Raw genomic sequence first — 142,074 nt, 5'->3', positions numbered from 1 at the left:
AAGCTTCTTTTAAAAAAATATATACGTTTTATTAATTTTTAACATACACCTTAATATTTGATAAAGAACAAGCTGTCTGGGTTAAGTGTTTAAAAAGCAATCAATAGCAATCAATTTCTATAATTCTACAGTCCATATGATAGCTTTACTTGATTTCCCCTTCTTCCAATAATATTCTCTTTTTGCCAATTTTAAAATGATACGGTTCTTATTTAAATGAATGACAACTAAATATAAACATTTTTCTTATGTTTCCGCAAATAATAACCACATCAGTATAAAGCTTCTTTTCACTGATCATCTTGAGTGCCTCATCATAAATCCTGTTTGCATTCTTATTTAAATTTGTTTTCCCCACAATAAATGTGATGGCTTGTATGAGGGGGGAAAAAAGACTTAAATACTTAAGTGGAACTAACTTTGACAAAATCTCAACCAGTAAGAATGTTTTGAATATTGGGGGGGGGGGGGAAAGAACTGAAGAAGCTTCTTGAATGAGAAACAAAATGTCTTCACGGGAAAACAAAGAAAATCCAATTCTCTCTTGGAAAAAGCACCTCTGGGAGATCCAAGTTTTTGGAGAGCATGATATTGGAGAAGGCTACAGTAGAGTTTTTTGCCCTCACTTTCATTAAACAAAGTTTTTTTTTCAAACTTGGCAACTTTAAACCCCATTACAGTAACTTCTTTTTTTTCTGATCTGTATCCCCATGATATCATCATCTCATTCCCCATTCAGAAGTGATGGAAGTCACCCTTAAGTGTAGTGAAGTAGCGCTTCTACCCCCTATTCTGTTTGCAGCCAAAAGCAGGTTCAAGGTTTGGAAATTCAGTTAGGACCTAAGAAAAGAGACAAGACTTCAACGGTACATCTGCAGCGGCCATCTTGACTTTTGTGAATTACACACACACACACACACACTAAAGAATACTTCTGCTTCATTTGTAAACATAACTTCATTATATCCTGTGGGGAAAGCTGCCATTAATGATTTTTTCTAATGGGGAGCACATCAGTCAAGAAACTATTTCTTGGTGGAGCAGTGGGCTAATGCCTCCCTAAGTAACACCAGCTGCCTGCAATTAGTGCAGGTTCGAGTCCCACCAGGCTCAAGGTTGACTCAGCCTTCCATCCTTCCGAGGTAGGTAAAATGAGGACCCAGATTGTTGGGGACAATTAAGCTGATTTGGAATAATGCCGCTTGGGGGTGTGTGAAAGCCCTAATAAGCAGGCATATACATAGAATGAAGGCTACCGCTAAGCTTGTAAGCCGCCCTGAGTCTTCGGAGAAGGGCGGGATATAAATGGAATAAAAATAAATAATAAATAAATAAATAAATAAATAAATTTTGTCCACGTTGCAAAAATCTTATTATGGATTTCGTTTTCTATTTTCTTTTCTCCCTTACATTTTAGGCTACTGTGGCTTTAAGAGGAAATGTCACTTCTCGTTTCCCCTTGTTCTCTACTCATGACCGTTGTGAGTTTTAGGAAAGGACAAGTCTCCCTCCCTATTTTCTCCCATTTTATTTCTCTACCCTTGAATTTTTCTTCCCGCTTTTCCACTGTTATTCCAATGAAGCTCAGCATTACAGGAACATTCCCCCACCATTGAAGAGATCAATCTCTCCAGTGGATTCAGTTAAAAATGATCCTCTGATCACAAGTATACAGAATTCTTCCTGTTTACTCTCCTCGAAACTTTTGTTAAATGCCTCAGTCTCGACAAGTTTGACCTAGTGGTTAAGGTGCTGGCCTAGAAACCAGGAGACGGCGAGTTCTAGTTCTGCTTTAGGCATGAAAGTCAGCTGGGTGATTTTGGGCCAATCACCAGGAGACAGTGAGTTCTAGTTCTGCCTTAGGTATGAAAACCGGCTGGGTGTCTTTAGGCCAATCACCAGGAGACTATGAGTTCTAGTCCCGCCTCAGGCATGAAAGACTAGCTGGGCGACTTTGGGCCAATCACTCTCTCTCAGCCCAACCCGCCTCACAAGGTTGTTGTTATGGATAAAATAGGAGGAGGAAGGAATGTTATGTATGTTCACCTCAATGATTTACTTATAAGAGCCTTGGTGGAGCAGTGGGCTAATGCCTCCTTAAGTAACACCAGCTGCCTGCAATTAGTGCAGGTTCGCATCCCACCAGGCTCAAGGTTGACTCAGCCTTCCATCCTTCCGAGGTCGGTAAAATGAGGACCCAGATTGTTGGGGGCAATTAAGCTGACTTTGTAATAATGCCACGTGGGGTGGGGGGGGCGAAAGCCCTAATAAGCAGGCATATACATAGAATGAAGGCTATTGCTAAGCATATTTGTTTTGTGCTTAGATTGTAAGCCGCCCTGAGTCTTCGGAGAAGGGCGGGATATAAATGGGATTAAAATAAAATTTAAAAAAAATAGAATACAGGCAGAATAAAAAAAATCTCATACATTTTCAGTATGACAATAGTTGTGTCTAACACTCTCCTTAATAACTGCTAATCACTTAATGTGTTGGTCAATAAATCACAGTGTTCAATAGCAATTTATCATACCTTGGAAAGACCACACTTGGAAAATTGCATCCAGTAACGGTCGCCACAATATAAAAAAGATGTTGAGACTCCAGAAAGAGTACAGAGAAGAGCAAAAGAGAAGATTAGGGGCCTGGAGGCTGAAACATATGCAGAATGGTTGCAGGATTTGGGGTATATCTAGTTTGATGAAAAGAAGGACAAAGGGTGACATGACAGCAGTCTTCCAATATCTCAGGGGCTGCCACAAAGAAGAGTGGGCTCAATGTGTTCTCCAAAGCACCGGATGGAAACTAATCAAGGAGAGAGGCAACCTAGGAGAAATTTCCTGACAGTCAGAACAATTAACCAGTGAAACGACTTGCCTCCAAAAGTTGTAGTCCTGCATTTGAGATTTTTGAGAAGTCAACCATTTCTTTCAAATAGGTTTCCTGCTTGAACAGGAGGTTGAACTAAAAGGCCTCCAAGGTCCCTTCCACCTCTGTTACTCTGTTATTCATTGGAATGATACTTCCTTCATTGCATCTATATTTCCTCTCCTTGGTTTGTGTGTTTTAACATTCAGTGTACAAGAACATTATTAAAAGCACAAGAGATGTGTAAGAACCTTATATGAAGACAGGAAAGAAAGCATAATGAAGGGAAGCAAGGGATGCCTGTGTTATAAGAAAGGTAAAGGTTCCTCCGCACATGCGTGCTAGTCGTTTCCAACTCTAGGGGCCGGTGCTCATCTCCGTTTCAAAGCCGAAGAGCCAGCGCTTGTCCGAGGACGTCTCCGTGGTCATGTGGCCGGCATGACTAGACGCCAAAGGCGCACGGAGCACTGTTACCTTCCCACCGTAGTGGTCCCTATTTTCCTACTTGCATTTTTACATGCTTTCGAACTGCTAGGTTGGCAGAAGCTGGGATGAGTAACAGGCGCTCACTCTGCTACACGGCACTCGGGATTCGACCCACCAAACTGCCGACCTTCTGATTGACAAGCTCAGCGTCCTAACCCAATGAGCCACCGCGAGCCTTACCTGTGTTATACTTCTCCCAATTCTGGAATTTCAAATAAAGTATCACTGCAAACCTTACAAATTTCCTCAACAAGCCTACACCCAACAAGCCTACATTCATGAACCCTATTACTCCGGGGTGGATGACAGAGGCAAAGGAGAAATGGCAAAAAAAAATACTTTTGTAGGTGAATGGGAGAAAGAAAAGGAGAAAGGAGAAATTTCCCGAAAGTTAGAACAACTTGCCTCCAGATGTTGTGGATGATCTCACAGTGAAGGCTTTCAAGAAGAGACTGGTCAGCCATTTGTCTGAAATGATATATAGGGTCTCCTGCTTGAGCAAAGGGTTGGACTAGAAGACCTCTAAGTGCCTTCCAGCTCTGTTATTCTGAACTAAAATGGGTACCACCTCCTGTAGCAGTAGCTTAACAAACAAAAAATGATTAAAGGGATTATTTTTCCAGGTTAGAAATCACATAAGAGGGAAAAAACATGGTTTTTAATTTATGGCTTGGGAAACATAGTGTGTTTGAATGAACAATTGATTCATTTGTGGGCTGGTAAGGTTCTAACTTCATCCAGAGCGGTTGGGTTCCAGGTCCAAGTTTTGGCAAATGTAGGCAATTTGTTAAAACATGGTTGTGTTAACAGTGGTTGGCACCTTGTGTGCCTTTCGTTTTGTGCTAAGAATAGAAGAAATGGCTGCTGTTTTTCACTGTACAGGAAGTGAAGCAGGATTAGCCCCTCTTTCGGTAACACTGAGTAATTGTTCGAAAGACTCATCTGTCAGTTTAAGAAAAGAAATAGCTGACAGCTTCGGTCTCTGGATGAATCCATCTTCCTATATGCAAGTGAAACTAGAAATGGGGGACTCACCTCTCCTTTTCACCCATAGCTCTTGTGGTGCAAAACTCACCTGAAACTAATCGGATCTGAGCAGGATCTACCTCCTGGCTCCAGAGTAACATGGTGGATCACTAAGCCAGAAAGATTTTGAAAGAGGAATGAATGAGGTTGAAGGCTAAGGTTACCCATGTCTCTTTATTATTGGTTATCTCATTCAGAAATCGTGGGCGCTCCATCACTGGAGATTTTTAAGAAGAGACTAGTCCAGGGGTAGGCAACCTTGGCTCTTTTATGACTCGTGGACTTCAACTCCCAGAATTCCTGAGCCAGCCATGCTGAGGGGAAAGAGACAGGTTTCCAAGCTGAGCCATGCTGGCTCAGGAATTCTGGGAGTTGAAGTCCACGAGTCATAAATGAGCCAAGGTTGCCTACCCCTGGCCTAGGCCTAGGCCACTTTATGACTCATGGACTTCAACTCCCAGAATTCCTGAGCCAGCCATGCTGAGGGGAAAGAGAGAGGTTTCCAAGCTGAGCCATGCTGGCTCAGGAATTCTGGGAGTTGAAGTCCATGAGTCATAAAGGAGCCAAGGTTGCCTACCCCTGGCCTAGGCCTAGGCCACTTTATGACTCGTGGACTTCAACTCCCAGAATTCCTGAGCCAGCCATGCTGAGGGGAAAGAGAGAGGTTTCCAAGCTGAGCCATGCTGGCTCAGGAATTCTGGGAGTTGAAGTCCACGAGTCATAAAGGAGCCAAGGTTGCCTTCTCCTGGACTAGACAGTCACTTGTCTGAAATGGTATAGGTTCTTCTGCTTGAGGAGGGGGCTAGACTAGAAGACCTCCAAGGTCTCTTCCAGCTCTGTTCTATTCTATTATTCTGTTCATCTGTGTCAGCAAGTTCCTTCTGCAAGTAAAGTCTCCCTGAGTCCAGATCTACCTCTTTGTGACTCAATCAATCAGAATAGACTAGATCTGGAACTTGGGAGGTGAATCAGAATCAGAAAAGAACTGGAAGGGACCTTGGAGGTCTTCTAGTCCAACCTCCTGCTCAAGTAGGAGACTCTATATTATTTCAGAAAAATGACAGTCCAGTCTCTTCTTTAAAATCTCCAGTGATGGAGCACCCACAATTTCTGGTGGCAAGCTGTTCCACTGGTTAATTGTTCTCACTGTTAGGAAGTTTCTCCTTAAATTCCAGGTTGCTTCTCTCCTTGACTAGTTTCCATCCGTTGCTTCTTGTCCTGCCCTCTGGTGCTTTGGAGAATAGGTTGACCCCCCTCCTCTTTGTGGCAGCCTCTCAAATACTGGAATACTGCTATCATGCCCCTCTCCAGTCCTTCTTTTCTCTAGAGTAGGAGGTAAAGGTAAAGTTTCCCCCACACATGCGTGCTAGTCGTTTCCGACTCTAGGGGCCGGTGCTCATCTCCGTTTCAAAGCCGAAGAGCCAGCGCTTGTCCGAGGACGTCTCCGTGGTCATGTGGCCAGCATGACTAGACGCCAAAGGCGCACGGAAGGCTGTTACCTTCCCACCGTAGTGGTCCCTATTTTCCTACTTGCATTTTTACGTGCTTTCGAACTGCTAGGTTGGCAGAAGCTGGGACACGTAACAGGCACTCACTCTGCTACGCGGCACTCGGGATTCGACCCGCCAAACTGCCGACCTTCTGATCGACAAGCTCAGCGTCCTAACCCACTGAGCCACCGCATGCATCCCTAGAGTAGGAAGTTTCTCCTTAATTGCTAGTCTTAATTAATAGACTAAGAAGTCTAGGGAGTTTCTCCTTGATTCCAGGTTGCTTCTCTCCTTGATTAGATTCCGTCCCTTGTTTTTTGTCCTGCCCTCTGGTTCAGATACTTTCCTGAAAATCATTCACAAATAGTTTGGCCCTACCATCCTCAGCTTCCTAGGCTACATCACAACACAGGGATTTCATAGTGGTCTCCCACTAAGTACTAACCATCTCCAAGCTGTTTCCCCCCCCCCCCCAAGGTCAACCAAGGTTAGCTTGATGCCATCTCCAAACCTAGCATACAAAAATTAATCGGTTCATTTCTATATTCAGACCTTGATGGGGTAAAGTTAGACTAAATGGACAACCATGTGTCAGAAATGGTATGGGGTCTCCAGATTGACCAGGGGGTTGGACTAGAAGACCTCCAAGGTCCCTTCCAAATCTGTTATTCCTCCTCCTCCTCCTTAAGAAGAGATTGCACAACCATTTGTCTGAAATGGTATAGGCTTACCCCTGCTTGAGAAGGGGGTTGGACTAGATGACCTCCAAGGTCCCTTCCAGCTCTATTCTGGTTCTGGTTCTGATTCACCTCCAAGGTCCCTTCCAGATCTAGTCTACTCTGATTGATTGAGTCCCCAGAGATTGAAACTATCAGCTACTTTTTTTCTCTCTTAAACTGATAACTGAGTCTTTCTAACAGTTACTCGGAGTTACCAAAAGATATAAATCATAAAAATCAGAATATAAAAAAGATGTTGAGACTGTAGAAAGAGTGCAGAGAAGAGCAACAAAGAAGATTAGGGGGCTGGAGGCTAAAATATATGAAGATCGGTTGCAGGAACTGGGCATGTTTAGTTTAATGAAAAGAAGGACTTGGGGTGGGGACACAATAGCAGTGTTCCAACATCTAGGGGACTGCCACAAAGAAAAGGGTCAACCTATTCTCCAAAGCATTTGAAGGCAGGACAAGAAACCACGGATGGAAACTAATCAAGGAGAGAAGCAACCTAGAACTAAGGAGAAATTTCCTGACAGCGATAACAATTCACCAGTGGAATGCCTTGCCTCCAGAAGTTGTGAATGTTCCAACACTGGAGCTTTTTAAGAAGAGACTGGGCAGCCATTTGTCTGAAATGGTATAGGGTTTCCTGCCTGAGCAGGGGGTTGGACTAGATGACCTCCAAGGTCCCTTCCAACTCTGTTACTCTATCCTTTTATTCTGATTTCTCTCCCTTTCAGTTTTTCAGACATTTTTTCCACTTAAAACCTGGGGAAGCTCAGGCAATTGTGACTACACACAAAGTATTTATTCATTGTTACCTCAAAACTGTCAATGGTTTTCAGAGAACCTTCTCAATTTGTCAATAAAGTGGGGTCTGTTTTGAAATAAGCAGTATAAATTAATGATTTTTATGCACGTTCTGCCAACTGATGGTTTCCAGCTTTTTTTTTCTTCAATTTACCACAGGTTGGGCTTCATCCATTTTTTTTTAAAAAAAAAACACCACACCCTTCACTTCAAGGTTGAGTGACATCTGGCTACACAAGAATGGCAAACAGGATGTTTTAACCCCACAGCTGCAGATGATGTTACAAAATGAAGAAGTGAAAAACAAGCATGATAAAAACACAGGGCCCCTAATTTAGAGAAGTGGTCGGTCCAAAAAAATATATATATTATTTGAACAAAGAATCAGAATGAGAGCCAGGGTTTATCTTGGGTTGAGGTGTATTCCATGAAAAACATGTTTTGAAAACACACCGTGTTTTGACCTCAGTAAGAAGCTAGGTCAGGGGAAGGCAACTAGGCTCTTTTATGACTCATGGACTTCAACTCCCAGAATTCCTGAGCCAGCCATGCTGAGGAGAAATGGAGAGGATTCCAAGCTGAGCCATGCTGGCTCAGGAATTCTGGGAGTTGAAGTCCATGAGTCATAAAAGAGCCAAGGTTGCCTACCCCTGATCTAGGTGGACATTTTTCCCCGAGCGTTTGACTCCTCTTCAAATAATCCTTGGGGATTTCCATTTTTAAAGCACATCCATATATCTTTGCAAAAATCCCTGAGCAAACTGAGTTTAAAGCAAGCAACCTCACCATACAGGACGTCTCCTGAAGTTTATCCTTCGGATGATGGACCCAGCCCTAAGACAATGAAAGCACTTATTTATTTATTAAAGTTGTTTTTGAGGTTTATCATATATACACTGTTGACTGATAAACTCCTTTGTCAGAATAATAGGCTTGCTTGAGTTCAGTAGGGATTCAACCTCTTCTCCAAAGCGCCTGAAGGCAGGAGAAGAAGCAATGGATGGAAACTAATCAAGGAGAGAAGCAACCTAGAACTAAGAAGAGATTTCCTGAACAGTGAGAACAATTAATCAGAGGAACGGCTTGCCTCCAGAACTTGTGGGTGCTCCATCACTGGAAGTTTTAAAGAAGAGATCAGACAACCATTTGTCTGAAATGGTATAAGGTCTCCTGCTTGAGCAGGGGGTTGGACTAGATGACCTCCAAGGTCCCTTCCAACTCTGTTATTCTCTTATTCCTTTTTTTGAAGTTTTTTATTGTTATTTTTTAATCTCTACATACATATGTTAGTTTTTCAAACAACATGCGAACTGGGTTCATAACACACTAATACATAGTCAGGTCCTACTCTTTGTTTCTCTCTTCTAACCATTTATAAAATAAATTCCAACTTTGATAATATTCTGATTCTTCTTTATCTTTTAGTCTCATAGTCAATCTATCCATCTCTGTGCATTCCAATATCTTCTTTATTACCTCTTCTTCTGACGGTATTTGTTCATTTTTCCAGCATTGCGCATAGCTTATTCTTGCTGCAGTTACAATATGTAAAACCATGTATATATTTTGTTTGTTAATCTTTTCTGGTACTACACCTAATAAAAAAATTCAGGATTAAATGCTACATGTTCTCCTAATATTTTTTCTAGCCAAGCGTGTATTTTTTCCCCCAATAAGCCTTTACCTTATCACATGTCCACCAATTATGATAGTATGTACCTAAGTTATGTTTACATTTCCAACATTTGCCGGATACATTTTTAAACATTTTTTGCTAATCTAGCTGGAGGTAAATGCCATCTATAAAACATTTTAATCTTATTCTATTATTCCTAACTCTATAACTGGGATCATGGAATTCACCTTAAGGTTAACTAGGGAATTTAATAGAATTCATACAAAGGGTGAGCATCTTGATCTCTCCTTCAAGCTCTCGGAGGAAATTTGGGATTGGTCTTTAGAAGAAGGGAAAATCAGATCAACTGTCAATCAGAATAAGCAAGTACCATGCATGGACTTTTTATGCATATCCATATTTTAGAAAAGAATAAGGAACCTCTCGGATATCACCCTCCGTGTCTCCTTTGAGGTTTATTGTGCTCAAGGGTTTCCTGCAGAGACACTTTTGGAGAACATAGAGATTTCAGCCATGAATATTTGGTTTGGGAAGAATGGTTTTTAGATAAGATAAAAAATATAAGATGGGACTAAAAAGTTCCATCTAGCCCAGGGGTCTTCAAACTTGGCCCTTTCATGATTTGTGGACTTCAACTCCCAGAATTCCTCAGCAAGGCACGCTGGCTGAGGAATTCTGGGAATTGAAGTCCACAAGTCATAAAAGGGCTGAGTTTGAAGACCCCTGATCTAGCCTATGAATAAATTTTAGATTGTTATTATTACTAGTACCGGTAGTTTATTATAGTGGAATTTTTATTAATTTTAATTATATGGTATTATTATTATTTTTAGTATTAGTATTGTTTAATAACTTGGATATTAATTTGTTTATGTTTTTATTATTATTATGTCTACTTTTATTTTGTTTGTATTTATGTTAAAGGGGAGTTAAAGCGCATTATGAACTTGGTTATCTATATGGTTGGTTAATGTTAGTTAGATTATGATTATTATATGTGTAACCCTGTACTCAGCTCTGGGAAGTGGGGGAGGGAGAGGGGGGTGGTTTGGGGTGGGTTGGTTTTGGGGATTATATTGCAACTTTTATAAAACTTTTTAATAAAAAAAAGAGGGTGGATTTGATCTAGCGCAGGATGAGGTGGTGGAAAGGGTGCTATTTTAGGCTGATGACACATTTCTTTTTAATTCTCAGCTCCCTGGGGTGAGGGGTGGGGGTGGGGAAAGAACTCACCCTGGGATTTCCACCAGGCAGAAATAATTAGCTCGATGGATTATCAAAAATTAATCTCTTTGCTGTGTAGTCTGAAGTCTACCCACCTCAACCCATGCTATTACAGTGATATCCTCCATGTTGATGAATAAAGGCACACTGTAGTGGAAGGTAGTCTGGATTCCCCAGGAGGTAGGGGCTCATTTCAAGAGGGCAAAGAGGAGGCAAAGCTTGTAAAGTTTGTTGGCAGGAAGACGGTTAAAACAGCTCCTCCCAAGTTATTCTCAGAGTAGGTCTAAAGTTAGGCAAGTAGAATCAGAGGGCTGGAAGGGACCATGGAGGTCTTCTAGTCCAAACTCCTGCCCATGACAGGAATCCTTATACCATCCTGGACAAATAGTTGTCCAATCTTTTCTTGAAAACTTCCAGCAATGGAGATGATGAGGATGAGGATGAGGATGAGGATGAGGAGGAGGAGCAGGAGGAGGAGGAGGAGGAGGAGGAGAAGGAGGAGGAGGAGGAGGAGGAGGAGGAGGAGGAGGAGGAGGAGAAGAAGAAGAAGAAGAAGAAGAAGAAGAAGAAGAAGAAGAAGAAGAAGAAGAAGAAGAAGAAGAAGAAGAAGAAGAAGAAGAAGAAGAAGTTGGAAGGGACCTTGGAGGTCATCTAGTCCAATCCCCTGCTCAGGCAGGAACCCTATACCATTTCAGACAAATGGCTGTCCAGTGTCTTCTTAAAGACTTCCAGTGTTCGAGCATTCACAGCTTCTGGAGGCAGGTTGTTCCACTGATTAATTGTTCTAACGGTCAGGAAATTCCCCCTTAGTTCTTGGTTGCTTCTCTCCTTGATTAGTTTCCATCTGTTGCTTCTTGTCCTGCCCTCAAGTGCTTTGGAGAATAGCTTGACTCCCTCTTCTTTGTGGCAGCCCTTGAGATATTGGAACAGTGCTATCATGTCACCCCTAGTCCTTCTTTTCATTAAACGACATACCCAATTCCAGCAACCGTTCTTTATATGTTTTACCCTCCAGTCCCTTTATCATTTTTATTGCTCTTCTCTGCACTCTTTCTAGAGTCTCAACATCTTTTTTACATCATGGGGACCAAACCTGGATGCGATATTCCAAGTGTGGCCTTACCAAGGCATTGCAAAGTGGAATTAACACTTCACGTGATCTTGATTCTGTCCCTCTGTTAATGCAGAGGGATAGAATCAAGATAGAATCAAGAGTTGCTTTAGTCTGGCAAGGTTTCTGCCTTCTAGGTGAAGATCAATACAGGAAACTACTCGGATGTAATTCCACATGTCGTTTTTGGTTCGTGGGATCTGACACCTAGCAGGAAAACCTTGTGAAGTTGATTGAGCTGAGAGAGAAGTCCCCAGTGACCTTCTATAATTAAAGATGGATTTGAACCAGGCCTCCCTTCTCATCCAAACCCTTCGCCACTGTAAGACACTATAATAGCTCTCTCCTAAAAGAGAATGTGTGTCAATCTATTGAAGGGGGCTACAATTCCTTTGGGCTTCTAGCAAATATTTGTTTCTTTCAGAAGTTCAGCTTTTGTTGAGTGCCTCCATGGCCCGGTTCTCCCAAAGGTGTTTTTCTTTTTCAAGAGGCAGCTGGACTCTCTTCATTTCTCCTTGAAGACATTTGCTTTTCACCCAAGAAGATTCCTCAGTTCAGTCAGAACTGAAGAAGCTTCTTGGATGGGAAGCAAAGCATATTTGAGGAAAAACAAAAAAAGGCCAGTTGCCTCTTGAAAAAACACCTCTGGGACAACCATGACTGGAATGATTGAGAACCTTCATAGACATGGAGACATGTTGAATGAAGAGAAGGACGAGGGGGGACATGACAGCAGTGTTCCAATATCTCAGGGGCTGCCCCAAAGAAGAGGGAGTCAAGCTATTCTCCAAAGCACCTGAAGGCAGGACAAGAAGCAATGGATGGAAACTAGTCAAGGAGAGAAGCAACCTGGAACTGAGGAGAAACTTCCAGACAGTGAGAACAATTAATCAGTAGAACAACCTGCCGTCAGAAGCTGTGAATGCTCCAACACTGGAACTTTTCAAGAAGAGACTGAACAGCCATTTTTCTGAAATGGTATAGGGCAGGGGTCTGCAACCTTGACAACTTTTAAGACTTGTGGACTTCAGCTCCCAGAATTCCTCAGCCAGCATAGCATAGGAATTCTGGGAGCTGAAGTCCACAAAACTGTCAAGGTTGCAGACCCCTGGTATAGGCTTTCCTGCCTGAGCAGGGGGTTGGACTGGATGATCTCCAAGGTCCCTTCCAACTTTATTATTGTTGTTGTTCTTATGGCCTTTCTGAAGAGCTTAGAGGAATGTGGGAATTTTATCAGGGACAGACCAGCCTTTCTCTCAATCTCCATCTTCTCTTCTCTAGATTCAGACTCAGCATGTGACAAGAGGGTGACAGGACATCGTGATAAGGTTCAGTAGGAACAAAAGAGGAAGGTGACCCAGGCGTTGCTCACAACTGGAAAAGATGTAGGAGGAAGAAGAAATGGCGTCTTTAGAAAAACACCTTGTTTTTCTGATAGCTATTCTCAGCACTTCTCAGTTTCAAGCCTTGATGACCTGAAGCTATAATTAAGCTAAGTGTGAAACTGCAAAGGCAGAGCAGAGTTCAGAGTTTGGGAATGGTCCAACTTGGGCAGGGTTTCGCAGATGATTTGCATGGCAAGGGCATCCATGCACGACAGAGCAAGTCGTGCTCAAAGCCGCAAGGAATTCTGGGTACTATGCTCAACTGAGTTAGAGATAGTCCCCATGATAGGGCTAAGGAAAAAAATAACATTCATAAGCATTCACTAACATGGAGGAAAGTGTGCTATATTGATCCAAACCCGGAGATATTGAGGTGGAGGGTGCTACATAAAGATCCAAATCTGTTCTGTTCTGTTCTGTTCCGTTCTGTTCCATTCAGTTCCATTCCATTCCATTCTATTCTATTCTAAATCCTCAGTTCCAAGATCGATTTATTTTCAGAGCAGCTACCGTCACAATCAGGAAGGTATGTTTTGGTTAAATATCCCGTTACTAATTCCATCATCAATATTTCAAGGGCTAACATCACAACAGGAGGAGATGTCACACTAAACAGGGAGGGGGGTCAACCTATTCTCCAAAGCACCTGAAGGCAGGACAAGAAGCAACGGATGAAAACTAATCAAGGAGAGAAGCAACCTGGAACTAAGGAGAAATTCTCTGACAGTGGGCACAATTAATCAATGGAACTTCAGAAGCTGTGGGTGCTCCAACACTGGAGATTTTAAGAAGAGATTGGACAACAATTGGTCTGAAATGGTATAGGGTCTCCTGCTTGACCAGGGGGTTGGACTAGAAGACACCCCCCCCAAGGTCCTTCCCAGCTCTGTTATTCTGTTAAACATAAGCAAGGATGAACCAATCAAATCCAAAATACTTGAACTTATTTCTTTCTAATGAGACGAATAAACCATCAATTAATTATGGTCCAAGACATTAGAATTCTAAACACTGGACCCATCTTCAAAAGCTAATCAGGGCCAGGAAGGGTTAGTCACTGAATGAGGTGCACCAAGACATTCCAGGACTGTGAATTAGAGTGCAAACATCTCCATGAAGTAGGTAATGGAAAAATCATGTCTATACTATGGGTAGAAAAACATAGATGGACCCATGATGATACCATTCCACCCTGATGGAGCCTTTCCTAAAGTCAAGTGTAGAAAAATCAGGAGTGGTCCACATGTAGAAGGACTTGTTGTTGTTGTTGTTGTTGTTAGCTGCGAAGTCGTGTCCGACCCATCGTGACCCTATGGACAACGTTCCTCCAGGCCTTCCTGTCCTCTACCATCTTCTGGAGTCCATTTAAGCTCACACCTACTGCTTCAGTGACTCCATCCAGCCACCTCATTCTCTGTCGTCCCCTTCTTCTCTTGCCCTCAATCTTTCCCAGCATTAGGCTCTTCTCCATTCAGTCCTTCCTTCTCATTAGGTGGCCAAAGTATTTGAGTTTCAGCTTCAGGATCTGGCCTTCTAAAGAGCAGTCAGAGTTGATCTCCTCTAGGACTGACCGGTTTGATCGCCTTGCAGTCCAGGACTGCAAGGACTACTATTTCCATAATCTCTCATGATGCTATCTGAGATGGATGAGAATTTTAAAGAACAGTATGTAAGGGATTATAAATTCCCAGTGTCAAAAGCCTCCTTCCATACTATCTTCTAGAACAGTGTTTCTCAATCTTGGCCACTCTAGGATTTGTTGGGGGAATCTTGGGAATCGAAGTCCACACAACTTAAAGTGGTCCAGGTTGAGAAACACTGCTCCTAGAACACGTGTTGATGTGCTTCATCTATCTTACCAGTCTTGAGGATGAGACATTGCTTATCCTTGTTTCCTCCATTTTCCAATAATAATTCCAAGCCACATCAATCTTGGCCAAAATCTTACTTTGGCCTATGTCAGAGGTAGGCAACCTCGGCTCTTTTATGACTCGTGGACTTCAGCTCCCAGAATTCCTGAGCCAGCATGGCTCAGCTTGGAATCCTCTCCATTTCTCCTCAGCATGGCTGGCTCAGGAATTCTGGAAGTCCACGAGTCATAAAAGAGCCAAGGTTGCCTACCCCTGGCCTATGTACTGGAGACGTACCACACTTAAAACCTTAAAATTAAAAATCCTGAGCGTATGAATCATTTTTTCCCACATTGAAGTTGACACTTTAACCAAGACTGGTGACCAGCTACGTCAACCGAACCTCAAACGGTTTGCTGGGTTTGCAGAAAAACAGAGCTGGTAGCTTCCAATGGATAGTACCTTGGCTACAAGTTCTTGTTTAGCGGAATCCTGAATAACTTCTGTTTTAAGTTCATGTGACACAAGAAGCCCCAAAACATGATTAAAGAGCCACACACAAGGGTTAAAGTAACACCAAAAAAAAATCTTGAACTGCAATGTTCAGTTAGCATGTCAATGTGATCACTGCCTGTTGTGCACAAAGACAACAATCCTATTCATATTTTTTGGGGTGCAACCTCCATCCTGCCACATTCAACATGGGGAGCTCTCACTCAGCTCTGGCAAAAACAACTGCATGGACCTCTCTTTTTAGCCACCAGGAGCCGAGATTGATGTGAGGGACCACGATGACACCAACAACAATGGTTCCACCAAGTTTAGCTTTATGTCAGGGTTTCCGTATTTGAGCTGCAAAAATCTAGCCAGGCACCCGATGTCAGGAAAGGAAGAAAATAGATCTGAAGCGTTTCTGACGTCCAAATTAATCCATCTGGGCCTTTGTAAACATGGAGCAAGTTTTAGCTGACAACATGTACAGGTGTTTTGTTTTGTTTGAATTCTAAAAATGCTCCTGTCTCAATTGTGCCTTCTAAACTTCACACAAAGTTTTTCTCTTCACACACTTCACTGTTTGTCCCTGGGCATTTACTTCAGTGTTGAAAAGGGGGAACAGAAAGAGAAATGGGACAGAAATGGGGGAGTAGAGATAGGGAGGGAGGGAGGGAGGGAGGGAGTGGGAGATAGGGACAGAGAAAGCGAGAGAGGAGGGAGGGAGAAGGAGAGGGAGGGAGAGGGAGAGAGGGAGAGAGGGAGGGAAAAGAAAAGGGAGAGAGAGGGATGGGAAGAGAGAGAGAGGAGAGAGAGAAAAGGAAAAGGGGAGAGGAAGGAAGACAGAAGGAGAGAGGGAGAGGGAGAGAGGGACAAAGGAGGAGAGGGAGGAGGGAGGGAGAAGGGGAGAGAGTGGAAGAGAGAGGGAGAGGGAGAAAAGGGGAGAGAGGAAGGGGAGACAGAGAGAAGAGAGAGAGAGAAGGAGAGAGGAAGGGAGAGAAAGGGAGGGGGAGATAGGGAGGGGGAAAGAGGGATGAGGAGAGGGACCTTCGCTCATTCCGCCGGGACCTGAAGACCTGGCTCTTCGAGCTTTCTGGCCTGGACTGAGAGTATTAACTGGGGTTTTAATTGTATTTTAATTGTAATTGGGGTTTTTAGTTCAAGGTTAGTGTAATCATTTTAATTGTTTTTTAATTTTTGTAACTTCTTGTATTGTTTTTTTTTTAAAAAAAAACCTTGTGAACCGCCCTGAGTCCTACGGGAGAAGGGCGGTATATAAGCCTAATAAAATAAAAATAAAAAAAATAAATAAGAGAGAGGAAGAGAAGGGAGAGAAAGGGAGAGACAAGACCAAAAAGAGAGAAATGACATTAAGGTAGAAAAGAATATGAATGAAAAACAATTTTGACTAAATATTTTACCACTCTTTCAATTTTACAAGGCCAGGAACTTGTATATGTGAAAATCTGGATTGTTGTTTTTTTATTTGTTCGTTTGTTTGTTTGACTCCCAGAGACTCTGGGCAATCCACAGATAAAAACTCACAGAATAATAAAATGATTAAAAACAAAAAAAAATCAAAGGAAGGTACAAAGAGGGCAAATAGCCAAAGCAAAACCAACCTCGCTCCGAAGGCTGATTTTAATTTCTGGACTGAAATTAATTTTAAATTCGGGATTGAATCCACAGAATGATCTGGATGAATATAAGGAAGTGAGCAGACCGAATAACAACAACGTAGTTTCTCAAGAAGGGTGCAATATCCCTCCTTCTCCAGAGGGTTTATTTGTCTTAAATTTGTGAGCCGCGGTTGTTTTGTTGTCCTTTGAGTTTTTGAAGTGTAAGGAGAAATCTGAGGCAATATTCTGTCCACCTAGTGGAGAAAATAAACCTGATGTCAATAAATATAAAAGCACTGCAGTTATGAGAGGGGGGGAGGAGAGAGAGTCAAAGAGAGAGATGATGGAAAAGAAAAAAAGAAACTGTGACCATCCTAGACCGAGCTAAGTGCAAAAATGCCAGAGAATTCCCTGGAGCCTGGCACTCTGCCAGATTAGCCATCAACAGACACATAGGCATAAACAATATCTATACAGTCTATGCAAAAAAAGACAATCAACAAGCCAAAAGGGGAACAAAAAGATCTGAACACCTCCCCACCCAGCAATCAGCACCCAGATGAGCATGGATTAACTCCAAGATTAACATCAGACCAACAATCGAATAAACAATGCCCCAATTAAGGATCTTCCAAACAAGGCAACAGTAAATACCCCAGCCAAAAAACCCACCAAGACATTCTCACAAACATTGATAGGGCAACCCACTAGAATATAAACTAAACCCGACTCCCTTCCAGCACTGATGATATAACCTAGTTGGGTCATGAAAGGTCTTCAAGAAAACAAGCATGCTCAAAAAGCCCCAAGGACCCCAGACATGATGGTAGGTAGATAGGTAGGTAAGTAGATGATAGATAGATAGATAGATAGATAGATAGATAGATAGATAGATAGATAGATAGATAATGTATAACAACAGATTAAGAATAAGAATAAGAATAAGAATAAGAATAAGAATAAGAATAAGAATAAGAATAAGAATAAGAATAAGAATAAGAATAAGAATAAGAATAAGAATAAGAATAAGAATAAGAATAAGAATAAGAATAAGAATAAGAATAGGAAGAGGAAGAAGGAGGAGGAGGAGGAGGAGGAGGAGGAGGAGGAGGAGAAGGAGAAGGAGAAGGAGAAGAAGAAGAAGAAGAAGAAGAAGAAGAAGAAGAAGAAGAAGAAGAAGAAGAAGAAGAAGAAGAAGAAGAAGAAGAAGAAGAAGAAGAAGAAGAAGAAGAAGAAGAAGTTGGAAGGGACCTTGGAGGTCATCTAGTCCAACCCCCTGCTCAGGCAGGAAACCCTATACCATTTCAGACAAATGGCTGGCCAGTCTCTTCTTAAAAACTTCCAGTGTTGGAGCATTCACCACTTCTGGAGGCAGGTTGTTCCACTGGTTAGTTGTTCTAACTGATGGATAAATGTTAGGAAAAAGGAGATAGAAAGAAGAAGAAGAAGAGATAGATAGATAGATAGATAGATAGATAGATAGATAGATAGATAGATAGATAGATAGATAGATAGACAGACAGACAGACAGACAGACAGACAGACAGACAGACAGATGATGTACGTAGACACATTATATATAACAACAGATAAATGATGGATAAACGATAGAAAAATGGAGAGAGGAGGAAGAGGAGGAGGAAGAGGAGGAGGAGGAGGAGGAAGAGGAAGAAAGATGATCAACAGATAGACAGACAGACAAGAGAAGGTGGGGAAGAGACAGATCTAGGCAATTTTCCACTTTCCATACTGCCACTGACATTCAGTTTACAGATGTTAAATGTACAGTGTCTAATAATCTGAACCATTTTCAATTGAAACACATGAGAAGAAAAGTCTTTAGACAGATTAAAAACGCAGAGCCATGTCACATGTTCCAAGATGTCCCTTCCCTTCCTTGCCCTCTGCAGGTCAACCAAGAGAGCACAGCAGCAAATTTATTCAGCCTGGATACAGTAGAGCGGGAAGCCTCAACTTACAACAGCTCACTTAGTGACCATTTAAAGTTACAACAGCACTGAAAAAGTGACTTGTGACCATTTTTCACACTTACGACCGTTGCAGCATTCCCCACGATCACATGATCAAAATTCAACCACTTGGCAACTGACTCGCGTTTACGACGGTTGCAGTGTCCCCCGGGGTCACGCGAAGCCCTTTTGCGACCTTCTGTCAAGCAAAGTCAATGGGGGAAAGCCAGACTCACTTAACAACGGTGTTACCAGCTTAACAGCTGCAGTGATTCACTTAACAACTGTAGCAAGAAAGGTCGTAAAACGGGGCAAAAGCCACTTCACAAATGTCTCGCTTAGCAAAGGAAATTTGGGGCTCCACTGTGGTCGTAGGTTGAGGACTGCCCGTAATAATACCCATAAAAAGGGAAGTAAAGAAGATAGTAAAGAAGATAAATAATAATACTGCAGCCACGTGACATGGGTAAATATACATAGACAGCACTGTGAAAATTAAGTGTTTAGCAGAGTGATGGCATAAAGGCATGCAATGCCTTATAATGCTGTTGATGACATCCCTTGAAAGACCAGTAAACCAAGGAGTGAAATGAACCTTTATCGTCAAAGTACAACTATGTGTACGTTGAGATTAGCTGAGCCTCCCTTTGTGCTCCCACCCGCCAACACACAGTGACAACAAACCCTCCATCTTACTACACCATGTGAGCCAACTGCACCACACACCGGCCTCCCAAGTCAATTCTGCATAAAGTTCACAAAAGTTATTTCTCATTCAAAAGCCTAACAGCCCAGGGATAAAAGCTGTTTTTCAGCCTGTTGGTGCGGCTGGCTATACTCCTATATCTCCTACCCGATGAGTAGGAGAGTAAAGAGATACCGTCCAGGGTGTGAGTCATCCCTGAGGATTTTCCTCATTCTTCCAAGGCAGCGAGCCCTGGCGAGGTCATCCAGTGGTGTCAGGGGACAGCCCACAATGTCTTGTGCTGTACTCACCACCCTCTGTAATGCTTTCCTATCCGCAGCTGTCAGACCAGCATACCAAACCACAATACCGTACGAGAGGACGCTCTCTATAGTAGACCGGTAAAAGAGGATGATTAGCTGTTGTTCTACCCTGTTCTTCTGCAAGACCCTGAGAAAGTGAAGCCTCTGTTGGGCCTTTCTGGCCACCTGGGTTGTATTAACTTTCCAGGTCAGATCTTCACAGAGGTAGACTCCCAGAAATTCAAAGGAGGAAATTTAAAGGAGTTGGCACCATCCAATCAGACCCCAATCTATGAGGTTCTCAAATGTATTCAGTTGTTGGCTTACTTTAGCCAAGATCCTGACCGATGTTCTTCTGCTCTTATTAGAGGAATATTCAGATTCAAAGTCAACAACCCTGGTACTAAATCTCCTTAAAAGAACCATGTCTTTTCCTTGGCCACAACGGTACACAAGCATTTCTCATACTTGGTCACTTGAACACGTGTGGACTTCAACTCCCAGAATTCCCCTCACCAGCCGGGCTGGCTGGGGAATTCTGGAAGTTGAAACCCACACATTAAGGTACACCATAGGAAACAAAGTCCGTACAAGATAAGAAATGGTCGATAACAGAGTAGCAGAATTGGGAGGGACCTTGGGGGGGGGGTCTTCTCATCCAACCCCATGCTCAAGCAGGAAACCCCGTACCAAATGGTTGTCTAATCTCTTCTAAAAAAAACTCCAGTGTTGGAACACCCACAACATCTGGAGGCAGGTCGTTCCACTAATTAATTGTTCTCCTACTGTTAGGAAGTTTCTCCTTAATTCCAGGTTGCTTCTCTCCTTGATTACTTTCCATCCATCATTTCTTGTCCTGCCTTCTGGTGCTTTGGACAATAGCTTGACCCCCTCTTCTTTGTGGCAGCCCCTCAAATACTGGAATGCTGCTATCATGTCACCCCTAGTCCTCCTTTTCATTAGACATACCCAATTCTGAGCCCATTTGTATTCATGCATGACACATGCTTATTTACATTTGATTTCTAATTTCCAACTGACCTCAGGCAAGCCAGACAAAAGGCCAGATGTGGCTCTGGGTCCATAAAATGCCCAGGAGGCCAAAATAGGAGCAGTATAAAGTAATATAAAGTATAAGGTAAATGTAAAGATTCCCCCGCACATGCGTGCTAGTCGTTTCCTACTCTAGGGGCCGGTACTCATCTCCGTTTCAAAGCCGAAGAGCCAGCACTTGTCCGAGGACGTCTCTGTGGTCATGTGGCCGGCATGACTAGACGCCAAAGGCGCACGGAACACTGTTTCCTTCCCACCGGAGTGGTCCCCATTTTTCTACTTGCATTTTTACGTGCTTTCGAACTGCTAGGTTGGCAGAAGCTGGGACGAGTAACAGGCGCTCACTCTGTTACGCGGCACTTGGGATTCGACCCGCCAAACTGCCGACCTTCTGATCGACAAGCTCAGTGTCCTAACCCACTGAGCCACCGCGTCCCTAATATAAAGCATAAAGTAGTATAAAGTCAGCTTTATATGCCACCTGCAGGTGAAAGAAAGAAAGAAAGAAAAGAAAAAAAAGAAAAAAGTGTCTTCTTTTTAAAGAAGAGAATAGACAGTCACTTTTCTGAGATGGTAGAGATTCTCCTGCTTGAGTGGGGGGGGCTGGACTGGATGACCTCCAAGGTCCCTTTCTGTTGTATTCTATTTTAAAACAAGAACTAGGTAGGGGGGGAAAAACCCAGCAACTTGAGGGATAATCAAACATGTGCTGCAAGAGTGTTTTCCCACCATATCAGAAGCATCTTGCCTACTTATATCTGAACCTTCCACACAGGGGGTTGGACTAGAAGATCTTCAAGGTCCCTTCCAACTCTGATATTCTCTCATCCTTATGGAATGAAAAAATTGAACCCAAATTGAAATAGTCCCTCCAGATCAAGCTGTGTTTCTGCCACCTGCAGGATAAGAAAGTAAGACTTCAGTCCACTTGAAATTTGGGGGAAGATCTGGAAATCAACCCTTAATCATTCTAGAGATGGACAGAGGCCTTTAGACGCTGGGGTTCAACCTGGTGCTCAGGTTGGGAATCTTTGTCTGATTGTTCTCTAGACTCACTTCCATCACATTCAACGAAGAGGAAGCCAACATTTCTCTTAGGATTCCACCGAAACTGATTTATTTTGGAGAGTTGAGAAGTAGAAAAACTCAACATTCCTTCTTTCTGTCGCACCTTTTCTGAGCATTGCTGGGTTCCAGTTTTTCCACGCAAACTCAAGAGTTAGGAGCGCTTGCCTTTCTCCGATAATAATTTACCCTTCCCCCATTCTGAATTGGTAACATCGTTCCTGATCCTCTGCTCCCACCATGTGGTCATTGTGGATATTGCTTTTTAAAAAAAATCAGAATAAATAGGATAGAATAGAGCTGGAAGGGACCTCGGAGGTAGAATAGAATAGAATAGAATAGAATAGAATAGAATAGAATAGAATAGAATAGAATAGAATAGAATAGAATAGAATAGAATAGAATAGAATAGAATAGAATAGAATAGAATAGAATAGCTGGAAGGGACCTTGGAGGTCTTCTAGTCCAGCCCCCTGCTCAAGCAGGAGAACCTATACCATCTCAGACAGGTGAATGTCTAATCTCTTTTTTAAACCTCCAGTGATGGAGCACCCACGATTTCTGGTAGCAAGCTGTTCCACTGGTTGATTGTCCTCACTGTCAGGAAGTTTCTCCTTAATTCCAGGTTGCTTCTCACTTTGATCGGTTTCCAACCATTGTTTCTCGTCCTTCCCTCTGGTGCTTTGGTGAACATCCTGGCCCCCTTTGCCTTGTGGCAGCCCCTCAGATACTGGAACACTGCTATTATGTCTCCCCTATTTCTTCTTTTCTTTAGACTAGCCTTCTGGTCATCTTTTTTAAAAGCTGGGGTTGAACTTTATTTTTTTATTATTCTTGGCTTCATTGGTGATGTGTGTGTTTGCCTTCAAGTCAACGTTGACGCCTGGGAATTGCCTGGAGAAGCCACTGAAGCTTTCTTTGCCTCTTTCTTAGGGCTGAGAGAGAGGGAAAGGGCCAAGGTCACCTTTGTGCCTAAAGATAGGTCTAGAACAAATAGTGTCCCGGTTTCTAGATTGGTGCCTTAACCACTTCACCAAATTGGCTCTCATGCACCGGTGATATGGCCATCATAAGTGGGCTTAAAAAAAAATCCAGAAGACCTCTAGATCAGGGGTGTCAAACTGCCGGCCCGCGGGCTGGATGCATCACCAGGAAACCACGCCCATCGCATTGCCGGCAAGGGTGAAAGAGCTCCCATACTTTTCGCGACGTCATATGATGTCGCGAGTTTGACATGTCTGCTCTAGATGGTTGCAAAGGGACACCGAAGCTGTCTTTGCTGGCATCTTGTGGCCACCTGGATTTGTGCAGCTCAGATATGTGAAGCATTATCAAGGCTGGAGAGATGTTGTCTAAAGATGGGCTTCCGCATGAGTCTGAAAGCTCAGAAAACAAAAGACGAAACCTCTGGGACACATATATTAACCTTCATTCAATATCAGGGATCAGGAAGTAAGCCAGCAATCCAATTTTATATCATTTTGACTCTCTAAGCCCTGAACTGAGTATAGCAGTGAAAGGAAAGGGAAGTATGTTACAACTTCCAGATTTATTTTTTTAAAAGCAATTTCACGTGGAATTACTGTGTGGACTCTATGCACAATAGAAATGGAACTAAATGTCTTCCAAAGGTCTTCCCTATCATCTTCTGGAGATCAAGCTTATGGACCTCCAGAAATCAAGAATGTTAGCATCTGTGTTGATACAGTCACTAAAAACTTCTCCCTTTCTGCTTGGTTTAATTTATCTTCTTTGATTCTTTCCTGGTCATCTTCTGCCATCGTGTGGACATTGTCAACCCAGCAGGCATGTAAACACAAAACTCAAGCCTTCTTTTTTTTAAAAAAAAAAAACTTTTTAAAATTCATTTGTCGCTTTCACAAGATGTGTTATTACAATCAGCATATCCTGTATGATCAAAACTGTAGCATGCTTGTTATTGTCTAGACTATCTTTGCAGTCAGGGACTGATTATAAACCAAGCTGAAATAGTCTGCGCAACAGTTAACTTCAGTTTTAAGTGACAGAATCTTAATTTTACATACTCTTCATTTTAAGTTCTTTTCAACTTTCCCAATCCTTTGCTGCCCTCATGTGGGTATTTTTCTTAATGCAGCTTCTTAAAATCTTGTACTCCAACAGATGGAAGTTTTCTGATAATTGTTATCGTCTTATAAATCTTGTCCGTGGGGATTCTCAGTCATCCAGGTCTTGGTTGTCCCAAAGGAGCTTTTTCAGGAGGCAACTGGACTTTCTTGGTTTTCTTTGAAGACGTTTCGCTTCTCATCCAAGAAGCTTCTTCAGCTCATCCAAGAAGCTTCTTCAAAGCTAAAAAAAAAAACCTTCTTGGAAGTCGTTGGAATGTACCAACTCTTGCCACCACGACTGCAGGGGTTTCCCCACCCAAAAGAAATTTCTCCAGTTTGGTGTCTCCAGTGAGGGAGTACACCCATAACCTCTGGAGGCAAGCTGTTCCACTGAATTATTGTTCTCACTATCAGGAAATTTCTCCCTAATTCTCCTTTCTTCTTAGACTAGAATGATTTTTATATAAAAGAGGGGAAAACATGTCTCAAAGCTTGAGGGGGGAAAAATACAACAGCTCCCACTCATATTATTCTCCACCTTCCCCCAAAAATAACTCCACGGTGTTATGTATGCAGGCACCTGCATAGCAACAGCCACCAGGGGGCGTTGGCCTGGACGGTTTCGGTGGGAAACCCAGTTTCGGCGGGAAACCTAGAGCCAACCCTGAGTAAGCCGCCCTGAGTCTTCGGAGAAGGGCGGGATATAAATGGAATTAAATAAATAAATAAATAAACCCCATTGGCTGTCCGCTTACCTGGCTAGGTATTTAAGGAGGCCAGGTAGCCCTCATTCCCCAGTTCACTACCCCCCTTCAATAAAGAGCTGAACTCACACCCCGGCTGGCGTCTCTTCCTTGCGTCGGACCCACTACACTATACACGGGTCACAAGTAAAGGCTCTATCTACAGTTTTTCGTTCTGTGCATGTGCAAAGGAAAATGATTACACCACCATTTTTTAACCCCAGGTTTATTTCATATATGTTGTGTGACACAATATGGTTAAGTTAAAGCCATAGCTTTGCAATGTTTTTTTTTTGAAAGCTATAACCTATCACCCATGATGAAGCAGAAGACTGATGCTGGAATAGGTAAAACTTGAGAAGAAAGGTTTGAGAAATAAAATCCAGCCACCTTCAAAAGCAAAAAACTGGTCAGATCTTCTCAGAGGAAGTGGAATCGGAACAGTCCTCTTCATTGTCTTCAAACTTCCAGGTTGTCTGCATCGGTTGTGCGAAGATTGTTCTATTACACGGGTTGACGTGCACGTTCATGGAAGTGAGCAGGAGGTAGCGCGGACTTGACTTCATGTGCAATGCGTCGATGGAGAAATGGAGGGAATATTCGTCAATGCACTTCCCCTTAATATTGTGGCGTATGGAGATTTCCTTCGTGGGCATGCTTTCTGAAGGAGATGTTTCATCTGGAGGATAAATGGAAAGCGGCGGAGAATCTCAGTTGTGTTTGTGCCATGGTGCCAAAGAGGAGAATTAAGTTCTAACAAACAGTGAAATGGAGCTGACTCTTCCTAAATTCCATAGGGGCAGAGTTAAATTTAGTAAAAGGAACTAACAAGATGAATGGAGAAGAGAAGAGAATATTGATAGCTCTAGGGTTGAACTTGTGATGTGCTGGGTGCTGTCTGAGCTTGGTAGTTTTCTTGCAGATGTTTCATGACCCAACTAGGGAACATCATCAGTCCCAGAAGGGACTGGGGTTTGTGGGGAGGAAGAGGAGGGGGAGGGGAAGGAGGATGACTGTAGGGTCCTTGGTGGTCTCTGAGCGTGGTGGTTTTCTTGCAGATGTTTCATGACCCAACTAGGGAACATCATCAGTGCTAAAAGGGAGTAAGAAGAGGAGGACTATGGACTCACTGATGGTCTCCTTGATGTTTGTGGGGAGGAGGAGGAGGAGAAGGAGAAGGAGAAGGAGGAGAAGGTGAAGGTGAAGGAGAAGGAGAAAGAGAAGGAGGAGAAGGAGAAGGAGAAGGAGAAGGAGAAGGAGAAGGAGAAGGAGAAGGAGAAGGAGAAGGAGAAGGAGAAGGAGAAGGAGAAGGAGAAGGAGAAGGAGAAGGAGAAGGAGAAGGAGAAGGAGAAGGAGAAGGAGAAGGAAGGTTGTGTGGTCCTTCATGATCTCTGAGTTTGGTGGTTTTCTTGCAGACATTCCATGACCCAACTAGAGAACATCATCAGTCCTAGAAGGGACTGGGGTTTGTGGGGAGGAAGAGGAGAGGGAGGGGGAGGAGGATGACTGTAGGGTCCTTGGTGGTCTCTGAGCTTGGTGGTTTTCTTGCAGATGTTTCATGACCCAACTAGGGAACATCATCAGTGCTAAAAGGGAGTAAGAAGAGGAGGACTATGGACTCACTGATGGTCTCCTTGATGTTTGTGGGGAGGAGGAGGAGGAGAAGGAGAAGGAGAAGGAGGAGAAGGTGAAGGAGAAGGAGAAAGAGAAGGAGGAGAAGGAGAAGGAGAAGGAGAAGGAGAAGGAGAAGGAGAAGGAGAAGGAGAAGGAGAAGGAGAAGGAGAAGGAGAAGGAAGGTTGTGTGGTCCTTCATGATCTCTGAGTTTGGTGGTTTTCTTGCAGACATTCCATGACCCAACTAGGGAACATTGTCAGTCCTAGAAAGGAGTGAGGTTTAGGGAGAGGAAGAGGAAGAGGAGGAGGAAGGGGAAGATGATGACTGTGGGGTCCTTGGTGGTCTCTGAGCTTGGTGGTTTTCTTGCAGATGTTTCATGACCCAAAGAGGGAACATCATCAGTGCTAGAAGGGAGCAGGGTTTGTAGAGAGGAGGAGGAGGAGGAGGAGGAGGAGGAGGCAAAATAGGAAGACAAGGACTATGGACTTGCTGATGCTCTCCTTGATGTTTTCACTTGCAAGAAAACCACCAAGCTTGGAGAGCACCCAGGACCCCACAAGATGAATGGTGAATTCTCCCAAGGAAAGAAAGTGAAAAGTGAAGACTCACCTGGAGATTGCTTCTGGTAGGTCATGGGTATGCTAACTCCAGAGACCAGGAAGGCCCAGAGGAGAAAGACGATGCTGGACTGCATTGTGGAATCGGTATGAAGGCCCATCAGCAGCCATGCCGTTTATATAGTCTCCCCAAGGAAGATAGGAGGGGATGTCCTAGAAGAGCTCCAGGGATCTACGTAAAATGTATGGGAAGAGACACATCGCCTTAGGGAAATTCTGAGCATTCTTTTCATATTTTTAAACCTTAGTGGAGGGGTTAATAACCACCACCTCTTCTTTTAATTTATCCACGGCAAATGTCTTCTGCGCGAGGAGGAGAAAAAGGCAGTCATAATATAACTAATAAGATGAAACGTTTCGGGTTTCCAGTCAACCATGCCCTAAAGCAGATCGGCCGGGGGGGGGAACGCAGAATGTCTTCCTAAGCAAACAATCCATAAAGTCATTTTCTTTTCACATTTTTTTTTAAAAAATTCTTCCTACACCCACAGCTGAACCCCCAAATTTTTGTCACTAAGCGAGGCAGTTGGGAAGGGAATTTTGCTCTCTTTTATGACCTTTCTTGCCACAGTTGTTAAGTGAATCTTAACTTCCCCATTTGACTTTGCTGGTCAGAAGGTGGCCAGAGTTGATCACATGACCCCTGGACGCTGCGACCGTCATAAATATGAGTCAGTTGCCGAGTGTCTGAATTTTGATCACCAGACAATCCGTTGCCATCTGTCTTGTAAATTTGCAGGATTCTTTTTTCTTGTCGTGTATATGTATACATCCGAACTAGAAACTGTGTTGTTTCTCTGTGTCATATATGTGTGTGTTTGTGGGTCATTTTTATGCAGTGTATATTGGAGGTGGTTACCCTTTGAGAGCTGAATGCAACAAAATTTACTTTAATGTATGCCGATTAGTGTACATTCAAAGTGACAATAAAGTTATTATTTTGTATTGTTCTGTTGTGCTCTCTTCTCTTCTTTTCTCTTCTCTTCTATCCCATAATTCTATTCTAGTCTATGCTGTTCTATTCTATTCTATTCCTTATTTCTATTCCATTCCATTCCATTCCATGCCATTCCATTCTATTCCATTTGATTCCATTCTGTGACCATGGGGATGCTGGAACGGTCGTAAGAGTAAAAAATGGTCCTAAGTCACTTTTTCCAGGAGCATTGTAACTTTAAGCAGTCTCTAAATGAATAATAGTTTTATAGATGGTTGCAGATATCTAATACTACATATATTAACAGCAGCAAGAATTGTATTTGCCCAACATTGGAAAAATGAAAACTTACCAACTGAAGAAGTACTAAGAAAATTCTATAGGATTCTCTGCCTGAGCAAAGGGTTGGACTAGAAGACCTCCAAGGTCCCTTCCAACTGTGTTATTCTATTCTATTCTATTCTATTCTATTCTATTCTATTCTATCCCATAATTCTATTCTATTCTATTCTAGTCTAGTCTAGTCTAGTCTAGTCTAGTCTAATCTTTTCCAGTCTATTCTATTCTATTCCATAAGACTGACAAAATAATTGTCAGGACACTCTGGCCAAATCAATAAATCAACATCATCTTCAGGACAAGCACAAGTAATCTTCCACTTAAAACCATTCTTTTAACCACCCTTCAAATTTACAATGTCATTGAAAATTGTGACTTGCCACTAGTCCTCGCACTTGCAACCAACGCAGCTGTGTGGTAAAAAAAAATGTGATGGCTTGACATCCGGCATTACAATGGTTGCAATGTCTTGGGGTGATGTGATCCTTTTAACTTCCCCTAGCTGGCTTCCAGCAAAGGAGAAAAGCCGGATTCATTTAAAGACCAAACGATTCACTTAACAACTGTAATGAATTCATTTAACGGCCTTGGGAAAAAGTTTGTAAAAATGGGTGCGACTTACTTAATTGCTGCCTTGCTTAGCGACAGAAATTCTGGACTCAGTTACGATTCTAATTTGAGAACTATCTGTGATGCTTAATAGGTAGGAGATACTGTTCAACTGTTTCCCCTCAGGCAAGGTACTTGGGCAAACAACGCTGTCCCACATCACCTTCGGGATAGGATTTACTCTACAAATACTTTACAAATACTCTGCAGGTACTCACCATGCCTTTGTTCTCGTCATTAAAGTCCACAAGTCTTCTTTCAAAACAAATTTAATTTGATGAGAAGGGTCTTTTGATGGTGTAATTGCAAATACTGTTCCAGCCCTCGAGGGGAGAGACCTACAGTATATTAAAGAAACAATTTATATGTTTCTGATCTATAATTCCCCACACGGTGTAATCTGATTTGATCCATGAGAGGATTGTTTTGAGATTAGCACAAAGGAAGTCCTTTAAGCCTTGAATCATCACCCGGTACGTGGTGGGGCGTTCTCATAATTCCCAGGTTACCAGGAAATGGAAGGGTCCTTTAGTAAAAAAAATTACTACCATTACTGTAACCCAGTTTGTATCTTAGGAGTGACATTTTAGCACTGTTCCAGGGACTGCCACAAAGAAGAGGGAGTCAAGCTATTCTTCAAAGCACCTGAAGGCAGGACAAGAAGCAACGGATAGAAACTATTCAAGGAGAGAAGCATCCTAGAACTAAAGAGAAACTTCCTGACAGTGAGAACAATTAACCAGTGGAACAACTTGCCACCAGAAGTTGAGGTTGCTCCAAAACTGGAAGTTTTTAAGAAAATATCGGACAACCATTTGTCTGAAATGGTGTAGGGCAGGGGTGTTCAAACTTGGCCCTTTTATAACTTGTGGATTTCAACTCCCAGAATTCCTCAGCCTTCCCTCACACATTCTCCATCCATCACTTAGATTCTATTTCCTTCTTTCTGAAAACATCTCTTCTCCTTTAACTACCAGTAAGAGAAGTATACCGGCGGGGTGGGGGGGGGGTGGAGAAGGATTTGGGAAATAGGTACTACATAACTCAGATTCTAGGAAATAAAGCCCTTCATATAGTCATTCGTGGCCCAGTCACCTCGTGACTTGACTACTGAAGTCTGTTCCATATGGGGCTGCCCTTGAAGACTACCCAGAAGCTTCAATTGATCCAGAATGCAGCAGGATGGGCAGTGTTGAGCATCCCTCCAAATGTCCATGTAAAGTCTCTGCTTTCCATGAGGGGCATCTGACCTACATTAAAAAAAGGAGCAGGACTCTGGTTGCTCAGTTCCTGTAGGGGGAAGAATGGCAGAATGTGGATACAGAGTTAAAAGAGGAGTCAGCATAGAATCCCTACGTAGGCACAAGTGAACTAAGTCCGGCTCCCTTGAGTGCCATTGAACCTTAGCTAACTCTAAACAGGTGCTACTTGTTGTCTTCCCAGTTGCAATGTATGGCAGTGAAAGTTGGACTGCAAGAAAGGCTGAGCGCCAAAGAATTGAGGCCTTTGAACTCTGGTGCTGGAGAAGACTCCTGCGAGTCCCTTGGACTGCAAGGCGATCAAACTGGTCAGTCCTAGAGGAGATCAACCCTGACTGCTCTTTAGAAGGCCAGATCCTGAAGCTAAAACTCAAATACTTTGGCCCCCTAATGAGAAGGAAGGACTCACTGGAGAAGAGCCTCATGCTGGGAAAGATTGAGGGCAAGAGAAGAAGGGGACGACAGAGAATGAGGTGGCTGGAGGGAGTCACTGAAGCAGGAGGCGTGAGCTTAAATGGACTCCAGAAGATGGTAGAGGACAGGAAGGCCTGGAGGGACGTTGTCCATGGGGTTGCAATGGGTCAGACACGACTTCGCAACTAACAACAACATCCGCTCCCGACGGCCATCATTAAGAGAGGACTACGTATACACATCTTCCTAATGAATCCCCTTGAGTGTTACGTGTTCTCCCCTACGCAACATTTATATATATATATATATATATATATATATATATATATATATATATATACCTGTGTTTTTCATTTTTCTAGTCTCTGCGTATAATGAATGGCTTCCTTGATCTACTTTGGGAAACAGACTCGTTGAATACTCTCAGTTTAGTTTAAATTACACGGCAACCTTGAAACTGCTCCTTGCTTCTTAAAACAATTCCCCAGCCTGAAAATGCATTTAAAAACATTGTTTTAATTGGGACCCGAAGAGTAGGTGACAAAAGAATAAGGAAGAAGGTGCGCAAAACAGTATTTTTAATGGGGGACGCAGACATGCAATCATTTTAATTCTCTTGAACCTCCCAGCTCTGAGATGATTTTTTTTAATGGGTGTTAGCAGGTGTACTCTTTGTTATTTCACATTGGCAATTTTCTCTGACAATGCACAGAGAAAAGGGGGAGGAAATACTTAGGAAGGCCAGAGACATTGTTCCTTCTCATGCTTTATGTCTTCCTGTTTATTATTAGGCAGCCAAAACTGGCAGGATTAGAGGTCTTCTTTTGTCTGTGGAGATTCTCAACTGTTGAAGGAAAAATCTTCCTCAAGGTCCAGTCCAAGCCGGAAATAAATAAACGTGGAGACTACTTTAAAAAGAAGGTTGTAGTTTATTGAAGAGGAGAGCCAGACAGAAAGATGGCTCTAGAAAAAAAAGAGAGCACATGTAGTAGGGAGTGAGGTTTTATACCTTCTTGGGCTTTTGTTTGGAGTTGTTCCTGTGTCATGAACTTTGACCTGAGTCTGAGTGTGCCTTTCTGGTATTCTGATGGTGGTGGGTTAATCCTATTATGTCCCGTCTTAGAGTTTGGGTGGGGTATGTAGATTTTAAGGGTCTTCCTGATCTCTTCAACGTCTATCTGGAGGGCTCCAAACTTCCTGAATGGAGTATTGCATCTGCATTTCTAAAAGCTGGTTTCTGCTGAATTGTCTGGCTGGGGCGGGTTGTGTGGAGAAATTTCTGCCTTTTTAAAGATCTTCTCCATTATTCCTTTGGGGAAACATATTCTGCCTTTTTAATATTCCCATATTTAATATTTCTTTCTCTGGATTATTCCCACACAATCATCCAGGTCATGATTGTCCCAAAGGTGCTTTTCCAAAAGGTATTTGGACTATTTTTTTTCCTTGAAAACGTTTTGCTTCTCATCCAAGAAGCTCCTTCAGAAATGATGAGAAGCTAAAACATTTTCAAGGGGAAAAAAAAATCAGGAAAGTCCTGTTGCCTTTTGGAAAAAGCACCTTTGGGACAACCATGATCTGGATGACTGAGGATCTCCATAGACAAAGAAGATAATATTTTAGCTTTTGCAGTAGAATGTTCATCTTTCTTGAGCAGAAGCCCACAATGGGATAGATAAGAAGATAACCACTGAACTCTAAATCTAGATTAAATGTGGTTGAAATCCTGACAGACATCCAAATCTCACATGAAATATATATCTCAAGAAGTTGAGGGCCTACAGAAGAGAGGGTCTACTTTGGGGGGTTGGGGGTTTACACCAAAGACAAGAGAAATTATTTGATTATCATTACTACTCATAACTGTAGAAATTGTAGAATATGTAGAAACGCTTACAAGCAAAGTCAACAGGGAAAATGAGTTTTGCCTCATTGTACGACTGGTTGTTAAGCGAATCACTCTTGGTAACACCATTGTTGAGTGCATCTGGCTTCCCCATTGTCTTTGCTTGTCAGCAGGTCGCAAAAGGATGTGGGAGGACAGCACACACACCCCAGAGAAAGAAATATTTTGGGGACATTAAAAAGGCAGACTATTATATTTCCCCAAAGAATCTTAAAGGCAGAAAAGCAGGCCCAGTTTTTTCTTAATAGCCCCCAGTGGAAACACAGGAAACCAACTTTTAGAAATGCAGATTTGATCGTCCCATTCAGCCCTTATTCATGAACAAATACTAGCAGGCAGAAGCCCATTCAAGGCACAATATTTTGAAATCCCTTGCAGTAAAACTGACAGCTAACAATACCAGAGTGATAGGATTAGAACCAGCAACCCCTCACCCAAAAACATCCAGCACAGGACATAGTCATCAGCCACAGCCCCAGGGAAGCAGGATATGACCTTTGGGACATAATAGGATTAACCCACCACTTCCTGCTACATGTGGTCAGCTTTCCCAAAGCCACATTTCTCTCTGGCTCTGCTCTTCAATAAACTACAACCTTCTTTTTAAAGCGGTCTCCATTTTGTTTATTCCCTGCTTGGACTGGACCCTGAGGAAGATTTTTCTTTCAACAAGGGGATCACGTGACCCTGGGACACTGCAACCGTCATAAGTGCATGCCAGCTGCCAAGTGTCCGAATTTTGATCACGTGATCATGGGTATGCTACAGAGTTTATAACTGTGAAAAATGGTCACGAGTCACTTTTTTCAGTGCTGTTTTAGCTTTGAACAGTCACTATATGAACTGTTGTTAAGCCGAGGATGAACCTGAACACCTCATCCTAGCGGGGAACGCCTACGTCAGGACACGAGTTGTGTGAAATCAAAAGTCAGACAGAGTCAGGTATCACTTTTTTCAGGCTGACCACGTTTATTATAAGATGCAAGTTTTGTGATTGAAATTGCCTCAGACACCACAATACAAGTAATTGCATCAGGTACCGCTGGGCAAGTCCTAAGTTGAATTTGATACATGACGATGCCATGATGCTCGAGTTATCATGCTTCGCATCTAAACATTTTATCTGGTAAGGTGTTGTCGAAAGAAAAATCTTCATCCGGGTCCAGTCCAAGACGGGAATAAACAAAGTGGAGATTGCTTTAGAATGAAGGTTGTAGCTTGTTGAAGAGCAAAGCCAGACAGGAGCGTGACTCTGGGAAAGCTGACCACATGTAGCTGGGAGCGGTGGGTTTTTATACCTTCTGGGGCTTTTGAGGTTGTTTCCTGTTCCTGTTTGAGGCTTTGTATTTCCTGTGTCATGTGCTTTGACCTGAGTCTGAGTGTGCCCTTTTGGTATTGGCGGGTTAATCCTATTATGTCCCCAAAGGTCATGTCTCTTAGAGTTTGGGTGGGGTATGTAGATTTTAGGTGTCTTTGTCTTCCTAATCTCTTCAGTTTCTTGCTGGAAGTCTCCAACCTTTCTGAAAGGATTATTGAATTTGCATTTTTAAAAGCTGGCCTCTGCTGAGTTTTCTGGCTGGAGAGTAGGAGAAGTTTCTGCCTTTTTAATATTCCCCCAAATATTTCTTTCTCTGGATTCTTCCCACAGTGTCTTGGCTAGCAGCTGGCTACAGATGCCACCATATCTCAGAGTGTCTCAAAAGTGCTACTCAAAAGTTAACTGGACTTCCATGTTTTTTCTTTGAAAACGTTTTGTTTCTTATCCAAGAAGCTTCTTAGGTTCAGTCAGTTCTCAAACAACAACCAAAAAAAAAACAATTGCCTTTTGAAAAGCACCTTTGAGACAAGCCTGTCCTGGATGATCGAGAATCTCCATAGACGTTGTCGAAAGAAAAATCTTCATCAGGGTTCAGTCCAAGCCGGGAATAATCAAAATGAAGGCTGCTTTAGAAAAAAGATTGCAGTTTATTGGAGAGGAGAGTCAGACAGAAAGATGGCTCTGGGAAAAACTGACCACATGTAGCAGGGAGTGGTGGGTTTGTATACCTTCTGGGTCTCTCCAGGTTGATTCCTGTTCCTGTTTGAGGCTTTGTATTTCCTGTGTCATGTACTTTGACCTGAGTGTGCCCTTTTTGGTATTCTGTTCGTGGTGGGTTAATCCTATGATGTCCCAAAGGTCATATCCTGCTTCCCTGGGGCTGTGGCTGATGAGTGTTGGATTTCTGGTGCGAGGGATTGTTGATTCTAAAGATTTTTGTCTTTCTAATCCAATCTTTCTGACAAGATTGTCACATCTGCATTTCTGCAGACCTGGTTTCTGTTTGGGCGGGGTGAGGGTGGGGGGGTTGCCTGTCTTTAAGATCCTTTGGGGAAATATAATATTCTGCTTTTTAATATTCCCAAGAATATCCTATGTTAAAGTTTGTTTGTTTGTTCAAAAGTTACTTTTTGAAAAGCACCTTTGGGACAACCATGACCTGGATGACTGAGAATCTCCATAGAGTAGACCAGGGGTAGCCAGCATGGCTGGCTCAGGAATTCTGGGAGTTGAAGTCCACGAGTCATAAAAGAGCCAAGGTCGCCTACCCCTGGAGTAGACAATCTCGTCCTTGCTGGTTTGAACTCTGGATGAGGATCTCGGGATGGGTACCACCAAATTGCTGGCAAAGCAGAAATCCAAAGTACAGTGAAGAAATAAAAAACCAAGGTCAAAACTGCTCTTTTGGCTTCATTCTCCTAAGTGGCCACGGTGGGGAGCTGCTGTTGATCCTGCCTGTTGAATTGAATTACGTTCCTAAATTAGCTTTTTTTACATATAACATAAAAATAAAAATGAGCACGAATAACAAGAAAATAATGCATGCAGCAGCTCCCCGCCGTGGCCACTTAGCAGAATGAAACCAAAGGAGTTACAGTAGTTAAGATCTTCTTAACCGCTTTAAGAAGCGTAGACTGAGGAATTCTGGGAGTTGAAGTCTCCAAGACTCGAAGTCTCCAAGGTTGAAACGTATACATATATATCTGTATCTGTATCTATATCTGTATCTGTATCCATATCTATATCTATATCTATATCTATATCTATATCTATATCTATATCTATCGATATATATATATATATATATATATATAAGGTAAAGGTAAAGGTAAAGGTATATTTGTGTGTGTGGGGTGTGTGTGTGTGTGTGTGTGTGTGTGTGTGTGTGTGTGTGTGTATGTATGTATAGCTAGACTGGGAGGGATGCCCTAAGCTATCATGGCAGTATCATTGCCCGTGAGAAATATGGCCGCGCTTCCTCTTCCGTCTAACCTCGACGGCAATAAACATGGCTTCAGTACGTCGAAAGGAAGGCTCGAAAGTGCCCGTGACAAACATGGCTACACTGGAGAAGTCTATCCTTCTCGACTCTCCGAGTCTTTTATTTTATTTCTTTTTTCCGCCAATCAACTCCGGGCCCCTAAAGAGGAACTCCTCGGGAGGTTAGGCGCCCTTCGCCTTAGAGGTAGCACGGGGGGGGGGGACGCAAAGCCGCATGCCCTTAGCCAAGAAGGCCGCGGCGGCCTCAGAAGAGCGTCCACACGGCCCTTCCGGCCCACGCTCCGGTCACGTGACAAGGCAGTCGGGTCCTCCGCGGCGGTCAAGCCGGAGACCATGGCGGCTTTCGCGGCGCTGCGGCGAGCGTGGATCGCGGCGGGAAGGCTTCACCCTCAGGTGGGTATGCCCAGGAGGGGGCTCTGACGTCACGCGCCCGTCGCCTGGTGGGAGATGTAGTCCGTCGGGCCCGCCTCAGGCCCGGCGCTGCTCGTCCTTGCAGGGGAGCCTGACCCAGGGGCGGATTCACCGTCGGGAATCGGATGGGGAGTCCCTACGACAGGGGCCTTCAAACTTGGCCCTTTTATGACTTGTGGACTTCAGCTCCCAGAATTCCTCAGCCAGAATGAGGGAACTATGACCTTTTGATGACTTGTGGACTTCAACTCCCAGAATTCCTGAGGCAGGCACGCTGGCTGAGGAATTCTGGGAGTTGAAGTCCACAAGTCATCAACGGGCCAAGTTTGAAGACCCCCCTGCCCTAAGATGAGCCTCTGCTTGGCCTCCTCCCCTCCGGATCCAGAACTTAGGCCCAAACCAGGGCCCAGGGGGGCCATCTCAGCCGATTTCCTCCCCGTTCATGGTGCCTCCTCGGCATCGCCTGCAAGGGGTTCCCTTCCCAGCCCCCTGAAAGTTGCAAAAGCAGGAATGGCCCCTCCCGAGTCTGGGGCTGTTTTGCAAAGAGGGGGTCCTGGGCTGGTGCTCCCTGAGCTGGGTTGCTTCCTGACAGGCGTCTCATGACCAGACTGGGGGACATCATCAGTGCTAGAACTATGTGGAGTTTGCAGGGAGGAGGAGGAGGAAGAGAAGGACTCTGGGGTCCTGGGTGGTCCCTGAGCTGAGTTGCTTCCTGGCAGGCGTCTCCTGACCAGACTAGGTAACATCATCAGTGCTAGAAGCGTCTATGGAGATTCTCAGTCATCCAGGTGGTGGTTGTTCCAAAAGTGCTTTTTTTTTTTCCCAGGAGGCAACAGGACTTACTTGATTTTCTTTGAAGACGTTTCGCTTCTCATCCAGGGAGCTTCTTCAGCTCAAGCTTGCAGACAGCCGGCCATTTGCATTCTTCACTGTCTTCCAACAGTGAAGGCACACAGGGCAGAAAAACATTCCGCAGCCAAAAGGGCTCCACACCCACTTGCACCACTCAGGGCACCCTGAGGACACAGGTAAACCTCCGAATGGCCCCAACGACTCTCTAAAAGGAGGCAGCTGAGCAGCTGACCGCAAAGGGGTATCGATCCTTCCACTCCCCGCCGTCTAAGTCAGAGCTGAGGAAGCTTCTTGGAGGAGAAGCGAAACGTCTTCGGAGAAAAACAAGGAAGTCCAGTTGCCTCCTGGAAAAGCACCTTTGGGACATCAGTGCTAAGGGAACGGCACTTGCAAGGAAGAGGAGGTTCTGGGGTCCTGGGTGCTCGCTTGTGCTGGGTTGTTTCCTCGCAGACATTTCATTACCGGACTGGGTAACATCATCTGTGCTGCAAGGGAATGGCGTTTGCAGGGAGAAGGAGGAGGAGGAGGAGGACTGTGGCATTGCAATTCCCGGTGTATTCAGGTGCTTTTTGCCCCTTCCTTTGTAGGTTCACAGGACCTCTGTTCCTCTGAGGTGGTCCCAGGCCAGAACTTTCGTTCCTCGGTTGAAGAGTTTTCCTCTCGCTCCTTGGAGACCCACAATCCGGAGTCAGAGCACTGCAGCCATGACAGGCATCCAGGTGGGGCAACTGCCTGGACTGTTTGAAGGGATGTAAAAGGAGCCTTGGTGGAGCAGTGGGCTAATGCCTCCTTAAGTAACACCAGCTGCCTGCAATTAGTGCAGGTTCGAGTCCCACCAGGCTCAAGGTTGACTCAGCCTTCCATCCTTCCCTGATAGGTAAAATGAGGACCCAGATTGTTGGGGGCAATAAGCTGACTTTGTAATAATGCCGCTTGGGGGGTGTATGAAAGCCCTAATAAGCAGGCATATACATAGAATGAAGGCTACTGCTAAGCTTGTAAGCCGCCCTGAGTCTTCGGAGAAGGGCGGGATATAAATGGAATTAAAATAAAATAAATAAATAAAAACCCGGCCGGGAGTGACGTTTGCATGTGGGGACCGCCCTTACCTTCATTTATACCTTTCCCCTGGCAGGTTGCTCAAGGTGTATCCACCCTACCTCTGGAGGAAGTCATCCCTTTAGAGGAACTTGGTCAAGTAGTTTTGCAAGAACCGACTTTGGCTGAACTGGGCCTGGAAAGCTACACCCCGGTGGGCTTTATCCTGAAGCTTTTGGAATCTCTCCACATGGACCTGGGGCTGCCTTGGTGGGGAGCCATTGTGGCAGGTAAAGGGAATTATGGGATACTTATAAGCACATGGGAACAGAAAAACGTGCTTATACAGGTAGTCCTCGACTTACGACCACAGTGGAGGGCAACATTTCTCTGGTTAAGCAAGACGTTTGTTAAGTGAGCTCTGCCCCATTGTACGACCTTTCTTGCCACAGCTGCTAAGGGAGTCACTGCGGTTGTTAATTTGGTAACACGGTCGTTAAGTGAATCTGACTTCCCCCTATTGACTTTGCTTGCCAGTAGGTCGCCACAGGCGATCACGTGACTCCGGGACACTGCAACCGTCATAAATGTGAGTTGGTTGCCCAACGTCTGAATGTTGATCGCGTGACCATGCAATGTCATAAACGTGGAAAAAAGCTCATAAGTCACTTTTTTTCAATGATGCTGTAGCTTCAATTACTAAATGGAACTGTTGCAAGTCGAGGACTGCGTGTATGCCAGTGGACAAGGAATTGCGCATTGTGACTAGGAACAGAAGTCAAATCACAACTGGCTGGTAAGCCAGGCCAAAATTGGTGGACAGAATTGTATATTCTATATGTTTTTTTCATTCTCACAGGTGTCCCAAATCAGCAGAGTGAAGTCTTGAGGTTTTTAAAAAAAAAACTTTAAAAAAATAATTTTATTTTTGGGAAATGACCTTCCACATGTTCCTGTGGCTCATCACAGCCTCCCATCCAGCTATGGGCTTTCTGCATCTCTAGGGTAAATTCTTGAGGGCCTGAACCTTGTGTAGTTGCCCTGCAAAGTAATGCAATTCTTCTCTCCTGCCCAATTTCCAGGGACGGTATGTATACGCTGTCTGGTTTTCCCACTCATTGTAAAGAGCCAGCGAGACGCAGTCGAATTAAACAACCACATACCCCAAATTACTGCATTAACTGCTAGAATCAGCGAAGCCAAGAAGACTGGCAACAGACAACAGTGTGAGTTTAAAATGGGATCAAACCTGCGTGGGGTTAAAACAAAGCTTGGGGATCAATCAAAGTCTGCAACAGCAGCCGTTGAGATCAGGCTGAAGGAGGGCAAAGTGGATGGAAAGGTGATCTTCCACTAATATTCCCGACCTCTAAAATGCAGTACTATGGTTGAGGGAGAAAGGAATTGTAGTCCACTATCTGGAGGACAGGAAGTGTTCATAAGCAACACTTGCAAGGCAGATTTAGTTGTATCTTAGCATCACATTTCCTGTCTCTTTTGCTCCCAGTTTCGCAGGCCGTCATGGATCTGGAACACTATCAGAAGACCCATAATGTTAACCCCCTGCGAGGATTAATCACGCCTTTGGTCCAGGTCAGCTTCTCTGGCGTGCTTGGAACTTGTTATCGTGTGCAAGGCTTACCGGCTTGACCTCTTCTCTTCTCGGTCTCAGGCACCCATTTTCATCTCGTTCTTCTTTGCCCTACGCAAAATGGCAGAGTGTCCTGTGCCCAGCATGCAGACAGGGGGACTCTGGTGGTTCACGGACCTCACAGCCTCGGATCCTTACTACATACTTCCCGTGATGGTGTCCGTCACCATGTGGATCGTTACAGAGGTACGATTTGGGCAATTTGAAAGTGAAGTCTGGTTAGCCACAGATTTTTGCTATTATTTAGCGCTCCCCCAAATCTCTTCCTCCACCTGTCAGGATTTTAAAAGACGTTGGTAGGTATGAGAGCGCGCTTCTGGGGTGGACCATATAAAAATCTACCCAGATCTTGACTAGGGATTGAGTTGGCTCTCCATTTATCCGAAGCCTGGCTCTACCTGGATCTTGTAACCTTGTTTCCTGTCAGGCTGATTCTAAACCATCCTGGTGGTGTGAAATGAGGACTGGGGATAGGTACGTGAAGCAGGAAGAGTAGAAAATTGAGCAGTGGCCACTGGATAACACCTGTCTTTTCTTCAGACTGCAATGCAAGCGGGACCTCCAAACCCAAACCTGGACCTAATGAAAAAGGTTTTCCGAGTGATGCCTGTGCTCTTCCTTCCTTTCATAATTTCCTTTCCAACGGTAAGAGGGCATTTCGGCTGGGTTCTGCGGAAAACCCCACACAGATGTTTATTTATTGATCAAATTTATAGGCAGTCTTGTCTCGCTGTCGTTTGCAGATTGTAGTTGTGCAAGGCAAAGAGGTAGACATAACTTTCCTAAGTCTCATAGCTTCAAAGGTGGCACAGTTGGAAGCCTGCATGCTGTTCTGTCCCAGCCTACGTGACTCCTTGTGATGCTCACAAGGAGAAACCCCTCTTCCAAGAAACAGGCAGGAACCGCAACAAAAAAACAACCCCTTTTATTCTCAGACCTGAATCAATGTTGAAGGCAAACAAAACAACAATCCACAGAAACTCAATCCTCAACATGAACGGTTGCCTTTGGCAACCAGCACTTCCCACACCTTCCCTTTTATAATTCAGCCAAGGCGTGGCTTCCTAACGCCTTCTCCTTTGCCTTTGGAGCCGCCCCATTGCATTCCTCTGTCCTACTCGCTTCTCTTGCCTGCGCATTCATGCGTCTGTGATTTGTCCCAGCTGTTCTTCATCACTGTCCAACTCAGGCTCCCAGCACAGCTGTTTCTCAGCCTGAGTGTGAGTAGAGGGGCCAGGCTCCTCGTCCGACTATAAGTCTTGGAGCTCCTCAGAGCCTTCCTCCAATTCTGATGTCACTCCAGGCCCCTCCTCTGATTCCTCAGACTCAGCTGCCAGATCCACTGGCTGGCGAGGAATCACAACACATGCTTTCCACACAGTGCATTACAGTAGTCTGTTCAGAAGGCAAATACGGCAGGAATGACAGAAAGTAGAGTCTCCTGACCCAAGAAAGGGCGCAGTTGGCACACTGTATGAAGCCGTGCCGAGGCCCTCCTGGCCACAGATCCCACCTACTCTTCAAGCAGGGGTCCTGACTCCAGAGGAACCCCCAAGTGTGCACGAGGTTTGCTTGGGGCAGGGCAACCCCATCCAACACAAAGATGGTAAATCCCCACATACAGAAGGCCTTAAAACCTAAAAGCCACTCAATTCAGCTAAAGCCTCTTCTTCCCCCACAACTTTCAGGCACTAAGGAAGGACTTCAGCAGCATCATGTAGCTCATCAGGGGCAGAGATGTAGAGCAGGTTATTATCAACTAAGCATCTAGTCCATATAAGGTAGGACTGCATCCACTCTGTCATTTCTGGTTTTCAGTGGTGCAGGGAGAGATCACCTAATAATTTCAATAAAGAATATACCTAACTCAGTGTTGGATTCCTGGTGTGAGCTTGGTTTTCCTGCAGACATTTCTATACCAGGCTAGATAACAACATCAGTGCAGGAAGGAGCGAAGCAAACCTAGAACCCAGCAGATCATCTGATGTTCCGTGCTCTCTTTCTCCCATGCAGGCCGTCTTTACCTACTGGCTGACATCCAACTTATTCTCTATTATGCAAATATTACTGTTTCGTTTACCTGCCACTCGTACTTTTTTTCACATTCCTGAGAGGGTGACACACAATCCTACGAGCTTACCCCCGCAGGAAGATTTTCTGAAGAGCATCAAGGAAGGTGAGTTGAGAGAAAATGGCTGAAGGCAGGAATGGGTTGACCAGATTCATATGGTCATGCAAGCTTGGCTGCCTCCTGCTCTAATCTCTCCTAGGATGGCAGAATATCCAGATGGCTCATCAGCTAGACGAAAGACAGAGGTACCTCAAAAAACAACTGGATTCGACACACAAAGGTAAGCCTCTTTCACTGTTACTTGCTGCCATCCATGATCACAAATGCTTGTATTTTGCATTTCAGAAAGGGGAGGTCTGATCCTCCAGACGTTGCTGAACTACAACGTCATCATAGGTCCTGGTATAGGATGCTGGGAATTGTAGTTCAGCAGCATCCAGAGAAAGTCTACCTACAGCCTTTTAAAACATCTGGTTTGTAAATGTGAGATTCAGGCTGCTAAGCCTAATAGATTTTTGACAAGATCCAAACGATCTTTTTTTTCCAGCTTGATTGCAGAAGTTGCTTGGAGTGGGGGGGGGGGGGGAGGGATATACAAGGTGGTTTTTACTTTGAAAAAAATACACAGAAGCTATATTGTTGTGCTCTCTTTCATTCACAGGGTCACTCCACCAAACCTTTTCCCATAAAACCTCACAGCGTCCAAGCAAACCATCGCCACAAAAGAGAGATTTAGGATGAATGCTACCAAGCTGTATTCAAGGCAAAAATGTTTTCCCACCTCCCTCATCCTTTTGCCCTAGTTTAAACTATTAATTTTGTTTTCCATTTGCTCTGAGAGCATGTGTGTAAATGTGTCTGTAAATTTATTACATAAAATTATGCTTTGAATTAACAAATCTTTCCAAATTAAATCTGTAATATTTTGCAAAAAAAAGAAAAGGTCGGTATATCAGGAGCATGAGGTCAGAAAAAACATGTAATGTATGCAACTCACCCTCAAAAGGATGTTCACATAATTATATCAAGTTGATGTTGTCCACCCTGATGGTTGGTCTGCAATAACAAGAAATCCCACATTGGGCATTATTAGTGGATTGTAAGGCTATTGGTTTATTCCATAAATGCATATGGCACCCTATTTGAGCAAAGCACGAAACAAAAATTACAGATAAAAACAGTACAACAAATAACAAAGATGGCACATAACAGTAATCCATTTCTCAAGTAATGCAATAAATACAGAAACCAGGCTCCAATGACTATTCTGTCCTTATGTCTAATGAAAGAGCCAGGTTTTAAAGGCGTTACCAAAAGCCAACAAAGAAAAGGCATTTTGGTGACTGGGTAGGCTGATTCAAAGGGCAGGTACCAGGACGGAGAAGACACATTTTGTAGATTCTCTAAATGACATTGTCTCGCACAAAGATTCTGGAGCATATCCACCTACCAGACATCCAACGGAAGGTGTCTCTCGGATTTCCGGGCCCCATATTATGGAGGGATTTAAAGGTGATAACCAGAATATTTAACTGCATCCAGAAATCTAATGGAAGCCAATGTAGTTCACATAGTGGCGGTAAAGGTAAAGGTTCCCCCACACATGCGTGCTAGTCGTTTCCGACTCTAGGGGCCGGTGCTCATCTCCATTTCAAAGCCGAAGAGCCAGCGCTTGTCCGAGGATGTCTCCGTGGTCATGTGGCCGGCATGACTAGATGCCAGAGGCGCACGGAACGCTGTTACCTTCCCACCGGAGTGGTCCCTATTATTCTACTTGCATTTTTACGTGCTTTCGAACTGCTAGGCTGGCAGAAGCTGGGACGAGTAACACGCGCTCACTCTGCTACGCGGCACTCGGGATTTGACCCGCCAAACTGCCGACCTTCTGATTGACAAGCTCAGAGTCCTAACCCACTGAGCCGCTGCATCCCGTTATGCGGGCATAAATATGGTCTCCAAACTACACACTGCCACCTTCTGGAGCAGCTGCAATTTCCAAATGTTTTCAAGGGCAGCCCCATATAGAAATACATTGCAAAAGCCCAACCAGGAAATCACTTAAGGCACGAATGCCCAGATTGTTCAGAATCAGGAACAACACAATTGGCACATGAGGTAGATACAAAGGCATTTCTTGCTGGGAGGATCTCCAGTTTGTGCATTAACTTGATTTGGGGAAATGGTACCCTATTAAGAAGTCGGCCTCCGTATCTAGGGTAGTGAGAAGTATTAAATGCCAGTCACTGCATTGCTGGCAGCAACCTGTTCTGCCTAACCAGCTGAGTCAAAAAGGCAAGAATTTTCCTCAGCAAACTATGTCAGGCCCTCCAGAAACCAAAACGCCCCCATAATGAACCGCCTCAGGCGACAAGCCCGCCAAAATGCTCGCTCTGCCTTGTTGCTACGCAAGAGAGTCTTTCTGATTGGTGGAGGCTCGCCAGCCAATCGGAAGGAGGAGTGGGTGGCAAGCCAATCAGAACGAGGATGCTTCAACCGGCGCAGGAGACGCGTTGTCTTCAAGTTGCCAAAACGGAAAAATATTAAGCTGGAAAGACTTGCCCGAACCTATCATGGAAGCATCCCTGCCCGCGAGAAAGATGGTCGCGCTTCCGCTTCCGTATCGCCTCGACAGGCACCTGGAAGCCCAAAGGAAATATCCGAAGTGCCCGTGACAAATATGGCCACGATGGATAATATCTTAACCTTTACCCTTTTTGCCCGGCGGCTTTTCACTCTCAAAGTCGTTATTTTATTTTTGGGGGGCTTATTTTCCGCCCATCAACGCCGGCCCCCCTCGCGAGAAAAGTCGCCCTTCGCCTTAGAGGTCGCACGGGGGCGGGGGGGGGGGGGGAAGAGCGAGACGCAAAGCCGCGTGCCCGTAACCAAGAGGGCCGCGGCGGCCTCAGAAGAGCGTCCACACGGCCCTTCCGGCCCACGCTCCGGTCACGTGACAAGGCAGCCGGGTCCTCCGCGGCGGTCAAGCCGGAGACCATGGCGGCTTTCGCGGCGCTGCGGCGAGCGTGGATCGCGGCGGGGGGGCTTCACCCTCAGGTGGGTATGCCCGGGGGGGGAAAGGGGCGCTGTGACGTCACGCGCCCGTCGCGCGGTGGGAGATTGTAGTCCGTCGGGCCCGCTTCAGGCCTGGCGCTCCTTGTCCTTGCAGGGGAGCCTGACCCAGCGGCGGGTTCACCGTCGGGGATCGGATGGGGAGTCCCTACGGATGGGGCCTTCAAACTTGGCAGTTTTATGACTTGTGGACTTCAACTCCCAGGATTCCTCAGCCAGGCATGCTGGCTGAGGAATTCTGGGAGTTGAAGTCCACAAGAAGGGGGTCTTCAAACTTGGCCCTTTGATGACTTGTGGACTTCAACTCCCAGGATTCCTCAGCCAGGCATGCTGGCTGAGGAATTCTGAGAGTTGAAGTCCACAAGCAGGGGCCTTCAAACTTGGCCCTTTGATGACTTGTGGACTTCAACTTCCAGAATTCCTCAGCCAGGCATGGTAGCTGAGGAATTCTGGGAGTTGAAGTCCAGAAATTATAAAAGGGCCAAGTTTAAAGACCCCCTGCTTCTGGGCTTCAACTCCCAGAATTCCTCAGCCAGGCGTGCCAGGAATTCTGGGAGTTGAAGTCCACAAGTCATCAAAGGGCCAGGTTTGAAGACCAACCCCCCCGCCCTAGGAGAAGCCTCCGCTTGGCCTCCTCCTCCCCTCCGGATCCTGAACTTAGGCCGAAACCGGGGGCCGGGGGGGGTGGTCATGTCAACCGGTTCCCCCCCCCCGTTCATGGTGCCTCCTCGGCATCGCCTACAAGGGGTTCCCCTCCCAGCCCCCTGAACGTTGCAAAAGCAGGAATGGCCCCTCCCGAGTCTGGGGCTGTTTTGCAAAGAGGGGGTCCTGGGCTGGTGCTCCCTGAGCTGGGTTGCTTCCTGACAGGCATCTCAGGACCAGACTGGGGGACATCATCAGTGCTAGAAGTATGTGGAGTTTGCAGGGAGGAGGAGGAGGAGGAAGAGTAGGACTCTGGGGTCCTGGGTGGTCCCTGAGCTGAGTTGCTTCCTGGCAGGCGTCTCCTGACCAGACTGGGGAACAGTACAGAATAGAAAATAAGAGTATCTTTATTGTCATTGTGTGACTCGCAAGGAAATTAAGTGCCGTCCACTCTACACACATGTCAAAAGCACAAATAAGAAGATACATTGTATACACGCATCTTTCATTAGATAGACAGACAGAGTTGATATACAGATAACAGATAAATGATAGTTGTTGGTTGGATGGATAAATGGACAGATGGACAGATAGACACACATAGAAGGCAGATAGATACGGTACGTAGGTAGGTAGGTAGGTAGGTAGATAGATAGATAGATAGATAGACAGACAGACAGACAGACAGACAGACAGACAGATAACCTTTATTGTCATTTTTACTGTGGGCGCAATGGCACACATTAAAAATGAAATTTTGTTGTTGTTGTTAGCTGTGAAGTCATGTCCGACCCATCGCGACCCCATGGACAACATTCCTCCAGGCCTTCCTGTCCTCTACCATCATCTGGAGTCCATTTAAGCTCACGACTCCTGCTTCAGTGACTCCATCCAGCCACCTCCTTCTCTGTCCTAAAAATGAAATTTAGTGAATGAAATTCTATGCACCATTGCGCTGCCCCCTAATATTGCACTTCAGCGTTGCACTACATACAGTAGTATTTAATATGGTTGCAGCTCTGGGATTAAAAACCATTTTTTCAGCCTGTTTGTCTTTGTTTTTATTATCCTGTCCCGTTTGCCAGACAATGTCTGGGATAAGATGAGTCTTTAAGAATCTTTTGAGCTTTCCTAAGACAACGGGAACTGTACAGTTCGTCCTGGGGACGGGGGGAGGGGGGGCGGAGGAGGAAGAGGACAGCCAATAATCCTCTGGATGATGGTAATGACCCTCTGGAGTGCTTTCCTATCTGCTACTCTGCAGCAAGCAAACCACACACAAATGCAATAGGTTCGAATGCTCTCTGTGGAGCAACGGTAGAAGGTCACCAGCAGTCACCATCATCGGTGCTAAAGCGTGTGGAGTTTGCAGAGAGGAGGAAGAGGAGTGTGATGTCCTTCGGGCTCTCTGAATTTGGCTGGGTTTTTTTGTGGGTTGGTTGGTTGTTTGTATTTTGCGACGTCTCATGACCCAACTAGGTAACATAATCAATGCTAGAAATATTGTGGAGTTTGCAGGGATGAGGAGGAGAAGGGCTGTAGGGTCGTTGGAGCTCCCTTGAGCTGGGTTGTTTTCGTACAAACATTTCATGACCCAACTCAGTAATATCAATCAGTCAGGAGATCTTCTAGTCCAACCTCCTGTTCAAGCAAGGAGAGCCGATATCGTTTCTACCAAGTGCCGGTGGTAACTTTGGTCGCTAAACGAACCGTTATAAGTCGAGGACTACCCGTACAGCAAGGTACCTTTTGAAGCCGCGCTCCGTAAAATTTGCCGCGTACAAAAGGTGAAGAGGTTTGCTGCAGATTAAGAAAAATCTGTCTTGTACTTCGGTGCCATAGCTGGGCAGTGAAACAGAAGTAGAAAAAGAACACTTTTAAGTTGGAAGGGACCTTGGAGGTCATCCAGTCCAACCCTCTGCCCACGCAGGAGACCCTGTAGCATTCCAGACAAAACTGGATGTCCGGTCTCTTCTTAAAGACCTCCAGTGTTGGAGCACCCAGAACGTCCGGAAGAGGAGGGCTGTGGGGGTCCTTGGTGCGCTCCGAGCTGGCTTGTTTTCTTGCAGAGGTTTCATTACTCAAGCTATTTAGCGGCATCTTCACGGTTGCTAAGTGAGTCACTGCAGTTGGTTCGTTAGTAAAATGGCTGCTAAGCGAATCTCTGCTCGCCCCTTGTCTTTCCTCGTCGGAAAAGGTCGGATCCCAGGACCCCGGGACACTGCAACTGTCGTACGTCCATGCCAGTTGCCGAGCCTCCGAATTTTAATCACGTGACCCTGGGGACGTTGCATAGGCCGTGCGAAATAAAACGGCCAGACGTCCCTTTCTTCGGCGCCTTTGCAAACCTGAGCAGTTGCGACAATAACGGCTGTAACTCGAGGACTACCTGCGTAAGCGATGCCGTTGGGTGACGTCTTGCTTTACAACCGCATCGCTTAGTGATACTTGTCCGGCATTGCTGTCGTAACCCGAGGACAAATTGGTATAAGCCTGTTCTTTTTCACAAACGTCGCTAGTGGCACACTGGTTAGCGTGCAGTATTGCAGGCTAAACTCGCTGCCCACAGCCAGGAGTTCGATCCTGACTGGCTCAAGGTGGACTCAGCTTTCCATCCTTCCGAGGTGGATAAAATGAGGAACCACATTGTGTGTGGGGGGGGGGGCAACAGGCTGACTGTGAACCGCTTAGAGAGGGCTGTAAAACCCTGTGCAGCGGTAAGTCTAAATGCTATTGCTACTGCCATTCCTTTCCTTCCTTCCTTCCTGTTTCCTTCCTGCCTTTTCATTTCCTTCCTTCCTTTTTTTTCCTTCCTTCCTTCCCAGTGATTAGAATGCACTATTGCAGGCCGGGATATTTGAGGGAACACCTGCTGCCAGCATCAAGTTCCCTTCGTCCAGTGCGCTCCCACAGGGAGGGTCTCCTCAGGGTGCCGACAGTTAAAGACTGCCGGCAGGTAACACCCAGGGATAGGGCCTTCTCAGTGGGTGCGCCTGCCCTGTGGAACCAGCTGCCTGCGGAGCTTAGGACTGCCCCCGACCTCCGTTCATTCCGCCGGGACCTGAAGACCTGGCTCTTCGAGCTCTCTGGCCCAGGATGAGAATATTTTTAATTTTAATTTTAACTGGGTTTTAATTTTCTCAGGGTTCTATTTAATCTCTTTTAATTTGTTTTAACGTTTGTATTGACTGTTTTTTAAATGCCCTGTAAACCGCCCTGAGTCCTTCGGGAAAGGGCGGTATATAAATCTAAATAAATAAATAAATAAATAAATAAATAAATAACTCACTGCTCACTGCCAGGAGTTCGATTCTGACCGGCTCAAGGTGGACTCGGCCGTCCATCCTTCCGAGGTGGATAAAACAAGGACTCAGATTGTTGGGAGCAATAGGCTGACTCTGTGAACCGCTCAGACAGGGCTGTAAAGCACTGTGAAGCGGTATATAAGTCTAACTCCTATTGCAACTGCCCTTCCGTCCTCCCTTTTCGTGTCCCTTTGTTTCCTTCCTTCTTTCCCAGTGGTTAGAACCCAGTACTGCAGGCTGACGCTGCTGACCGCCCCCCAGTTCGATCCCGACCTGCTTGAGGTGGACTCAGCCTTCCAACCTTCCGAGGTGGATAAAATGAGAACCCGGATTGTTCTTGTGGTTTTTTTCTTTGTTTTGGGGGGGGGGCAAGATGCTGACTCTTCAAACCGCTCAGAGAGTGTTGCGAAGCGGCATATAAGTCTCGAGTGCCGTTGTTCTTCCTTTCCAGGTTCACGGGACACCCACCCCTCTGAGATGGTGCCAGGTCAAAAGCCGGTTAGCTTCTCCGCAGCATTCTCCGAATTGCGCCGTCGTGCTTTTCAGGCCCGCAATCCGACACCAGAGCACCGCAGGGGCAGCGGCGGCGGCAGGCACGCAGGTAAGGAGAACACGCCTGCGAGCTTGGAAAGCAACGCCAGGTCAAGGGAGACGTACGACTCGGGGGGGGGGGGGATATCCCACACCACCTATAAACTGCCCTGAGTCCTTCGGGAAAGGGCGGTATATAAATCTAATAATAAATAAATAATAAATAATCAGGGCGTGTTCCTCTTTCTTGGCCCCCACCCCCCGTCTCTCTTTCAGGTTGCTCAAGCTGCAGCAACTGCGCCGGTAGAGACCGTCGTTCCTTTAGAGGAACTTAGCCAAGTTGCGGGAGACTCGACTTTGGCCGAACTGGGTCTGGGAGGCTTCAGCCCAGTGGGTCTAATCATGAAGATTTTGGAGTCTCTTCACCTGGACGTGGGGCTGCCTTGGTGGGGAGCCATCGTCGGAGGTAAAGAGGACTGCTGGGGTTGTTAAGCAGATTGGAACAGGCAGGCATTTTTACCTCCTAGATAGGGAAATAATAATAATAATAATAATAATAATAATAATAATAATAATAATAATAATAATAATAATAATAATAATAATAATAATAATAATAATAATAATAATAATAATAATAATAATAATAATAAAGGTTCGCCCGCTGGAGAATCCCGTTAAAAAGATATCCTTGGAAGTTTATGCGGGGGGGCGGGGGAATCCTTCTCTCTCATTTATTTATCTAGCATAAGGCATTTTCAACACACCGTGCAGTCACGGGTAGACCACGCTAACAACACATCACCTAACGCACAAGCACAAATATAAGTTTAAATAAAGGGTCACGTACTTGAATCGAATGTTTACACGCGAATGTTTCATGTAAAATATTTAGATGTCGACATAAAATGGTCCACCCCGGGAGCTTTTTAAGAAGAGATTGGACAACCATTTGTCTGAAATGGTGTAGGGCAGGGGTCCTCAAACTTGGACCTTTTAGGACTTGTGGACTTTAACTCCTAGAATTCCTCAGCCAGTCGTGCCTGGCTGAGGAATTCTGGGAGTTCAAGTCCACAAGTCCTAAAAGGGCCAAGCTTAAAGAGCCCTGGTGTAGGGTTTCCTGCTTGAGAAGGGGGTTGGACTAGAAGACCTCCAAGGTCCCTTCCAACTCTTGTTGTTCTGTTATCATCAAATCCATATATGTAAAATAAAAGAGGTCAGTACAATGCACAAGATAAAGTATTAAATTAAGGTAAAAGTCTTCATCCTGCAGGATCCTGACGAGGGAGGACTAAGATAGTATGTTTGCTTTTATTGAATCCAACTTAATGGAATAAAAAAAATCAGGGTTTCAGATTACTGTTCTTGAACTTAGATACCAGATGACAGTGAGTTCTAGTCCCGCCTTAGGCATGAAATCCAGCTGGGTGATTTTGGGCCAATCACCATGAGGCGATAAGTTCTAGTCCTGCCTTAGCTAGGTGACTTTGGGCCAATCACCAGGAGGTGGTGAGTTCTAGTTCCCGCCTTAGCTATGAAAGCCATCTGGGTGACTTTGGGCCAATCACCAGGAGGCGATAAATTCTAGTACTGCCTTAGCTAGGTGACTTTGGGCCAATCACCAGGAGGTGGTGAGTTCTAGTCCCGCCTTAGCTTTGAAAGCCAGCTGGGTGACTTTGGGCCAATCACCAGGAGGCGATAAATTCTAGTCCTGCCTTAGCTAGGTGACTTTGGGCCAATCACCAGGAGGTGGTGAGTTCTAGTCCCGCCTTAGCTATGAAAGCCAGCTGGGTGACTTTGGGCCAATCACCATGTGGCGATAAATTCTAGTCCTGCCTTAGCTAGGTGACTTTGGGCCAATCATAAGGAGGTGGTGAGTTCTAATCCCGCCTTAGCTGTGAAAGCCAGCTGGGTGATTTTGGGCCAGTCACAAGGAGGTGGTGAGTTCTAGTCCTGTCTTAGGCATGAAAGCCAGCTGGGTGACTTTGGGCCAATCACCATGAGGCGATAAGTCCTGCCTTAGCTATGAAAGCCAGCTAGGTGACTTTGGGCCAATCACGAGGAGGTGGTGAGTTCTAGTCCTGCCTTAGCTGTGAATGCCAGCTGGGTGACTGGACCAGTCACCAGGTGATGGTGAGTTCCAGTCCCCCTTACCCATGGAAACGGGCTGGGTGACCTAGTGCCACTCACTCTCAGCTCAAGTTACCTCACACGGATACTGTTGCATTGTGGGTAATTTTCAACCTGCTGGTCCTCCTGAAAATAATCAAAGTCTTCTCTCCGTCTCAAATTTTTAGGAACAGTCGTGGCCCGCTGTTTGGTCTTCCCCCTGATTGTGAAAAGCCAGCGACAGGCAGTCCTCCTCAATAACCATTATCCCCAAATGAGCGAGATAAATTCCAGAATCACTGACGCCAGGAAATCGGGGAATCGGAAAGAATGTACGTTTAGAGTGTGGTTAAAAACCCGAGGACCCAAGAGATGCTTGGATTGAATGGAGGATTTGATTAAATGGAGGAGGGGCAGGAAGGAAGGAAGGAAGGAAGAAGAAGAGAGAGAAAAGGAAGGAAGGAGGGAGAGGGAGGGAGGCTGAGCGAGAAGGAGGAGAGAGAGAGAAGGAAAGAAAGAAGTAAAATTAGCGATGTTTTTTTCAACATTGCTCATCCTGAAACTATTTCTCCTTTAATCTCCCAGTTGTGAGGGCTTACACGGAAATGAACCAATATCAGAAACAGCACAATCTTAATCCTAAAGCAGGATTCATCGCACCCTTGATCCAGGTCTGTTTCCGCAAAATTCCACTTGACCCCTTAACGTGTTTGGAATTTGTATGTATTAGCTCTACAGCTTACCAGCCTGACCTGTTCTCTTCTCTGTCTCAGGCACCCATTTTTATCTCGTTCTTCTTTGCCCTACGCAAAATGGCGGAGTGTCCTGTGCCCAGCATGCAGACAGGGGGACTGTGGTGGTTTACAGACCTCACAACCCCGGATCCGTACTACGCTCTACCCCTGATAACAACTGTCACCATGTGGGCTGTTCTGGAGGTAGGACTTGGTTATGATGCTAGGCCAGAAACCAGGATACTGGGAATTCTAGTTCTACCGTAAGCATGAAAACTGGCTGGGTGAATTTGAGCCAATTGCCAGGTGACGAGGAGTTCTAGTCCAGCCTTAAGCCTGCAAACTGACTCGGTGACTTTGCGCCAGGCAACAGGGAGTTCTAGTTTTGCCTTAGCCACGAAAACTAGCTGGTAGCCAATTTCCAGACAACAAGGAGTTCTAGTCCCGCCTTAAGTATGAAAACTGACTGGGTGACTTTGGGCCAAACACCAGGCAACAGGGAGTTCTAGTCCCGCCTTAGGCATGAAAACTGGGTGATTTTGGGCCAATCGCCAGTAGACGGGAGGCGGGTTGATTCTAGTCTAGCCTGAAGCACAAAAAATGACTGGACAATTTTGGGCCAAACACCAGGCAACAGGGAGTTCTAGTTCTGCCTTAGCCATGAAAACTGAGTTACTTTCAGCCAATTGCCAGGCAACAAGGCGTTCTAGTCCCGCCTTTAGCATGAAAACTGGGTGACTTTGGGCCAATTGCCAGACAACAGGGAGTTCTAGTCCTGCCTTAGGCACGACTAGACTGGTTGGCTTTGATCCAGTCGCCAGAAGACGGGGACTTCCCGTCTTCCTTTAGGCATGAAAGTTGACTGACTAACTTGGGACCAATCAGCACGAGGCCACGAGTTCTAGTCCTGCCTTAGGCATGAAAGCCGGTTGGGGGACTTTGGGGCCACTCCCTTTCTCTCTCAGCCCACCCCACCTCACAGGGCTGTTGTTTGGGGGGAAAGAGGAGGAAGAAGCAGTTTTAGGTGTGTTCACGCCCTGATTTAGAAAAATAATAAAGGTGGAATAAAATCTTCTTTTTAAAAGTGAGTCGAAACTCCTTGATTTTAGTCACCACTTAAGAGTGGCCACAACGCTTGGATCTGAGATGGAAATTGTAATGGCCAGGCCCAAATTTCAGAATGATTCTCTTTAAGGGAAAATTCGGAGCTGGGGTGGTTGGGGGGGGACAGATGTGAAAAGAGGAATTTGAAGAACAAGATTTCCAAAGCTGAGTGACTTTTAAGACCTGTGGACTTCAACTCCCAGAATTCCCCAGCCAGCACGTGCTGGCTGGGGAATTCTGGGAGCTGAAGTCCACAGGTCTTCAAAAGTCACCAAGACCGTGTTGTAGAAGTTCAAACACTACCCAGTAATGACAGCAGCCGTCTCTCTCCTCTGCAGTTTGGGGCAGAAACAGGAGTCTCCAATCCGAGTTACCACGTGATGAAAACAGTTTTCCGGGTGATGCCTCTGGTGTTGTTGCCGATTACGATCAACTTCCCAACGGTGAGCAAGGAAGAGCCTCTTCCTTCGTGGCGACATCGTACCAAAGGCCACCGATTGCTTGCAGGCACAACAAACAGCTCAGCCTTGGCCTGATTTGAAACCTGCACATTTTCTGGACATCGGTTTATTTGGGTTTGTCAGGGAGAAATGCTCGGATGACGCTCTAGGAGCTAGGCAGAGGGGCGGGGAGTTTGCTGACATTAGGAGGAGGAGGAGGCTACAATCTTCTTGTCATGGTCAAACAGATTTTTCTTAGAGGAAAAATCATTCTGTGGGTCTGGTTCAATAGACAAACTCTCTATTGTCAAACACTCTTCTCTTCTTATGGAAATTTCTGTTGAGTTGGACTCTTTGTACAGTGATCTAGTTGTACAATCTATTGAATTGTGCTTTTCAATCTATTGAATCTATTGAGAGAGATAGAATCGAGATCATGTGAAGTGTTACTACTGCTTTAGTACTTGGAATACTGCTCCCAGTTTTGGTCGCCACAATATATAAAAAATGTTGAGATGCTGGAAGGAGTGCAGAGAAGGGGAACAAAGATGATTGGCGAGGGGCTGAAAAACATACGAAGAATGATTGCAGGAATTGGATATGTCTAGTTTAGTGAAAAGAAGGACTAGGTGTGACATGATAGCATGTTCCAAGACCTGAGTGGCTGCCACAAATAAGAGATTAAAGCAGCAGAAGGCAAGACAAGAAGCTCTGATTGGAAACTAACCAAGGAGAGAAGCAACCTAGAACTAAAGAGAAACTTCCTGACAGTAATATAATATAACTAATTAATACAATTATTACTATAATATGATATACAGTAGCTATATAATAAAACTCTCCTTGGTTAGTAACCTACCAAGGAGAGAAGTACCTAGGACTAAGGAGAAATGTTCTAATGGTGAGACCAATCAACCCATGGAACAGCTTGCTTTCACAAGTTGTGGGTGCTCCATCACTGGAGGCTTTCAAAGAGAGACTGGACAACCATTTGTCTGAAATGGTATAGGGCCTCCTGCTTGAGCAGGCAGTTGGACTAGAATACCTTCAAGATGTCTTCCAAAAGAAGAAGAAGAAGAAGAAGAAGAAGAAGAAGAAGAAGAAGAAGAAGTCTTTTTTTGCAGACGTCTCATGACCCAACTAGGGAACATCATCAGTGCTAGAAGTATGTAGAGTTTGCAGAGACGAGGAGGACTGTGGGTTCCTTGGTGCTCTCTGAGCTTGGTTGTTTTCTTGCAGACGTTTCATCACCAAACTGGGCAACATCAACAGTGCTAGATAACAAACTAGGCAACGTCATCAGGAACATTACTTTGTGGAGTGGAGAAGAAGAGGGGGGAGGGGGAGGAGAAGAAGCACCGGGGAGTCCTCTATGCTTTATTGTTTTCTTCCAGACGTCTCATAACCCAGCTGGGGAACCTCATCAGTGCTAGAAAAGAGTGGGATTTGTGGAGGAGAGGAGAAGAAGGGAGAAAGGGGGGAAGGTCGAAAAGAGGGAGAGGAAAGGAAGAGAGAGGGGGAGGACCGGGGGAATCCTCTGAGCTCGGTGGTTTCCCTGCAGACCGTTTCACGACCCAGCTAGCTAACATCGTCAGATGTTTACGTTTGTTGCCCCGTTTGTGTGAGTTCGGACTTCCTTGACTGCGAATTTGTGCACGGTATTGTACTGCACCTGAGTGCTGTTGTGAAACCCTTCGCTTCCTTTATCTCGGCTGGGCTACCAAAACGAGTCCCTCGTTCGCGAAGGTCTCTAACTGCGGAAAAACAGCTCGCTTTTTCGCCAGCGCCCTTGGAACTTTGAACGGTCGCTAAACGGACGGTTGTAAACCGAGGACTAACCTGGTTTAGACCTCTCTCTTTTTTTGGTGGGGGGGGCTCAGTGGGTTAGGACGCTGAGCTTGTTGATCAGAAGATCGGCAGTTTGGCGGGTCGAATCCCGAGTGCCGCGTAGCAGAGTGAGCGCCTGTTAACTCGTCCCAGCTTCTGCCAACCTAGCAGTTCGAAAGCACGTACAAATGCAAGTAGAAAAATAGGGACCACTCCAGTGGGAAGGTAACAGCGTTCCGTGCGCCTTTGGCGTCTAGTCATGCTGGCCACATGACCACGGAGACGTCCTCGGACAAGCGCTGGCTCTTCGGCTTTGAAACGGAGATGAGCACCGGCCCCTAGAGTCGGAAACGACTAGCACGCATGTGCAGGGGAACCTTTACCTTTATCTTTACCTTCCATGCAGGCCATCTTCACCTACTGGTTGACGTCCAACCTGTACTCGCTGGGACAAGTGTTACTGTTACGTTCGCCCACCGTCCGAGCCTTTCTCCACATGCCTAAACCGGAGATTCACAAGCCTGCAGCGGGACAGGCCCCAAAAGGCTTAATTGACAGTTTCAAAACGGGTGAGTTGAGAAAAGGGGTTCGAAGGCTGGGAGGGGTTTATGTCCTTCATAAGGTCCAGCGTGCTGAGCGGCCTCGGCGTCCCTTCTCCTCTGCTCTCTCCTAGGATGGGAGAGCCTCCAGGCCAAAAAACGATTGCAGGAACGAGAGGACCGCATCAAAAATCACCTGACGATAGCAGCGTCGGGTAAGTCGCTCGGATGGGTAGCCCTCACTGTTAACGGGCGTTCATATAGCGACCACACTAGGTTACGACGACACTGGAAAAAAGTGACTTGCAACCGGTGCTGACATGTACAGCCATGGCAGCATCTCTGTAGTTCAACCTGAGCAAAATTCGGGGCGTTTGGCCACCAGCTTGTACAGGTTAGTCCCCAAGTTACAGCAGTTCGTTTAGTGACCATTCAGAGTTACAACGGCACTGAAAAACAGCCATTTTTCCAGAGTTACAAACTTTGCAGCATTCTCCCTGAACACGTGATCGAAATTCAAATGCTTGGCAGTTGGTTCACATTTATGACGGTTGCGGTGTCCCAAGGTCACGTGATCCCCTTTTGTGATGCCAGATTCACTTAACAACCATGTTCCTGATTTGACAACTGCAGTGATTTCCCTTAACTGTGGCCAGAAAGGTCATAAAATGGGCCAAAAAACCCCTTAACAGATGTCTCACTTAGCGACATACATTTTCGGCTGTTGTGTTTGTTAAGTCGAGGACTGCCCGTATTTAATGCTTCAAAGTCTGGGTAAGGAAGGCAGGTTGCTCGCCTTGGGGAGAAATGCTTATTTTTTCACGATTGAAGGCAAACGTAGCTGTCCCAGGATAATGTGGCAGGATCCAATCTGGGTCGGTCACCGGGAACAAAGGTTTTGTCTTCCGAGTTTTTGGACTTGTGCTGGGGCCCATCCTCAGGGAACTAGACTACATCAGAGTGGATTGGGAATTGGGAACAGGGAAGAATAGAATAGAATAGAATAGAATAGAATAGAATAGAATAGAATAGAATAGAATAGAATAGAATAGAATAGAATAGAATAGAATAGAATAGAATAGAATAGAATAGAATAGAAAATAGAAAAAGAAATAATAGAAATAGAAATGGAATGGAATGGAATGGAATAAGAAATAGAATGGAATATAGAATAGAATAGAATAGAATAGAATAGAATAGAATAAGAAATAGAATGGAAAATAGAATAGAATGGAATGGAATAAGAAATAGAATGGAATATAGAATAGAATAGAATTAGAATTAGAATTAGAATAGAATAGAACAGGAAATAGAATGGAATATAGAATAGAATAGAATAAGAAATGGAATGGAATATAGAAATAGAATGGAATATAGAATAGAATAAGAAATTAGAATAATAGAACAGAATAGAATAGGAATAGAATAGAATAGAATAGAATAGGAATAGGAATAGGAATAGGAATGGAATGGAATGGAATGGAATAGAATAGAATAGAATAAGAAATAGAATGGAATGGAATGGAATAAGAAATAGAATAGAATAGAATAGAATAGAATAGAATAGAATAGAATAGAATAGAATAGAATAGAATAGAATAAGAAATAGAATGGAAAATAGAATAGAATGGAATGGAATAAGAAATAGAATGGAATATAGAATAGAATAGAATAAGAAATAGAATGGAATATAGAAATAGAATGGAATATAGAATAGAATAAGAAATTAGAATAATAGAACAGAACAGAATAGAATAGAATAGAAGAATGGAATATAATGGAGTAGAATAGAACAGAATAGGAATGGAGAATGGAATGGAGTGGAATGGAATGAAATAGAAATAGGATTTGGAAGGGACCTCAAAGGTCTTCTAGTAGAACCCCCTTCTCAGGCAGGAAACACGACGTCATTCCAGACAACTGGCTCTCCAGTCTCTTCTGAAAATCCTCCAGGGATGGAGCACCCACAACTTCTAGAGTCGTTCCACCGATTAATTGTTCCGTCAGGAAATTCCTCCTTAGTTCTAGGTTGCTTCTCTCTTTGGTGGGTTTCCTTCCGTGCCTTCTTCTCCTGCCTTGAGGCGCTTTGGAGAATAGCTTGACCCCCCTCTACTTTGGGGCAACTTCTCTCCAGCCTTCTCTCTCTGACCAGGGAGAAGTTGCCTGAAGAAGGGTGGGGGGGGGGGCTCCAGCACAAGTCCCAAAGCTCAGAAGACCAAAAAAAAAAAAGCCTCTGGTCCTCGGCGACCAGCCCAGATTGCATCCTGCAATTCTTATTTTTCTTTGCTCGCAGGGCCGCTGCGTCAGACCTTTGCTGAGAACCCTTTGAAGGATCTGCAGCTCGAGTCTAGCAAGACCACCACGACGACAAAAAAGAGACCCTGGGAAGACACCTTAATCTGAAGGCAGCAGGACTGCATTTCCTCTCGAGTTCCGTATCCCCTCGTCTCATAGTTCAGAGGTCCCCGACCCCGGAGCCATAGACCGCTACCGGGCCGCCGCATGCCGGAAACCGGGCCGTGCAAAAAAGCGAAGCTCCATCCGTGGCATGCAGGCAGTACACAAAACTGCTATGCTCCGGTCCGTGAGGGAAAAAACTCCTCGGAAGAAGCGGTCCCTGGAGCCCCAAAGGTTGGGGGGCCACTGTCATTGTTCCATTCATCACTAATAAAGGATGATCTCTTTGGTGTTGTTCCTGCCTGCTGTTGCCAGCTTAAAGAATCTAAAAGAAGTACAGGTAGTCCTCGACTTTAACGACCGTACACTCAGTGACTCTTGGAAATTACTCGGGATACGAGCTTCCTTCCTCCAGCCCAGCCTGCCGGTTCCCTTCCTTGCCGCATGCAGGTCGTCAGGTAGTCAACGACCGTTCGCTGAGCGGCCGCTCAAAGATAAGAACGGCACTGACAAGGGACTGGTGACCGTTTTTCACACACCGTGGATGCAACCGTGGCAGCATCCCCGGGATCACCTGGTCAAAATTCAGAGGCTTGGCAACTGACTCGTATTTATGACGGTCGCGGGCTCACGTGATCCCCTTTTGCGACCTTCTGACAAGCAAAGTCAGTGGCAACAACCGTGTCGCCAACTTAAAACAACTGCACCAATCCACTTGACAACAGGGGCAAGAAAGGTCGTACGATAGGCAAAAGTCATTTAGCAACCTGAATTTTGAGTACAGTTGCCGTCGTTGAGGACTAACTGTACTGGAAAATTTGGACAACCACACCTCGGAGGGGCCGGATAGCAGTCGTTGAGCGAGGCAATCAACGTGGGCGTCTTGCTTCACGTGTCATGGTTCCGACTAATGAGACAGATCAAAGAACATTCCAGCATTGTTTATTCTAAAAAGTCCAGAATAATGAAAACGAAGCATCGGCACCCATGGACGGGTGCCAAAATCTGAATTCTCCTCCCCTGAACACATCGTATCAGACACAATTCCCTCCCTTATTTGAACGCCATAAATCACATTCTCCAGTTAGCTTAAAATGCAAGCTTCACTTCCGTTATCTAGCCCACCATTCCTTATCTTATTTAAACATCCGGGTTAGCATTCTCCTCCTCCCCTGTCCCCAGCTTCATTTTATTCAGAGCAAACATTTAAAGAAAAAGGCTGCCTCTTATATTGTCAGAGCAAAAACATCCAGTGTTTGCAGCATTGACATCAGATTGGCAACAACTTATAGTATTCAGCAGGCTCCATTAAGGTTGTAGGTCGGGGACTACCACTATACCCACGTATCTCTGTAACCCTCAGCTACCGACTGCCTGAAAAGCTCATAGATCAGAGGTCCCCAACCTTTTGGGCACCAGGGACCGGTTCTGTGGAGAAAGGCTTTTCCGCAGACCGGAGAGTGCATGGTTATGTGTGCGGCCTGCATCCCACGGATGGGGCTTTGCCTGTGCAGATTGGTTGCTGGCATGTCGCGGCCCGGTACCGGTCCAAAGACCGGGGATTGGAGACCCCGGTCAGAGAGGAAATGAAAAATGCACTGCTTTTTCCCCAACGTTTTTAGAAATAATGTGTCACTGCCTTCCTCACTGTCTCCCTGCTTGGGTCAAGAGATGATTGGTTCGGCGTTGGGCCGAAGGTAGAAAGTAAGTTGTCACGGTCTCCCCTTTCCTAGCTTGGCGCGCTTAATAGCTACACCAGTTTTTAATTGCTAGTGTCTTGCACCAGGTACAAACTTGGCAATGGTTCAGAATTCAATTCTAGATGTGATCAGATCGTATTTGAGGTCTCCTTGGATGCAGGAGTTCGACCCTATTAGGTCCTCAAGGGGAACAGTCTTCATTTTTTAGGCACCACGCAGAGGTCCCCGACATTTTGGGCACCAGGGACTGGTTCCGTGGAGAGAGGTTTGTCCGTGGACTGGAGGGGGGCTGGTTTTGTGTACTGCCTGCATCTTGCGGATGGGGCTTTGCTTGTTTGTGCGGACTGGTTGCTGGCACGCCGCAGCCCACTACTGGTCCACGGGCTGCCCTAATACCCCTGTCCTACCGTCTCCCTTGGCCCATGTTCAGGTAGCCCTCGATTCAGGACGAGAATTGAGCCCAACGTTTCTGCTTTTTAAGTGACACGCCCCATTTTACAACTTTTCTTGTCACCGTTAAGTGAATCATTGCAGTGGTTAAGTTAGTAACAACGGTTGTTAAGTAGACCCGGCTCCAGCCATTGACTTTGCTCAGAAGGTGGCCAAAGGGGATCACGTGACACACACACACACCCCCAGGATATTGTGACGGTCACAGAACAGGACAAGCATGTGGACTTTGGTCATGGGAATCCCTCGACGGTCACAAGTGTAAAAAATGTAAGTCACATTTTCCAGCGCTCTGGTTAACTTTGAACGGTCACGAAATGAACTGTTTGTAAGTTGAAACTTACCTGTACGTTCAGGAAGGATGGGGGGGAAAGGAGGGTGTGGGTGAATATATCTCGGCAGAAACAAGGAAAAAAGGGGTTTTAATAGTAACCCTACATCGGCTCGGGCCCTCCAGATGTTTTGCATCGTAGCTTCCGTAAACGGCAGGATGTGAAGATATGGAAGACATTTAGAAGACATCCACCGTGGATTGTGGTTTTGAAAATAAAAACGGCAAAAGTTGTACTAGGAGAGAGGCGTGGCAAAAATTACGGAGACGTTGCATACCAAAGACCTTTTTTTAAATAATAATAATAATAAAGAATTTGTGGAATGCTGAGCATTTACTGGGCTTGGCTCCCAAGGACAGGCCCACTCTGCCCCATAACAGCCACCGCGCGCACACAAACACACACACACACAAAAAATCCCTGTAGTAAGTACAATACTCCTGACAAAGAGGTATCAAATAATAAATTAGAAGGAGTCCATTGCAGGGGGACGACGGGAGAAGCCGGCCTCTCTCGGATGGTGGTCATCACTGAGACTTGATTTCGGGATCCATCTCGGTCAGGACAGACAGGGACACTAACTGGATAAGGCGGGTCAGGCGGGCTGGGAAGGAAAAGGAAGATCGGTGAGCATTAGGGGAAGGCTGGCGATGAAGAACGATTCAACTAAGAAAGAAATGGTCCCAGGAGGAAAGCCACTAAGGATTTCTAGCAGGAAGCTGGTTCTAACAAACGCCCTACTTTCCCGAAGTGATCCGTTATATGTACGTGATAACAGTATTCCAAACTTTGGGGCTGCCCCAAAGAAGAGGCAGTCAAGCTGTTCTCCAAAGCGCCTGAAGGCAGGACAAGAAGCAACGGATGGAAACTAATGAAGGAGAGAAGCAACCTGGAACCAAGGAGGAATTTTCTGACAGGGAAGACAGTTAACCAGTGGAACAGCCTGCCTCCAGATGTTGTGAGTGCTCCAACGCTGGAGGCTTTTGAGGAGAGGCTGGACAGCCACTTGCCTGGAATGGTATAGGGCCGTGGTGGCGAACCTATGACACACGTACCACAGGTGGCACGCAGAGCCCTCTCTGTGGGCACGCGCGCCATCGCCCCAGTCCTAGGCCTCCAGCTGGGTTTTATAAAACCTTTTCGCTTTCCACTGCCATGTGCAAAAAAAGAAAAAAGGCTCAATCAATCAATTGGTGGAGCAGTGGGCTAATGCCTCCTTAAGTAACACCAGCTGCCTGCAATTAGTGCAGGTTCGAGTCCCACCAGGCTCAAGGTTGACTCAGCCTTCCATCCTTCCGAGGTAGGTAAAATGAGGACCCGGATTGTTGGGGGCAATAAGCTGACTTTGTAAAAAATGCCACTTGGGGGGGCCCCGAAAGCCCTAATAAGCAGGCATATACATAGAATGAAGGCTACTGCTAAGCACATTGATTTGTGCTTCTTAGATTGTAAGCCGCCCTGAGTCTTCGGAGAAGGGCGGGATATAAATGGGATTAAAAAAAAATTCAACTTCTCGCGGGTAAAAAAAAAAATCTTGCAAAGTTGGAATTGTTTGATTGAACTTTTTAGTCCCACCCAGTCTGCCGTTACCACTGCAGCCATGCCCACCCAATGGGCCACACCCACCCAATGGGCCACACCCACCCAATGGGCCACGCCCACTCGGCACCCAACGATACATAAGTGGGTTTTGGGTTTCAGTTTGGGCACTCGGTCTCTAAAAGGATCGCCATCACTGGTCTAGGGTCTTCTGCTTGAGCTGGGGGTTGGACTAGAAGACCTCCAAGGTCCCTTTTCAACTCTTTGTTATTTTCAAATTAAGAGTCCAGGATACTGTCCTGAAGACTTTGGGGCTAAATTAAACAATTCCTCTTTATTAACTCCCCCCTCATTCTAAATTGGAAATCCCAAGTTGGAAGATTTTTCTATGGTGTTACTTATTTGGTGGAATTCTTCCACCTCCTGCAAAGGGAGATGTTCTTTGGAATATTTGGAAGTCTGGGAAAAGGGGCAAAAAAAATTTTTTGCTACCCAATCTGTTTATTCTCATTTTCCCAGCTTCTTCCCTTGGTTAGTCGTTGGGTCAGTTCTACACCAGTCCTCGACTTACAACAGTTTGTTTAATAGCCATTCGAAGTTACAACTTGCGACCCATTTTTTTCACGCAACCATTGCGGCATCCCCGTGGTCAACGTGATCGAAATTTGAACGCTTGACAACGGGCTGATATTTATGACGGTCGCAGCGCCCCGGGGGCGGTGTCACATGATCCCCTTTTGTGACCACCTCACAAGCAAAAAACAACAAGGAAGCCAGATTCACTTAACGACCGTGTTACTGCAGCGATTCGCTTTTTTCACAGCTGTGGCAAGAAAGGCCGTGTAAAATGGGAGGAAACTCCTCTTACCCCTGCCTCGCTTAGCAGCAGAAATTTTGGTCTGTATCTGTGGGCCTTAAGCAGAGAACTCTCTGTACCGGGGGCTCACTGAAGAGACACCTCAAAAATCCCAGCTCCGGTTCACTCACCCGTCACTCGCCGTAAGCAGCACGGTCTTTTCTGGTCTGGGACCCTCACCACCAGGAAGTAGACCGGAAGTCCAGAGGCCGCTATGGCAATGCCGATGGCCGAATTGATGGGGTCCGTATAGAGCGGTACAGCCACCAGGAAGATGGTGCACAGGCAAAAAATTATGGGGAAAACGATCGTCAACTAAAGGAAACGGAAGTAAGAATTGGTTGAGGTCTCACGACCGACACCATCCATCACGCGACGCTCTCAAACCAAATTTCAGACTGGAGCACCAAGAACTTTTGGAGGCAAGGCGTTCCCCCGGTGAATTGTTCTCACTGTCGGGGAAATCTGCCCTTTTGTCTAATTTCAGAACGGCAACAACTCGCCACAGCCTACTCGCCGCGGCCAGTTCAGCACAACCAACTCGCCATATATAGGACCGCTTGCTGCGGGAGAAGTCAGCAATTCGATTTGGTGACTTAAAATAATTGAAACATAATTTTAATTTTTTGGCATTTGCATTTTGTTGCGCCCCCTGCTTTGGCATCCTTTTTTAATGATTCTGTTCCACTATTTCTTCGATATTAGTGTAGCTCTCATCCCGCAACGAGTTGCCCATGGTGAGTTGGCTGCACCAAGTTGGCCGTGGAGAGTTAGCCGTGGAGAGTTGTCATAGACCAGGGGTGTCAAACTGCTGGCCCGCGGGCCGGATGCATCACCGGGAAACCACGCCCACCCCGTTGCCGGCAATGGCGAAAAAGCTCCGATACATTGCGCAACGTCACGTGATGTCGTGAGTTTGACACGTCTGTCATAGACCCTTCTCCACCTTGAGCTGTTTATAAAAAATCATAATGGCAAGATAAATACAAATAAGATTCAAGTGCTGTATTTGTCATCATTTTTTTTAATGTCCTAATATTCTGAAATTAAGAAGCCTGGGTCTAGATCAGAGGTCCCCAACCTTTTGGGCACCAGGGACTAAATCCTTGGAGAGAGATTTTTCCACGGACCGGAGAGTGCATCATTTTGTGTGCTGCCTGCATCTCACGGATGGAGCTTTGCTTGTTTTTGTGGACCAGTTGCTGGCATTCCACGGCCCGGTACTGGTCCATGGACCAGGCGTTGGGGACCCCTGATCGAGATCAGAGGTCTCCAAGCTTTCTGGGTTGGTAGCCCAGTGGGAGGCGGAGTGGCAGGCGCCTTATACGCACATGCACAAACATGAATGTCATACATGTGTGTGCATGTACAAACAGGCTGCGAGCATGCTTGCCATGCAAATGGGGCTGCGAACATCCACACAAGGTAACAGCGGCGCCTGTGAGGCTTGTGGCGGCGATGCCGCCAGGCTCGTGGCGATAGTCCACCAATGTGAGGATCACACCGGGGCCCGCAGTGATGCCGCCCCTGTACGAGGTTTGTGCCGTGGCCCATAGCAATGCTAACCCGGTGCGAGGCTCATGCCGTGGCCCACCTGCCACTTGCGGCGCTGACGCCGCCTGCACAAGGTTTGTGGCAATGCTGCCACCTGCGTGTGGCACACTGCTGCCCACCTGCCACTCACGGCACTGCCGCCCCACATGCAAGGTTCATGTCAATGCCGCCGCCCGCGCGATACTAGCAATGCTACCACCGCCCACACAACACTTGCGGCAACGGTGGCATGAGGGGGAGCGAACACGCGCACACATGTGTGCACTGCCCAGCTACTCACGCATCCCATTGGACGAGAGGCTGTGGCCCGGTAGTGAGCCATAGCTCATAGGTTGGGCACCTCTAGTCTAGATTTCATAATCAATTTAAGGATTTACTGAATTTTACATTCTGTATAAAACTGAATGGATTTTATTTTTTTTAAACAGTTTTTTTTTTCTTTAGGGAGATTCATCCAGGTCACAGTTGTCCCAAAGGCGCTTTTTTTTCCTCGAGGCTACTGGACTTTCTTGAAGTCGTTTCGCTTCCCATCCAAGAAGCTTCTTCGGCTCTGACTGGATGGTGGGGAAATGGAAGGATTTATACTCCTTGCAGGCAGCTGGTCATTTGCAATCTTTCAGAGAGTCGTTGAGGCCATCTGGATGCCACCTTTATGTCAAAAAGGAACAACCCCTTTTCAACAAAGGGGGATGGGATACGACACCATCTATCCCCAGTCTACCACACAGTCCTTTCAGCAGTTCCAAGAAGGCTCCACACCCATTTGCACCACTCAGGTAAATCTGAAGACACAGATAAACCTCCAGGTGGCCTCAATGACCCTCTAAAAGAAGGCAAACGACCATGTCTGCAAGGAGTATAAATCCTTCCATTCCCCACCATTCAGTCAGAGCTGAAGAAGCTCCTTGGATGAGAAGCTAAACGTCTTCAAAGAAAGACAAGAAAGTCTAGTTGCCTCGTGGAAAAAGCACCTTTGGGACAACCATGACTTGGAAAGTGGAAAATCTCCAAAGGCATCTTGTGCCAATTGCAGCTATAAATCAGGAACTACCTGGATACTGATAGTCCTGGACTTTAAAACCATTCATTTAGTGCAGGGGGGGGGTGTTTCTTCAAAACTGGCCCTTTTATGACTTGTGGACTTCAACTCCTAGAATTCCCCAGCCAGGCACTGCCTGGCTGAGGAATTCTGGGAGTTGAAGTCCACAAGTCATAAAAGGGGCAAGTTTGAAGACCCCCTGATTTACTGACTGGAGTTACAACAGCGCTGAAAACAGTGACTTCTGACCAGTTTTCACATGGCTGTTGCCGCATCCCCATGGTCATGTGATCAAAATTCACGCTTGGCAACTGACATGTACTTTACGACGGTTGCAGCGTCCCGGAGTCACGTGATCCCCTTCCGCGACCTTCCCAGCCAGCTTCAGACCAAGCAAAAGTCATTGAGGGAAGCCAGGTTCGCTTAATGGCCGTGTGGTTCACTAAACAACTGCCACGATTCACTTAACATCCGTGGCCAAAAAGTCACAAAATGGGGCAAAATTCACTTACCATCGGCAAATGCTCGATTACGCTCGATTGTGTTGCTAAGTTGAGGGCAACCCCGTACAGTTGCCTTTGCCAGTTTAATGGTAAGCTGCGGCCACAGAGTTTTTAAACATTACACAACTAAGGCTAGCAGATCCCTCTACCTTGAGTGGACGTTCTCTAGAAGGTTCCTTCCAGCGAAGGTACAGTTGCCCCGCGATGGACAGGCCCACAAAGAACCAGTAGCTGAAGCTGTAGTAGTTGATGAGTTGAAAGATGTCTTCCACACAAAGATACACCAAAGCCATGGCTCCCTGCAACAAACAGACATGACACTGGGATGAAGCCGCGTTCATCACTGTTAGCCAAATGACGTTTCGGTTTTCCAGCAACTTCCCATCCACCCACGTGTCTCCAAAAAAACAACAACCAATCCAAGGAGCAGAGTTCAAGACAACCAGCTCTGCCTACATCTGTCCCAAGGCACCGCAGAGACCTCCATGACGGGGGACTCGGATCATTTGGTATCCCTCTCGCTTCTTGGAGCTGAATTTGTGGTTTCTCACATAGCTGCCTGCTGACAGCTCACACCTACTCTTCCCGCCCAATGCAGGAATTGGGTGGGGTGGGACGGAGGGGTGGAGTGGGGCAGGGCAGGAGCGGTTTTGGGGCACTCGCTCTCTAAAAGGTTGGCCATCGCTGTCCTAGGATCATCCCTCCCATTGCCAATTGCACGCTGCCCCCGCCGCGCCATTACTTCTGCCTGCCACCCGCTTGGCTGGGGGCTATTTGTCCTGTGCAGCCAAAGGCCCGAGCCAAACGGGGCCTGGGTGGGAGGGCCAGGGACCCACCAGCCTTGGAGAATGGCCGGAGGAGGGCCAGCGGAGGAGAAAAGCCAGCTGTAAATGAGCTGAGGTGGGTGGCTGGGGGCAAAAGGGGCGTGGCAAAGAGCCAGCGCCTAAGCATCCCATTCCGTAGCTGGAGTCCATCAGATGCCAAGTTCAACAGGTAGGGAAAGATGATTGCTCCTTGTATCGGGCAAATCACTCAAGATCGCTAGAGAAAAGGGACGGGGGAATTTAAGGCCGATTCCTTTCTCTCCATCCCGCCAAGCGGATCCCTGCACTCATTCGCTTCACACGATACCCGTGGGCGTACGTTAAAAAGCAGGGCTGGCACAGGGGTGAACCGTTCGACGTGGATCATGCAGATGGCGTCTGGCAGGTGTCCCTCCCGGGAGCCCACGAAAAACAATCTGTGGAGAAAGAGCGAGTAAGCCTCTTACGTGGCCCGCCGGCCGATTCAGAAGGCAAAGATGCACGACTCCTAAAACATACGGAGAAGGGTTGCAGGGATTGGGTAGGTCTAGTCTAATGAAAAGAAGCGCCAGGGAGGACATGGTGGCAGCGTTTCAATATCTAAGGGGCTGTCACAAAGAAGGGGGGGGGTGTCAGGTTCATCTCCAAAATACCCGAAGGCAGGACAAGAAGCAACGGATGGAAGTTAATCAAGGAGAGAAGCGACCCAGAACCAAGGAGAAATTTCCTGACAATTAGAACAATTAATCAGTGGAACTGCTTGCCTTCAGAAGTTGTGGATGCTCCAACACTGGAAGTTTTTAAGAAGAGTTTGGACAACTATTTGAAATAGTGTAGAGTCTAGAGGAAGGGGTTGGATTAGAAGACCTCCAAGGTCCCTTCCAACTCTTTATTATTCTGTTATTCCTTACGTCTGGAGGCTAAATCGTAGGATGAATAGCTAAGGGATCTCGATGTGCTTAGTTTAATAAGGAGAAGACTTAGGGGAGACCTGATAGACATCTTCTAATACAGGGGTCTTCAAACTTGGCCCTTTCATGAATTGTGGACTTCATCTCCCAGAATTCCTCAACCGGGCACGCCAGCTGAGGGATTCTGGGAGTTGAAGTCCACAAGTCATGAAAGGGCCAAGTTTGAAGACCGCTGCTTGTGGACTTCAACTCCCAGAATTCCTCAGCCGGGCACGCCAGCTGAGGGATTCTGGGAGTTGAAGTCCACAAGTCATGAAAGGGCCAAGTTTGAAGACCCCTGTTCTAATACTTGAAGGGTGTCACAGGGAAGAGGGCACCGACTGGTTCGTCATAGCACCTGAGGGCAGGATAAGAAGCAACGGGTGGAAACGCATTGCAATAGGGAACATTTTTAATTTTCAGAGGATTATTCCCCTGCAAAGCAGAAGTTTAAACATGAATTTGGGAAGCTTCTTGAGCAGTGAAGAGAACATATGTCTAATGACGTACCTGGAAGCAGCTAGAATAGAAGCATTAAGGCCTCCAAAGCAGGATAGAGCCACAGCAAGGGGGATGGTCCAACTCATCACTCCAAAAACTTGATCACCAAAAGTCTAAAAAGAGAGAGAGAGAGAGAGTCTTCGATAAGCTGCTGGCGCTGACTTTATGCGAGAGCAGGAGTGGACAATTATGGCAACTTTATGATCGGTGGACTTCAATTCCCAGAATTCCTGGCTGTCTGGGGAATTCTGGGAGTCGAAGTCCAGAGGACCTAAAGTCGCCCAGGTTGAACCATCCTGGCCGGTATGGCTGGCTGGGGAATTCTGGGAGTCGCAGTCCAGAGGACTTAAAGTCGCCCAGGTTGAACCATCCTGGCCGGTATGGCTGGCTGGGGAATTCTGGGAGTCGCAGTCCAGAGGACTTAAAGTCACCCAGGTTGAACCATCCTGCTCTAAGGGCCAGTCAGCTGCTGGATTCCACTAATGTGCCTGAGGAATGGGAAGGGCTGAGCTCACTAACCACAGCCACCGCATCGCTCGAAAGGATCTCCGTCTTGCTCAGGACCGTGTAGTAGGCCACGTTGGTCATGATGTAGATCACCGTGACGATCGGCATGGAGATGCCGATGGAGAGGGGAAGGTTCCTGCAGAGGAGCAGAAAGAGAACATTGTCACGTTCGGGCTCTCCACTCTGGCTATTCCGCACACTCTGTGATTTGGCTAACACCCGTTTCAGAGCAGCCCAGGCTAGGAGAGGCAGCTTGAGAAACCAAATGTATTTATTTGATTTGACTTTTTTTTCTTGGTTTATTTCTATAAACTTATTTATTTATTTATTTATTTTATTATATTTATATACCGCCCTTCTCCCGAAGGACTCAGGGCGGTGAACAGGGCACATATAAATAGAGAATACAAAAATTAAAAAGGATTAAATAATAGCCCAGATGAAGACAATAACAATATAAAAACCCCATTAAAAAACCTAAACAACTCAAGCCAGTGGAAAATATCTAATGCTCCTTCTTCCTTCATCTTCCCCCACGATAACAACAACCCTGCGAGGTGGGTTGGGCTGAGGGAGAATGATTGGCCCAAAGACACCCCCACCACCAGCCCAAGCTGGCTTTCATGCCCAAGGTGGGACTAGAATTCCCCGTCACCTGGTGATTGTTCTAAAGTCGCCCAGCTGGCTTTCATGGCTAACGTCTCCTGGTTTCTAGGCCAGCACCTTAACTACTACACCAAACCAGCTTTGGCTAAATTTCTTGGCTAAGCTCTCCCGTTCCCTTCACTTCTAGCGGCAATGAGTTCTCCTGGCTTTCCTTTCATTTCATAAAAGGACGGGGAGAAACTCCCAACACCGGGGTTGAGAATTCGTTTTTTCCTTCAATTTAAAAGAAAAAAAATCCCAGATCAGTGGGAAAATCTGGTGCTTCCTTCCATTTCATCATCCAACTTTCTAGTCTTGCAAGAGACCTCATTGGGGGCGAAAGGCTGCTTTTTGGGGGGGAGGGAATTGCAGGATTTCTCCCTGCTTTTGCTTTCTCTGGGAAATCCATCTTAGCAGAACTTTTCAGACTTCAAAGCCTTCCGCCAACTTAAGAGCTAGGCTGCAATGCCTACCTTTGCCCAATAGGTGGCGCCTGCTCTCCACCTCATTCCATCCAAATAAACCCTCCCAGGAATTTCAATTAAGGAAAGAACAAAGCTTGGGTATTTCATAGAATCAGAGGGCTGGAAGGGACCTCAGAGGTCTTCTAGTCCAACCCCCTGCCTAAGGGGCAGTCTCTTTACCCAGGGCACTTTAGAGAATCTACAATAGATAGATAGATAGATGATAGATAGTGTTAGAGATAATGATAGATTGATAGATATACATAATTAGATCTAGGATAGATATAGATTAGATAATGATACTCATAGATGATCATTAGATGTAGCTGTAGATGGGGTAGATGGGATAGATAGATAGATAGATAGATAGATAGATAGATAGATAGATAGATAGATAGATAGATAGATAGATAGATAGATAGATAGATGGATGGATGGATGGATGGATGGATGGATGGATGGATGGATGGATGGATGGATGGATGGATAGATAGATAGATAGATAGATAGATAGATAGATAGATAGATAGATAGATAGATAGATGATGGACGGACGGACTGACGGACTGACAGATGGACTGACTGATAGACTGATTGATAGATAGATAGACAGACTGACAGACAGTCAGACAGACAGACAGACAGACAGACAGACAACAATCGCAGCCGAGCTACAATACAGATAGTCCTTCTATTACCGCCACAATTAATAATAATAATAATAATAATAATAATAATAATAATAATAATAATAATAATTTTATTATATACCGCCCTTCTCCCGAAGGACTCACGGCGGTGAACAGGGCAGATATATAAAAAATACAAAAATACAAAAGTTAAAAGAAAATTAAACATATGCCCAACTAAAAACAGTAAATACATATATTAAAAATGACAATAAAAACCCAACCCATCCCCCATCAGGCCAGGCCGGCTTGTTCAAATAAGAGTGTCTTCAGATCGCGTCGGAAGGAGCAAAGGTTGGGCGCCATCCGGAGCTCCACCGGCAACCGATTCCATAAATCCGGGGCGCCCACAGAGAAGGCCCTCCCCCTGGGGGCCACCAGCCGACATTCTCTGACCGGTGGCACCCTGAGGAGGCCCTCTCTGTGGGAACGCACAGGGCGGAGGGAAGTTGACGCCGGCAGCAGGTGCTCCCTGAGGTAATTGAGCCCAAAACTTCAGGCTGTTAGGTGAGACAGTTGTTAAGGGAGTTTTGCCCCATTTGAGACCTTGTTTGCCACCGTTGTTAAGGAAATCCGTGCAGATGTTCAGTTAGCAACACGGTTATTAAGTGAATCTGACTTCCCCGTTGACTTTACTTATTGTAAGAAGGTCTCAAAAAGGGGATCGCCTCAGCCCCCGGATGCTGCAACCGTCAATAATAACAATAACAATGGAAGGGACCTTGGAGGTCATCTAGTCCAACCCCTTGCTCAGGCAGGAAAACCTACCCCATTTCAGACAAATGGCTGTCCAGTCTCTTCTTAAAAACCTCCAGTGTTGGAGCATTCACCGCTTCTGGTGGCAAGCTGTTCCACTGGCTAATTGTCTTCACTGTGAGAAAATTCCTCCTCAGTTCCAGGTTGCTTCTCTCCTTGACTAGTTTCCATCCGTTGCTTCTTGTCCTGCCTTCGGGTGCTTTGGAGAATAGCTTGACTCCCTCTTCTTTGGGGCAGCCCCTGAGATATTGGGACACTGCTCTCCTGTCCCACCTCGTCCTTCTCTTCATTAAATTAGACATCCCCAATTCCTGCAACCGTTCCTTATATGTTTTAGCCTCCAGTCCCCCGATCGTCTTTGTTGCTGTTCTCTGCGCTCTTTCTAGAGCCTCCACATCTTTTTTACGTCGTGGGGATCCAGACCTGGATGCAGTGTTCCGAGTATATGAGCCATTTGCAAGCATCCAAATTTTGATCCTGTGACGAGCGGTGGAGGGATGCTGCAACGGTCATTCGTGTGAAAAACAGTGGTAACTTTTTTTTATTTTATTTTTGTTTTATTTTAATTCCATTTATATCCCGCCCTTCTCCGAAGACTCAGGGCGGCTTACAAGCTTAGCAGTAGCCTTCATTCTATGTATATGCCTGCTTATTAGGGCTTTCACACACCACCCAAGCGGCATTATTACAAAGTCAGCTTATTGCCCCCAACAATCTGGGTCCTCATTTTACCTACCTCGGAAGGATGGAAGGCTGAGTCAACCTTGAGCCTGGTGGGACGCGAACCTGCACTAATTGCAGGAAGCTGGTGTTACTTAAGGAGGCATTAGCCCACTGCGCCACCAAGGCTCTTGCTTTTCCCAGTGCCGTCGTAACTTTGAACGGTCACCAAACGATTAAGCCGAGGCTTACCTGTAGTTTTAACAGAGGAGAGCGCTCGTGTTTCTCAACGTGGGCGACTTTGAGATAGTTGGACGTCAAGTCCCCTGCTTCAATTTCAACTTCAGTTCACGCCAATTCAAAATTCAGTCCCCGTGCTGGCTGGGGAATTCTGGGAGTTGAAGTCCACCTCCCTCAAAGTCACCCAGGTTGAGAAACACCTGGGTCTAGGCCAAAAAAAAAACAAATTTGGGGGGGGGAAATTGGAACGTTGATCTTATATACGTTGACGGCAGCAAGGCTACCGCGTGCACAAAAATGGAAGGACGGGTCGCTCCCCGCCGTCGACGAAAGGCTACAGAGGCTGATGGAGTTGGCAGAGAGGGCTAAAGTGACAAGTGTTGATTAAAAAAAAACAGAATATAAGTACTTTGGTTTCTACATGGAGACCTCTTCAGGACTTTGGGGAAAAAACAACAACGAAGCTTGGATTTTGGGTTTTACTGATTAGATTGATTTGTTGCTACAGAAACGGCTACTTTTAGACTATCGTGGAAAAGTAAAAAGTTGAGGCTAGATGTTGATGCTTTATTCTACTGCAACGGAGAAAGTGGGAAGTTAATGTCTTTTTTTTCCTCCCCCTCCCTTTCCTTTCCCTTTCCCTTCCCTATTGTGCTATTTGTTTTGTATTTTGTATTTTACTCTATAATGTAATAAAATGGAGAGAGAGAGAGAGAGAGAGAGAGAGAGAGAGAGAGAGAGAGAGAGAGAGAGAGAGAGAGAGAGAGAGAGAGAGAGAGAGAAACAAGGGGCTAGACCATGTGAATTCCGGCAGCCAAGAAAGAGAAGGATCCTTCAGCCGAACAAGGACTCCTGCCAGCTTAATCTCCAGCGAGGAATTTATGGACTGGAGACAAAGTCTGAAGAACAAGGAAGGGCCAGTTAATCAAGGTCCAACAACCTCCTCCTCCGATTTGCCCCTTCGGGAGGTCAGCATAAAATCCTAAAGTCCTTCCAGGGAAACAGGGGTGGGGAAGCAACATTGCCCTTATCCTCCTGGATGTGGAATGGGAACACGCCAAGCCCAGTGATCTCAACAAACCGGGAAGGATCCCACATTTTCTTTTTTCTTTTTTTCCCCCTCCGAAAACGTTTTCCCTCCAGCCGTTTGGCAAGGCTGACCTTTCGGGGTTCTTGATTTCCTCCGTGACAAAATTAAGGGTGTCCCATCCCGAGTAGGAGAAGAGCGCGGAGTAGAGAGCCAGGGCGATGTTGCCCACGTCCCACGCCGATCCCTCGAAAGCGTCGGCCAAATTCTCTGAACGTCCTGCAGGAGGGGAAAAAAAAAAGGTTTTGCCCAAAATGCACGGCACACGGGTAATCCTGGGCTTCTGGATCGCCGACGGAGCCCAAAGTTTCTGTCGCCAAGCAAGACATTTGTTCGAGTGAGTTTTGCCCCCGTTTTGCGACTTTTCCTGCCGCCGTTGTTAAGTCGATCCGCCGTTAGGTCTCCAGTTGGTAGCGTGGGTTTTTAAGCGAATCGGGCTTTTTCCCCACCCCCACCCCCGTCGACTTTGCTTGTCGGGGGGGTCACAAAAAGGGGGGAATCACAGGACGCTGGGACGTTGCGACCGTCACAAAAACGGATCCGTTACTAATTGTCTGAATTTTGATCAGGGGATGCTGCAACGTTCATAAATGTGAAAGATGGTCGTAAGTGCCTTTGTCGCTTTGAAGGGTCCCTAAATGAACTGTTGTAAGTCGAGGACTACCTGTTAGAATAATAGGATTGGAAGGGACCGTGGAGGTTTTCTAGTCCAACTCTCTGTCCGTGACAGGAGATCCTATATCAGGGCTTTTCAACTGGTGGTACGTGTACCGCTGGTGGTACTTTAGCACCTGGCAGGTGGTACGCCAAACCTAGGCAAGTGTAGTGGTTGAGGGAATGAGCTAAAGAGGTGCCACACAAACCTGGAGGAGATCAGCTGGAGATGCAGGGTGCCCCAGCAGCTGCATGCTGATTAGAGCTTCCAGTGCACCCAGAAGAGAAAAGGAGGAAGAGGAGGCAGAGAGAGGAAAAGCTATAAAAGGAGCAGGTTTTGCGGGAGAGGGAGAGAAAAGAAAAATACATGGAGAAAGAGAGAAAAGAGAAGAGGCTTTTGTTAGCAAAGCAGAGAGAGAGAGAGAGATAGAGAGCGGCCTTTGCGTGCAAAGAGTGAGTGAAAGAGCGAGAGGCTTTTGCAAGCAAAGGGAGAGAGAGAGAGAGAGAGAGAGAGAGCGGCTTTTGCAAACAAAGTGTGCGTGAGTGAGAGCGTGAGGGGCTTTGGGGAGCAAAGTGAGTGAATGAGAGAGAGAGTGGCCTTTGCAAGCAAAGTGTGCGTGAGTGAGAGCGAGAGCGAGGGGCTTTTGGGAGCAAAGTGAGTGAATGAGAGAGAGAGAGAGAGAGTGGCCTTTGCAAGCAAAGAGTGAGTGAGTGAGTGAGTGAGTGAGTGAGACAGCGAGAGAGTGAGGGCCTTTTGCGAGCCAAGGGTGAGAGAAAAAGAGAAAAGTGAGGGGGAGGAGAGAAAAAAGAAAAGGCGTTGACTTCTGACCTCCTTGGTTGCAGTAGAAAGAAGCATTAACACTCAACACCAACTTTTTACTTTTCCATAATATTATAAACTAGCCATTTCTATCACAACAAATGATAGATAAGGTGTCATTAAGTTTTTGACACCTTGCTGAACACTGGTGGTCCTCGAATGTTGTCATGTCCTAAAAGTGGTATGATCTTCGAGAAGGTTGAAAAGCTCTGTCTTATATCATCCTGGACAAATGGCTGTCCAGTCTCTTCTTCAAAGGCTCCAGCGATGGAGCGCCCACAACTTCTGGTGGCAAGGCATTCCACTGGTCTCACCGTTGAGAGCTTTCTCTTTAGTTCTAAGGTTAGATCAGCGCCAGGATCAGCGCCTGGCTCCAGCTGGAGCAGTTGTCAGAAGGGAGGGGGATAAGCAGAGAGGAGGAAGAAGAGGAAGAGCTGGAGGGTGGCCGTGGGGTCCTTGGTGCCCTCTGAGCTTGCTTGTTTTCTTGAGGACGTTTCATGACCCAACTAGGGGACGTCATCAGTGCAAGAATGGAGGGGGATAAGCAGGGAGGAGGAGGAGGAGGAGGAGGACGAGGACGAGGACGAGGATGAGGAGGACGACGACTGTGGGGTCCTTGGTGCTCTCTGACCTTGCTTGTTTTCTTGCGGATATTTCATGACCCAACTAGGGGACATCATCAGTGCAAGAATGGAGGGGGATAAGCAGGGAGGAGGAGGAGGAGGAGGAGGAGGAGGAGGAGGAGGAGGAGGACTGTGGGGTCCTTTGTGCTCTCTGAGCTTGCTTGTTTTCTTGAGGACGTTTCATGACCCAACTAGGGGACGTCATCAGTGCAAGAATGGAGGGGGATAAGCAGGGAGGAGGAGGAGGAGGAGGAGGAGGAGGAGGAGGACTGTGGGGTCCTTGGTGCTCTCTGAGCTTGCTTGTTTTCTTGAGGACGTTTCATGACCCAACTAGGGGACGTCATCAGTGCAAGAATGGAGGGGGCTAAGCAGGGAGGAGGAGGAGGAGGAGGAAGAGGAGGAGGAGGAGGACGAGGAGGATGAGGACGAGGAGGACGACGACTGTGGGGTCCTTGGTGCTCTCTGACCTTGCTTGTTTTCTTGCGGACATTTCATGACCCAACTAGGGGACATCATCAGTGCAAGAATAGAGGGGGATAAGCAGGGAGGAGGAGGAGGAGGAGGAGGACTGTGGGGTCCTTTGTGCTCTCTGAGCTTGCTTGTTTTCTTGCAGACATTTCATGACCCAACTAGGGGACATCATCAGTGCAAGAATGGAGGGGGATAAGCAGGGAGGAGGAGGAGGAGGACTGTGGGGTCCTTGGTGCTCTCTGAGCTTGCTTGTTTTCTTGCAGACGTTTCATGACCCAACTAGAGGACGTCATCAGTGCAAGAATGGAGGGGGATAAGCAGGGAGGAGGAGGAGGAGGAGGAGGAGGAGGAGGAGGAGGAGGAGGAGGAGGACTGTGGGGTCCTTGGTGCTCTCTGAGCTTGCTTGTTTTCTTGCAGACGTTTCATGACCCAACTAGGGGACGTCATCAGTGCAAGAATGGAGGGGGATAAGCAGGGAGGAGGAGGAGGAGGATTGTGGGGTCCTTGGTGGTCTCTGAGCTTGGTTGCTTTCTTGCAGACGTTTCGTGACTCAGCTAGGTAACATCATCAGTGTTAGGGAGGTTTATGAGGGAGGAGTGGGGGAGGACAACGACTGTGGGGTCCTTGGTGCTCTTTGAGCTTGCTTGTTTTCTTGCAGACGTTTCACGACCCTAACTAGGTAACATCATCAGTGCTAACAAGCAAGCTCAGAGAACACCAAGGACCCCTCACCAGTAGGAAACTTGGTTTCAACTCAGTTTGAATCTGACCCCTGACAGGGACTCAACTTTGATCAATTGAGGTGGAAGTACCCCAGCTTCCTGGACCCAGGGGGTATGAGAATTAAAAAGCCCGCAGCCAGTGTTTCAGTACCTTGTCCAATGCGGACGATGCCTGCAATGATCACAACAATGAGGGCTAGCACCTTGGCGTAGGTGGACAGGTCTTGGACTCGGGTTCCCCACTTCACGTAGGCACAGTTCACAAAGGTCAGGAAGCCTGAAATCAAGAGAAGGGGGGGGTCACGAGTCATAGAAGAGCCAAGGTTGCCTACCATGAAATGGCAGCAGTTGCTTGCAAGCCTAAGAGCCTGCAAGAGTCTGTTTTTCCCCAAAGCAGCTCTTGAATCTGAAACCGTGATGTCTTTGCTTTGCTCAAAAATCAAAAATGGATGGAAGCTACTGGGGGTGCGGAGGTGGGGGGGGCTCCATCCTGGCCAGAGTCCCCGGATATATATATATATATATATATATATATATATATATATATATATATATATATATATATATATATATATATATATATATATATATATATATATATATATATATATATACACATACATACATACATACATACATACATACATACACACACACACACACACACACACACATATATATATATAGTAAAGGTAAAGGTTCCCCCGCACATGCACATGAGTGCTAGTCGTTTCCGATTCTAGGGGCCGGTGCTCATCTCCATTCCAAAGCCGAAAAGCCGGCGCTTGTCCGAGGACGTCTCCGTGGTCATGTGGCCGGCATGACTAGACACCAAAGGCGCACAGAATGCTGTTACCTTCCCACCGTAGTGGTCCCTATTTTTCTACTTGCATTTTTACGTGCTTTCGAACTGCTAGGTTGGCAGAAGCTGGGACAAGCAACAGGCGCTCACTCTGTTACGCGGCACTCGGGATTCAACTATATATATATATATATATGTTGGGATTAATAATAAATAATAAATTAATAATTAATTAATAAATTAATTAATAAATAAATAAAATGCTTGTTAAGCATTCAGAATACACTTGCTTAGTCCCAGACATGGGACAAATCTTATTTCCTGTTTCAGCCTAGCCCAAGGCCATCTACAGGCAGTAGCCACAGCAGTGGCAGCTCTTCGTGGCTGGTAGAGAGTCTCCATTTATTCTTTGTTAGCAAGGCAAAAAATTTTTTACATATATATGTGTGTGTGTGTGTGTGTGTGTTTTCTGAGGTTTTCGCGGGTGTTTATATGTTTATATGTCTGGCAGTTTAAAAAAGAGGAACAAACAGCCACTACCACATGCTTCTCCCAGAAGAAGGAAGCTGAAGCCTCCAGCATGATGATGACGGATGGGATTCCGTCGAAACGTTGCTTTAGGTACAGGGGATTTCTTACATGAAACGAGCACAGTAAGGGGAGGGGGGGAGGAGTTGTGGTGGAGCCTGGGTTGTTGTTGTGTATGAGTCATCATCTAGGAATTATTTTTCAGTTTGGTTCCTAGTGCCAAGGCCAGATCTCTTTGTTCTGGAAAGGTATAAAAGGTGGAAGACATCTTTGCTGGTTGTTGCCTTCATCTCTCTGCTGGCCACGAAGAGAGATGTGGCCACCCACCTCTGTGTTGATCAAAAATAAAAGTTGTTTGCTTGCCGAAACCTCGGCTCAGGAATTTCTTTTGGCTCTTTTAAATTCCTGAGTAATGCTGGGGCAATTGTGAGGCTAAGTGTAAAACCTTACAACTCTTGAGTTATGAAGCAATCCCACAGCAAAGACAGGGAGCTGAATTGTTAACCAGCTAACTGGGAGGGGTGGATGGACTGGGAGAGATAACGGGGTAGGTCGGGGTGATAAGACACAAAGTCCTAGATAAGAGATTGATTTATTTATTTTTTTCTCAAGCATGCAGCACTTATCCACCCCCGGGGGCTTTCTCCATGCCTGGGGAGTACAAATCCCATCACTCGCAGCCAACCACCAAGCCAATCTCGCAGGGCTGGTGGGAAAAGCTTTCAAGAGGTCGGGGAGAAAAGATTGCAGCATTTTTCTCCCCTGTTCTCGGAACTAGGGTAGAAATCAGCCCTGGAGTTTTGGAATTAATCGAAAGCGGGGGGGCGAGGTTTCACCCCTACACGTTGTGGCCCGCGGGCAGGCCTCGAACGTTACGGCCACGGTTGCTAAGCGAGACAGACGCTCAGCAACTTTTGTCCCACGCGACGGGCTTTCTTGCCGCCATTGTTACGTGAATCGGAGGTCGCAAAAGGGGATTCCGTGTCACACACACACACACACAGACACAGACACACACACACACACCCTGGGACGTTGCAACCGTCATAAAGATGAGCCAGTTGCCAAGCGTCCGGATTTTGATCACATGATCGTGGGGAATGCTGCAACGGTCGTTAGCTGTGAAAAAGGGTGATAGGTCACATTTTTTCAGTGCCGTTCTAACTTCGTACGGTCACTAAATGAATTGTTGTAAGTCAAGGACTGCCTGTACTGGGGAGAGAACCTCCTTTTTTTCCTCATCTATTCAAGCCGCTAGGAATAGAATAGAATAGAATAATATTAAGAATAGAATAGAATAGAATAGAATAGAATAGAATAGAATAGAATAGAATAGAATAGAATAGAATAGAATAGAATAGAATAATATTAATAGGATAGGATAGGATAGGATAGGATAGGATAGGATAGGATAGGATAGGATAGGATTATGGGATGGAATAGAATAGAATAGAAGAGAATTTGGAAGAGCCGGACAGCTGGCTGGCAAGTCAGTTTCCAGCATTTTAATCATTACTCTTCTCTGCAAGAGAAGTTATTCCGAGCTTGCCGGCCTGGACTGAGTGGATTGGGGTTTTAAATTTCATAATTTAATTTATTTAATAAATAATTTATTTATTTTTTTTGGGGGGGGCTAAATTTAATTTCATCTGTTTTTAACTTTTGTATGTCATCTTTTAATTGCCCTGTACACCGCCCTGAGTCCCTCGGGAGAAGGGCGGTATATAAATCTAATAAATAAATAAATAAATAACTAAATAAATAAACCAACAGCCCCTTCCCCCAAATACCCAACACCTGGATGCAAAGAACTCTCCAGAGGTTGACTGCTGCCTCTGCTCCTTTTCCCAACCTGTGCCCAGCTCCCTGAATCCCACCCCACCCCCGAGACACCAGCTGCCAGACAGCCGTGGCCAGTAAAGCCGCCGAGAAGTTAAATCCAGGTGGAAGGCGCTAGATAGAATGATCCTCCTGGATACCACCCAAAGTTCAAAGAGGAGGCAAGGAAGCTGACTTGTTTATCCAGCTCTTCTTGCTTTTTTATGTTCTGCGCCTCTAACCTTGATCTTTATCCCAAGGAACAGGTTGTTGTGCCTGGGGAAGGCTGTGGGAGAGCTGGCTTGGCTCCAAAGGGCCAATCCCATCCCATCACCAAGACATAACCAGGACAAGGAAGAGACCGGCGTTGAGCAAAAGGCCACCCTCCAGGAGGCGTTTCAAGTTCAAAACACGACTTTCCAGCTGCAAAAGGTGGGATTCGGGATGCCTTCTGATCAACCCTTTTTCTTTTCATAAACAAGGCAATAAATTCCACTTCGTTATTATAGATCCTTGGAACAGGCCTGAATCTGAGCGAGCCCAACGGCACCACCTGTTCTCCAGCGGGAGCTGGCACAGGTAGTTCTGCCAGGTTGTCTAACAATGCCTTTCTCTCTGGTGCCAAACTCCCGTGCTTCGGTTCGAAGGGAATAGTGGTCAGCTGGGAGCTGTAGTGTGGGGTCCTTGGTGCTCGCTGAGCTGGGAGTGGGGTTTGGGAGGAGGAGGAGGACGACGACTGTGGGGTCCTTGGTGCTCTCTTGCAGACATTTCAGGACCCAACTAGGTAGCATCATCAGTGCTAGAAGGGAGTGGGGTTTGGGAGGAGGAGGAGGAGGAGGAGGAGGAGGAGGAGGAGGAGGAGGAGGAGGAGGAGGAGGAGGAGGAGGAGGAAGAAGACTGTGGGGTCCTTGGTGATCCCTAAGCTTGATGATTTTCTTGCAGACATTTCATGACCCAGACATTTCATGACCCAACTAGGTAGAATCATCAGTGCTAGAAGGGAGTGGGGCTTGGGGGGAAGAGGAGGAGGAGGAGGACTGTGGGGTCCTTGGTGCTCTCTGATCTTTGTGATTTTCTTGCAGACGTCACATCAGCAGTGCTAAAAGGGAGTGGGGGTTTGCTCTCTGTTTATGTACTATATATGTATGTATGTGTATGTGTGTGTGTGTGTGTGTACACACACACACACACACACGTAAATTAATAAAGAATTAGGGAGGCTGATATGGCCATTTTGAACTTATTTTGTTCTCATCAGTCATACCCTTTATCTGAGATTCGAACCTGGGCTAATTATATATTAGGCAGTTGTTTTAACCCCTAGGCCACGGGCTCTTTCTCTCTTTATTAGCTAGGAAGCAAGGGAATACACACACACACACACACACACACACACACACACACACACATATATACATATAAAAGGTAAAGGTAAAGGTTCCCCCGCACATGCGTGCTAGTCGTTTCCGACTCTAGGGGCCGGTGCTCATCTCCGTTTCAAAGCCGAAGAGCCAGCGCTTGCCCGAGGTTGTCTCCGTGGTCGTGGCTGGCATGGCTAGATGCCCAAAGGTGCACGGAACACTGTTACCGTCCCACCGTAGTGGTCCCTATTTTTCTACTTGCATTTTTACGTGCTTTCGAACTGCTAGGTTGGCAGAAGCTGGGACGAGTAACAGGCGCTCACTCTGTTACGCGGCACTCGGGATTCGACCCGCCAAACTGCCGACCATTTGATCGACAAGCGCAGCACCCTAACCCACTGAGCCACCGTGTCCCTTATATACATATACATATACATATACATATACATATACATATACATATACATATACATATACATATACATATACATATACATATACATATGTATATATACACACATACACATACACATACATACATATACATATACATATACATATACATATACATATACATATACATATACATATTCAAGGAGCCATCAAGAAATTCCCACCCACGCTGACAAGGCAAGGCCTGGGTCTCTAAACAGGGCACAAAGCCCACTCCCTTCCAGCACTGATGATGTGACCTAGATGGCTAATGAAACGTCTTCAAGAAAAAGAAGGAACTCCAAGAGAGCAACCCCCCTTACACAAGACCCAGCCTTGTACTCCAACCTCGCTGAGGGTTGTGTGTTGGGGGGGGGAGAGTTGTGAGCAGAGGGCTTCAGCCTTCATCTTCAGCTTGGACCGAAGGACTAAGAGCGGGCCAGCTCGAGTGAAGAGGTTTGCCCTGCGTTAAATTCCTAGACAGGCCTCATCCAGGGTCCTGAGTGACATGGCTCCAGAGGTCAGCATGGAGGAGACGTTCAAAACATGAGCTCAGGGTTGTCTCAGGTGAAGCCGGGGGGGGGGGGGAAGGTGGGGAGAAAAAAGGATCTTTGGCTCCATCTTGGCAGCTTACAAAGAAAGCCTCCTGAGCTCGGCCTCCAGTTTGGTATCTCTGATAAAGGGATCGGTCTGCTTTTCAGAGCCGGGTCAGGGACGTGGGTTGCTTTAGAAGAGATGGAGAGATTTTTGCTGGCTGGCCTCCACTCTGGCCTTCACCCCGCACACACTTTCCTGCCGCCCCAGCCCCAGCTCTGAGCATCCTTCCTTTTCAATCAATCAATCAGTCAATCAATCAAGCAGAATAGAGCTGAAAGGGACCTTGGGGGTCTTCTAGTCTAACCCTCTGCTGGAGGAAGAGAAGAGAAGAGAAGAGAAGAGAAGAGAAGAGAAGAGAAGAGAAGAGAAGAGAAGAGAAGAGAAGAGAAGAGAAGAGAAAGATACAGAATAATAGAAATAAGGAAGAGAAAAGAGAAGAGAAGAGAAGAGAAGAGAAGAGAAGAGAAGAGAAGAGAAGAGAAATACAGAATAATAGAAATAAGGAATAGAATAATAATAGAATAGAATAGAATAGAATAGAATAGAATAGAATAGAATAGAATAGAATAGAATAGAATAGAATAGAATAGAATAGAATAGAATAGAAAATATGGAATAGACTAGATTAGACTAGACTAGACTAGAATAGAATAGAACAGAACAGAACAGAACAGAACAGAACAGAATAGAATAGAATAGAATAGAATAGAATAGAATAGAATAGAAAATAAGGAATGGAATAGAATAGAAATAGAATACAAAAAGAATAGAATAGAATAGAAATAAGGAATGAATAGAATAGAATTTCTTTCTTTCTTTCTCTTTCTTTCTTTCTTTCTTTCTTTCTTTCTTTCTTTCTTTCTTTCTTTCTTTCTTTCTTTCTTTGGGTTGGGTTACTTTAGAAGAGACAAGATCCTTCAGCCCCACGGGCAGTTCGCTGCCCTCCCAGCCCCCATCTCCCAGCATCCACCCTTCCCCTTCCTCCCACCCTGAGGTTTTTTTTTCCTGCCTAATCCCCCCCACACACACACACAGACAGACACCCACACAAGCCCAGGCCGCCATTCCCCCCCCCCCGCCCCTGGCACATCCCTGTGTTGCAACCGAGTGGGGGTTTTTTTTCAGACGGGCCTGACGCTGCACTTCTTCTCGTGGGCTGCTTGAGACAGAAGCGCTTGCCGAGTCAGCAAGGCTGCTTTGGCCATCAGCTGAAGTCGCCGGCTTCCCGGAAAACAAAACCCAGAATTAACCGCTGGTTAAAGAGGGGAAGAGGAGCACAAGAAGCAGAAAAGAGCTGGAAAGTCACCAGACCTTGAGTCACGATGCCCTAAATGCCTTATTAGCAAAAAAAAAAAAAAAAAGAAAACCTCTGGAGGAGATTAGGACTAACAAACTTAACCCGAAAGACGTACACTTTCAGGATCCTTCAGATTCCCTGAACATGGAGAGCGAGTCTATTTTTTTCTCTCTCTCTGTGAAGACTCAGATTCAGAATAGAGCAGGAAGGGACATTGGAGGTAGAATAGAATAGAATAGAATAGAATAGAATAGAATAGAATAGAATAGAATAGAATAGAATAGAATAGAATAGAATAGAATAGAATAGAATAGAATAGAATAGAATAGAATACCGGTAGAATAGAATAGAATAGAATAGAATAGAATAGAATAGAATAGAATAGAATAGAATAGAATAGAATAGAATAGAATAGAATAGAATAGAATAGAATAGAATAGAATAGAATACCGGTAGAATAGAATAGAATAGAATAGAATAGAATAGAATAGAATAGAATAGAATAGAATAGAATAGAATAGAATAGAATAGAATAGAATAGAATAGAATAGAATAGAATAGAATATTGGATAGGATAGGATAGGATAGGATAGGATAGGATAGGATAGGATAGGATAGGATAGAATAGAATAGAATAGAATAGAATTAGAATAGAATAGAATAGAATAGAATAGAATAGGAATTGGAACGGAACGGAACGGAATGGAATGGAATGGAATGGAATAGAAGAATAAGAATAGAATAGAATAGAATAGAATAGAATAGAATAGAATAGAATAGAATAGAATATAGGATAGGATAGGATAGGATAGGATAGAATAGAATAGAATAGAATAGAATAGAATAGAATAGAATAGAATAGAATAGAATAGAATAGAATAGAATAGAACAGTAAAATATAGAATATGTTAGGCTAGGCTAGGCTAGGCTAGGCTAGGCTAGACTAGACTAGACTAGACTAGACTAGAATAGAATAGAATAGAATAGAATAGAATAGAATAGAATAGAATAGAATAGAATAGAATAGAATAGAATATTGGATAGAGTAGAGTAGAGTAGAGTAGAATAGAATAGAATAGAATAGAATAGAATAGAATAGAATAGAATAGAATAGAATAGAATAGAATAATGAAATAAGGAATAGAATAGAATAGAATAGAATAGAATAGAATAGAATAGAATAGAATAGAATAGAATAGAATAGAATAGAATAATGAAATAAGGAATAGAATAGAATAATGAAATAAGGAATAGAATAGAATAGAATAGAATAGAATAGAATAGAATAGAATAGAATAGAATAGAATAGAATAGAATAGAATAGTGAAATAAGGAATAGAATAGAATAGAATAGAATAGAATAGAATAGAATAGAATAGAATAGAATAGAATAGAATAATGAAATAAGGAATAGAATAGAATAATGAAATAAGGAATAGAATAGAATAGAATAGAATAGAATAGAATAGAATAGAATAGAATACCGGTAGAATAGAATAGAATAGAATAGAATAGAATAGAATAGAATAGAATAGAATAGAATAGAATAGAATAGAATAGAATAGAATATTGGATAGGATAAGATAGGATAGGATAGGATAGGATAGGATAGGATAGGATAGGATAGAATAGAATAGAATAGAATAGAATTAGAATAGAATAGAATAGAATAGAATAGAATAGGAATTGGAACGGAACGGAACGGAATGGAATGGAATGGAATGGAATAGAAGAATAAGAATAGAATAGAATAGAATAGAATAGAATAGAATAGAATAGAATAGAATAGAATAGAATAGAATAGAATAGAATATAGGATAGGATAGGATAGGATAGGATAGGATAGGATAGGATAGAATAGAATAGAATAGAATAGAATAGAATAGAATAGAATAGAATAGAATAGAATAGTAAAATATAGAATATGTTAGGCTAGGCTAGGCTAGGCTAGGCTAGGCTAGACTAGACTAGACTAGACTAGACTAGAATAGAATAGAATAGAATAGAATAGAATAGAATAGAATAGAATAGAATATTGGATAGAGTAGAGTAGAGTAGAGTAGAATAGAATAGAATAGAATAGAATAGAATAGAATAGAATAGAATAGAATAGAATAGAATAGAATAGAATAATGAAATAAGGAATAGAATAGAATAGAATAGAATAGAATAGAATAGAATAGAATAGAATAGAATAGAATAGAATAGAATAGAATAGAATAGAATAGAATAATGAAATAAGGAATAGAATAGAATAATGAAATAAGGAATAGAATAGAATAGAATAGAATAGAATAGAATAGAATAGAATAGAATAGTGAAATAAGGAATAGAATAGAATAGAATAGAATAGAATAGAATAGAATAGAATAGAATAGAATAGAATAGAATAGAATAGGAATATATGGAATAGGCTAGGCTAGGCTAGGCTAGAGTAGAATAGAATAGAATAGAATAGAATAGAATAGAATAGAATAGAATAGAATAGAATAGAATAGAATAGAATAGAATAGAATAGAATAATGAAATAAGGAATAGAATAGAATAGAATAGAATAGAATAGAATAGAATAGAATAGAATAGAATAGAATAGAATAGAACAGAATAGAAGATGGAAGGGACCTTGGAGGTCTTCTAGTCAAGCCCTCTGCTCAAGTAGGAGAACCTATGCCATCTCAGATAAGTGGCTGTCCAGTCTCTTCTTAAAACTCTCCAGTGATGGAGTGCTCGTGATTTCCGGTGGCAAGCTGTTCCACTGGTTGATTGTCCTCACTGTCAGGAAGTTTCTCCTTAACTCCAGGTTGCTTCTCTCTTTGATCAGTTTCCAAGCATTGTTTCTCGTCCTGCCCTCTGGTGCTTTGGAGAATAATTTGACCCCCTCTTCTTTGTGGCAGCCCCTCAAATACTGGAACGCTGCTGTCATGTCACCCCTATTTCTTCTTTTCTTTAGACTAGCCAAAGTCAAGTTTTGCAGCCCTTCTTCATACGTTTTAAAAGTCTCCAGGCCTTGGATCATCTTAGTTGCTCTTCGCTGATTTTTTTTCTCCCAAACTCTCGACATCTTTTTTGTGATGTGGTGACCAAAATTGGCTGCAGCATTCCAGGTGTGGCCTCGCTAGGGTTTTATACAGCGGTACCAATACCTCGCGTGATCTTGATTCTATGCCTCTGTTTATACAACCCAGGATTGTTATTAGCTTTTTTTTTTTGGCTGCTGGCTCAGGTTTTAAGTGATCATCCACTAGGTCCTTCTCACAGTTGCTGTTTTTGAGCCAGGTTTCGCCTAACCTGAACCTGCACCTTTGGTTGTTGTTGTTTTTCCCCCCACCAAGGTGTAAAACCTTAGGAGAGATCCTCACCAGGAGAGACGATGCGATGCGTCATCTTCTCCTGATCACCTCCAAGCCACATGCAGAGACATCCAAGCTGGGATTAAGCCTCTTGGAAGAGGTCACCCATTGAAAGATTAAGCTCCACGTAAGCTTGTACAGACAAGTCTGCCCGTGGTATGCCTCCAGCTGTGTTTTTTTTTCCTGCCAGAATGAGGGTGGAGCGGAGCGTCGGGAGCTCTGGATCTTGCGGGGAGAGCCGTGGCACCGGAAAGAGCCCCAGAAGTGGAGCCAAAGAGAAGAAAAAAAGTCGTGCTCCTCTCCCGTTCAGCCAGAGCAACGAAGAGAGTTAGGGGACCAGAGGTTCAAACCTATACAGAACGGTTGCAGGAATCGGGTAGTAGTTTAAGGAAAAGAAGGATTGGGGTGACATGATTGCCGTGTTCCAATATTTGAGGGGCTGCCACAAAGAAGGGGGGGTGTTTTCCACCTGTTCTCCAAAGCGGGACGAGAAGCGATGGAGGGGAAACTCATCAGAATCAGAATAAATAAAAGAGTTGGAAGGGACCTTGTAGGTCATCTAGTCCAACAAACACACACCCCGCACAAGCAGGAAACCCTACACCATTTTTGGCAGGTGGCAGTCCAGTCTCTTCTTGAAAGCTTCCGGTGACGGAGCTCCCACAACATCTGGAGGCAACTTCTGTTCCATTGGTTGGTTGTTCTCACTGTCAGAAAACCTCCTTATTTCTGGGTTGAATCTCTCCTTGATCTGTTTCCATCTTTTATTCCTTGTCCGGACCTCGGGGTGCTTTGGGAAATAGGTTGAACACCACCACCCCGCTCCTCTCTGTGGCAGCCCCTCAAATATTGGAAGACTGCTATCGTGTCTCCCCTGGTCCTTCTTTTCACTAGACTAGCCGTGCCCAGTTCCAGCAACCGTTCTTCGTATGTTTTAGCCTCCAGCCCCGTGATGGTCTTTGTTGCTCTTCTCTGCACTCTGCAAGTCTGAACATCTTCTTTTATAGTGTGGAGACCAAAACCGGTTGCGCTATTCTAGCTTGTGGCCTTACTAAGGCTTTACAGAGCGGTGATCTTGATTGAATCCTTCGGTTCATGCAATTTAAGGATTGCCTTGGCTCGGGAGGAATTTCCTGACCGTGAGAACCGTTCAATCAGCGGAGCCTCCAGAAGTTGTGAAGGCTCCAACACTGGATGTTTTTTTTTAGGAAGAGATGGGGCAACCAGTGGTCTGAAATGGTGTAGGTTAGGGTTTCCTGCCTGAGCAGAGGGCTGGACTAGAAGGCCTCTAAGGTCCCTTCCAACTCTGTGATTCTCTTATTCAGAAATCCAAGCGGTCATGGGGGGGGGGTTGGTTTTTTTTTGGAGCTTGAAACTTTCAAAGGAGGAACCCTATCAGACCGAACTGTCCCCGAATCCGGGAGTAATCAAAGAAAGGCGCAAACATGCCTTATCGCGGGATGCCTGACTCATAGGCCAACCAGGAGAATGGGATCCCGATAAGGGGGGGAAATAAAAACAAGCCCTCTCTGAGAATAACCTTCATATTGTAAAGAGGCGAGATAACTACGGTTCTATCCCAGCTGCCACCCCCACCCACCCACCCCAAAATGCAGGAAAAGCGGGGGGGGAGGGAAACAGCGTTAAGATGCAACTCCGGGAAGCTCCAGTTGCAAACAGAAGCCAGTGTGGGCAAAGATGGCATCTGAACAGCTTTCAGGATTCGACGACGTCTCAACTAAGGGAGTTGTTGCGGAGAATGAGAAGGAAGGTCAGGGCGAGATAAGAGCAGAGAAAGAGATTAGATACCCGGAGCAGCGATCTGCCCTTCGCCCGGGCTTGAATCAAGCTTTGGCAGAAGAGCTTTAGATTCTACCCAAAAGGCCCGCCGAGCAAAGGAACGGTCGGGGTCCCCACGCTTGGGAAGCTCAGAAACCTTTTCAAAACGGTTTCCCCTCCCAGATCAGGGCCGGAGAAGTCCACTTCAAGGAGAGCACCGTGTCCTGGCCGTGACCTCAACCGACCCCCTCGCACCGAAGCCCTTCCCCGACGGTACTCACAGACGCAGACGGCAGCCAAGAGACGGCCGGCCAGGTAGGGCGCCTCGCAGGAGGAGAAAAAGGGTTGCACCAGGTAGTTGGCGAACGTGATGGCGATGACGGCTTGGCTGGTGGGCTCGATGATGAGCAGAGAGGTCCACAGGCGGATGAAGGCCGGCAGCGGCCCAAAGGCTTCCAGGATGTAGGCGTAGCTGGCCCCCGATTTTTTGATGGTGGTGCCCAGCTCGGCGTAGCAGAGGGCCCCGAACACGGAGAAAAGGCCCCCCAGGGCCCAGATGACAAGGGACAGTCCATACGACGCGCTGTAGGCCAGCACCCCCTTGGGCGAAACGAAGATGCCCGAACCGATCATGTTGCCCACAATCAAGCAGACGCCGTTGAGCAGCGAGATTTCCTTCTTCAACTGCATTGCCTCCTCGGAGGATGAGCTGGACGCCGGCAGCTTCCCATTAGCAGCGGTCTTAGCCGGGGTTTCATCTTGAGTGGCCGCCACCACATACTGGCCGGACCTGGTCATAGCTGGGCAAGAGAGAAAATAACTCAGTTAGCGCCATGGCTGGAAGGGACACCACCACCACCCCTGCATCCCAAAAGGTGGGTTGGGGTTTTTTTTCCCCTCCTTGGGAAGCGAGTCAGACAATGTCTCGTTAGCTTCCCCAACCTGGAGATCTTCGGAATCGGAATAGAAGCTGCAAGGGACCTTGGAGGTCTTCTAGTCCAACCCCCTGCTCAAGCCAGAGATGCTATACCATTTCAGGCAAGTGACTGTCCAGTCTCTTCTTAAAAGCCTCCATGGGATGAAGCACCCGCAACGTCAAATGTGCTCCCGTTTAGCCCTTACTTAATAAGGCGAGGATCCATCCCGGACCCAGTTTGAGGGACGTGGTATCCAAACAAGCTTTGCCGATCTAAACTCAGCTTGGCTTGTCTCTACGGAAGCGAAGTGCACCAAGCCTGGATGCAGAGTCCGTTTTGGTACACTGCAGCGCACCTAAAGGTGGTTTACTAACTAAATCGCAGTTGGCCGGTTCACACAGGCTAAGCTAAGCCCGGATCCAAATAAACCATAATCTGACCGAGTACAGTGAAAAGCTAGTCTCTTGTCTAACCAGGGGAGCGACGACTGGGAAGGCTGAAAGACGTATTCCTTTGCTTCCCGCGGACCTGGCTTTTTTTTCGTTCTTTTTCTTTTTTGCTAGATCCAGGGAAGAAAGCTCTAAATTAAATTGATTTATTTTTTAAAAAAAATCCAATCCAATCCAATCCAATCTGGAAGAGTAAAATCAAATGGGCAGGCGCAAGACGGGTCCAGCATTCAGGTGGCTGGCGGATTCTCTACATGACAGAAATGCTGCAGAAAGTCACATTTGGATATCCTAAAATAATAATACTAATAATAATAAGCTTTGAGTGAAAGGGACGGGACTCTCGCAAGTGGAATCCAAGCAACAATAAGAAGGCAAAACGTGGGTTTCTTGTTTTCCTCAGGGCAAATGTCCCAGCCATGGTTGGAAACCAGGATTCTAATCCCTTCCAGCAGGGGATGGGAGGGGGGGGGGCGGAAAGGGACCAGGATGAAGAAGAAGCTGCTGCCCTAAGGGATGGATCGAGTAGGACTCACCAGATCTGGCCTTAGCTCTCCCCTGTCGGAACTGCCTGCCTGTCCCCGGACCGGGCTTAAGAATAAAAGAATTGAAAGCTGTCAGGACAGCACTTTTAACTTGAGGAACTAAGCAGGGTGGCTGGGGGAGGAGTGAGGAGGGGGGGGTGAGCCATGGAGTCCAAGGTCCGTCTGGTGCCAGGTGGGGGTAGGGACAGCCTACCTCATCCTTTGGGAGATAAAGGACTGCCAGTTCCTGCAATATATTTTTTTTTTCTCGCAATCATGCCCAAGAAGAGTAGCAGAGATTTCCTGAGGAGAGCTTAGGCCACGTCCGTAACCCGGCTGCGATTTCCTGTATCTGCTGTCTGCATCCACTCTTCTACAAAGTCTCTCTCTCCCCCCCCCCCGGGCGCCCAGTTGCGCCCAGCTCTGGAGGAAAAGGGGGCTTCCGCAAATCCTAGATTTGGGCCACCTCTCGGCTTCACCTTGAGAAGGGGTCCACCTGTCCTCCGAAGCCCCTGAAGGCAGGAGAAGAAGCAACGGGATGGAGACTAATCCAGGAGAGACGCAAACCTTAGGACTAAGGAGGAATAGCCTGGTGGGCGAGGACAATTAACCAGCGGAACGACTTGCCACCAGAAGTGGTGAATACCCCAACCCTGGAGGTTTTCAAGAAGAGACTGGACAGCCGTTTGTCTGAATCGGTAGAGGGTTGAAACGATAGAAAAAAGACTTGTAGCTCTGGTTTTAGATGCTGGCACTGGTTTGCTCTCCAAGCTTGTTTCAATTTAGTTTCCGAAGGCTTCATTAACAGACAAGAGTCTCTTTGTCTCCGGTGGAGATATATACAAAGTATATACCTCATATGTACCTAAGACATACATAAAGAGTCTCTGTGTCTCATGTGGAGAGATGTACAATGTATATACCTCATATGTACACAAGACATACATAATCACAATCATAATAGTAAAGTTGGAAGGGACCTTGGAGGTCATCTAGTCCAACCCCCTGCTCAGGCAGGAAACCCTATACCATTTCAGACAAATGGCTGTCCAGTCTCTTCTTAAAAACTTCCAGTGTTGGAGCATTCCCAGCTTCTGGAGGCAGGTTGTTCCACTGGTTAATTGTTCTACATACAGAGTCTCTGTGCCTCGTGTGGAGAGATGTACAATGTATATATCTCATATGTACACAGGAGATACATACAGTCTCTGTCTCATGTGGAGAGATGTACAATGTATATATCTCATATGTACACAAGACATACATAGTCTCTGTCTCATGTGGAGGGATGTACAATGTATATATCATATGTACACAAGACATACAGTCTGTGTCTGATGTGAAGATACATATAATGTATATACCTCATATGTACATGACATACATAGTCTCCGTGTCTCATGTGGAGATATGTACAAAGTATATACCTCATATGTACACAAGACGTAAAGAATCTCCGTGTCTCATGTGGAGATATGTACAATGTACATACCTCACATGTACACAAGACATACATAAAGAATCTCCGTGTCTCGTGTGGAGATATGTACAACATATATACCTCATATGTTCACAAGACATACACAGAGTCTCTGTGTTGTATGGAGATATGTACAATGTATATACTTCGTATGTACACAAGACATACACAAAGAGTCTCCGTGTCTCGTGTGGAGATATGTACAATGTATATGCCTCGTATGTACACAAGACATACACAAAGAGTCTCCGTGTCTCATGTGGAGATATGTACAATGTATATGCCTCATATGTACACAAGACATACATAAAGAGTCTCCGTGTCTCGTGTGGAGATATGTACACTGTATATACCTCATATTATATATCTCCACACAAAACATATATAAACTAAAAGGGACTAGGACAAGAAAATGGGGTTACCTAGTCTGGTAACTAAACATTCATAAACCAAACTTGGAGCTTGGAGAGTAAACCAATGCCAAAACGATATATAGGGTTTCCTGCCTGAGCAGGGGGTTGGACTAGAAGACCTCCAAGGTCCCTTCCAACTTGGTTATCCTGTTAATAACTTCCCAGTCCAAAGGCTCAGTCCCAGAGATAGCACCAGACTGTTTTGATACCAAGAGAAGAGAATCTCCGTAGCTGAGGGTTGAACCGTGGGGTCCTTGGTGCGCGCTGAGCGTGACGGTTTCTTTGCAGGCGCTTCATGACCCAACTGTACCCACTAGGTTAGCACCAGCGATTAAGTAAACATGCGATTAAGTAAACATGTTTTCAGCAGAAAATCCTTCTCATTTCCTCTTTGTGGCACTGAGGGTTCTCAAGCACGGGTCAACCTTAAAAGAAGAAGAAGAAGGGGGTGGGGAAGAGATAAAATATAAGACAAGTCAGAATCGAAAGTAGTTCCGGAACTTTTATTTTAGCCAGCTGAACACAAATCAATCTGTTGCGTAGAAACGCAGCTCGGCCATAACGAACCATTTGTTTTTGTTATTTTCATTTTCATTTTTTTAATTTGGGACTATTTTTGTCCAATAAAGAATTCTGGAAAATTTCGGCAGCTTAGGTCCCCTTTTCATATGTACTTTCCACGTTTAAATTTATTATTTATTAATTAAAATTTACACACCACCCATCTCATTGTTTAAGTGATTCTGGGCGGTTTAAAAGGAAAACGACGATAGAATCCACATTAAAAAAAAACTGTACATGCTAACCTGACCGAGCCAGGTCTTAAATGCTCTTCCAGAAATTGGGGGCCAAGATATGCCATACTGAGAGAGAGAGAAAGGTGAAAGTGACTGGCTGAAAGAGAACTGCAGTCAGTCACTTTCTCTCAGCTCTAGGAAGGTTTTACTTCGGAAAAACCTTGCCAATAAAATTGTAAGGACTTGTCCAGGTAGTCTCTGACAATTGGACATAAGTGAATGAGAAAAGATATATCATACACATTTATATATATGCCACCTATATGTCTGTCTATCTATTTATGCCACCTATAGTACAGTATATATGCCATAAACCTATATGTATGTCACATGTAGCTATGTATATGCCACACATATTATAATTATTATATGCCACAAAGTTGTGTGTGTGTGTGTGTGTGTGTATATACAGTATATATATATGTGTGTGTGTGTGTGTGTGTATGTATAAAATATAGTGTGCACATATACACACACATACTATTATATACTATACTACATGCTATATATATACTATATATGCTATGTGTGTGTGTATATTATATTGTGCTTTACTATTATCGTGAGCCACCCAGAGCCCAAAGTTGGTTGATAGTGAAATGAGCACTATATGAATTTAATAAAATCAAATATAGTACACACACAAACACAGAGGAAAAGACCCTTTTTCTTGAAAAAAAAAAAGAGAAGAAAGTGAAGTATGTGAGGCCTTTTCCCATCTGACACTCTGGGGCTGGGCAAATGATCCACCTCGCATCCCATTATTCCCAGCTGGCACTGTCTAGACCCGATGGGGAGGAATGGAGAGCGCCCGGTTGGGGAAGACTGGTTAAGAGAAAGGAGCTAATTTATTCCTCGGTCACTTGCATCAATCTGGGCCTCCCTCGGCCATCCGAACAGGCGGAATCCCAGATGACTGTTTACATCGTCGCCAAGGGCAACGGCTTCCTTAGCAACCAGCATCCAAGATGGCGCCAGGGAACCTAGGGACCGTTTGGAAAATGGCCGAGACGCCCTTTCCGCCCCTAGGAAACATGGCCGCCAGAATGCTCTGAAACGTCACGAACGCTACATTGGAACCTCGGCGGGGCCTTTCTTAGAAGTGTGATGTTTTCCTCAAAGTAACGAATAGATGGCAATTTAGTGGCTATTATTGTTTATGCGAACAAGGTAGGCAACCTTGGCTCTTTTATGACTCGTGGACTTCAACTCCCAGAATTCCTGAGCCAGCTCAGGAATTCTGGGAGTTGAAGTCCACGAGTCATAAAAGAGCCAAGATTGCTTAGCCCTGCCGTAGGCGAATAAGGACGCCTCATCCAAGATGGAAGCGGATCTCCCTTTCCGTTTGCAAAATGGAGTCTGATTTTGCTTCCGGGTCACGCACACCCAAGTCCTCTTAACGCCTGGGCCGAAAATGGCGGCTCTCGCAGACGAATGGACGCAATCAACAGCCGGACAATACAATCCGCGTCGTTTTCCAAATGCCACCCAGCGGTGGTCTCCGGAGAGTAGCTCCAGCGGACGCCTCGACGCTTCGCCCCTATCCAATGTTCTGCCCTTTTCCTGCGAGACGTTCTACATCCGTACAAACATGGCGCCTCCCAGTCAACCGGATGAGGCGGAACTTCCGTTTGGACGATCCAAAAATGGCGCCTCCAGGGCAGGTTTGAACCGTGCACAGTCGGCAAACGAGCACCGCGCAACTCGGGTCTTCTGAATGGCGCTTCCAGTGACCCCGAGCCTGGGTATGGACCTCTTGGAGGCGGGAACGAGCGTGTGCGCACGGGCAAAAACGCGTGTCGAGAGAACGAATGGCTTATTTTGCTTTTGCCGGGGTCGGTTGCGTTGGTTTCAATAGGGCTGGCTTGGGAGGAGATGTGCGGAGACCCAGGTTGCAAAAAGGGATCCTGCCCAACTAACTATCCACTCCTAATATTCCCAGACATTTGAAGGACACCCTCCAGGGAAGACTGACCTCAAATTCCTAATTCAGAAAGGTCCAAATTGCACTATAAGCCCCGCGATGGCCCTATTGAGCAGTAAATGGGGTGGAGGGGGGGGGTTGGCTAATGAATTAACTGATATCCAGCCCGTTTTGTGGGTGACCGGAACTGCATTTTTCCAACCCCAGCAACTTTAAGACGGGTGGACTTCAACTCCCAGGATTCCCCAGGCAGCACAGCTAGCTGGGGAATTCTGGGAGTTGAAGTCCATCTGTCTTAAAAGTTGGCAAAGTTGAGAAACAGAAGGGTGAAGGGTCAAAATATGCCCCCTTAACACTGACAGATCTATTGCAACAGTACAGGTAATCGACTTTCAACAGAGGATGGGATGGAATGGGATCTTGGAGGTCTTCTAGTCTAGCCCCCTGCTCAAGCAGGAGAGCCTATATAGCACCATCTCAGGCAGGTGATTGTCTAGTCTCTTCTTAAAAATCTCCAGTGTTGCAGCGCCCACGATTCCTGGTGGCAAGCTGTTCCACTGGTTGATTATCCTCACTGTCAGGAAGTTTCTCCTTGATTCCACGTTGCTTCTTTCCTTGACCAGTTTCCAACCATTGTTTCTCGTGCTTCCCTCTGGGTACTTTGGTAAACAGTCTGACCCCCTCTGCCTTGTGGCAGCCCCTCAGATACTGGAATCCATTTGAAGTTACCATGGCGCTGAAAAAAGTGACGTATGACCATTTCTCACCCTAATGGCTGTTGCAGCATTTCCATGGCCAAGTGTTCAAAATTTGGAGGCCTCATATTTATGACGGTTCTGACAAAGTCAATGGGGAAGTCTGATTCACTTAACCGTGTTAACTAACTTGAGAGCTGCAGTGATTCACTTAGCAACTGTGGCAAGAAAGGTTGTAAAATGGGGCAAAACTCGCTTAACAAATGTCTTACTTTTGGGGAGTCAAGCTATTCTCCAAGCGCCTGAAGGCAGGACAAGAAGCAACAGATGGAAACTGACCAAAGAGAGAAGCAACCTAGAACTGAGGAGAAACTTCCTGACAGTGAGAACAATTAATCATTGAACAACCTGCCTCCAGAAGCGGTGAATGCTCCAACACTGGAAGTTTTTAAGAAGAGACTGGACAGCCTGAGCAGGGGGTTGGACTGGATGACCTCCAAGGTCCCTTCCAAATTTACTATTGTGATTATGACTTAGCAACAGAAAATTTGGGCTCAATTGTGGTCGCAGGTCAAGGACTAATTGTAGTAGGTTCCCCCCCCCCTTGCAAAGCACATCCAGAATTTATAAGGCTGTACATCTATACACAATGCAATTGACCCGGGGGAGGGGGGAAGAGTATGTTTTTTGTCTTTTTTTTAATTCACATTTTCTTCAATATTTTTGTTTAGTTTTGTTTCATTTCTGTTTAATTTTTTTTCTTTGGGATTTTGGATTTTAATATATATTTTTTTTAATTCAGTAACATTTCAGGATCCAAGCCGGATGGTATATGCAGTTCAGTTGCCAAACATCCGAATTTTGATCATAAGTCGCTTTTTTTCAGTGTCGTCGTAACTTCGAATGATCACCAAATGAACTGCTATAAGTCGACCACCCGTATTTTATGGATTGCAACGATTAATAAAATTGTTTTTAAAAAAGGGGAAAAAATGCACGCAACGGAAGGCTTCTGGGAAGCAAACCCCACACTAATTCTAGTAACCTTGCTTCCACTCTTGCGGTGCTCATTGTTACATTTTAGCTCCCGTTTTTTCCTCTGATTCTTTCTCTACTACTCACTCAGCCTGGAGAACACCTCGGTTAATACATTCTTAACCACCTGGAGGCAGTGCAGGACTGGTTTCATGCTGTTTGAAACTTATCAAATATATGTAGCCATAATATTGTAGCTACATACACCTGATGAAGTCCAAAGGGAATATGTTTTAATATGTTCTTTAGTATGTTTAATATGTTCTTAATTACTGTTTTAAACTTGGGCATAATATTTAATCGTTTTTTAACTTTTGTATTCCGTTTTTATATTTATTGCCCTGTACACCGCCCTGAGTCCTTCCGGAGAAGGGCAGTATAAATAAATAAATAAATAAATAAATAAATAAATAAATAAATAAATAAATAAATAAATAAAACTAGTTGTGTATTGCCTCCTTACAGTCAATATATGATTTTTTTTTTTAAAAAAAAAAACCACCCAGGAGATACACTGTCTAAAAATCAAGAAATGTCCTTCCCCAACAGGAGTGAAAGATAACCTGGTACCTTGTTAAATAAAACTTAATAGAACATCTCTTTCCTTCCTTCCCTCTCTTTCTTTCTTTCTCTTTCTTTCTTTCCTTGCTTCCTTCCTTCTGCTTTCCTCTTCCTGATTTCTTTTCTTTCCTCCCTCCCTCTTCCCTTCTTCTTTCCCCTTCTCTCTCTCTTTCTTTTTTTCTCTTTCCTTCCTTCCTTTCTGCTTTACCCTTCTCTTCCTTTTTTCTTCCCTTTCCTCCCTCCCTCTTCTTCCCTTCCTTCTTTCCCCTTCTCTCTTTTTTTCTTTCTTTCCTTGCTTCCTTCCTTTCTCCTTTCCCCTTCTCTTCCTTTTTTCTTTCCTTGGCACTCTCTCTCTCTCTCACTCTCACTTTCTTTCCTTCATATTTCTTAACCACCCATTCCTTTCAGAGATGGGATCTGGGCAGTGTGCAATATAATCAGTAAAATTAACATTAAAATAAAAAAATGTTAATTATTAATTAATAGTTAATAATCCATACCTCTCGGAAAGCAGATGAAAAAGGAACACAGGCTTTGTACATCGTTTTTAAAGTTCATCTCAGCTAGTAGGAGTTTTCTAAGTCTTTGGCTTTACAAGGTTCCCCCGCACACGCGTGCTAGTCGTTTCCGACTCTAGGGGCCGGTGCTCATCTCCGTTTCAAAGCCGAAGAGCCAGCGCTTGTCCGAGGACATCGCCGTGGTCATGTGGCCGGCATGACTAGACGCCAAAGGCGCACGGAACGCTGTTACCTTCCCACCGGAGTGGTCCCTATTTTTCTACTTCCATTTTTACGTGCTTTCGAACTGCTAGGTTAGCAGAAGCTGGGACGAGTAACAGGCGCTCACTCTGTTACGTGGCACTCGGGATTCGACCTGCCAAACTGCCGACCTTCTGATCGACAAGCTCAGCGTCCTAACCCACTGAGCCACCGCGTCCCTTTTGTGTATGTGTGTGTGTATCTATCTATCTGTCTGTCTGTCTGTCTGTCTGTCTATCTATCTATCTATCTATTTATCTATCTATCTATCTATCTATCTATCTATCTATCTATCTAAGAGAGAGGGGGGGGGGGGTTAAATGGTTTGCCAAGGACACCAGTTCAGCCATGCGTTTTCTGTCTGGTTTCTCACCCTGTAGGATCCCAGCTTGTGAAATTGGCGCGGAGTTTCCATTGCAGTACCATGAAACTTGCCGGAAGTAAATGGAGAGCAAAGTGAGTGCTATCTATCTATCTATCTATCTATCTATCTATCTATCTATCTATCTATCATATATGTCTATCATTTATCATCTACCATCTATATCTATCCATCTATCATTTATCATCTACCATCTGTATTATCTATATCTATCATCTATCCATCTATCATTTATCATCTGTCATCTATATCTATTATCTATGTCTATCTGTCTATCATCTATCTTTTTATCTATCCTCTATATCCAGGTAGTCCTCGAGTTATGACCACAATTGAGCTCAGAATTTATGTTGCTAAGTGTGTCACTTGTTAAGTGAGTTTGGTCCCATTTTATGTCTTTTCGAGCCACTTTTGGGAAGTGAATCCCTGCAGTTGTTAAATTAGTCACATGGTGGTTAAGTGAATCTGGCTTTCCTCATTGGCTTTGCTCGTCTGAAGGTCGCAAAAGGGGATCACACGACTCCAGGACGCTGCGACCGTCCTAAGTATGAACCTGTTCTTAAGCATCCAAATGTAAATCATGTGACCGTGGGGGGATGCCACAACAGTCATAAGTATGAAACATGGTCATGTCACTTTTTCCGGTGCTGTGGTAACTTCGAATATTCACTAAATGAACTGTTGTAAGTTGAGGACTACATCTATCTATCTACCTACCTACCTACCTATCTATCTATCTATCTATCTATCTATCTATCTATCTATCTATCTATCTATCTTTTATTGTTTGTAATAAATTGCCTCAGCTAGAGGCAATTCTAGGCTCCTTTCATTCAACAAAAGTAACACCATAAAACATTAAAACGGTAAATAGTCCCAGTGAAATTAAGTTAGGAACTAACAAAGATGAGGGAAAGGAAGGGGGCCAGGATGCCCTTGGGCAGGGGTGTCAAACTCAATTTCATTGAGGGCCGCATCAGCATTGCGGTTGCCCTCAAGGGGCTGGGTGGGTGTGGCCTACTGGGTGGGCGTGGCTAGAGTGCGTATGGCCTACTGGGTGGGCGTGGCCAGCTCTACATCATTGGCATCAAGGGTGCCTATGGGGGCCTGGGCAGGAGTGGGACAGATCTGGCAGAAGGAGGGTGTCTGGGCCAGGGCCAAGGCAGTGGGGGCCGTTCCCTCACTGTTTCCAGGATGGCTTCGCGGGCCGCATGAAACCACTTTGCGGGCCGGATCTGGGCCCCGGGCCTTGTGTTTGACATGTCTGCCCTTGGGGCGAAAGAGGTGGGGTCTTATTTGAGTCCAGTGGCGTCCTCGGTGCTCTCCGAGGTGGATTGTTTTTCTCTCGCAGACGTTTCACTACCATACTAGGTAACCTGTTCAGGGTTAACGCAAGATTAAACAAGGAGGAAACAACCCAGCTCAGAGAACATCGTGTAGACATTTCATGACCCAACTAAGGCAGAATCATCAGTGCTAGTAGGGAGGGGGTTCTGTGTGAAGGAGGAGGAGGAGGAGGACTGTGGGGTCCTTGGTGCTCTCTGAGCTTGATGGGGGTTTTTTGCAGATATTTCATGACCCAACTAGGGAGCATCATCAGTGCTAGAAGGGAATGGGATTTGTCAGGAGGAGGAGGAGGAGGACTGTGGGGCCCTTGCTGTTCTCAGCTTGATTGTTTTTCTCTCGCAGACGTTCCACTACCATACTAGGTAACCTTCTCAGGGCTAGCGCAAGATTAAACACGGGGGAAACAACCCAGCTCAGAGAGCAGCAAAGACCCCCCCCCCCAACATTCAACCCTGAGCTACAGATAGTCTCTTCTGTTGTTATCTTACTCCAGTAACTCCCTTCAGAATGACACGTCCCATTGGGGCCCTGGAATGATGGGCAGTACCAGGTCTTGTGGCCCTTGTGGAAGGCCAAAAGGACGGGTCGGGTTTCTCCTCAGGGGACGAGATGCTCCAGAAGGTAGGAGCCACAGCAGAAAAGGCTCTTTTCCTTGACCCAAGGGTTCTGCAACGTGCCCGTCATGGGTAGGGTGTGCCAATCCCATTGGAGTGAGACGGTCCTTAGCTGGAGGGAATGGATGGAAACGAATCAAGGGAGAGAACCAACCTGGAACGAAGGAGAAATTTCCCTACAGGCAGAACAAGAACAATTAAATCAGTAGGACAAGCGGAGGTGGTTAGCAGCATCAGGTTTCTCGGTGTGCAGCTGTTAGGGCTAACTTGGTCGCTCAACAGCAGTGCCTGCATTTCCTGCACCGCATGAGAAAAAGCACATCTTCCTTCTCCTGTCCTTGCCACACTCTGCGGAGGGACGATCGAGAGCATCCGGTCGTATTGCATTGCCGTCTGGTTTGGGAGCCTTCCCAGCTTCGGACAGGAAGGGGGTGCTGAGAGTGGTGAGGACAGCAGAAAAGATCATTGGCAGTTCCCTCCCTTCCATCCAGGACGTGGCACATAAGCGTTGCTTGAGCAGGGTCCGCAAGATTGTCTGGGACGCTACACACCCTCTCCGTGGCCTGTTTTCCTTGTTAGTTCCTGGGAGGGGGCTCCGTGGTCTCCAAAGCAGAATGTCCAAATTCAGTCACAGTTTTCATTCCATACAGTAGCAACAAAGATGATTGGGGGACTGGAGGCTAAAACATATAGGGAACAGTTGCTGGAATTGGGTATGTGTAGTTTAACGAAGAGAAGGGTGAGGGGTGATATGATAGCAGTGTTCCAATATCTCAGGGGCTGCCCCAAAGAAGAGGGAGTCAAGCTATTCTCCAAAGCACCTGAAGGCAGGACAAGAAGCAATGGATGGAAACTAGTCAAGGAGAGAAGCAACCTAGAACTAAGGAGAAACTTCCTTACAGTTAGAACAATTAACTAGTGGAACAACCTGCCTCCAGAAGTGGTGAATGCTGGAAATAGTCTCTTCTGTTAAAAACACTGGAAGTTTTTAAGAAGAGACTGGACAGCCATTTGCCTGAAATGGTACAGGGTTTCCTGCCTGAGCAGGGGGTTTGACTAGATGACCTCCAAGGTCCCTTCCAACAACAACAACAACAACTTCTTCTTCTTCTTCTTCTTCTTCTTCTTATTATTATTATTATTATTATTATTATTATTATTATTATTATTATTATTATTATTATTCTGCTATGTATTCGGTGATTAATATTTATATGTTATTTACAGGCAAGGGTGTAGGTCTGTACATATGTTGTATATAGCATGTTTGCATGTGTGTTACGTACATGTACACTTTTGAGAGCAGGCAACAGGAATTCATTTTTAATGTGTGCCAGTGTGCCCACAGTAAAAAAACAAAAAAAATGACAGTAAAGCTTATCTAATCTTATCTCAACTTGCTTCCAGAAGGAAGTTGTGGTTACTCCAACACTGGAGGTTTTTAAGAAGAGACTGGACAAGCATTTATCTGAAATGGTATAGGATAGGTTTTCCTGCTTGAGAAGGGGGTTGGACTAGAAGACCTCCAGGGTCCCTTCTGACTATTTTGCAGTTTGCCATGTAGGAAATTGGAAGATGGGAGCTGTTGTGGGGGAGGGGTGTTCAGACCTGAGCAGGCGTGCCAAGCAAAATATTATTTACATTATCGGTAAAGGCAGAATCAAATCCCTTTCATCTGTTAGCAATCGGTTTAATTTCCGAGAGCCGAACAAAACAATTTTGCCTTTTTTTTTCCCCAGGCACGGTCTCCCTATAAATCCAACAGATCGCGGTCCGACCACCGACTTTCCAGATTGGTCTTTTGCTGGTAAATAAACAAACCAGGATGGGGGGGGGAATGCATTATCTATTGATATTTATACAGCTTTTTTATGCCAGAGCCCCTTAAAGCAACCTGCAAGACGAAAGCAAAATAATAAAAATAAAATTTAATTTAATTTAATTTAATTTTAATTCCATTTATATCCCGCCCTTTCTCCGAAGACTCAGGGCGGCTTACAAGCTTAGCAGTAGCCTTCATTCTATGTAGAATGAAGCCAAGCCCCTTTCAGACACTGTTTCAGGAAACAAATGATCACCTTCAAAAAGGATTTAAAAAGGTAAAGGTTCCCCCGCACATGCGTGCTAGTCGTTTCCAGCTCTAGGGGCCGGTGCTCATCTCCCTTTCAAAGCCGAAGAGCCAGCGCTTGTCCAAGGACGTCTCCGTGGTCCTGTGGCCGGCATGACTAGACGCCAAAGGCGCACAGAACGCTGTTACCTTCCCACCGGAGTGGTCCCTATTTTTCTACTTGCATTTTTTTTATGTGCTTTTGAACTGCTAGGTGGCTCAGTGGGTTAGGACGCTGAGCTTGTCGATCAGAAGGTCAGCAGTGTGGCGGGTCGAATCCCGAGTGCCGCGTAACAGAGTGAGCGCCTGTGACTCGTCCCAGCTTCTGCCAACCTAGCAGTTCCAAAAGGATAATCGTGTGGAATTCAGTGGCCAGCTGATTGACCAGGGCCTTGCGGGCGACGGGGAGTTCCAGCTGTATTAAAATGGTTGCGTAGCCCAATTTAAACGGCTGGTCGTCACTTTTCAAGCTCTGAAAGGCCTGGATACATCCGAGAATGTCCTGTCAGATTTTATATCTTCTGTGCCAGTGCTGCTAGCATCGGATGTTCTTGCTTGACAACGTAGGGAGATGTAGCCTCCCTTTAACTGGTATATTACTTTTAGAGTTAGAATTAGTGGACGCTGGGCGGAAGTAGGGAGAATGTATCTCAAGACAGTTTGTAATAAGAGAAGATAAGAATTTGGCGGGAGGGAAAGTTCGCATTTTAAACTAATTGGAGAATGTGATTTATGACGTTGAATGAAGGGAGGGAATTGTGCTTGATACGATGTGTTCAGGGGAGGAGAATTCAGATCTTAGCTTCCAATATGTGCATGCCGAAGCCATGCAACTATATTAAAATATTCTTTAAGGTAAACAGTGCCTTGAAGTTCTTTGAAGTACGGCATTGGTCGGAACCATGAAATCCTTGTCCGGAACTGGTCATCGTGAAAGAGTACAAGTAGTCCTCAATTTACATCCATTCCTTTAGCGACCACTTAAAGTTATCGACAGCTCGGAAAGAAAAGTGACTTAGCACGGTTTTTGACACTTGGCGGTTTGCAGCGCCCCCGTGGTCACGTGATCAAGATACACCTATGGCTGGAAGCAATGATAAAAAAACATATAGATTTAAAACCAGAGATGTTCTTATTGGGCACGTTACCAAAAATATATAATAAAAGTAATACATATTTAGTTTTACATATATTAACAGCAGCTAGGAGAGTATATGCACAATATTGGAAAAAATGAAGAGACTCCTACAGAGGGGAATATCATTTAAAAAATACTGGAGTGCGCAGAAATCGATGAGTTAACATTAAAAATTAAAGAAAAAGAAGAAACAGTACTTTATGACATGGGATTTGTTTTACCAATGGTTAACTGACAGAAACAGAGGTTAGAAAGTTGGAAATATGAGAAAATGTGGATTGTATAGCGGATTAGTAAATATTCTGATTGTTATTCAGTTAATGTCAGTGTGGAAAATACTGTTTTTAACAATATGACTGCTGTTTCCTAGTACATGATTGTATTTGGATAAGATTCCTATGAATGTGAAGATTATTATATTCGAATATTTTAATACCTAGACAACACACTGTTCAACACAGAAATGGAATTTTTAATATAATGATAATAATAATGATAATAATATCAGCCACTTGGCAACTGGCATGTATTTATGATGGTTGCAGTGTCTCGTTGTCTCACTTAGCAACAGAACATTTGGGCTCAATTGTCATAAAGGTAAAGGTTCCCCCGCACATGCATGCTAGTCGTTTCCGACTCTAGGGGCCGGTGCTCATCTCCGTTTCAAAGCCGAAGAGCCAGCGCTTGTCCGAGGACGTCTCCGTGGTCATGTGGCTGACATGACTAGATGCCAAAGGCGCACGGAACGCTGTTACCTTCCCACCGTAGTGGTCCCTATTTTTCTACATTTTTACGTGCTTTTGAACTGCTAGGTTGGCAGAAGCTGGGACGAGTAACAGGCGCTCACTCTGTTACGCGGCACTCGGGATTCGAAGTGCCAAACTGCCGACCATACAAGCTCAAGTGTCCTAACCCACTGAGCCACTGCGTCCCCTATTCAATTGTCATGTTGTTGTTGTTAGTTGCGAAGTCGTGTCCGACCCATCGCGACCCTATGGACAATGTTCCTCCAGGCCTTCCTGTCCTCTACCATCTTCTGGAGTCCATTTAAGCTCACGCCTACTGTCATAAGCAGCCATAAATAACAATAACCAGAGTTGGAAGGGACCTGGGAGGTCTTCTAGTCCAACCCCCTGCTCAGGCAGGAAAACCCTAGACCATTTCAGACCAACGGTTGTCCAGTCTCTTCTTAAAAACTTCCAGTGTTGGAGCACTCACCAATTCTGCTGGCAAGCCGTTCTCATCTCCTTACAGTCTGGGTCAGTTGCCAGGAGCCCAAAATAAATCCTGGAATTGGGGGATGTCTAGTTTAACGAAAGGAAGGACTAGGGAACGACAGGATAGCCAGCTTCCGATATCTGAAGGTCTGCTCCAAAGAAGAGGGAGTCAAGCTAGACTCCAAAGGGCCAGAAAAGCAGGACAAGAAACAGATCAAGGAGAGAAGCAACTTAAAACTAAAGAGGAATTTCCCGACAGCGAGGACAATTAACCAGTGGAACAACAGCTTGCCTCCAGAAGTTGCGGCTGCCCCGTAACTGGAGGTTTTGAAGAAGAGACCGGACAACCCATTTGTCCGAAACGGTATAGGCTCCCTTGCCTGAGCAGTGGGGTTGGACTAGAAGACCTCCAAGGTCCCTTCCAACTCTGTACAATCTGTGACCGCAGGGGGCAGGATGTCAGAATTTCAAAACTGGGCTGCCATTCCCCTTTTTCAGGGTCCGCCATAACTTCAGATGGTCTTTTTAAGTAACCGGTGATAAGTCGGGGACTCCCTGTACTTCCGCAACTGTTAGAAGAATCGCCCCGGGCAATCTCAGGAAATCTGCTTGAAGTCCGTGTTCCAGCTGCTGCCTGGCGCAGATGTGTGAACACTGAGAACAGCAGCCTGCATCTTTAATAATGTATATTTCTTTTTTCCCCCACCCCTCTCCCCCGGCAGATGGCAGGCCGGCCCCTCCCATGTCAGGCCAACTCCGAAGACAGGAAAAAAACCGGGAGATTGTGGTAAGTACCCGTTCTCACAGCCTCTCTCTCTGTCTCTCTCTCTGTCTCTCTCTCTCTCACACACACACACACACACACCCCAACTGGTGTCTGTGTCCATGTCTTATAAATCCCGAGGTGTTTTTTTCAGGAGGCAACTGGCCTTTCGTGTTTTTCTTCGAAGACCACCCGGCTGAATAGAGTAACAAGAGTTGGAAGGGACCTTGTGGGTCATCTAGTCCAACCCCACACACACACACAAGCAGGAAACGCCTACACCATTCCTGACAGATGGCAGTCCGTTCTCTTCTTGAAAGCTTCCAGCGATGAAGCTCTCACCATTTCTGTTCCTCTGCTTGCATGTTCTCACGGTCAGAAAATTTCTCCTTGTTTCTAGGTTGAATCTCTCCTTGATCAGTTTCCATCCGTTAGTCCTTGTCTGGCCTTTGGGGTGCTTTGGGAAATAGGTTGATTCTCCTCCTCTCTGTGGCAGCCCTTCAAGTATTGGAACTCTGCTATCATGTCTCCCCTGGTCCTTCTCTTCACTAGACTAGCCATGCCCAGTTCCAGCAACCGTTTTTCATATGTTCTTGCAACTGTCCTTCATATGGTCCCCAGCCTTTTGGGTACCAGGGACCGGTTCCACAGAGCGGGGTTTTTCCACGGACCGGAGAGTGTGTGGTTTTGTGTGCTGTCTGCATCCGGCGGATGGGGCTTTGCTTGTTGGTGCGGACCGGTTGCTGCCATGCTTAAATAGGAGCCAACAGTGTGCTGCAGCTGCCAAAAAAGCCAACACAATTCTAGGCTGCATTAACAGGGATAGATTCAAGATCACGTGAAGTGTTAATACCACTTTACAAGGCCTTGGTAAGGCCACACTTGGAATACTGCATCCAGTTTTGGTCGTCACAATATAAAAAAGATGTTGAGACTCTGGAAAGAGTGCAGCGAAGAGCAACAAAGATGATTAGGGGACTGGGGGCTAAAATATATAGGGAACGGCTGCTGGAATTGGGTATGTGTAGTTTAATGAAGAGAAGGGCGAGGGGTGACATGACAGCAATTTTCCAATATCTCAGGGGTTGCGACAAAGAAGAGGCAGTCAAGCTACTCTCCAAAGCACCCGCAGACAGGACAAGAAGTAACGGATGGAAACTAATCAAGGAGAGAAGCAACCTGGAACTAAGGACAGTTAAATCAGTGGAACAACCTGCCTCCAGAAGCTGTGAATGCTCCAGCACTGGAAGTTTTTAAGAAGAGACTGGACAGCCATTTGTCTGAAATGGTATAGGTTTCCTGCCTGAGCAGGGGGTTGGACTAGATGATCTGCAAGGTCCTTCCAAAATAATAATAATAATAAAAAAATAAAAATAATAAAAAGTTGGAAGGGACCTTGGAGGTCTTCTAGTCCAACCCCCTGCTGAGGCAGGAAACCCTATGCCATTTCAGACAAATGGCTGTCCCGTCTCTTCTTAAAAATTTCCAGTGTTGGAGCATTCCCAGCTTCTGGAGGCAGGTGGTTCCACTGGTTAATTGTTCTCACTGTCAGGAAATTTCTCCTTAGTTCTAGGTGGCTTCTCTCTTTGGTTAGTTTCCATCCGTTGCTTCTTGTCCTGCCTTCAGGAGCTTTGGAGAATAGCTTGACTCCCTCTTCTTTGGGGCAGCCCCTGAGATACTGGAATAACTGCTCTGTGGTCACGTGGCCGGCATGAGTAGACGCCAAAGGCGCACGGAACGCTGTTACCTTCCCACCGTAGTGGTCCCTATTTTTCTACTTGCATTTTTATGTGCTTTCGAACTGCTAGGTTGGCAGAAGCTGGGACGAGTAACAGGCGCTCACTCTGCTACGCGGCACTCGGGATTCGACCCGCCAAACTGCCGACCTTCTGATCGACAGGCTCAGCGTCCTAACCCACTGAGCCACCGCGTCCCTGTTTCATTAAACTAGACGTCCCCAATTCCTGCAACCGTTCTTCGTATGTTTTAGCCTCCAGTCCCCTGGAGGGGGAGCATGCGAAGCACATCTCCCCAGCCTGTTTAGCGTCCCTTTTAACATCCCTTCTCTGATTTTTGGACTTTCAGAGGCGCATAGCCCAGCTCTCATCGGAACTAGACCACGGAATGAAAAAGTGGGAAGCTAAAATAGAAAAACAGAAAGAAGATCAAGAAGAGAAGCGACGCAAGAGACTTCAGCCGAAAGGAGTCACCCTCCAGTAGCTCCCGAAATAATGGCTTTTCCTTCCTGTGTAATCTCAAGCTTCAGTAATGAATAATAATAATAATTTGATAAATCTATGTATATATTAAATCTATATCTAGGTAGAAATCTATCTTTGGGTAATGAATGTATAAATATACAAATGAAAATCGGTTGCAGGAATTGGGTACGGCCAGTCTAGAGAAAAGGAATTTTTTGGGGGGGGGGAGGGAGAGAACACGATAGCGGTCTTCCGGTATTTGAGGGGCCGCCCCAAAGAAGAGGAGGGGGGGTCCACCTATTCTCCAAAGTGCCTGAAGGCAGGACAAGAAACAAGGGATGGAAACTCATCAAGGAGAGAAGCAACCTGGAACTAAGGAGAAATTTCCTGACCATGAGGACAATTAACCAGTGGAACAGCTGGCCACCAGGAGTTGTAGGTGCGTCACCACTGGATGTTTTTAAGAAAAGACGACGACAGCCACTTGTCTGGAATGGTAAAGAGTCTCCTGCCTGGGCAGGGGGGGGGTGGACTGGAAGACCTCCAAGGTCCCAACCCCCAACTCTCTTATTCTCCTCCCCCGCCCTCCTCCACCTTTTTAAAGAAGAGATTGGACAACCATTTGTCCGGAATGATATAGGGCAGAAGTCTTCAAACTCGGCCCTTTTATGACTCATGGACTTCAACTCCCAGAATTTCTCAGCCAGGCATGCTGGCTGAGGAATTCTGGGAGTTGAAGTCCATGAGTCATAAAAGGGCCGAGTTTGAAGACCCCTCTTGTTTGAGCAGGGGGTTGGACCAGAAGACCTCCCAAGGTCCCTTCCAGATCTCCTCTGACGGAATTCGGAATTCGATGGATGGCTTTTATATTGGAGAGAACTGGGTGGTCGCTGTTTTCTTTCGGCTCATTTTCTCCCTCTTTGTTTATTGATCCAAGTTTGCAAGGGCGTGTGTGCGTCTGCCCTGGCATTTTATCCGCATCGCAAAGCCGTGTGTTCACCAAGGCCCGGCTGCGTAGTTTCAACACGCTGCGTAGTTTCAACACACAGCCGTCACATGCCTTCAATCCAGAGGGTCTTATCTTGCAGAAAGCCTTGCTCTTTTGTTCGTAGGTGGGGAGGAGGACCACAGCGCCCCTTTTTTTTTTAACACATATGCACATCCCAATTTAATCTGCAGTTAAAGGTTGCTAAACCTCTGCGGCAGGGAAAAGGTTCAAGGCTGTATTGGCGAAACAAGTCTTGCCTTCAGGCCTTCTGCGATGTAAACTTTCCAGCAGGAAAGAGTGAGAGCGATTGTTTTTTTAATTATTATTATTATTTTGAACTCCTGCCCTGGAATCAGTTCCCGCGTTCCAACCCCAGATCCCGGCTGCAAGAACAACGGGCCAGGACCACTCAGTCAATCAGAACGGAGCTGGAAGGGACCTTGGAGGTCTTCTAGTCCAGCCCCTTGCTCAAGCAGGAGACCTTACACCAGGGGTAGGCAACCTTGGCTCTTTTGTGACTCGTGGACTTCAACTCCCAGAATTCCTGGCGGGCAGGGGTAGGCAACCTGGGCTCTTTTATGACTCGTGGACTTCAACTCCCAGAATTCCTGAGGCGCCCACGCTGAGGGGAAAGGGAGAGGTTTCCAAGCTGAGCCACGCTGGCTCAGGAATTCTGGGAGTTGAAGTCCACGAGTCATGAAGGGGCCAAAGTTTCCCTCATGCTGGCTCAGGAATTCTGGGAGTTGAAGTCCACGAGTCATGAAGGAGCCAAAGTTTCCCTCATGCTGGCTCAGGAATTCTGGGAGTTGAAGTCCACGAGTCATGAAGGGGCCAAAGTTTCCCTCATGGTGGCTCAGGAATTCTGGGAGTTGAAGTCCACGAGTCATGAAGGGGCCAAAGTTTCCCTCACGCTGGCTCAGGAATTCTGGGAGTTGAAGTCCACGAGTCATAAAAGAGCCAAGGTTGCCTACCCCTGGCCTACACCATTTCAGACAGTTGGCTGTCTGGTCTCTTCTTTAAAAATAGGAGGAGGAGGAGGAGAAGGGAGGGGGCCTTTGGAGGTCTTCTAGTCCAACCCCCCTACCCAAGCAGGAGACCCTATATCAGACATGTCAAACTCGCGACGTCACGTGACATTGCGCAACGTATCGGGACGGTTTGGCCATTGCCGGCAATGGAGTGGGCACAGCTTCTGCATGACGCATCCCAGCCCGTGGGCCGGCAGTTTGACACCCCTGCCCTATACCATTCCAGAAAAGTAGCTGTCCAGTCTCCTCTTAAAAGCCTCCAGTGTTTGGAGCACCCACAATTTCTGGTGGCCAGCTGTTCCACTGGTTAATTGTTCTCACGGTCAGGAAGCTTCTCCTTCGTTCTAGGTTGCTTCTCTCCTCGCTTAGTTTCCATCCGTTGTTTCTCGTCCTGCCTTCAGGCGCTTTGGAGAATCGGTGGAACCCCCCCACACACACTTCCTTGGGGCAGCCCCTCAAATATCAGAAGACTGCCTTGTCTTCCTTTTCTGTAGACTGGCCATACCCAAGTCCTGCAGACGTTCTTCGTCCGTTTTTGTCTCCAGGCCTTTCATCATCTTAGCTGCTCTTCTTGGCACTTTTTCCCCTCAAAGTCTCAACATTACTTTTTTTTTACCGTGCTGACCAAAACTGGATGCAGGATTCCAGGTGTGGCCTTAACGGAGGCTTTATAAAGCAGTAACTCCGGGGCGCCCGGAGAATCGAGGTATCCACAAAAGGTTTAAAAGTTTAAAACATCTTGGCTCCGTGCAGACAAAAGCCCCGGGGGAGAGGCCGAAAAGGGGAGGCTTTGCCAGGAAAGAGATGAATCCAGCTGGCTAAAGGAGGAGAGATTTTGGAAACATTTAGGAAATCCCATCCTGGCTGAAAAATAAAAAAGCAGCAGCCAGATTTGCAGGAATGTGGGATTCTTTTCTGCAGAAGACCCGCCTGAGCTCTCTTTCCATCCATGGGGGGGGGGGGGGTTGTCCCTGTAAACTTCCCCCCCCCCCGCCTGCTCTGGCCCTAGGGAAACTTCTGCCTGCCAGAACTCAAGTCACAAGACCCTATGAAGGAAAATAGGAGCTGGGATGAGGCATGCATTCTTCCCATATCCTAAAGGATCTCTTTTCTTTTCCGCCTCCTTCGGTGCAAAACGACATTTTCCATCCCAGCCTTTTTTTTCCTCACCTGAAAATGAGGAGAAAAAGCTTTGGATTTTTCTTTATTTTTCTGCAGAGGTGATGTGTGTGTGTGTGGGGGGGGGGGGCACACTCAATTTAAATTGATTAAACCCGAAGTTGATGCAAGACACACCATTTCTGCCCTACAATTTGGGCTCAGCCAGGCTGTCCCAAACAGGAGCCTTGCCAGGTTTTCCCCCGTTTAATCCATCCTCGCTGTGGCTCAGCACGATGGGCTTTGTTGCTCCGTCCGTTTGGAAGCCCCCTCCCCCCCCTTCCTGGCCAGCTCCTTCCCACCCACCACCCACCCCACCCCCCCGCTTTTCATCTTTGTGATTCCCTTCCTGTCTCCACCGCTCAACGTCTGGAGCCTAAATGGGCGTTGAGCTTTTTCAATACAGCAACTCTGGATGCCAAATTTAAGCCAGCGGCTTAAATTTGCTGTTGCTTTAAATTTAAATTTTGCTGTTAAATTTAAATGTAAATTTTGCTGTTGCTTTGCTCTTGTTATTTCCATCTTGAATTTTTTTGGCGGGTGTGTGTGTGTGTGTGTGTGTGTGTGGAGGTGGAGAAGATCTGCATGGCTGCCCAGCCCTATAGGATCTTGGTGTGTGTGGGGGTGTGTGTGTGTGGGGTGTAAAACAATCTCTTTGCCCTTTTGCTCCAGCCCTATAGGATCTTGGTGTGTGTGTGTGTGTGTGTGTGTGTGTGTGTGTGTGAAACAATCTCTTTGCCCTTTTGCTTCCCGATTGGTCATTCCCGCCTTGCTAATTCCATCTGTGTTTTGAACACAATTTTTTTTTCCTCCTACAGAAGGAGGGGTGGGGGTGCCTCTGTAATTGCTTCCAGATGTGACAACCGCAAACACAGGGATGAGATCAACGCTGGAGTCTTGAGCTAAGCGCACGAGATCCTCCGCCAGGGTGGCCAAGCCGGGGAGGGGCGAAGTCACACCTCTTGCTGGGACAAGGCCTGTTCAGGTCCCACACGTAAGGGCCAGCTCAGCGCTTCCAGCGGCGGTTCTCTGCTTCGCCCCTCCTTCCTTTTTCCTTCCCCCAAATTTCACCCCAGTTGAGCTCCTGGCTGGTCTTGATGCAGCCCCTGAGCTGAGCAAACGCTCCCCCCCTCCTCCTTCCACCCTCCCCGCCGAATTATCCCTGACTCAGTCGAATTGAGGGCAAAATTGCAGTTGCATCAGCAGAGACAGGATACAGGGGGTGTGTGTCTGTGTCTGTATGTGTGTGTGTGTGTGTCTCACGCATCCATCTCTGGAAACCTGATTTTAAGAAGAAAAAATTAGATGGTACGCTGAGAGAGAAAGAGATGTGTGTCTTCGTGTGTGTGAGAGAGAGAAGGAGACAGATAAGATAATGATTGATAGATGAGAGAGATGAGATAAATAGAAACGTTAGAGATGATAGATTGATATAGATGATAATTAGATGTAGAAGTAGAGATAATGATATAATGATGAGATAGATGATAGACATAAGGGATAATAATTGTTAAGTGTTAGAGATAATGATAGATTGATAGATATACATAATTAGATCTAGGATAGATATAGATTAGATAATGATACTCATAGATGATAATTAGATGTAGCTGTAGATGGGGTAGATGGGATAGATAGATAGATAGATAGATAGATAGATAGATAGATAGATAGATAGATAGATAGATAGATAGATAGATAGATACATGGATGGATGGATGGATGGATGGATGGATGGATGGATGGATGGATGGAAAGACAGATAGATGTGTGAGGCCACATGCAGGCATCCAGCGACCACAATTTATGACTATTTTTCCCAAAAAACAAGGCACCCATTGTGGGGCGTTTGCTTAAAAAGCGCAAAATTTACTTAACCATTATGGTGATTTGCTTAACGACTGCCACATTTCCCATTATTTGCAGGATTCCCATGATCACAATGACTGAGTTTTTTGGCATGTTTTTGGCCAGAAACCCGAGCTCAACTTCCAGTTTCCGGAGAAAAAACTGCCAACAGGTATAATAGGTGCATTGATGGCTCATAAAATCAGGCAGGGTCACAGGGTGACCCGCCACGACTTACGACCATAATCCCAAGACCAATTATAGCCATAAGTCAAGGAATTTTCTGTACGATGCACAAGAAAAAAACACTTTTTCAAGCTTCAGTTCCTTGAACCTGTAGCGAAACTCAAGACCACAGCATCCTGGCCATGTGCGGAGTGCCACGCCAACACAGCTGACTCTCGCCTCACCTCGCTCGCTCACTATATCATCTATCTATCAATCAGCCTCCCTTCCCCTAACACACACGCACAGACACACAAAAAGAAACACACAAACAGAGAACTTCCCAGAATTGTCACATAGCTGTTTTTTTTGCAAAGCAAAATACCAGGAAAAGTTATTTCAAAATAAACATTACACAATAGGATGGAGAAGGATGGCAATTAACCCACGGGACTGCCATCTCATGTTTACAGGGGAAAAAATAGCCTAGTAGTTGTTTGGCTAGAATGGGGGTTGAGCATTTTAGTTCTGAAAAGAAAAAATGGAAGGAGGGAGGGAGGGAAAGAAAGAAAGAGAGAGGAAGGGAGGGAGGGAGGAAAGAAAGGGAAAGAAGGAAGGGGAGGGAGGAAAGGAAAGATAAAAGGAAGAGAAGGAAGGGAGGGAAGGGGGAGGGAGGAAAAGGGAAGAAGGGGAAAGGGAATGAAAGGGAGGAAAAGGAAATAAGGAAGAGAGCAGGGAGGGAGGAAAAGGGAAGAAAGAAAGGAAGGGAAGGGGAAAGAAGGGAAGAGAGGAAAAGGAAAGAAGGAAGAGAGGAGGGAGGGAGGGAGGAAAAGGGAAGAAAAGGGGAAAGGGAAGGAAGGAGGAAAAGGAAAGAAGGAAGAGAAAGGGAAAGAAGGAAGAGAGGAGGGAGGAAAAGGGAAGAAAGAAGGGGAAAGGGAAGGAAAGGGAGGAAAAGGAAAGAAGGATGAGAAAGGGAAAGAAGGAAGAGAGCAGGGAGGGAGGAAGAAAGAAAGGAAGAGAAGGGAAGAGAGGAAAAGGAAAGAAGGAAGAGAAAGGGAAAGGAGGAAGAGAGGAGGGAGGGAGGGAGGAAAAGGGAAGAAAGAAAGGAAGAGAAGGAAAGAAGGGAAGAGAGAAAAGGAAAGAAGGAAGAGAAAGGGAAAGGAGGAAGAGAGGAGGGAGGGAGGGAGGAAAAGGGAAGAAAGAAAGGAAGAGAAGGGGAAAGAAGGGAAGAGAGGAAAAGGAAAGAAGGATGAGAAAGGGAAAGAAGGAAGAAAGGAGGGAGGGAGGAAAATGGAAGAAAGGAAGGAAGAGACGAAAAAGGAATGAGAAACAGGAAGTGCACAACCTTCAAGCTTTTTGTTATTTTTAATGCCTCTATCTCAACTTTGGATCTAAGCCGTGCCAAGATTATTAGTACACAAAGTAATTTTGGCAGGAATAAGCGATCAGTTCATCTGGGGTTTTTGTTTTTGTGTGTGTGTGTGTGTGTGTGTGGAATTTGTGCAAACCCGTAAACAGCCCGCCTCTACCCAGTCGCTCCCAGTTAAACTCAAATAATCCACCCTGAGTTCAAGCCGGGAATCAGTTGTGTGAAATGGGGGGGGGGCGGGTGAGGTCGGGGTGTGTGTGTGTGTGGAAAGGCCTTGAGCTTTATCCAAACTTTAACCCCCAAATTGTAGCTTCGGATTGATCGAAGACACGTCACGCAAGACGTTCCTCTGGATAGGCCGGACTACCACACCCATCCCTCTCACCGTGGCCACACATTAAGAGGGCGCCTTGGATAGCCGTGTTTCTTGTCAATTTCGGAGGGTGGAGGCGATGCTGAAGTATTTTGAGTCTTTCCTAAAACTCTTTTCCTCTGCCATCTTTTGTGGAAAACATTTTCTCTGAATTAAATCGCAAACGGACCGCAGGTGGTTGTCCACTTACCGCCACAATCCAGCCCCAAAATTTACGTTGCTGAGTGAAACATTTGTTAAGTGACTCTGGTCCCGTTTTACGACCTTCCTGACCCCGGCCGTTAAGTGAACCACTGCAGTTGTTCAATTAGTAACACGGTTGATCGATGAATCCGGATTCACCACCACCACCACCACCATTGACTCTGGTTCTCAGAAGGTCGCAAAAGAGGATTGCGTGACCCGGGGAACACGGCGACGGTCGTAAATGCGAATCGACTGTCAAAACATTTCTGTTCCTAAGGAAGACAGAGGTTAAGTGAATTTTGCCCCGTTTTGCCACCCTTCTGGCCACCGTTATTCAGTGAATCACCGCCGTTGTTAAGTGAGTAACACCGTTGTTAAGTGAATCTGGCTTTCCACGTTGACTTTGCTTGTCAGGACGTGCCCTCCAGGACCGTCATAAGCGTGAATCAGGTGCCAAACAACCAAATTTTGATCACGTGACATGATGGGGATGCTCCAACGGTTGTGTTGAAAACGGTCTTAAGTCCCTTTTTTCAATCCCGTTGTAACTATGAACGGTAGCTAAATGAACTGTTGTTAAGACGAGGACTCACTATTTTTCCCTCCAAAGGAAAAAATAAATCACACTTTATACTACTTTTGAAAAAGAGGGGAAAATCCAGCATTTATTATTTTTCTTTAAAAAAAAGGGGGGGGTGAAATATCTTGGGGGGCTTCTTTTTTTTCATAACAACAAAAAAGTTTTTTTTTTTAAAGTAACAAAACAGTCCCAGCCTAACTTAGGCAAGGGGGGCCAAGCAAAATAAATCTTTTAAAACTTCCAGCGTTTCGAGTCCATTTCCACCCCAAAATGGTGTGGGGTTTTTTTTTTATTATTATTGCTAACATTAAAAGGAATAACAGAATGGAAACAGCCTACATTACAGGCTGCACCCATTTGACATATATATATATATATATATCGATTTGAAAGAACGGGTGTTTATTATTAATAACAAAATAATAATAAAAGTAGAACAATAAACAATATTAAACCCCCCACCCACCCACAAACAATTTGATCGTTAAACACAGTTTAATTCCGTTTGAAGACCCTTTGAAAACACTTATATAAATCACCCACCCAGTGCCCTTATTAAAAATGCTCTGAGCAAAAATGGGCAGGATGTAAGGGCACCCAGTTCCCGGCCTGCAGGATTTTAATATTGTCCTCCTATGCCTATTCTATTTCCCCAATCCCGTTAATGTGCTATTTTTAATCCCTTGGTTGTTGTTTTTTATTTATTTATTTATTTAAAAAAGGCATTTCTGTATAATAATTAAAATTACATACTTAAAAAAAAATAATCAAGACACAGGATCGTAAGGCAGTTTGAGGCAGTTCTCTGGTGCGATTCATCTCTCCTGCCCACCCCGAGTTTTGCAAAACGCTGCTTTCGGTTTCGTGTTCGCAGAATCTGGAATGGATTTTAAGGCAAGGGTCCCCACGCTTGGCCGCTTTAAGACAGTGGCCAAGGAAGGGACGCCTGTTTTAAGGGACAACTATGAACATCAGGCCAGTGTCGTCTGATGGGGAAGTTAACACTTCCAGAAGCGGCCCTGCCAACGTCTGGATTTGGCTGGTCAACCTCATCACCAGTCAGGTGCCCTCCAGATATTGAAGGACTCCATCCCAAAATTCTTGGCCAAAACAAGTTTTGAGAAATGAGTCCCAACTTGGGGTGTCCATGGGAGTGGTTAAAAAAAAATCAAGATGGCAGTCAATGGTGGCACCCATCTTGACTTTTTGGACCACCCTGGATCTCAACATCTAGATGGGACAACTGGTCTGGGCAAACATCTTCTGTAGGCCACATAATCTTGGTCCCTCCCTCCCTCCCTCTCTCAAACATGCCCCATTTTCCAATATGATCAAGGTACCAATGGTCCACTCCATTACGTCATGAGGAAAGCTCAGCTTGCCCCCTTCCCACCTGACGGTTAGGCCCTTTATGAGTCTTCGTTGCCCCTTCCCCAAGAAAAGTTGGTGTTTGGGAAAGGCCCTCCAAGCCTAGCATCCCACCCATTTTCCTCCCTGCTGTTTCTGATTGGTAGACCCCCCCATCACCGGTCAGCACACGGTTCCTCCTTCCCTCGCCGAATGGAACGAGAAGATCCTTTTCGGAACACCGTAATTCCTTTCCAGATCTATGATCTCTAGATTTGAGCTCTAGAACGCTTCACCCACCGACGGGCCAAAACCTGCAACTTCCCTACCCATTGTGATTTGGTTCGGCAACACCGATAAGATAGTGCTCCACCATTTGCCCTTGGGAGGAAGGACCAGCAAGATGGCAACCAGTTTTAGATTGAAATTCCACAACGCAGTCAGGGAGAACTAACATTATTTGCGGTATGGACTTCTGCCCACCAGTTTTGCAAGAGGGAAAGGTCATTAAGTGTGTCCTTAATGATAATCCGAGGTCAACAGATGTCACCGTGCAAGAAGGTAGCCATGAGGTTTGCCTAGCCATAACCCCTGTAGAGTAGCCTCCTCAACTTTCAGCCTCGTTGGATGAATTAAGGAGTGTGCTCCGCACACCCGCTTGCCCAGTGGGGTAAGAATGGATAATGGAAACGCCACGAGAGGGAAAGAGAAGCAGAGCGAAAGACAGGAAGGAAAGAAGGAGTAGGTCAACATGGCAGAGGACCAACATGGCCAAGGAAACCTCTTGGAGAGAGAACGTGGCTGACGGCATCAAGGAGACGAGATGGACCACAGGTTGGATGGAAAAATGGACGAAGAAGCAGGGGAGAGAGGGGCGCCGGGACAGGATGACCCAAAAGGTGGCAACAAGGGAACCAGACCCGAATTGTGACAGGCAGGTAGACAGGGAGTAAAGCAGGTGAGACCTGTCCTCCTTAGACATCATCTCAAAGGCCGGTCACACCTTGTCCAGCAGAGACCGCTGGCAATAGAGCAACCGTTTGGGTGTGCCGTAACGCTTGAAGATCAAAATGGCGACTCCGACGGCGCAGATGGTGAGGAGCAGCAAGATGGGGATCACCACCGCGGCGGCGTTGAGCCCGCCTTCCTCGGCATTGTCCACCTCAATAATGATGACTTCTTCTCCCTCGCGACGGTCGTCAGTCGTGCATCCCATCCAGTCTCGCAGCACCGACTTGGGGTACCCCGGCTCTACTTTCAGTTTCTCATTGTTAAACTTCCAGTAACGGTCACCCTTGTAGAAGTAGGTGAAGGCTATCGAGGGAAAACAAGGAAGAACAGACATGGGAGAGTAAGAACATGGTGGTACGTTAAATGAGAAATAGTGACGACCATTTTAAATATGGGATAGTGTGTGTTTTCCCTTTAAATCAGGGGTGAGGAGACTATGGCCCTTTTATGACTTGTGGAGTTCAACTCCCAGAATTCTGGAGCCAGCCATGCTGGTTCAGGAATTCTGGGAGTTGAAGTCCACAAATCAAAGGGGGCCCTAGTTCCCCACCCCTGTTCTAATCCATCTTGCTGGTTCAGGAATTCTGGGATTTGAAGTCCGCAAGTCATAAGGGGGGGGCATAGTTCCCCAACCCTGTTCTAATCCATCTTGCTGGCTGAGGAATTCTGGGAGCTGAAGTCCACAAGTCATGAGGGGGGCCATAGTTCCCCATCCCTGTTCTAATCCATCTTGCTGGTTCAGGGGCATAGTTCCCACCTCTGCTTTAAAATAAATGTCTGAAGTTATAATGACCCTGAATAATGACCATTTTTCACATTTACGACCATTGCAGCATCCCCACAGTGATGTGACCAAAATTGAGATGCTTGGCAACTGGTTCATATTTATGATGGTCGCAGCATCCCAAGGTCACGTCTTGCGACCTTCGGACAAACAAAGTCAATGGGGAAGCAATAGTCACTTAACAACCGTGTAACTAACTTAATAACTGTCGTGATTCACTTAACCACTGTGGCAAGAAAGGTTGCAAAATGAGGCAAAATTCACTTAACAACGGTCTTGCTTAGCCACAGAAATTTTGGGCTCAAGTTGTGATCATAAGTCGAGGACTACCTGTAAGCAAAATTCAGAACCCAAAATATGTGGCCAAAATAAAAGTTCCAAATTTGATATTACTGGAAAAAATATTTTTAGACGAAATGAGTTTTGACCAGGTTGAACCTAGACACTGATTTTTTTTTAAAATGCGAATTCAATTACGCTTTAAAAAAAATCACCCTGCTTGATTCTTATCAATTATTCTGAACACTAAAAGGTTTGGACACCTCATTTGCATTTCATATAAGAAATCTGCAGAGATATATTTTGGTTGAACACAAAAGGAAGAGTGGATTGTCAATGCATATTTTAAGAAATTCTGGTCCTACTTTTAAGCAAGACTTCCAAATTTGGGCGAGAAAGGAAGGCTGCTTTTTTCCAAATAAGGAAAATGATGAAGATAAACATAAGTCAGCCCATTTATGAATAATCGTTACTAATAGACGGTGAATTGTTTTATGGAAGCACACATTAACGCAACGTCGAGAGGCACCAGAAATTTTTCATCGGGGTGGAAATGACTGTTAGCCACACATCTGCGTTCCTATCGGTAAATATAAACTGGAGATGAATTAAATATGAGTTTGAGGCTCTTAAAAGCACCTTCAAAGATGTAGGCAGAACGCTTGTTTGGAAAATGTGAATTTACGGGAAGCCACTGGGTTTCGTTGCTTTAATTTAAGACCGTTCAAAGGCAAAACTGAATCCAATTTAATTGTATTTGTTGCATTTGGCTAAATCAATTTCAATTTTCATCCGGGTTCTGTTCATTTCTGGGTCCCATCACAGCAGTTAGAAACCAAATGCAACCTTGGCTTGGAAGTCGGAATGAACTCGAACGAAGGGGAGGAGAACCAGTGGAATTAAAACTTATAAAAGAAGGAAGCCGAAACATCAAGAGTTTCCTGATAATAGAGCTGTTAAAGAGAGTGGAACAGCTTGCCACATGAAATTATGGGTTCTGTTGTGATTCAGGGTCAGCCTGTGGGTTCGTCAGTTGGGTCGGATGACTCAGAGGAGGAGGAGGGGGGTGTTGAAGACCTTGCTGAGGGGGTTGAAGATCTTGCTGATGAGAGCCCTCAGCCAGGCCCCTCCCACTTGGTCACCACGGAGACCCAGCTGTGTGAGCCTGACAGCGTGGATGAAGATGACCCACAGCTGGCCCTGTTCAAGGACGCCCGAGGCAGGAGGCAGTCAATTAGGAGTAAACAGAGGAAGGCAATGGGGCTTCTCGGAAGGAGGCAGAGAGAAGCCACGCCCTGAACTCTATATAAGGGGAATATGTGGGGAGGGCTGGTTTGCTGAAGGCAACCACTTGGATAGTTCGTGTTTCTTAAAGCTCCTGTTTCTTGGTTCGTGTCTTGTTTGTTTTTGTAGCTATAAATTTGGCAGGCGTAATTCCAGGCGCCTCTTGCCGTTTGTAAAGGGGTTGTCCCTGCCTTTTCTGCAGGGCCGGTAGCAGGCTGGTACAGAACAGGTTCACCATCTCTTCAGACCGAGGCTGAACGTGGCAGCGAAACTGCACCAACCAAGGATTTCAACTAGATGATCTCTAAAGTTCCTTCTAACTCAAAGGTTCTAGAGGAAAAAAAAACTATGTTGCTGTCTTAAGGCGTTCTCCCCCAAATTATTCGGCGTCCTAACAGGAGAGGTAGCGAAGAATGACTTCTGCAATTATAAGGAGAACTATTATTGGGCCAGAAGCACCATGTGGATTAACATCTTGATTTGCCCATGAGAGTCATTGGCAAACTTTGGAGTGGACATTTTCTTGCAGTCAAACCTACCTCGCAGGGGTGTTGTAGGGATTTCTTCATGGCAGGCCAAACTGATTCTTGTGTGGTATTAAAAACCAATCTACCCCCAGCTTCAAAGCCTCAGCATTTCTCAACCTCATCGATTTTAAGATGCGTGGACTTCCACTCCCCTTGCTGGCTGGGGAATTCTGGGAGTGGAAGTCCACGCATCTTAAAAGTTGATGAGGTTGAGAAACACTGTTTTAGATCACTCAGCTGGGCCAAAAAAAAAAAACAGCATGAAGCAGCCAATCAGCCTTCCCCAAGCAGCCCTCTTGTGTTGTCCAACACATGCTCTTATCACATCTATGGACGCTCAGTCCTTCAACTCATGGTTGTTCCACAGGACCTTTTTCAAAAGGCAACTGGACTTGGTTTTTCCTTGAAGATGTTTCGCTTCTCATCCAAGAAGCTTCTTCGGTTCTGACTGAATGGTTGTTGGCACCCTTTCTGAGAGTTGTTGAGGCCACTTGGAGGTTTATCTGTGTCCTCAGGGTCATTTGAATAGTTCCACACCCATTTGCACCCTGATTCAGGTGACCTCGAGGGCACAGGTAAACCTCCAAGTGGCCTCAACGGCTCTGAGAGAGAATACTAATGACCAGATGACTGCAAAGGAATGTAAATCTTTCCAATCTCCACCATTCTGTCAGAACTGAAGACGCTTCTTTAATGAGAAGCGAAAAGTTTTCAAGGGAAAACAAAGACAGTCCAGTCGCCTTTGGAAAAAAGAGCCTTTGGGATATCCTCTTTATCACCCACCCAACATGGTGGATGGGAATTTTTTACTCTCAGCAGTAGGGGGCCTTGATCCAAAAAATAGTAGATAGTGGGAACGCTACTGACGGTAGAAAAACAGTTTCTTTTCAGCGCTCTTGTTGAGGGATCTTAATTTTCTCCGTCTCCCCCCCCCTTTTTTTTTAAATCTCACCTTCATCGTTGCCCATAAATGCACCCCGGGGGGAATCAGGAATCCCCCCCCAGACATCAATGTTCTTGGGGTAATCCGCATCAACCGATCGGCTCTCCTCATTGAAGCGATAATACCTGCATCGTGAAAAGAGAATGTTGGGATCCAGTGCAGAGAGGAAGAGTCGGAGGAAAAAGAGGCTGATTTAAGGGTGGGTGGACTAGAAGACCTCAAGGGAGCCTTTCAACTCTATGATTCTACGATGGGCACAGTGGTTACAATGCGGTACTGCAAGCTAACTCACTGCTCACTAAAGGAGTTTGTTTCTCACCCGGTCAAGGTTGACTCAGCCTTCCATCCTTCCGAGGTCGGTAAAATGAGGACCCAGATTGTTGGGGGCAATAGGCTGACTCTGTAAACCGCTTAGAGAGGGCTGTAAAGCACTGTGAAGCAGTATATAAGTCTATTGCTACTGCCCTTCCTTCCTTCCTCCCTCCCTCCCTTTTCATTTCCTTCCTTCCTTCCCTCTCAGTGGTTACAATGCAGTATTGCAGGCAAACTCTGCCCATTGCAAGCAGTTCGATTCTGACCAGCTCAAGGTGGACTCAGCCTTCCATCCTTCCGAGGTCAGTAAAATGAGGACCCAGATTGTTGGGGGCAATAGGCTGACTCTGTAAACCGCTTAGAGAGGATTGTAAAGCACTGTGAAGTGGTATATAAGTCTATTGCTACTGCCCTTCCTTCCTTCCCTCCCAGTGGTTAGAATGCAGTATTGCAGGCTAATTCTGCCGACTGCCAGGAGTTCGATTCTCACCAGGTCAAGGTTGACTCAGCCTTCCATCCTTCCGAGGTCGGTAAAATGAGGACCCAGATTGGGCGGGGGGGCAACAGGCTGAGTCCGTAAACTGCTTAGAGAGGGCTGTAAAAGCCCTGTCAAGTGGTATATAAATCCATTGCTACTGCCCTTTCTTCCTCCCTCCCTTCCTTCCTCCCTCTCTCCCTTCCTCCCTCCCTCCCAGTGGTTAGAACGCAAACTTGCAGGCTAATTCTGCCGACTGCCAGGAGTTCGATCCTGACCAAGGTTGAACTCAGCCTTTCATCCTTCTGAGGTCAATAAAATGAGGAGCTAGATTGTTGGGGGACAATATGCCGATTCTGTAAACCGCTCAGAGAGTGCTGCAAAGCACTAGGAAGTGGCATATAAGTCCAAGTGCTGTTGCTATGGGACTGTGTGGGAAATTGACCCACGCTTCAGAAAAAAATCTTCAAGCCAACTGCAGTGTCAACCATTCAATCCTTAGCGACCTTCCAACAAGCACAGTCAATGCGGAATGTGGAACTTCACAACTGCACTTAACACCTGCGCCAAGAAAGGGCGTAAAATGGGGCAAACGTTACTTCACAACTCCCTGACGTAGCAACGGGCTCCAATCAAGGACTACCAGTACTAATACACTGGGACAATCCTTTTTCCCCAGCTGAACAGGAGCGAAGATTGTAAATATTTTGCCAACTCACTTATTTCCCCGGAAAAAGTAGGTTTTTCCACTTGGCATCCAGAAAAGGGCAGCATCAATCCGGTCCGTGGGAAGTCTCCTTCCTAACTCCTTGATATGTTTGGGGTATCCCGGTTCCAAGTTGGCTTCGTTGAACACCCAATGTTTGTCTCCTGCAAGGAGAAGAACGTCAATCAGTCATGCTACTTACCTCTGCTGCTTGTTTTTTTTTTTAATACACCCAAAGCAGTTGGGCATGTCTAGTCTACTCAAAAGAAGGACTAGGAGTGACATGATAGCAGTATTTCAGCATTTCAGGGGGTCAACGTATTCTCCAAAGCACCAGAAGTCAGGACAAGAAGCAACAGATTGAAACCGCTGCAGGAGAGAAGCAACCTGGATCTAAGGAGAAACTTCCTAACAGTGATTACAATCAACCAGTGGAACAACTTGCCTCCAGAAGTTGTGGGTGCTCCAACACTGGAGGTTTTTAAGATGACATTGGAAAGCCATCTGTCTGGAATGGAATTAGGGTCTCCTGCTTGAGGGGGTTGGACTAGAAGACCTCCCAGGTCCCTTCCAACTCTGTTATTCTATTAGTCTAACAAAGAGAAGGACTGGGGGTGACATGACAGCAGTATTCCAGTTTTTGAAAGGCTGCCCTAAAGAAGAAGGGGTCAAACTATTCTCCAAAGCACCAGAGGGCAGGACAGGAAATCACAGTTGGAAACTAATCAAGGAGAGAAGCAACCTGGAATTAAGGAGAAACTTCCTGACAGTGAGGACAATCAGCCAGTGGAACTCCTTGCCCCCGGAAATCGTAGGCGCTCCATCACTGGTGGTTTTTAAGAGATTGGACAGCCATTTGTCTGGAATGGTATAGGGTGTCCCACTTCAGCAAGGGGCTGGACTAGAAGACCTCCAAGATCCCTCCCAACTCTGTTATTCTATTCTGTCCTGTTAACCCTCTGATTCATTTAACATCAGATTGAAAAAATGAATAACTGAAGCCCCGAGGCATTATGTAATTGGTGTGGCTTCATTTTTTTCACTGAAATGTACCAACCAAACCACAAAGTAAATTTGGTGTCCCTGTACACAGAGTCCTCAACTTACAACCGTTCAGCTGGTACAGAATGCAGCTGCACGAGTTCTTTTGGGGGGTCTCCCGATACTCCCATATTACACCTCTGCTCCGTGAGCTGCACTGGCTTCCAGTTGCCTTCCGGGTGAAATTCAAGGTGCTGGTGATGACATACAAAGCCCTACATGGCATGGGTCCGGATTACCTACGGGAGCACCTACTGCCAGCGTCAACGTCCCTCCGTCCTGTACGTTCCCACAGAGAGGGCCTCCTCAGGGTACCACCGGTCAGAGAATGTCGGCTGGTGACCCCCAGGGGGAGAGCATTCTCGGTGGGTGCGCCAATCCTTTGGAACCGCTTACCGGCTGAACTCCGGATGGCCCCCGACCTTCGCTCCTTCTGGTGTGATCTAAAAACTTATCTATTCGAACAAGCCGGCCTGGCATGATGGGTTTGGGTTTTAACATTATTTTAACTAACCTATAACATTGGGCAGAATCATTCAACTTTAAATCTTGTAACCTGTATTCTTATTTTTATTGCCCTGTACACCGCCCTGAGTCCTTCAGGAGAAGGGCGGTATATAAATCAAATAAATTAAATAAATAAATAAATAAATAAATTTAGTGACCGTTCGAAGTTACGATGAAACTGGAAAAAAAGTGACCGAGGACCGTTTTTCACACTTGGGAATGCCGCGAAGGTTGTTGCGTAAGTGTGAAAAATGGTCCTCGGTCGCTTTTTTTCAGCGTCGTCCCAACTTCGAGCGGTCACTAAATGAACAAGGTCACATTGAAGGCTCAGTTTGGCAAAAAAATAAAATAAAACAACAACCAGGAGACCATGTTGTAGAGAAGGAGAAAGGATTTAAATTTGTCTTTAACACTCTTTTATCATTCTGCTAGTCCTTCTTGGTCAAACGCGACGCCCTTCCAGAAGCAAAAATATAATCCACCAACCTTTGAAGAAGACGAATTTCCCGTCTTTCCTCTCGTAGGCTGTGTTGATTGAGGAAGGAAGACCAACCCAAAACTGACCGATAGGGAGAGGATATCCATCTATTACACGGTTGTTGCGTACTCGCCAAAACCATTTATCCTGAAAAAAACAACATGAAACATTATGTCGGCATCTCTTTGTTTCGTTTCAACAGTCAAATTGTGCAAATGAAAAGAACACATCGGCAGTGGGGTTTTTCCTCAGGATATTCAACTCTTAAGTGCCTTCGTGTCCAAAATTGTTAAACACAGATGGCATAGATCTGTGGCGGTACGTAGCCAACCTGGGTTGAGTCTGTAACTGTAAGAAAGGTCAGTTTGGTCTAACGGTTAAGGCACCAGGCTACAAAGCAGGAGACGGTGAGTGCTAGTTCCTCCATAGGCATGAAAGCCAGCTAGGTGACTTTGGGCCAATCACTGGGAGACGTTTTAGTCCCGCCTTAGACATGAATGCCGACGGTGTGACTTTGGGCCAATCACCGGGAGACAGAGAGTTCTAGTCTTGCCTTAGGCACGAACGCCGTCTGGGTGACTTTGGGCCAATCACTGGGAGACAGTGAGTTTTAGTCCCGCCTTAGACATGAATGCCGACTGTGTGACTTTGGGCCAATCACCGGGAGACAGAGAGTTCTAGTCTTGCCTTAGGCACAAACGCCGTCTGGGTGACTTTGGGCCAATCACTGGGAGACAGTGAGTTTTAGTCCCGCCTTAGACATGAATTCCGAATGTGTGACTTTGGGCCAATCACCAGGAGATAGAGAGTTCTAGTCTTGCCTTAGGCACGAACACCGACTGGGTGACTAGGCCAATCACTGGGAGATGGTGAGTTTTAGTCCCGCCTTAGGCATGAACGCCAATGGGGTGGCTTTGGGCCAATCACCAGGAGACAGAGCTCTGGTCTTGCCTTAGGCAGGAACGCCAACTGGGTGGCTGTGGGCCATTCACCAGGAGTTGGGGAGTTCTAGTCCCATCTTAGGCATGAAAACCAGTGTGCTTTTCCTTGGGAAATTCAACTCTGACCTTCACATCCAAAATCACTAAATATAAACAGCATAGAACAGGGATAGGTGGTTGATTGTCACACAGTGACCCAATGACATGCGGCCGTAATTGCAGGCTTACTGACAGTCGTAAGTCAAGGACTATCTGTAATTCAGATGAGGTTCAAGCAACCTTTTCTAATAAGAGAAACATGTGGTACTACCGTGTTTCCCCGAAAATAAGACCGGGTCTTATTATTATTTTTTTGCCTCCAAAAGAGGCACCAGGTCTTATTTTCTGGGTAGGCCTTACCTTACCTTCAGCAATGACAGCCCCACCCAGCTGGCCCACTTCTTCTGGGGCCGAAGTTCTGCAGCTGCATTCGGGCCTGCGTTTTGCAGTCAGGCCTTTCCAGAAGGCCTAAGCAGCCAAGTACCGAGCTATGGATTCAATCCATAGCTTGGTGCTCAGCTGCAGATCTCTTATAGAACCGAGCTACGGATTGAACCCACAGCTTGGTTCTTGGCTACAGAGGCCTTCCAGAAAGGCCTGTGACTGAGAAATGCAAGCCTGGCTGTAGAAGAGGCCTCAGAAGAAGAAGTGGGCTAGCGAGGAGGCTTGGCTGCAAGGTGAGTAGGGGCGAAGCGGGTGGGGGAGCTTCACCCACCACCCCTGCCCTGGCTTGATTTTTAGGTTTGTGCCTCGCCCCAAAATTGGGCTTATTGTTGGTGTAGGCCTTACTTTCGGAGAAACACGGCAGCAACCCATCAGTGGCTAATTACATGGAAATATGTGCTAGGTCGCTTGCAAAATATAATTTAAAAAAAAAAACCCGCAGTATTCAGGTTGCAGAATTCTGCACCATGCGGAATTACGGAAAGGGTCCAAAATCAAAAACGTGCATCTCCCACCCACCCGACACCCTTCCTCTCTGCTTGGCAACGCTAGATGCCTTCAAACATCTCACCTTAAAGACGAACATCTCGCCACGGAGTACCGCAATGGTGTCAAACCGTCCGTCGCAGATGTTGGGGCCGTAGGTTGGGTTCTTGGGGGGCCGATGAGGGTTTCGGGGTTTCGGAGTAGTGCGAGGGATCGGGGGAGGCTTGGTGGGATGGCCAACTTCAGATCCTGAAAAGAAGGAAGGAAAGGATTGGTCCGAAGCATAACCTGAATTCCAAAAACCTGAGATGGCCGATGGGCTAGAAGCTTCTCTAACTGGCTGTCCTCCCTATGGGCCATCTCCCGGGTCCACAACCCCCACTTGAGAATGACGGAGGTTGAATCCAACTCAGGATGGGTTCTAGAGTGAAGAACTCTGTTCTAGGAATTGAGAAACCCAGTTACGACTAGTCAAATCTCCCTCTAGCAAGGATTGAAAGCAAACCTTCCTATTCTGGACATTCTGGATTTGACCAAAAACCAAAAGCTATATCTGAATTCGTGTTTGAGGAAGAAGAGAGAAAAAAACCAAGGAGGATCTCGTGAAGGTTTGGTGGCAAGCTATTCTCGGGTCCATTTCCTTCTTTTTTTCCCCTATTTCATGTCTTTAATTTTTTTTTGCTTATCCTAAGCTCTGTATAGCACTGCTTACCTCCAAAAGAATACCACGATGGGCACGTGTGTATCAAACTATTCCTGACCAACTGGGTGATCTTTTTTTATTCACACCTGTCAACAGGCAAGGTACACATAATTTCTAACAGAGCCTCTAGCCAGCCCAGTGCCAGGTAATACAAATTTTTGTTTTTTTATTTCAGCCTGAGCAAAGCAAAGATGAAAAAAAAACCAACGTGGTCATCATGAATGGTGGAAGTAGACCAGCAATTATGGCCACAATTTACTTGAATCTAATCCAGATGGGAGGCACTGAAAGAAGCACGTGCCCCCCCCCACCTGGATTAGATTTAATGGTCTCCATACTTGTTACTGTTGGAAATGTCCAAAAAAAAAATGTCCCAAAGGTGCTTTTTTTTTTGTTCAGGAGGCAACTGGACTTCCTTGTTTTTCCTTTGAAGACGTTTCCCTTCTCATCGCAGAAGCTTTCTTCGGCTCTGACTGAATGGTGGAGGATGGAAGGATTTATACTCCTTGCAGACAGCTGGTCATTTGCCTTCTTTTAGAGAGTCGTTGAGGCCACCTGGATGCCACCTCTGTGTCAAAATTGAACAACCCTTTTTCAACAAAGGGGGATGGGATACGGCATCCTCTATCTCCAGTCTACCACACACAGTCCTTTCAGCAGTTCCAAGAAGGCTCCACACCCATTTACACAACTCAGGTGACCCTGAGGACGCAGACAAACCTCCAAGCGGTCTCAGTGGCTCCCTAAAAGAATGCAAATCACCAGCTGTCTGCAAGGAGTATAAATCCTCCCATCCTTCACCATCCAGTCAGAGTTGAAGAAGCTTCTTGGATGAGAAGCGAAACATTTTCGAAGGAAAAACAAGAAAGTCCAGTTGCATCTTTGGGACAACCATGACCTGGATGACTGACAATCTCCACAGAGGTCAAAGAAAATGAACGAAAAAACGAACGAAAAAAAAAATAAAATCTGATGGAGGAATCAGGAGATCACTGTGGGATTGCAAAAGTCGTACCGTAAAGTTGTTGTATGCCGCGCCGGTCATCTTCTGGCAGTTCAAAGTTCTCCGTGTCCATCCACTGGTAGAAAGGAGCCATGATGGCGGAAGGGTCATTTGAATGCTCTAACCCCAGTGCGTGACCCAACTCATGGACGGCAACCAGGAAAATGTCATTTCCTGAAAGGCAGAGGGTAGGAAATGAGCCCAGGGCCATGAACGCTGACGAAAACCCTACCTCATCCTTCAGCTGTTGCAACTTCCCTCAACCTTGGTGGAGCAGTGGGCTAATGCCTCCTTAAGTAACACCAGCTGCCTGCAATTAGTGCAGGTTCGAGTCCCACCAGGCTCAAGGTTGACTCAGCCTTCCATCCTTCCGAGGTAGGTAAAATGAGGACCCAGATTGTTGGGGGCAATTAAGCTGACTTTGTAATAATGCCGCTTGGGGGTGGTGGGCCGAAAGCCCTAATAAGGAGGCATATACATAGAATGAAGGCTATTGCTAAGCACATTGATTTGTGCTTCTTAGATTGTAAGCCGCCCTGAGTCTTCGGAGAAGGGCGGGATATAAATGGGATAAAAAAACAAAACACCTGGAGGAACGTCGGAAGAGAGAGAGATTGCTTTACAGCAGGAAATCAGGACAACGCAGCTCAACAAAACTTTGGGGACGTGGAGGATGGAGCCTCTCCTAGGGTCATCCCCAGTGTCCTGACCCCAAAGCTCACAGGGTGGGGAAAAGGGGAACTGAGAACGTGGCCGAGGAAGTCTGGAGAAGTGGAAAAGAGAAGCTACGTTCTGCTGAGTCTCGAGCGAGTGAGTAGCAGAGATGGGATTAACCACGGATGGATCACCATCTGTGAGTCATCTGCATAGTCTCTCTGGCTTCCAGGTTCCCCCAAGGGAGGAAACCACCTAGAATAGAATAGAGAGTGGAGCTGGAAGGGAACCTTGGAGGTCTTCCAGTCCAGCCCCCTGCTCAAGCAGGAGAACCTCTACCATTTCAGACAAGTGGTTGTCCAGTCTCTTCTTAAAAACCTCCAGTGACGGAAGCAACTACAACTTCCGGAGGCAAGTTAATTGTCCTCACTGTTAGGAAGTTTCTCCGTAATCCCAGGGTGCTCCTCTCCTTGGTTAGTTCCCATCCATTGCTTCTTGGCCTGCCTTCTGGTGCTTTGGAAAATAAACTGACACCCCCACCCCACCCCTCTCCTTGTGGCAGCCCCTCAAATCCTGGAAGACCGCTATCATGTCCCCAACCCCCAGTCCTTCATTTCTCCAGACCAGCCACTCTCAAATTCTGCAACCATTCTGCCTATGTTTTAGTCTCCAGGCCTTTTATCATCTTAGCTGCTCTTCTCTGCACTTTTTTTTTAAAAGTCTCAACATCTGTTTTGCAATATGGTGACCAAAGCCGGATGCAGGATTCCCGGTGTGGCCTTACTAAAGCGGTACTAATACTTCCCGTGAGGTATTAGGACCTCTTAACATCCTCCTTAACATCCGTATAGTCAAGGCTATGGTCTTCCCAGTTGCAATGTATGGCAGTGAAAGTTGGACCATAAGAAAGGCTGAGCGCCAAAGAATTGAGGCCTTTGAACTACGGTGCTGGAGAAGACTCCTGCGAGTCCCTTGGACTGCAAGGCGATCAAACTGGCCAGTCCTAGAGGAGATCAACCCTGACTGCTCTTTAGAAGGCCAGATCCTGAAGCTGAAACTCAAATACTTTGGCCACCTAATGAGAAGGAAGGACTCACTGGAGAAGAGCCTCATGCTGGGAAAGGTTGAGGGCAAGAGAAGAAAGGGATGACAGAGAACGAGGTGGCTGGATGGAGTCACTGAAGCAGTAGGCGTGAGCCTAAATGGACTCCAGAAGATGGTAGAGGACAGGAAGGCCTGGAGGAACGTTGTCCATGGAGTTGTGATGGGTCGAACAGAACTTTGCAACTAACAACAACAACATCCTCCTCAAGACTGCCCCCCCCAATTCCACCCTCACCGCTAAGGTCATCATTCCGAGAGGTCCAAGGTTCGGCCGCATCGAAGTGAGTGTCGCCACCGATGTGGGGCCCCGGGAAGTAGGCATGAGCCAGGAAGCCACCTTCGCCGTCAAACGGGGTGCTATCTCCATGGAAGCCATCGGCAAAGAAGATCATGATGTCCGCCTGTGTTTCGCGGCCGTCCCGCACAGCCGCGTAAGGCACCTCACGGAAACGCAACGGCGTGACCGACTGCCAGACACGGAAGGCCCGTCGGATAGCGGCAAAGGTGGCTTGCTCGCCAACCTTGGGTGTGTAGTTCTGGATGCTGCAATAGAGGCAAAAAATGAGGTCCTAGAGCCAGGGCTGAGTACATCCCACAGTCTTACATCCCTAACCAGGATGTACAAACTGGGTTTCCTCCACACCACAGCCATTTTGTTTCTTTAATGGAAAGACAACTTGTCTACTGCTAGGATCCTTCATAACACACAGCATTGTGTTCTCCACCCTAATGTTATCTATCTATCTCAGGACGTCAGCTGCCAGAATTGCCAACTAGCATTCCATAAATTCATAGAAAGGAAGGGTGGAAGGGGTTTTAGAGATCATCTAGTCTAACCCCCTGCTCAGGGTAGAAATTCATTCTTTTGAGGTTGTAGTTGCACCACAGCTGAAGAACCTCAGGCTAGCAAAGCTGCTTTGATGTGTTTGTTACATTAACCGACTCACTTTTTTGCCCCCAGCCTCAATTTTTCAAACGTCCCAATGCCTCCATTCTCAGCCTTATTAATTGATACTCCATCTTCTTTGGATATCTTTGATCGTCGCTTTTAACATCTCCAAAAGTTAATGAGGAAGGTACAAGAAATCTTATGGGAAAACTGAGAATCTGGACTTGTAAGATCTAGTGCAGTGTTTCAGTTTAAGATGGGTGGACTTCAACTCCCAGAATTCCCCAGACAGGAAGTCCAACCTTGGCAACTTTAAGATGGGTGGACTTCAACACCCAGAATTCCCTAGCCAGGAAGCCCAGCCTTAGCAGCTTTAAGATGGGTGGACTTCAACTCCCAGAATTCCCCATCCAGGAAATCCAACCTCAACAATTTTAAGATGGGTGGACTTCAACTCCCACAATTCGCCAGCCAGCAAGAAACACTGAATGTTTTCTATTTTAAGGCTTCTAGTCCTCATGTTTGTGCCAAAATATGTTAAAAGCCACCCTGATGTTTGGGACAGGAAAGAACTGAAATCTACGGAGCGACAAGATTTCAAATTAACTCTCATTCCATGCCCTGTTCTCTAGCTTCTTCTTCTCTTTGCCCCTTATCCAAAATTTAACAAAAATAACAGCAACTTCCAACTTACCAGAAGGTAAGATCCATTTGCTGCCACTTGAAACCCTGAATCGCGTAGCGCCGGCGCCTCACGTTGGCTTTAATTTCTGCTCCAAATTTATCTGGGACACCACAACGAGGCCTCTTCATAGCCCTAGAAGAAGAAAAAAACGCACAGAAAATTAGAAGTTTGCAAGAAGTGGATTCTTGGTTCCCGGATGCTCTTTTGCACCCTTCAGAGAAATTTCAGCTCACAACTGCTGAAAAGTAATCTATTTCCCCACTTAGAGAGGGCAGAAAGTGTGGCCGTCCCCTCCCGTTCAGAAGGGGGCAAATGGAGGCAGCATATTTGATGGCAGTACTTAGGCAATCAGGGCTGAGTTCGTGAAGGCAAGGGAGGGCAGTTTGGTCTAGTGGTTAAGGCACCAAGCTAGAAAATGGGAGACTGTGAGTTCTAGTCCCACCCTAGGCATGAAAGCCAGCTGGGTCACTTTGGGCCAATCACCAGGAGACAGTGTGTTCTAGAAGCCAGGTGGGTGACTTTGGGCCAATCACCAGGAGACGGTGAGTTCTAGTCTCACCTTAGACACAAACGCCGTTTGGGTGACTTCAGGCCAATCACCAGGAGATGGTGAGTTCTAGTCCCACCTCAGGCATGAAAGCCAGATGGGTGACTCTGGGCCAATCACCAGGAGACGGTGAGTTCTAGTCTCACCCTAGATACAAATGCCAACTGGGTAACTTCAGGCCAATCACCAGGAGACAGTGAGTTCTAGTCTCTCCTTAGATACAAATGCCAGCTGGGTGACTTTAGGCCAATCACCAGGAGACGGTGAGTTCTAGTCTCACCCTAGATACAAATGCCAACTGGGTGACTTTAGGCCAATCACCAGGAGACGGTGAGTTCTAGTCTCACCCTTAGATACAAATGCCAGCTGGGTGACTTTAGGCCAATCACCAGGAGTCGGTGAGTTCTAGTCTCACCTTAGATACAAACGCCGTCTGGGTGACCTCAGGCCAATCACCAGGAGGCGGTGAGTTCTAGTCTCACCCTAGATACAAATGCCAGCTGGGTGACTTTAGGCCAATCACCAGGAGACGGTGAGTTCTAGTCTCTCCTTAGCCATGAAAGCCAGCAGGGTGACTATGGGCCAGTCCCCCTCTCTCAACCCAACCCATCCCTTAGGAGGAATAGGAGGAAAATGAAGTGTTTGGACATGTGTTATTTGCCAAAAAAATAATAAAGGCGAGATACAGATGAATAAATAAACAGGGTCACACCCAGATGGAATTCGGGAAAGCAGCCAGGTAGATCCGTAAGACTGAAAGTCACCTGGGCAAGCTGAACAAAAACCATCTCGGAAGACCCCTCCCATTATCGGAAGCCAGGGAAAACCATCAGAGTCACGATGACTCTCGAACACAAACTCTGATTAATTCTTAACTCACCAGAAAGCTTAAGGAAGGCTTAATGGATGCTTTGGCCTAAATTAAGAAGTGGGAAGTACTCTGTATTTCCAGGGGCACAACGAAACCTGAGTTTTAGCTGCACAAATGTGACTGTCCTTCCCTAAGCCAATAATTGAGATGGTGGGCCGGGGAATAGATTTTGGGCGTGGGGGGGGGTAGGTCTGTAGTGGAGAGCAGTTTAAGATAGAAGGAGGGGAGGCGGGAGATGAGAGAAAGAGGAGGAGGAGGAAGAGGAGAAAGAAAGAAAGAAAGAAAGAAAGAAAGAAAGAAAGAAAGAAAGAAAGAAAGAAAGAAAGAAAGAAAGAAAGAAAGAAAAAAAGAAAGAAAGAAAGAAAGAAAGAAAGAAAGAAAGAAAGAAAGAAAGAAAGAAAGAAAGAAAGAAAGAAAGTGTCAATGTTTACAGAAAGAAAGAAGAAGGAAGGAAGGAAGGAAGGAAGGAAGGAAGGAAGGAAGGAAGGAAGGAAGGAAGGAAGGAAGGAAGGATGGATCACTTCCATATTGTTCCCAAGAAAAATGCATATATTTGTTCAGGAACTCAGAGCAATGGGAAAAAAATGCATAATTTATACTGGATAGATTCCATTGATCGTACACCACCCTGAAGAATTCTTGCTTTTGTTGCCGCAGCTCCTAAATCCAATTTCAGGTTTTGCCTTTCTCTGACCCTAGAATATTTTTTTTAACCTGACATGCCAGAAATTGTTAAACATAGCAACGTTCTCTATTCTTCTGAACTGTTGACTGATTCTGCATCTATTTCTAAACTGTAAAGCCTGCAGGGGACTGACACCACTCATTCCTCCTAAAGTACCATGCACGCAAATAGAACCACATAAATAATGACCTAACCATTTCTAAACAGACACACAACCACAGAGTCAAGTCCCAAATGAAGCTTTTCCAAACTACTAGCTATAAGCCTCAACCTGCAGTTCGATTCTCACAGGCTCAAGGTTGACTCAGCCTTCCATCCTCCCAAAGTCAGTAAAATGAGGACCTACATTCTGGGGGGGAGGGGGGGCGGCGGTGGGTGGCAATAGGCTGACTTTGTAAACCGCTTAGAGAGGGTTGTAAAAGCTCCGTGAAACGGTATGTAAGTCTTAAGTGCTATTGGTGGTTCTAAAGAAAAAGTGGTATATGTTATCAGCATTTGCCTGTTCTGGAAAAGACTTCAGAAAAATGGATAGATGGATAGATGGATAGATGGATAGATAGATAGATAGATAGATAGATAGATAGATAGATAGATAGATAGATAGATAGATAGATAGATAGATAGATAGAAGATAGATAGATAGATAGATAGATAGATAGATAGATAGATAGATAGATAGATAGACAGACAGACAGACAGACAGACAGACAGACAGACATGGATGGATGGATGGATGGATGGATGGATGGATGGATGGATGGATGATAGATATATGACAGAAACAGAAAAATGAAGACAGCTAGAGAGAGATGAAAAGTAATAGATAGCAAATGTAGGGGATGGATGGATGGACAGAAAAATGGAAATAGACAAAGAGGAAAATAGAGATAAAGGTGGAGATAGATAAGCAAAATGGAGATAGATAGATAGATAGATAGATAGATAGATAGATAGATAGACAGACAGACAGACAGACAGACAGACAGACAAAAATGAAGATAGCTAGAGACAAAAAACAGAGAACGAGGTGGCTGGATGGAGTCCCTGAAGCAGGAGGTGTGAGCTTAAATGGACTCCAGAAGATGGTAGAGGACAAGAAGGCCTGGAGGAACATTGTCCATGGGGTCGCGATGGGTCGGACACGACTTCGCAGCTAACAACAACAACAACAACAGAGACAAAAAGATAGCAAAATGTAGATGATTGACAGAAAAATGGAAATAGATACAGATATCAAAATAGAGATAGATAACCAAACTGGAAAGATAAATTAGATGATAGATAGATAGATAGATAGATAGATAGATAGATAGATAGATAGATAGATAGATAGATAGATAGACAGACAGACAGACAGACAGACAGACAGACAGACAGACAGATACTGAGAGAGATGGACAGCAAAATGGAGAGAGAGACTGAGAAAGAACACACAAAATGGAGATATAGATAAGATATTTGCATTTGTCGGAACCATGACACAGACAGACAAAACAGCCATACTGGATAAAACCTAACCCATTATTCACAGTCAACTTAACTTGTCTGGGTGTTGAAGCTCAGACATCTTTAAATTGCTAAGAGTGAAAATCATGACCTAACGCTAAAGAAGAATTCTTCCTCTTCATCCCAGATGTTCCTTCTTTTATTTATTTATTGTCTGAGTAACAAAATGGCCACTGACCCAACGGCCTACAGCAAGGAAGTTTTCCCTCCTGTCCAAAAGGGACCGAATGACTTTTAGTTAGGTCCAAAAAAAATCCCGGCGACGGTCACCCCTTCGGCCCGCCCCAGCGCAGTGTTGACTAATCTCAAGCCATCATCTCCTGTCTGAAGCTGCTCCCAGATTTATTTCCAATCCCCCCCTGCTTTGCCCCTTTGCCAAGTTCTTGTGGTATGGAGTCCCACTGGTCAACTCTAACCTCACCAGACACTAGTTGCTTTGTAGGCTTGCCAAGGGCCACCCCAACACAGGATGCCCTGTAGCCACGCTGCCCACTCGCCAAGGCTGGGGCTTCGCATCTGGTTCCCCTCCATCGACACACAACCACAGCCCTGTTCTTCCCTCCCACCAAGTGACATCATCCGAGGTGGTTTCATAACGTCTCCTGCTGACTGCCAGCCTTGTGGCAAGCCTTAGAGAACTTCTTAGAAAAAAGCCAATTTCTGGGTTTTCATGCCCCAGTTTTTCCAGCAAGGGCCTTCCTCTAGATCGGATCTAAGCCACAATGGATCCCTTGCTCTTCCGATTCACATGGATTCCCGAAGGTTGTTCTCTGGGGCCTCCAGTAAAACAAAAGTCGGCCATCTTAACTCATTCCTGAGGGGGTGCTTGATGCTCTCTGAGCTTGGTGGTTTTCTTGCAGACGTTTCATGACCCAAACTAGGGAACGTCATTAATGCTAGTTAACAAGCTAGGGAACATCATCAGGAGCACTGATGTTCCCTAGTTTGGGTCATGAGACATCTGCAAGAAAACCACCAAGCTCGGAGAGCACCAAGGACCCCATGCTCTTCTTCTTCCTCCTCTTCTCCGCAAACCCCACTCCCTTCTAGCACTGATGATGTTCCCTAGTTGGGTCATGAAACATCTGCAAGAAAGCAGCCAAGTTTAGAGGGTACCAAAGATCCCACAGTCGTCGTCCTCCTCCTCCTCCTCCTCCTCCTCTCCACAAAACCCATTCCCGTCTAGCAGTGATGATATTCCCTAGTTGGGTTATGAAATCTCTGCAAGAAGGCAACCAAGCTCAGAGAACTCCAAGGATCCCACAGTCCTCCCCAACCTTCCCATCTCCATCTCTCTCCTCCTCCTCCTCCTCCTCCTTCTCAACCTTTCCCAACATTAGGCTCTTCTCCAGTGAGTCCTTCCTTCTCATTAGGTGGCCAAAGGATTTGAGTTTCAGCTTCAGGATCTGGCCTTCTAAAGAGCAGTCAGGGTTGATCATCATCATCATCATCATCAGAAGAAGAAGAAGAAGAAGAAGAAGTTGGAAGGGACCTTGGAGGTCATCTAGTCCCACCCCCTGCTAAGGCAGGAAACCCTATACCATTTCAGACAAATGGCTGTCCAGTCTCTTCTTAAAAACTTCCAGTGTTGGAGCATTCACCACCTCTGGAGGCAGGTTGTTCCACTGGTTAGTTGTTCTAACTGTCAGGAAGTTTCTCCTTAGTTCTAGGTTGCTTCTCTCCTTGACTAGTTTCCATCCGTTGCTTCTTGTCCTGCTTTCAGGTGCTTTTGGAGAATAGCTTGGCTCCCTCTTCTTTGTGGCAGCCCCTGAGATATTGGAACACTGCTATCATGTCCCCCCTCACCCTTCTCTTCATTAAACTACACATACCCAATTCCAGCAACCGTTCCCTATATGTTTTAGCCTCCAGTCCCCCAATCATCTTTGTTGCTCTTCTCTGTACTCTTTCTAGAGTGTCGACATCTTTTTTACATCGTGGTAACCAAAACTGGATGCAGTATTCCAGGTGTGGCCTTACCAAGGCATTGTAAAGTGGTATCTCCTCTAGGACTGACCGGTTTGATCACCTGGCAGTCCAAGGGACTCGCAGGAGTCTTCTCCAGCACCAGAGTTCAAAGGCCTCAATTCTTTGGCACTCAGCCTTTGTTATGGTCCAACTTTCATTGCCATACATTGCAACTGGGAAGACTATAGCCTTGACTAAGCTACAAATAATTCTCCTTTATTGGTAACTCATTCTTGGTCACCTGACTTAAAAGTCAATGCCCTTAAGTTGCCAGTTGCAATGGGGGGGGGCGTTTTGACAATCCCAAAGATGCTTTTCTCTCTCTACCGAACACACAGAGGAAAATAATTAGCATCCAGTAAGAGGGAAAGATAAATATCCTGATTTTGGTCAAGGCCTACAGCCACATCTACAAGATCATGCAATTTGGGGGGTCTTCCCTTCTCCTGCACACACACACACACCGTAGGCAAGCTATCATTAACAATATCCCAATTCATTGGGATTTGTTTTGTTTTCTTTCCAGAGTTCAAAAAATAAATTCTGTAAGAAGAGCAGCTGGTGAAAGGTGAATGACTTTGCCGCTGCAGGAGAGAAAAACAAGGTCACTCACTTCATAGTCTCCGCGTCGGCTGAGCCCGTCACCCGAAGTCCGTAGAAGCGTTGCATGGCAGCAATTGCGTTTGACACCGACTGGGGAGAACGCTGGGTGTGGGTGCGAAGGTTGCCCGGGGGCAAATACCCATATTGCTGCAGCCAGGCCTGGTGGGAAAAGGAAAAACAGGTGCATGAAAAAATTCACACTCAAAGCCAATCAAAGAGCAGACTCAAGGATATCGAAATTGAGTACTGTAGAAGCAAATTTAGTTAAGTCCTTGATTTAGGACTGGCTGCTTAGCGACCATTTCAAGTTACGACGGACCGTGGGAAAGCTACTTACGAACTGGATTTGAGGTTCAGAGTTTTAATGGATTTTAATGGTTCTACACACACACACACACACACACACACCCCTTCCAGCAGTCACGTGACCATATTTTGAGTTCCTGGCAAATGTCCCACAGTTACGGCCATTTGCAGTGTGTGACCCAGTCGCCCAACCTGTCATTTAGGACATTTTGCAAAAAAAAACCACCAAAAAACAAAAAACCCACCCCTGCATAGCCAATAATCAGTACCATCACAAATAAAGGGTCATAAAATTGGTCAGTGTCACCTGGGGGTCCGCTAAATGGCTGTCATGATGTATGACCCAAATTGTAGATTCAATTATGGTCGTAAATCGGGAACTACTTGCGGACAAACCAAAATTATTTTGTAGTGCAAGGGCCAGATTAGAAAAGCAGGACTTCATTTAGCTCTCCAGCTACAAAAGGTGTCACCTCTTAAAAAGGTAAAGGTAAAGGTAAACCTCTTAACCCCTCTTTAATCAGTGAATGACCCCAAATTAAGTTTACTCTGATAAGGAACTTCTACAAAGAACTGAAATTCTTTTTCTCTTTTTCTTTCTTTCTCTTTTTTCTTTCTTTCCTTTCTCTCTTTTCTTTTTTTCTTCTTTATTGGCCAAGTGTGATTGGACGCACAAGGAAGTCGTACTAGGACAGTAAATAAAAAGGTAAAGGTAAAGGTTCTCCTGCACATGCGTGCTAGTCGTTTCCGACTCTAGGGGCTGGTGCTCATCTCTGTTTCAAAGCCGAAGAGCCAGCGTTTGTCTGAGGACGTCTCCGTGGTCACGTGGCCGGCATGACTAGACGCCAAAGGCGCACGGAACGCTGTTACCTTCCCACCGGAGTGGTCCCTATTTTTCTACTTGCATTTTTACGTGCTTTTGAACTGCTAGGTGGGCAGAAGCTGGGACGAGTAACAGGCACTCACTCTGTTACGCGGCACTCGGGATTCGACCCACCAAACTGCCGACCATCTGGTCGACAAGCTCAGGGTCCTAACCCACTGAGCCACCGCGTCCCTTAGGATAGTAAATAAAACAGTGTAAATCGTAAGATACCAGCCACAAAGTTATAGTCATAATAGATTAGGAGATAGGCAATAGGAAAAAATGAGAAGAATAATAGTAATACAGCCTTACTAGATAGTTTGACAGTGTTGTGGGAATTAGTTGTTTAGCAGAGTGACGGCCTGGGGAAAAAAACCTGTCCTTGTGTCTAGTTGTTTTGGCGTGCAATGCCCTATAGCAGGGATAGGCAACCTTGGCTCTTTTATGACTCGTGGACTTCAACTCCCAGAATTCCTGAGCCAGCATGGGGGAACTATGGCCCCTTCATGACTTATAGACTTCAACTCCCAGAATTCCTGAGCCAGCATGGGGGAACTATGGCCCCTTCATGACTTATAGACTTCAACTCCCAGAATTCCTGAGCCAGCATGGGGGAACTATGGCCCCTTCATGACTTATAGACTTCAACTCCCAGAATTCCTGAGCCAGCATGGGGGAAGTATGGCCCCTTCATGACTTATAGACTTCAACTTCCAGAATTCCTGAGCCAGCATGGGGGAACTATGGCCCCTTCATGACTTATAGACTCCAACTCCCAGAATTCCTGAGCCAGCATGGGGGAACTATGGCCCCTTCATGACTTATAGACTTCAACTCCCAGAATTCCTGAGCCAGCATGGGGGAACTATGGGCCCTTCATGACTAGTGGACTTCAACTCCCATGCTGGCTTGGAAGCCTCTCTCTCTTTCCCCTCAGCATGGCTGGCTCAGGAATTCTGGGAGATGAAGTCCAGGAGTCATAAAAGAGCCAAGGTTGCCTACCCTTGCATAGTGTTGTTTTTGAGGGGGAAAGTTGAAACAGGTTATGTCCAGGATGTGAGGGGTTTGTAGATATATTTTCATGGCCCTCTTTCTGTGTACAGGTCCTCGATGGAATTATTTAAAATTATTTAAATCTTTCTCTCCCGCCCCTGGATCATTTCTGCCTAGGCTTCGGTCTTGTTTTAATCTAGATCCTATTTCTTCAGGATGGAAGTCCTGAGACTAATTCGTGTGCCATTAAAATAATGACCACAACGATAGAATTGTGCAAAGACTGGGCAGCTACGTGCCGCATAAAGCTCCGTTATGGAGAGTTATACTTATGTCTGTTTAAAGAAGTGAGCTTGCTTGCTTGTTTGTCATTGTGCTTTAGATTGTAAGCCGCCCTGAGTCTTCGGAGAAGGGCGGGATATAAATGGGATTTAAGAAAAATAGAAATCTCAAGGAGTTGCTTTCGAGATTCCCACTCCTCAAACCTATGACCACCATTAGAATCAGAATCAAAATAGAGCCGGAAGAGACCTTGGAGGTCTTCTAGTCCAGCCCCCCCGCTCAAGCAGGAGAACCTATACCATCTCAGACAAGTGACTGTCCCGTCTCTTCTTAAAGACCTCCAATGATGGAGCACCCACAACTTCTGGTGGCAAGCTGTTCCACTGGTTAATTGTCCTCGCTGTTAAGGAAGTTTCTCCTTAATTCCAGGCTGCTTCTCTCCTTGATTAGTTTCCATCCATTGGAAACTAATTAGAAATACTTTCTTTGGCCACGTGTGATTAGACACCCCAAAAATTTGTCTCCGGTGCGGACACACTGAACCCAAAATTTCCATTGCTAAGCAAGACATCTGTTGAGTCAGCTTTGCCCCATTTTATGGCATGGGGAGGGGGGGGGGAAGACAAACTATCTTTGTGTCTAGTTGTTCTGGCATGCAATGCCCTATAGCGGCATCCTTAAGGGGAGAAAACTGGTTGGAGGGGATGTTACAGGAAGACCCAATTCTCTGGGTAAGTTTGTGATGATGGAAAGAGAATAGAATAGAATAGAATAGAATAGAATAGAATAGAATAGAATAGAATAGAATAGAATAGAATAGAATAGAATAGAATAGAATAGAATAGAATAATATTAGAATAGAACAATATTAGAATAGAATAGAATAGAACATTAGAATAGAATAGAA

General features: G+C 45.7%; 5 protein-coding genes across 10 annotated transcripts; 3 read left to right on the top strand and 2 right to left on the bottom strand.

Annotated features, from left to right (window-relative positions):
* Positions 1-35,932: 35,932 nt before the first annotated feature.
* Positions 35,933-42,558, top strand: LOC310649360 (mitochondrial inner membrane protein OXA1L-like). 4 transcript variants are annotated; one of them, XM_083377742.1, is made up of 11 exons: positions 35,963-36,029; positions 36,874-37,075; positions 37,487-37,618; positions 38,035-38,227; positions 39,020-39,163; positions 39,445-39,530; positions 39,610-39,774; positions 40,129-40,233; positions 41,602-41,764; positions 41,859-41,939; positions 42,321-42,558. In XM_083377742.1, the coding sequence occupies exons 3-11, from the start codon at positions 37,604-37,606 to the stop codon at positions 42,398-42,400; spliced, it is 1,032 nt and encodes a 343-aa protein (XP_083233868.1). In that variant the 5' UTR covers positions 35,963-36,029; positions 36,874-37,075; positions 37,487-37,603; the 3' UTR covers positions 42,401-42,558. The 4 variants fall into 4 exon arrangements, with proteins under 4 accessions (XP_083233865.1, XP_083233868.1, XP_083233867.1 ...); XM_083377741.1 differs by lacking the exon at positions 35,963-36,029 and adding an exon at positions 36,686-36,786; XM_083377739.1 differs by lacking the exon at positions 36,874-37,075 and having other exon boundaries at positions 35,933-36,029.
* A 2,042-nt stretch (positions 42,559-44,600) lies between these two features.
* On the top strand, positions 44,601-58,647 carry LOC310649357 (mitochondrial inner membrane protein OXA1L-like). Its single transcript, XM_083377734.1, has 10 exons — positions 44,601-44,710; positions 49,124-49,273; positions 49,480-49,669; positions 51,501-51,644; positions 51,898-51,983; positions 52,086-52,250; positions 53,489-53,593; positions 55,824-55,986; positions 56,091-56,171; positions 58,250-58,647. The coding sequence occupies exons 1-10, from the start codon at positions 44,651-44,653 to the stop codon at positions 58,357-58,359; spliced, it is 1,254 nt and encodes a 417-aa protein (XP_083233860.1). The 5' UTR covers positions 44,601-44,650; the 3' UTR covers positions 58,360-58,647.
* Positions 58,648-58,851: 204 nt separating this feature from the next.
* On the bottom strand, positions 58,852-90,825 carry SLC7A7 (solute carrier family 7 member 7). The gene is made up of 10 exons (XM_083377718.1): positions 90,785-90,825; positions 89,164-89,682; positions 77,070-77,195; positions 73,703-73,847; positions 69,100-69,223; positions 68,590-68,693; positions 67,470-67,566; positions 66,476-66,625; positions 63,362-63,545; positions 58,852-61,439 (listed from the first exon to the last, which is right to left on the bottom strand). Exons 2-10 carry the CDS (start codon positions 89,678-89,680, stop codon positions 61,363-61,365), a joined length of 1,524 nt encoding a protein of 507 aa, XP_083233844.1. The 5' UTR covers positions 89,681-89,682; positions 90,785-90,825; the 3' UTR covers positions 58,852-61,362.
* A 4,255-nt stretch (positions 90,826-95,080) lies between these two features.
* On the top strand, positions 95,081-108,330 carry MRPL52 (mitochondrial ribosomal protein L52). 3 transcript variants are annotated; one of them, XM_083377836.1, is made up of 5 exons: positions 95,081-95,207; positions 98,816-98,891; positions 102,518-102,585; positions 105,963-106,027; positions 108,089-108,330. In XM_083377836.1, exons 1-5 carry the CDS (start codon positions 95,180-95,182, stop codon positions 108,221-108,223), a joined length of 372 nt encoding a protein of 123 aa, XP_083233962.1. In that variant the 5' UTR covers positions 95,081-95,179; the 3' UTR covers positions 108,224-108,330. The 3 variants fall into 3 exon arrangements, with proteins under 3 accessions (XP_083233962.1, XP_083233964.1, XP_083233963.1); XM_083377838.1 differs by lacking the exon at positions 95,081-95,207 and adding an exon at positions 96,118-96,136; XM_083377837.1 differs by lacking the exon at positions 95,081-95,207 and adding an exon at positions 98,548-98,621.
* A 7,549-nt stretch (positions 108,331-115,879) lies between these two features.
* Positions 115,880-138,889, bottom strand: MMP14 (matrix metallopeptidase 14; the record flags this gene model as incomplete). Its single annotated transcript, XM_083377755.1, has 9 exons — positions 115,880-118,560; positions 122,084-122,199; positions 123,581-123,731; positions 125,602-125,740; positions 127,589-127,752; positions 129,222-129,383; positions 131,203-131,510; positions 132,551-132,673; positions 138,732-138,889. Coding segments are annotated over 9 exons (1,638 nt in total), but the record flags the coding sequence as incomplete, so codon positions are not given.
* Positions 138,890-142,074: the final 3,185 nt, after the last annotated feature.

Source organism: Vipera ursinii (genome assembly GCF_947247035.1).
Source record: "Vipera ursinii genome assembly, chromosome: Z".
Taxonomy (NCBI): domain Eukaryota; kingdom Metazoa; phylum Chordata; class Lepidosauria; order Squamata; family Viperidae; genus Vipera; species Vipera ursinii.
This window is presented reverse-complemented; position numbering and strand designations above follow the sequence as displayed.

Bases quoted from the DNA above. Each gene is read 5' to 3' on its own strand.
- LOC310649360 (XM_083377739.1), top strand. From the start codon at position 35,970: ATGGCGGCTTTCGCGGCGCTGCGGCGAGCGTGGATCGCGGCGGGAAGG. The intron at 36,030-37,486 runs GTGGGTATGCCC...CTTCCTTTGTAG, and splicing joins CGGGAAGGCTTCACCCTCAG to GTTCACAGGACCTCTGTTCC. The intron at 39,775-40,128 runs GTACGATTTGGG...TCTTTTCTTCAG, and splicing joins CCATGTGGATCGTTACAGAG to ACTGCAATGCAAGCGGGACC.
- LOC310649357 (XM_083377734.1), top strand. From the start codon at position 44,651: ATGGCGGCTTTCGCGGCGCTGCGGCGAGCGTGGATCGCGGCGGGGGGG. The intron at 52,251-53,488 runs GTAGGACTTGGT...TCTCCTCTGCAG, and splicing joins CCATGTGGGCTGTTCTGGAG to TTTGGGGCAGAAACAGGAGT. The intron at 53,594-55,823 runs GTGAGCAAGGAA...CCTTCCATGCAG, and splicing joins TTACGATCAACTTCCCAACG to GCCATCTTCACCTACTGGTT.
- SLC7A7 (XM_083377718.1), bottom strand. From the start codon at position 89,680: ATGACCAGGTCCGGCCAGTATGTGGTGGCGGCCACTCAAGATGAAACC. The intron at 77,196-89,163 runs GTGAGTACCGTC...TCTTGATTTCAG, and splicing joins CTTGGCTGCCGTCTGCGTCT to GCTTCCTGACCTTTGTGAAC. The intron at 63,546-66,475 runs GTAGAGGGATCT...CGTTTCCTTTAG, and splicing joins CTAGAGAACGTCCACTCAAG to TTGACGATCGTTTTCCCCAT.
- MRPL52 (XM_083377836.1), top strand. From the start codon at position 95,180: ATGGCGCTTCCAGTGACCCCGAGCCTGG. The intron at 95,208-98,815 runs GTATGGACCTCT...CTCACCCTGTAG, and splicing joins TCCAGTGACCCCGAGCCTGG to GATCCCAGCTTGTGAAATTG. The intron at 106,028-108,088 runs GTAAGTACCCGT...TTGGACTTTCAG, and splicing joins AAAAAAACCGGGAGATTGTG to AGGCGCATAGCCCAGCTCTC.